General features: G+C 39.1%; 3 protein-coding genes across 5 annotated transcripts in view; 1 reads left to right on the forward strand and 2 right to left on the reverse strand.

The window, feature by feature from the left end:
- The window catches only part of DNAJC25 (DnaJ heat shock protein family (Hsp40) member C25), an 8,525-nt gene extending 8,039 nt beyond the window's left edge, over positions 1-486 (reverse strand). The window contains exon 1 of one of the 2 annotated variants that reach the window (XM_058168832.1): positions 47-486. In XM_058168832.1, the coding sequence (XP_058024815.1) occupies positions 47-382 (336 nt within the window). In that variant the 5' untranslated portion in view covers positions 383-486. The other variant, XM_058168833.1, reaches the window with a different exon arrangement.
- A 5,447-nt stretch (positions 487-5,933) lies between these two features.
- On the forward strand, positions 5,934-86,180 carry ECPAS (Ecm29 proteasome adaptor and scaffold). 2 transcript variants are annotated; one of them, XM_058168535.1, is made up of 49 exons: positions 5,934-6,027; positions 13,474-13,604; positions 14,113-14,229; positions 16,540-16,658; positions 17,318-17,467; positions 20,490-20,661; positions 21,449-21,588; positions 24,117-24,198; positions 27,255-27,374; positions 28,008-28,093; positions 28,838-28,916; positions 30,350-30,399; positions 32,301-32,367; positions 32,472-32,594; positions 33,680-33,783; positions 36,324-36,447; positions 38,371-38,451; positions 40,826-41,045; positions 44,087-44,178; positions 45,034-45,168; positions 45,702-45,867; positions 46,638-46,810; positions 47,886-47,987; positions 49,233-49,356; positions 50,718-50,863; positions 51,615-51,669; positions 55,633-55,747; positions 57,671-57,739; positions 59,910-60,027; positions 60,337-60,504; positions 61,932-62,011; positions 62,869-62,974; positions 63,541-63,588; positions 64,391-64,512; positions 65,185-65,335; positions 65,662-65,727; positions 66,695-66,784; positions 68,027-68,093; positions 68,689-68,780; positions 68,869-68,935; positions 71,528-71,719; positions 73,202-73,410; positions 73,983-74,026; positions 75,669-75,861; positions 77,207-77,351; positions 78,130-78,235; positions 78,775-78,863; positions 81,077-81,148; positions 82,900-86,180. In XM_058168535.1, the coding sequence occupies exons 1-49, from the start codon at positions 6,006-6,008 to the stop codon at positions 83,037-83,039; spliced, it is 5,529 nt and encodes a 1,842-aa protein (XP_058024518.1). In that variant the 5' UTR covers positions 5,934-6,005; the 3' UTR covers positions 83,040-86,180. The 2 variants fall into 2 exon arrangements, with proteins under 2 accessions (XP_058024518.1, XP_058024517.1); XM_058168534.1 differs by lacking the exon at positions 5,934-6,027 and adding an exon at positions 6,338-6,742.
- Positions 86,181-88,246: 2,066 nt separating this feature from the next.
- SMC2 (structural maintenance of chromosomes 2) lies at positions 88,247-119,607 on the reverse strand. The gene is made up of 24 exons (XM_058172456.1): positions 119,413-119,607; positions 118,739-118,888; positions 118,407-118,529; positions 117,863-117,901; positions 117,659-117,769; positions 117,497-117,541; positions 115,937-116,170; positions 114,830-114,979; positions 113,448-113,681; positions 111,710-111,869; positions 110,878-110,995; positions 110,541-110,679; positions 108,487-108,606; positions 107,551-107,755; positions 104,593-104,728; positions 101,701-101,825; positions 101,191-101,384; positions 97,222-97,365; positions 95,579-95,773; positions 94,363-94,563; positions 93,633-93,749; positions 90,096-90,256; positions 89,222-89,369; positions 88,247-88,957 (listed from the first exon to the last, which is right to left on the reverse strand). The coding sequence occupies exons 1-24, from the start codon at positions 119,578-119,580 to the stop codon at positions 88,766-88,768; spliced, it is 3,609 nt and encodes a 1,202-aa protein (XP_058028439.1). The 5' UTR covers positions 119,581-119,607; the 3' UTR covers positions 88,247-88,765.
- Positions 119,608-137,001: the final 17,394 nt, after the last annotated feature.

The following is a 137,001-nucleotide window of genomic DNA, read 5'->3' on the forward strand; positions in this document are numbered from 1 at the left end:
CCAGGCCGGCAGGAGGGAGGGGGCGGTCCCGGCCCCGCTCTCTCACCTTGAGGGTCTCGTAGGCGGTAGCGATGAGCAGGAATTTCTCCTGAGCGGTCTCGGCTCCTTTGCCATCCCGATCGGGTTTCCGCTGCCGATCCGGATGGTAACGCAAAGCCAGCTGCCGGTAAGCCCGGGCGATTTCAGCCTTGCTGGCATCGCGGCTGACCCCGAGCACGTCGTAGCACACCAGCTTGCCGCAATACAAGCCTTCCACCAGGGCTTCCACCGGCCGCGGGCACAGGCACAGGCACTGGAGGGCCCACACCAACAGCGGCCAGTGTCCCGGCCGCCACCGAAAACGGCCCCGGGAGTTCCCCAGCGGTGTCGGCGCCGCCGCCATCGCCGCGGTCGCTCCCGGGAGCCTTTGCCGTCGGGCTTCGCGCGCGAGACGGCCGCAACCTCCACCGCGCGCCTCGCCGCCTTTCCCCCACCCCCCCGCCCCGCCCGCCGGCCGGCCGGCCGGCCGCAGCAGCAGCAGCACTAGCCTAAGGGCGGGGCCAGAACGTTTGGACGTGGACAAAGCGAATGGGGCTTGGCAAAGCCGCCACCTTACGTTCCCCGAGCCGCCCCGGCGTCAAAAGGGAATGGTCGGGAAGGAGGAACAATCAGCCAATCGAAGAGCGGAAGGGAGGAGATCGGCAGGCGAGGCTGGCCGAGATGGGAAGCCCGCACGGCAAAAGGAGAGGTTGAAGACGCGTTGGGAGGTGGGCGGGACGCGAGGGGGGGCGGGAATAGAGCAACCCGAGCGGGCCAATGGAAACGAACGGGTGGAGTTCAGAGGGAGATGCCTACGGCCTAGGAGCGACACGTGGAGCCTGCTTAGCCAATAGCTGGGAGAGAAAACCTGCGAGCTCCAAGATGAAAGAACCAAAATCAATTGTATATAAAATGATGCGCCCAAGAATGTGGGCAGTGTTTTTTTTTTAAATAATTGATCGGATTGTGTTGACTCTTAAGGATCACTTAGCTACATTTTCTCCAAGATGACTGACGGACCGTCTAATTTCAGCATACAGATTGAATAAACGACAGTATACAGCTTTGTCTCATTTTCTGCGCAGACTGGCTTCTGGTTTCTGCATGAGAACAATGAGATATTCTCGGATTCCCATTGCACGGCTTGACACGTCTACACCATCAAAAGGCCTTTCTATACTCAATGGGCACATATTAACCTTGATTTTAGTATCCGTTGTCTTTCTTAATTATCCAGCACGCAATATTAGAAATGCTTTGTGTCCCTCTACCCATCGGAGTTAAATTCCTTGTGTGTCCAATCGCACTTGGCCAATAGAGAATTCTAATCTAATCTAATCTCATCTTGAAAATTGGGCTTCTCCCTTTCTATGCATGACTATTTTGCATTGGGTGATTCTAAGCATTATTTGGCTTGCAGGTAGAAATTATGTATGCACACTCCGCTGAGTTTCCTTTCTTTGGTATTGGTATATAGACTGATGTCTTCTAATCTGTTGGCCACTTTGCTGCTCACTAGACATGGCATACTTTGGTTGGATCCTTTATAGGTTCCTGTTTTGTTACTTGTCAGTTCTGAAGATAATTCCATCAATTCCAGAAGCCTTCTGATATTATAATGACTGCAGTGCTAATCTAATCTGATGTTCTAATGCTAAATGTAAGCAAGTGTGTTCCAATGCAACTTGGATGTTGACATCTTTAATCCTTCCACCTTTACGCGATTTTTGTAATCAGTTTCTATCTGTCCATTAGAATCATACAAATTCAAGATGGAACAAATTCAAGACTGTAGTCCAAGATCTTTTGAAAGGGCTTGTTTTTTATGTCTGCTTCCATCTTTAATGTCTTTACAGGTATCATTGTAAAGATGATCAGGTCTGAAACTGTTCTTTCCTGAGATTTTTGTCTTTTATACCTTTGGTTTCTCTTATTTATTTTTTGGGCCATTTCCATGGTTTGTTGTAATATCCAGTTGCTTTCTTCTGCTTTTAGGTCTTTGGCAGTCTCTTTTCACATTCATCCTTAGCAACATTTGTATTTATTTCAGAGCTCTAGTTCTCCATCAAGGAAGTTCAAAGCTTCAAAATGATTCCTGATGTCTTCCTTGAAAATGGTAGGTATTATGCCCAAGTTCATATTGTAAAAACAGGTTGGTTTTCTCCTGCTTGACCTTGACTTGGAACTTGCAACATGGGTAGTTCCTGCTTTGTTCTTCAAGCAGCTGCTGACCACATCTTTTTGTTACAACTGAGCTCTTCCACCTCCTTGTGCCAGTCATGTCATCTGTTTCATTTCCAAGTACTACATTTGGTACTGTCCCTGATCTGATGACAGTGATAGCAATGAAAAAATATTTGGATTAGCAGACATTGCTGAGTTATTCTCTTTCTTTATTTGATTTCTTCAGCCATACAGTCCAACCACATTTTCCTCCATATTTCCAATTTTGGCTTTCCAGTTTCTAATGACAAGCAGCACATCTTGCTTTTAAAGGTAAAGGTAAAGGTTCTCCTCGCACATATTTGTTAGTCATTCCTGAATCTAGGGGGTGGTGCTCATCTCCGTTTCAAAGCCAAAGAGTCAGTGCTGTCCGAAGACGTCTTCCTGGTTATGTGGCCAGCATGACTAAAGTCCAAAGGCGCACAGAACACTGTTACCTTCCCACCAAAGATGGTCCCTATTTTTCTACATACATTTTTACGTGCTTTTGAACTGCTAGGTTGGCAGAAGCTGGGACAAAGAACAGGAGCTCACCCTGTTAGACGGCACTAGGGATTCGAACTGCTGAACTGCCAACTTTTGATCGACAAGCTCAGCGTCTTAACCACTGAGCCACCGTGTCCCTTTTGCTTTTATGTTCTGTCAAATTTAAATTGAATGTGACCATAAAACTAGACATTATATGAGTACTCTAAAAAAAATCCTCAGCTCTTTCTCAGTAACATATTGAGCACCATTCAACCTCAGGGGCTCATCCTTCTCCATTATATTATCAATAACTTCATGTTGGCTGTCCATGTGGTTTTCTGCTTGACCTTGATTTGTGCTCCTTCCTGCCAGTTTCCCATTAGCAAAGTCAGTGGGGAAGGCGGCAAGACGTTGGAAGTAGTGATTACATGAGGTCCTTGCTTAACGTCCTGTCTCAGGCCACACACATACAACAAGCAGAGAAATTTGACTTACTTACTAGGAAGATTTCATGAATTAAACAAATGGTAAAGGAAATGGGTGTGCAAATATGCACACACAAACAAAAGAAATTAAGTCCCCCAAAGACCAGCAAGCTTGCCTCGTGAATGAGAGTCCAAATCCAAAACAGCAACCACAAGGGCAGTGGGAGGAAAAGTCCAAAGGTCCAAATGTCATAGCAGGGTTGATAACCAGTCCAGGTCCAGAGTGAAAAAATCCACAAGAATTGAAGGTGAGAGGCAAGGCACACGAAGTCTAGGTCAATGGACAATCTAGGACTAGGTTATCTCTGACAGAATAGCTTAAGTGCACTGCTCTTCTTAAATAGTATTGCTCATTTGGGAAGGAAAAGTTCCTTTCTGGTGAGGACCCTTGTAGAACACTTTTGCTCTCCTCTCCTCTCCACACAGTGAATTCTTGAACTGGGAGTGGAGTGGCAGTTCAGACTCATCTTCTAAAACTGATGATAGCTGTGTCTCCTTGTTACCAGCCAGCATAGCTTCCTCTGCCTGCAATTCCCAAATGGCTAAACGACACAAATTGATTATAATTTGTACTGATCATAATTAATTATCCAAAATAGCACCTGTTTTCGGGACAGAACTAGTGGCCCAAGGATGCCAATGTCTGGAGCAGTCTGCTTTTCTTTCCAGCTCCAGAGATCTTCCAAAGATAAGTACAGGATCAGTGATGGGGGCCAGGAAAAGGGAGTGTGGGATTCAGTGGGATAGGGAGCAGGCTCAAGGTCTGTGGGGGACCTGGTTTGGTGGGGGAAAGCAGGCCCATGGCCTACAGGGAACTCAAGGGTTGAGAAGTGGGGCATGGGAAAGGCCTTGAAAGGCCTGAGGCAAATGGGATGTGCCTGTGCTAGATCTCCCAGATGTCATGCGAGAATAATTAGACCTACACCTGAAGAATTTAAACAGCCTACTTTAATGTTCTATTACCTATTTCATAGGAATCTTCCCAGACTGGCAGTTTGCCCCTTAAAAAGACTAGATGAAGTTCAACAACATTCAAGGGAGAGTGGGATTTTGCTCTCTTATGTCTATGTAAAGATTCTATACTACTCCCTCGCTTGACCCTTCCTCCCAACTATGCCAGTGTCTTTCCAATAGTAGGGCCTCTCCCACCCAAGGCACCCTGCTCTCCACTTAATGACTGCATCAGAGAGAAGAGAGGTGAGACTCATTAAGTGAGGCAATTATGTGGCAGGCTCCATTACAGTCATGAGTTGAGGACTATCTGTATGGCCACTTATTTTGGCTGTCTTGTGTCCTTTTCCCCCATAAGATATGAGTAAGCCTAGGACAGTGATGGTTAACCTTTTCAGCACTGAGTGCCAAAACTAGAGTGTGTGTGCATGCGCACATGCGCCGGAGCACCAGAATCCGGAAGAGAGCAGCTGTCCGGCGTGCATACGGACGATGGAACCCGGAAGAGCAGCTAGCAATGGCGCATGTGCCCATAGAGAGGGCTCTGCGTGCCATAGGTTCACAATCACAAGCCTAGGATTATTGATTGATGGTTGATTAATCAGTCAATAATCCCAGTCGCATCAAAGACATTGCACTAAGCATTTATGTGTGTAGCAGGCACAACCTTTTTGGATATGAGATTTTAATCCTAGTGGTGAACTAACAAGGAACAAAAGCCAAAAGTAATTCCTTTTACTCCTTTCTGCTTCAAACCTGTGGTGGCCTAACTCAGGCAACTATATAGCTTTGAACCATTTATGGTAGTTAACAGACTTCAGAAAGTGTATAGAGATGACCTACGCAAATCTCAAAATGAGTCAAGATAGTGAAATACAGCAGCTATGGAGATGAGAAATAATCCACAAGTAAAGACTAGCAATTTATGGCTATAAACAAAATGCTAAATGTAAGACACCTGCTGTGTATTCTTGCATTCTATCCTTACCATTACTTACTGGGATCGCACATGTATGAACATGGACAGTGCCTTTCTATATGCCCCAACTGCCTTCAACTAATGCTGATAGAACGTCACCCAATGGCATAGTATAACTTAAGTATTACAAGACAAACTGCACAGGATATACAACATTACTATATGGTAAGACTCTTAGAGCCATTGTAACAGAGAGATGGGCAGCATAAAAATTTAACAAACAAACAAGCAAACAAACAATACGCCAACATTGCTTTGCATTGCAAGGATTTTGCTGCCTGGAGCTGCTGGCTCATTTTGAATGGAACAGCCTGCATTCTTGCAAGAGATTTCTAGAAATACATAAGGCCTTTCTTCACATAGTTATCACATTTGTACTATTGCAAAACCTAGATAGCTAGATGGCAATAAAATGAGTTTTTTAATATCTAGTCATCAGGACTACATTTTACATCCCATGTTTGCTAGGAAATCAACAACAGACACATTTTGATGATCTAAAACGATTACTTTCATAGCTGTCTTAAATATCCCTATTTTCCTTATATAAATTTATGTATATGTATTGAATGTTGAGCAGAATAAAGCTACAGTGCATCTCTGCTTGAAGGTTGTTTAACTACTGAGTACTTGGCCCCAATGTTTAGGAGGTCGATGCATGAAAATTAGCTCAGGTTTTTCTAAAACCAACCTAACTGAACACCTTTCAAGGTAGGAATGAGTCAGCTTGTTAAAAATACCTTCTGCAGATAGGGGGAGAAACTCTCATTAAAAAAAAAATGCTGATCCTCCTTTCTCCAACACCCCTGGGGGGGGAGAGAACGGGTCTAGGTGTATGTGTATGCATGTGTGTGTGTGTATGAACACATATATTGCCAATCATGGAGGTCAGCATGGATTCAGGTAATTTCCTTTAAGCGGCATTTTCGGGAAAGTAACGATGGGGGAAAATGAATGGGTGGGGGGAATTGTAGGTCGCGAACGATGAACGGAGGGGCGCTTTTTAAAAAAAACATTTCTATTTTTTTTTTAAATGTGCCTTGGCTCTCACAGTTACGTGGAGCTGTAAGCTTTGGTTCGCCAAAGGAGACACCATTGTAGCTGTGTAGATAGTCCAAGAAGGAGGCGGTGAAAGAGAAGGGAGCTGCTGGACACGATCGCCGCCCCGTTCTTTTTCAATCTATAAAAAGTAAAGTAAAAAAAAAAAAAAGGCAGAGAGGGTGGAGTGCATGTGTGCACGAAGCCAATGCAGGCAGGGAAGAAGAGATTTGCAAGGTTACTTCAAGCTTTGCGTGTCTCTCAACTGCGGTTGGCGTTTTGAGGGGGAGAGTCAGAGGAGGGAGGAGAAAAATCAACCATCGGCCTCCCCCCCCCCAACCCCCGGACGCCTTTCTCTGGCAGCTCAGTCGCGGGGGAAGCCTCGAGGAAGGGGGACTGAAGGCCAAGGAGGACTGAAGCTCCCCCACCCGCCTCCCCCCGGTCGTCTTCTCCTCCGCTCCTTCGGCTCCATCGCCTCGCAGCCCAGAGCGAGAGTAGAGAACCGCCGGCTTAAAGCCGCCGCCTCGCTTCCCAGCTGACAACATGGCTGCGGCCGCTTCTGCTGCCCAAGACGAGCAGAGTAAGTGGGGGGGGTGGGGAGATCTGGCGGGGAGGGTACACTGTTCGTGCGGACCCGGAGAGAAAAGAGGGCGATCTGGCCCCCCTCGAGCGTGTGGATCCTTTCTTTGAAGGGATCGGCTTTCTAAGCGCGTGCTCCGGCCTTCGGGCCTCTCTCCGGGGAGGGTGTAGTTCCTCTCCCCGACCCCTTCCCGGCTTGACGGGTGCTGTGGGGGAGATCTCGGAGGACGGGAGACCTTTACAAAAAAAGAAAAGAAAGAAAGGCAAGGGGAGAGAGAGCCGAGGGTGGGTGGAAGGCTGGTTGTTTCACGGGCGATGCAGGATCGGGAGATGGGGGAAGGGTGAGGAGGAGCCCCGGCCATTAGGCCTCGGTTGTGCAGAGTCATATTAGGAAATGGGCATTAAAAAGCTTCAGGAGGATGGGAAGAGGGGACGACCCCGTCCTCCGAATTAGCCTCTTCGATCTCTGATTCTCTCTCTCTCTCTCTCTCTCACACACACACACATACACACACACACACATCCTTTCCTCCTCTCGCTCCCCCCGCCAGATGTGGGAACGGGAGCTTTGGGACACTGATACACACACAAAAACATATTCCTTCCTACTCTTCCCCCCCCCTTTTTTTTAAAAGATATGTGGGTATGGGCACTTTGGAACGCTGATACACACACACACACACACACACACACACACACACACACACACACACCCCACTAAACATATATCCCTTCCTTCTCTAGACCTCCACCCTTTTAAAGATATGTGGGTATGGGCGCTTTGGAAGACTGATACACACAACACACAACATTAAACATATATCCCTTCTCTAGACCCCCACCCTTTTAAAGATATGTGGCTATGGGCTCTTCAGATCACTGATACACACATACTCACATACACATACACCCGACCCCACACACCCCTTCCTCCTCTTGACCTCCCCCTTTAAAGATATATGGGTACAGGCAGGGGCTCCCTTCCTCCCCCCTTCACTCGAGGGAATTCCAGATTTCCTTCTTCCTCTCAAAGTCGGATTCTTAAATTCTTAAATCTGGAAAGCGGATTCTTAAATTCTTAAATCTGGAAAGCGCAGACCCCGGCTTGACTTTGCTTCACAACCCCTTCCCCCGCCCCGGGATTAGGATCTGGCCTTGAGAGAGAACACTGCAGGGTGTTTTTGAGTTGGGGGGAGGGGAGGCGTCACCACTCTGTGCAGTGCCCAATTTGGTGACGCCTGGTTTTTTCGACTTTTTCGACGTGTCTTCCCCCCCCCCACCTCCCCCGTAGGGAAAGGAAGAGGGTGTTGGGTGTTGCAAGTGCAGAGGGTGGCATGGACGCTTCAGGACAGATTTTTGCCGGTTTCTCCATCTCCCGTCCCTCTAGGCCTTTCAAAATGTGGAGCTCCCACTTCTCATTCTACATCTAAGGTATTGAGGCCTCTCTTGGTGAAGCGTGGTATGGCCGGGAAATGCTTCTTTGTGACAGGAAATGACTATAATCTTTGCCACTGAGGCAAGCTTGGGTGTCTGTGTATGCATGCATTTGTGCGTACATAAATATAGGTAGTCCTCGATTTATGACCACAATTGAGTCCAAAATTTATGTTGCAAAGCGAGAAATGTATTCAATGAGTTTTGCCCCGCTTTGCCGCTTTGCTCGCCACGTTTCTTAAGCGAATCACTTCGGTTGTTAAATTAATAACACTGTTGTTAAGTGAATCCGGCTTTCCCATTGACTTTGCATATCAGAAGATTGCAAAAGGGGATCACATGACCTTGGGACACAGCAACCCTTATAAATATGAACCAGTTGTCAAACATCCGAATGTAAATCACATGACCATGGAGATGCTGCAATGGTCATAAGTGTGAAAAATGGTCATATCACTTCTCAGTGCCATTGTAACTTTGAACGGTCACTAAATGAACTGTTGTAAGTCGAGGACTACCTGAACATACATATACATACAGGAACACATACACATAGGTGTGTGTGCATTCACATATAGGTTGTGTAATATACACACACACACACACACACAAGTATAGTATCAAAAATATACTCTTATATGTATATTACACATACAAATATCAAAGTGTCAAAAATGTGCAGTTATTTATTGCCTATATAGCCCACAGACTTCAAGAAGGCTAGGCATATTAGCATACAAGTAGTCCTCGACTTACAACAGTCCATTTAGTGACCATTCAAAGTTATAATGGCACTGAAAAAAGTGACTTATGACCATTTTTCACACTTACGATTGTAGTAACCTCCCCAGCGTCATGTGATTTACATTCGGATGCTTGACAGCTGGTTTATATTTATGATGGTTGCAGTGTCCCAGGGTCATGTGATTCCCTTTTGTGACCTTCTGACATGCAAAGTCAATGGAAAAGCTGGATTCACTTAACAATGGTGTTACTAATTTAACAATTGCAGTAATTCACTTAAATGTGGCGAGAAAAGCTGTAAAATGAGGTAAAACTCACTTAACAAATGTCTCAGTTAGCAACATAAATTTTGGTTTGGGCTCAATTGGGTCGTAAATCAAGGACTATCTGTAGTAGGCCCCTTTCCTCAATTTTATACCCTCAACACAATCCTGTGAAAGAGGCTGGATTGGGAGTGGCCCAAATTCATTTGTGCTCACAGGTACTTGTATATATGTATGGAAGAAGTACTAATGAAATTACAAGATTTTGCAATAGTTTAGGAGAAAGTACCATTGCACTCGATGGAATTAAATGTTTTTGGACGAGGAACAATTGCACTTTTATTGCGCCATCTTTGATGCTTGGATAAGGCATCCCCAGTACTGTAATAATGTTTTTGATTTCTTTATTTGGAGTAAATAATCCTTCTCTTTAAACTTGCATGATTTTACGCCATGCCTTAACAAAGAATGTTGAGAAATTTAGTGATACATATGAATGCTTGACAGTAGCTTTTTCAAATCTGTTGGCCATGATTCCTAGTCAAAATCTACTCTTGATTTGGAATTGTGGGCATTTTAGTCCATTAGGGAGGAATCAGGAAGACTAGTTTGGAGAGCATGAAAGACAGCACATCTTTTTTGTTTGTTTATTTCCAGAATCGTTGAGAAAACACTTCTTTAAAAGTCAACATCTATTAGCCTATACTAATAAAGGATTCTAATACTGTGAAAATATTATGGTTGTGCAGAACAGCCCTGTCCATAAAGCCTTGTGCAATTAATTTAATACTTTGCAAGACATTAGATTACATCAGGTACCACCTGCATAGCTAAGATTGAATCTGTCAGGCCATGACGTAAGAACATGATGAGAGAGCTTGCTTCCAGTTCCTTCACATATAGGAGGTTAAGGGCTAAGGACAAGAAGGCTGTCTTTCTGGATTGTAATCCTCATGTTGTATAACTTACTTGGGGGAGCACTTTGGAAGGTGATTTAAAAAAAAAGTTTTGCTAGGCTTTCAGTTTCAGTTACCTCTGTATTATGGTTCACCCCACAGTTAGCTAGATGTTCAGACTGGATTTAGTATTTTTATCCACCTTCCCAAGGATCCGGGATAGGCAAATGTTAATTTTATTATTATTATTACTTTGTTATACTCTATCCAATGTTATGCACTGCAAATAAATAAAATAATCATTAATACATCTATAGATGCTAGACCCCCATGGAAGTATGTCTGTTTATGTAGCCAATTGGGAACAGCCCAATGCTTGTAGCATGGGAACTATCTTTAATCTTAGCCCAAATATCAATAATATATATATGGATTTGTTGGGACAACATTGGTGGAGAAAGATGTTAATCTGGATATGAGAAAGCCTTGGGGAAGGAAATCCTTATATTTCCCCTATTTTTTCCATTTTATTCTAAGCCTATTTCTATCCACATGATAGGTTCCAGAATTTGTCATTAATCCAATGGTAGAGGGAAAGGGATATTGCATTTGGAAGTCATCCGAAGCAGGGGTCTCCAATCTTATCAACTTTAAGACTTGTGAACTTCAACTCCCAGAATTCCTCAGCCAGCAAAGCTGGGAGTTGAAGTCCAGCAGAATTCTGGGAGTTGAAGTCCACAAGTCTTAAAGTTGCCAAGGTTGGAGACCCCTGATCCAAAGGGTTTTCTGTCTCCTCTAAATTTATTTTCTATTGTATTTACTCTCTGCTCATGCATGGTTCATGGCACTTTTCACTAGAGATAGTCCTTGACTGATAACCATTCGAAGTTACAGTGACACTGAAAAAGTGACCTTCAACCAGTTGTCACACTTAAAACTGTTACAGCATCCCCCCACATGATCAAAACCCAGGTGCTTGGCAACTGGCATGTTTCTCTGGCAGGTGTCTCTTCCTGGGATCATGTGATCATCATTTGCAACCTTCCCAGCTGGCTTCTGACAAGCAGAGTCATTGGGGGAACTGAATTCTCATAAAGATCTCATGATTCATTTAACAACTGCAGTGATTTGTTTAACAATCATGGCAAAAATTGTAGAATTGGGTGCAACTCAGATAATAACTGCCTTGCTTAACAATAGAAACTCTGGTCTCAATTGTGATTGTAAGTTGGGAACGACCTGTTCTTTCTTTTGTCTATTTATCAGATCAGTATTTTTTCATTTCTTAAAAGTTTCCCATATTGCACTATAGCCCTTTATTTTTACGAGAGTGAGTGGGGCAACTTAGTTTCTTTCTTTTAAAAATTTCAAACTATATTTTTCCCTGGCTCAAGATATTTTATTACTCAAACGAAGAAATAAATAAGACATTGTTTCAGTGTTTGATTGAATAAAAACAGATAAAATGAATAAGTTAAAAAAATAAAATAGTAATTTAAAATAAAATTACTCTTTTGAAAGTAAAAATAATATTTTAAATTATACACAATTTAAATAATTCCCTGAAAAATCTTCCTATCTCCACAACTATACCTTCACTCTGTGTATTTATAATTGTTAACATGTCATGCCTTTAACTCAGGGGTGTCCAAACTTGGTCCCTTTAAGACTTTTGGACTTCAACTCCCAGAGTTCCTCAGCCAGCTTTGCTGGCTGAGGGACTCTGGGAGTTGAAGTCCAAAAGTCTTAAAGGGACCAAGTTTGGACACCCCTGCTTTAACTGAATAAATTATAGGAAGACTTAGGCTGTAATACTGTTTTCTCCAACCATACACTAGACATTGTGTTCTCCTGCTGTGGTGGTTACAGGTTGTCCTTGCTAAGCAACCACAGTTGAGATTGTCAACCTGGTTGCTAAGTAGAAAATTACATGACTGCGATTGGACTTATAATTTTACTTTTCCTTTGGTCATTAAGTAAAACAGTTGCTAAGTGAATTGCTACTGAGCTTACAATTTTGCTGTATTGTATTAACTCTGCTTGTTGCAAGGAAAAATGTGTGCTGGTTGGGAAGAACATGAATAGCAATCATGATTGCAGCGGTCATAATTGCACACCTGTTGCAAAGCACGTGATGGCTGCTGTGTTATTGACGGATGCTGCAATTGTAAATACGACAAACAGTTGCAGAGTTATTTTTTTTAGTATCGTTGTAACTGAACAGTCGCTGCATGAGGCAATAAGGGAGGACTACCTATTAACTATATGGTTTCATGACAATACAAGTTGAAGTACTCTATAGTACATATAGAAAATTCCTGTTGGGTAAACTTGCCATAATTTGCCATAATTTTGTACAGTTTAAAATTTAATAGTTAATTTTGGTACAGCAGTGTTTAAAACATTTCTTTAAAGCTAAGCTCTGGTTGGCTTAGAATCCAAAAAGAAAACAATATATATCGTTGAGGACTACCTGTATAGACAGAACTATGGTCCATGGAGTTCTTCAGTCTATTAATCTAGAATTGGAAAATACTATATTATATCAAGAAATTACTTCTGAACATAAGGGATACACTTTGCAAATAAGTAAACTGCTTTCTTTATAAAGAAAAAATTATATGTTTAAAAAAAAATTAAGAGGGAATTTGATTTCATTCGATTGAATGTTTCCAGAGAATCAAATTATAATGTAATTAACTGATTTTGATTTACATTTTGCATATTTACTTCTCAATAATATGCAGATCAAATACATACATATTATACATGACTTGCCTTTTGATACATTAAGTAAAAAACAACTATTTTCCTATTGTACTATTACAATCGTTCACCAGAATCTAAGTACTTTAAATAATGTGTCCTGAGCCTATCATCTGTTTGATTAAAATTTTCATTGCTTGATTGATCAAGTAGCACTTATTTCATGAATTAAAATTTGTATTGAATAGAATACATTATGATTGAGGTAAAAGAAGAAAAAAATATGTGATCCAAAAGCAGTGTCAGAGTTTTTATGCTCTAAGTGTGATTCAGTCTTACTTGTTCAGCAAACCTTCAACCAATGATGCATATGTAATTTGATCACTCAGCAAACTGAGTGATCAAATTAAAAGCAGATGAGTGTCTTTTCCCTTACCTTGAACAAAACAAAGAGTAACTAGACAGGGAAATATAAATTTAATAAATAATTCCTTGTACTTTCTGATATTAAATATGTGTTGCATCTGTGTAAAACACACATGACAAATGCAGGGTAACCTAGCAATAAGGTCATTAGTAAAACCAATTGAGAACTAAGCCACTATTTAATGCTGAACTTGCTGGTACAATGTTGCTTCTTTGAACTGTTTGCTGTTAGTTATAGATCAGTTTTTCTTCCTTTATTTTAGATCAGCTTGAACGTGTATTCTTGCGTCTTGGCCATGCAGAAACAGATGAGCAGTTGCAGAATATTATATCCAAATTCCTTCCCCCTGTTCTTTTAAAACTTTCCAGTACACAGGAAGGAGTACGTAAAAAGGTATGAATATTATCTGTAAGCCGAAGTCTATCAAACACAAAGTGCTTAAAAATGCTCCCATGTTGGTTTTATATATAGATTGAGTGTCCTTTGAGACGAATTTAACTCATGATCACTTAATGAAAACATGTAATTTTCAGTACAAAGCTATTGCTTTCATCCAGGGTACATTTTCAGCTGCCCATTCTAATCTAGAGTTTGTGTGATGATCTTCTATGCAAGTACTAACCAGATCCGACCTAGTTTGGGTAAGCTGTGTTTCCCTCAAGCTGGAAGCTGTATATCATAATATATTCCTTGAAGCCATTGCAAATATTGTTACCTTGTAATTCTTTTTCAGTTCAGGTCCAAATAATAAAGTCACTTGGTTCTTTTTTTTTCTGTGAAAGGTCAAATGGAAAGACAAATAGGACATTTGATAATATAGATATTTTTATTTATTATATTTCACATTTGGGAAATGAAACCTAGATCGATAAAATGAAGGAATAATAATTTTTCTTTTTAGGTTATGGAATTGCTAGTTCATCTGAACAAACGAATCAAAAGTCGCCCAAAAATCCAACTTCCAGTGGAGACTTTATTAGTTCAATATCAAGATCCTTCTGCGGTGTCCTTTGTTACAGTAAGTCCTCTCTTCTTAGAGAATTTTACTCATGAATTCTAAGATTATGATTGTCTTTGCACATCATGCTTACGTATAAATAGCTGGTTATCTCCTGCCTACGTATTTTTTGTCCTGCTTTCGAATATAAACAGGAGATAGAGAGGGATGGTTTGCTGACTTGTAGCTGCTGGGAAGTGCTTTCCTAAATGTAACCCTTCAACACTCCAACTGTGTTTTAATGAACGTTTATATGTAACTACACCCATTTGTCATATTTAAATAGTCCATCGAAATGGATAGAAACAAAATATTCTGAGTGTTTTATTTTCATATACATTTAACATTCTTGCCAATAACTAAATCTCATTAGGAAATGTTCTGTTTAATAAGTTAATGTCAGTGCTCTGTCCTTGCAGTTTAAGTTTACACATGACATATTACAACAAAGATATTGTGGCTTTACTGAGAATTGGTAGAGTTAAACAATAATGTTAGGGTTATGGATGAATGCTAAACTACAATTTGTACAGTTTTGGTGTAATGTATTTGAATTGCAGTATTACCCAATTGGTTCACACATGGATTATACAATTATAACGTATGGAATAAATCACACTTTGTGGAGTCTGTGCAACGCATTAAGTCATGACTTAAAACTGCAGTGGCTGGTCCACTCAACAGATGTGTGCATTTAGTCACCAATATTTTCTGTCTAGTAGTTTTCTAATTTACCTGAAGATGCAGTGGATTGAACTGGGATTTCTGCCCAAAAGCCTTTACCACTGAATATCAGCTTTTCTCAAATTGCATAGGAAATATACAAATATTTATGTAGATAGGTATGTAAATAGTTTAATTTTTAATTCAGTGGAAGTTTAGTGAAGATAATCCTTTAGTACATGTTTTTAGATTTATATCTGGTCCATTCCAGTGACAAAGACCTTATTTCTTTTACTTTTTTTAAAATGTCCAGGTAAGGTTTTAATACACTAGTGCAGTATGTCGTTACGGATGCTTAGTCATGAAATGAAATACACATTTTGGCCAGTTAATAACAAATGCTTTTAGGTGGCACTAGAACTTTCTCAGGTTAATTGCTAAGATGAAGTGTCCTTGATATAATGATCTACATCATTAAGGTCATAATTGGTTGGAGTCAGAAACTTGAAGATAATGCAATCACTAGAATGCAGGCGTAAGAGGCTCCTAGTATGAGGAGACTTTTTTTAATTTTTTAAATTATGAAATTAATACATGCATTTCCCATGTCATGTAAAAAAAAATCAGGTGGAGCCTGGTAGCACATTTTCTGAGTAACACATTTACCATATTTTTCACACTATAAGATGCACCGGACCATAAGATCACACATTAGCTTTAGAGGAAAACAAGAAAAGAAAAATCAGCTTCTACCTCCCAGCATCCATCCGTTATTCATCTGGCTAACATCCTTGCAGCAAACAGCAAACAACCTGGTTAGCTTCAGCACGTTATTGCAGCCCCAACACGTGGCTCGTCTGTTACGCCCACCACTGGTCAACTGAGCTGAGCTGCTGCTAACGCCGAGGAAAGCTGGAGTCTTTGCTGCCAAGCAGCTGATTGGCATTGGATCAGCCTCCTGGAATACCACCGATCAGCTCTAGGTGGCAGGGATCGCCTTTGCTGCCACCAATCGCCTTTGCTGCTGCCGATCGCCACCACCTATCGCCATCGCCTCCATTTGGCCGTGATGATAGAATAGAATAGAATTCTTTATTAACCAAGTGTGATTGGACACTTCGGTTGGATCGGCGGCAATTGGCAATGGTGGCGGTGATCCCCATTGCCTAGAACAGCTGATTGGTGGTATTCCAGGAGGCTGATCCAACCGCCAATCAGCTGCTTGGCAGCAAAAGCTCCAGTGTTCCCTGGCAGCGAGCGGTGACAACCCCCCTCCCCCCCGCCACAATATTCGCTCTATAAGACACACAGACATTTTCACCCACTTTTTGGGTGTACAAAAAATACGGTAATTCAAAGGAATAAGTTTTGGTGAGCTGCCTTTTATGCTGTTTAATAAAATGTGTTAGTTGGAAAAGGTGCTATCAGACCCTATCTGCTCTTTTCCTATCATGTCAGCTCCTATCATGTCAGGATTATTTCCCTAAAGTTATCAAAGTAAATGAAGTTGTGGAATATTTTTGGTGAGCTGGACTACTTGAACAATGTAAACGTTTCAGTGGTATTTATCAATGATTTTTAGTCATAAGTTTCTTAAAATTTGTGGATATTGTACTATAGGGCTTTTTTTTGTAGTGGTTCTTTTCAGACATATCTTGCATTTTACAGAATTTTACAATAATATATGTTAAGATGGGTTACCCTCGTTTGCCTGTGGAAAAGCAATGTGAGCTGGCACCCACTCTCCTTACTGCAATGGAAGGAAAACCTCAACCCCAACAAGACAGGTATAATATTCTGAGCATAAAACTTTCATTGCCTAATTTTTGAAAAAAAACTATTCTTTTTAATAAATTAGCCATTAAAGACTGCAAATTCATGTTCGGAGAAAAGATGGCATAGTTCCCTTCTGTTACTTTGTGTCAGCACGGCAAGGCAGATTCCACAGGGAGACTAGATTATATCTTATTGAGATAGGCTATAATAATAAAAACATGCATGTCTGATTGACCTAAACTGCTACTCCTTCTTAAATCCCAACAAATGAGGGATTTGTCTGAATATTATCTTGTTTCCTGGGTCCGAAAAACAATGTTTCAGCCATCTTTCCTAGGCAATGGTTACATTTTAAATACCCTGCTTTTTTGCCATCCAACATTTTGTCATACAGATAAATCTTAATTCTTGGATCCAGCCTCCTTAACATTTTAATATTTCAGTTTAATTCATTTCAGAGCAATTTGAATAATACAGATCCATTTGGAATTAGCTACAAAATATGAAAGAAAGAAAAGTGGTTTCATAAAAACCATGAAGTTATGTGATCTTCCTTGTCTGCAATTCCCACTTAAAGTTTTTAAAAATGCAAATAGCAATAAAAGAAAACATTTATGAATTTTTAGGCAGATTCTTTCATATAATTGCAATATACACAATTGTTTTGCAGCCTAATGCATCTTCTAATACCAACACTTTTTCACATGAAATACCCTGTTGAACCTCTGAAAGCAGCTTCTCCGTTTAATCTTGCTGAAAAACCAAAGACTGTACAACTGCTGTTGGATTTTATGTTGGATGTTCTCCTCATGCCTTATGGGTAAGTAATTGTGAAGTTTATTCGAGTGATAGCAGTGGTGGGATTCAGGCAGTTCGCATCACTTCGGGAGAACCGGTTGTTAACTGTCTGAGCAGTTTGGCAGACTGGTTGTTGAAAGAAATCATTAGGGCAGAGAACCGGTTGTTAAATTACTTGAATCCCACCACTGGGTGATAGGTACTACTAGGATTAGTAAGGGAGAGGGAAGTCTCTTTTAAAGTGATGTTGTGCCATTGATGACATTCTCTAGAGGGTATTTTTTATTTTTTTATGAAAATCATATTTTTGCCTCAGATCATTTAAAAATCCATAGCCAGGTCAGTGAGTGCAGATTTAATGGTACTATAATCACAGGAAAATTACTAGAAGCATTGAGTTTCTTACCCAAATATTTGTTAGCTTTTAAGCAGAAGTCACATATTAAGTTCTAATGTAGTTGGTTTGGTTTTGGCTTACTTTCTATTCCATTGAGTGAAAGTTTGTGATTGATATGGTTGACTGACCATTTTAAGCCAATTATAGATAATCCTTGACTTAATAATTAAACCTGGAATTATGATCATAAGTCTTATAGCAGTTAACCAGACGCCATGGTCATTAAGTGAACGCCACAATTCTTAAATGTGGCGTATAATGTATAAATTCATTATACCCAATGGGTGTTTTTTGTCAGAAATAAATGTCAGAAACCACATAACCAAGGCAGCAAATAGCTCAAATCTGCAAAGATGAAGTCAGGAAAGCTAAGGCCCAAAATGAACTAAGGCTTGCAACAAAAGTCATAAATAACAAAAAAAAGCCTCTTTCAATATGTAAAAACCAAGGAAAAAAGTCAAGGAAACAATTGGTCCATTAATAGGAGAAAATGGCAAGAAATTGACAAGTAGCAGGGAGAAAGCATAACTTTAACTCATTTTTTTGCATTTTTTGTTTTTATACAAAGGAGAAAAAAAACAGCCCAACATATAAAAAAAATTGTAAAATGCAGATTAGAAATGCAAGTCAGAAAAAGCAGTAAAATGATAGCAGAACACCTATCCTCTCTATATGAGTTCAAATCACGAGGACTAGATGGATCAAACCCAAGGTTCTGCAGGAATTGGCAGATGTGATTTCAGAACCATTGAACCATATCTTTCAAAGATCCTGGAATAGCAGATGACTGGAAAAGGGTGATATAGTTGCCATGTGCTAATCTACAGTATATTTGGACTTCAGTAAGGCATTTGATAAAGTAGACTATAACCTACTACTTGATAAAATAAAAATTTGTAAATTAGACAGTATCACCACCAGATGGATTCATAACTGATTAAGCGCACTCAACAGGTAGACCTGAATGGAACTGCATCTACATGGGGGATTATGCAATGGAGAACCTCAAGGCTGTGTCTTAAACCCAGTACTCTTCAATGTCTTCATCAGTGATTTAGACCAGGAGATAAAAGGGGAACTCATCCAATTTGCAGACAACACCAAGCTGGCAGGAATAGTTAACACTCCAGAAGATAGTCTGTCAAGATACAGAATGCTCTTGACAGGCTTGAATACTGGGCCCAATCTAACAAAATGAAATTCAATGATGAGAAAAGTAAAGTTCCACATTTAGACAAGAAAAACAAATGCGCAGGTACAGAATATCTGGCTCAATTGTAGTAGATGCAAGAGAGGTCTTGGAGTCCTAGTGAGTACTTATTTAAATATGAGCCAGCAGGTGCTGCAATGGGAACAATTAATCAGTGGAACGACTTGCCTCTGGAAGTTATGGGTCCAACCCTGGAGATTTTTAAGAAGAGAGTGGACAGCCATTTGTCTGAAATGGTATAGGGTTTCCTGCTGGAACAGGTGGTTGGTCCCTTCCAACTTTGTTATTCTATTAACTGGCAAAACCCACCAGAAATCGGCTTCACATGACTGTGGGCTGCAAACAGCTATAAAGGCAAGCTGGTTGCCATGCACTTAAAATATAATCATGTTATCACAAGCGGGTGTGTGACTGTCAGAATTTAGAAAACAGATTGTAAATAGTTCTGGAGAGATATGTTGTAACTTGGAACAGTCACTAAGCGTCTGGTTCTTAAGCGAGGACTATCTGCCTGCTTAATTAGCATTAGTTTAATAAGGTACAGCAGGAGTCCCCAAAAGTTAAATGGGACTTTTGCTTAAGAAGAATCTGTGTCCTAGAAAGTGATAAAATACACAATTGCTTAAATGCAGTTAAATTTCATGCTTGATCTGTCATGTGCACAATCTAAAAAAAAAATTAAAATCTTTGTAAGTACTTCCTTAATTACAAATAGTCCAGCAGTCTTGTAAAACTCCTCAAATTTTAGGATTCAGAATTTTTTAATCTGTCTGCTATGCACAAAGACATACAAATTTAACTCATCAAGTTAACAGCCTAATTAAAATCTATTCTGTCTAGTTGCTTTTTTATTGATCTCTGGAAATAGATTCTCTTATATACAGGTGTCCTGATTAATGTAATTATTTATATAGTTTTAAGAATGTTATGTTCTGCCTTTATTATTTTTTCGAATAAGGTGGCAAACATATTCAACACACCTTCCTCCTCCTATTTTCTCTACAACAGCAACTCTGTAAGATGAGTTGGCTTGTGAGATAGTGACTGGCCCAAGATCATCCAGCTCTGGGTTTTAGGTCTAAGGCAGGACTAGAATTTACAATCTCCAGTTTTCTAACCTGGTCCTTTACTCATTAGACCAAAGTGGCTCTCTAGATTTCTTTTAGAAATGTATAATCTCAAAGCCTCAGAGCTTATATGATTCCTGACAGCTTTGAATAAGGCCTCCAGAATACCTCCAAAATTGATAAAATAGTATTTTTTAATGTGACGGAAAAATAATTATCTATTTTCAAGTCCAATTTTTGTTTCCATAACGGAGGTTATGGCTGGTTTTTCAGATTGATATAATTTAAACCGGGCAGCACTCAAAGACTGATACATTCACTCATAATTTCTAATAGAGGATTTCATAAACTTTCCCCCCTCTCCTTCTAGATATGTATTAAATGAATCCCAGAGTCGCCAGAGTGTGCCAGTGGGACAGGGTACCTCTTCATCAAATACTTCTGGAGGATCTGGGATCCCTCAGCCTCCTCCGGGAATGAGCTTTTATGCAGCCAAGCGGGTAATTGGAGACAGTCCGTGGACACCTGAGCAGCTGGAACAGGTAAAAGCCAAAAAATTATAGCCCATACGTGTATGGGGGTGGTAGAAGTAGCTTAATTGTAACAAGTGGTCAGACATAATGCATATTAACTTACCTTGTGAATTTTTATTTGTCTCCAGCTCATGCTTATTCTAATTTAATTATATTGCAACTTTCTCGGATGCAACTGAAATAAAATACAGAATATAAATGAAAAACTAAAAAAAAAGCGGTAAAACTAAGTAGCATCAGCATATGATGTTGCACCATTCCAAAACTCTGAATAATGTAATGTGTATGATAAACAGCATATTTTTAGGGGGATGAGAGGTATTTTGGAGAATATTGTTTTAAAACACTTCAATAGGAAGGTAATAGCATTCCATGCATCTTGACATATAGTCATGTTGACCACATGACCATGGAAAGGGTCTTCAGCAACGCTGGTTCTCTCAGTTAAGAAATGGAGATGAACGCTGTCCCCTAGAGTCAGACATGATTGGACCAAAAAACCTTTACCTTTAAATGACTGAAAACCTCTGACCCTCCACAAATGGTTGGATCAGAATTTCCATTATGGCTCACTATTGATTAGATTGACAGATGTTGTTGGGAATTCTCCTTCTGTAATGTATTGAGCCTCATAATTTCCCCATCTCTGCTTTATAGCAAAGCCTTTTGTTATTTCTCTATCCATCTCTATCTAGTTCCATCACTCAGTAATTATAATAAAAGTATACTTTTTATAGACAATGTATGAGATTGTACTGAACACCTTTTATTTATTTTTTTGTGCTTTGTTGGGCAGTGTAAATTGGGCATTGTAAAGTTCATTGAAGCTGAGCAGGTGCCTGAACTTGAAGCTGTCATACATTTGGTTATTGCCTCTAGTGATACACGGCACAGTGTAGCCACTGCAGCAGATCTTGAACTCAAAAGCAAGCAAAGGTAATGGGTTATAATACAGATGTTTAAAAACAAAAGTGATGGTTTGTTATGAATTTTAAAAAGGTTGGTTTTGTTTAATGCAAAATTATTTTGTTTATCACAATGGCACATTTTTGGAATTGCATTTGATAGGATGTAGATATCTCTACATTTGACCACAATGATAGCAGCACTTCAGTTATTCTAGAATATTGGCATCCATATATTAGTATGAACAGTAATAGTGTATCTCCTCAGGTTTGATATATACCTGCTTTTCAGCAGGTAATTATTATCTTTCAGTGCTGTATTTGCTAATAAAGAGCCTGCCAAAGCTTTTATGATTGGGGATTCTAAGCATATTTAGCTTATCTCATTTGCCCTATGATTGAAAAATATGTAAGATTCCTCATTCTGGGGAGGATTTTAAGGATATTATCTGAAGAATAAGGCTCCTGTTCAGATTTCATTCATTATAGGAAGCTTCAAAATGAAACTGAGTCCATGACTTCATTGCTCCCAAATACAGTAGGTTCAGTGCATAATACCTCAATAAGGGTAGACAGATTTCATTCATATGGCCACGTAGTTTCTAGTAGTTTGTGGAGTCTTTAAAAGACCAATGTTTACATGAATATTAGTCAATCTTTAACACTTTCTCAATTTATGTGAAGCAAAGCCTTTAAGTAGTGTAGTGATTTTACTTAATCACACTGTAGGGTTTCAGAATTGTATATGTCATACTTTTAAAGGTGCTTTTCTAAACAGGTACAGTATTAATTTCTTTACAAATATATATAAATGTCCCTGTAGTTAGTATTTTATAAAATCACTGAAGATATATGCTAGGAAAGACCTAGATTGTAGTATTAGTTTTCACAAGTTCCTGGTAGCTATTGGTGGTTTGTAGGAGTACAGAGTGTTCCCTGGTATGGCTATTAAAATAAAAATGGATTGTAAAGATGGGAACAAAAACATTGTAAGGTACAGATATTTTTTTAAAAATTAATTCCGAGATCCAAGCACATGTTATTTTCAAGAGACGAAAATAAACAGCAGTTGTTGCTAATTCCAGTACAGGTAATCCTCGCTTAGTGTCCATTCATTTAGCGACTGAAGTTATGACAGTGCTGAATGAAGGAGTTTATGACTGGTCCTTGAAGTTTCTTCCATTGCAATATCCCCACAGTCACATGAACAAAATTTGGCCCTGCCTGCATTTACGACCACTGTTTTGGCAAGTCTGCCTTTCACCTGCTGTCAGCGGCTCCTGCTGTCTAGTCCTCCCCCCCCTTAATATCTCCTGGAATGCATGCCAGTATTGTACCAGTGGAGCCTTCTTTCACATCGCCTTTGTTTGCACCAGTTCAGCTATAGCTTATCTCATGCCCTGACCAGGGCCTCCATTAATGCACCAGCCAGGACTTCTGATTATGTTTCAGCCAGGGACTCCATTCACATGCCAGCCAGGGCCTCCATTTGTACTCCATCCAGAGTATTGTTTTGTGAAAATAAGGCATGCATGTGAAAGAAAACCCAAGAAAATTATGGCAGTTGCATGCCATAATTTTAGCCAGATCCTTCTTTTTCATTGGCATAAAAGAAGGAAGCTGCAGTGGCACAAAAGAAGATGGTGTGAAATCAGTTCCCAGTAATACGTAATTCCCAGTAATGAGAAGAGCAACAAAGATGAGAAGAGCAACAAAGATGATTAGGGGACTGGAGGATAAAACATATGAAGAACGGTTGCAGGAACTGGGTATGTCTAGTTTAACAAAGAGAAGGACTAGGGGAGACATGATAGCAGTGTTCCAATAGCTCAGGGGCTGCCACAAAGAAGAGGGAATCAAACTATTCTCCAAAGCACCTGAGGGCAGAACAAGAAGCAATGGGTGGAAACTGATCAAGGAAAGAAGCAACTTAGAACTAAGGAGAAATTTCCTGACAGTTAGAACAATTAATCAGTGGAACGACTTGCCTGCAGAAGTTGTGAATGCTCCAACACTGGAAATTTTTAAGAAAATGTTGGATAACCATCTGTCTGAGATGGTGTAGGGTTTCCTGCCTGGGCAGGGGGTTGGACTAGAAGGCCTCCAAGGTCCCTTCCAACTCTGATGTTATGTTATGTTATGTTATGTTAATACCATAGTGCTATGTGGGGGTGCAGATATGCAAGGCAGGGCTGGGGTGGTGAGAGCAGCTGATAGTAGTGAGAAGCAGGAGGCCAAATGAGTCCCAAAGGTGCTTTTCCAAAAGGCAACTGGATTTTCTTGGTTTTTTCCTTGAAAATGTTTCACTTCTCATCCAAGAAGCTTCTTCAGTTTTTAAGGAAAAAAAACAAATAAGTCCAGTTGCCTTTTGGAAAAGCACCTTTAGAACAACCATAACCTGGATGATTGAGAATCTCCACAGACATGCTTAACTGAGAACCAGTAATTCATTTCATTTTGGCGACTCAATTAATGAAAACAGAAACTATGGAAGAAAAAAAATAGCAATCAGTTTGATTTTTAATAAATTTCTTCTCCCTTTTTTCCTTCCTCCCTTAGTTTAATTGACTGGAATAACCCAGCCATCATCAACAAGCTGTACAAAGTTTATCTTGGGGATATACCACTAAAAACTAAGGAGGTAAGAATTGCGTTCCTAAATCTGTGTTCTTTCTTATTTTCTATTTTTTGCACTTTGTGTATTACATATTTTATAATATGGATTACTTGCTATTGTAGAGAATATCATTTTAAGAGTTATTCACCTTTTTCCAATTCTTTCATTAACCTAGAAGTAAAGGAAGAAAAATGTTTTCTAGGGAAAAAAAGAGCAGCTGTTTCTTATTCTATACCTGGGTATAGGTAGTCCTTGATTTATGACTGTACTGAATCCTCCCTTTTACGATTGTAAGTTGTGACAGTCATAAAGTGGCCATTTTACTACCTTTTTAATGGTTGCAAACAGTCATAAATGCAAGCTGGTTGCTGAGTGCCCAAAGTGCTGGCATAGGACTGGGGTGGGAGTGGGGAGGGCAGAGAGGGCCCTCACCATTAGAACTTTGAATCCTGGTCATAAGTTGTTGTCCCCCCCCCATCCCCCCAGGGAGATCCATCATGAGTTTGAACAGTTGCTAAGTGACCAATCATAAGTTGAGGACAGCCTGCACTTGAACTTCGTTTTATCTTGGTTTGTTTTATTTTATCCTTAAAGCAGAAAGACAAAATTTCAAATCCAAACTAAAATCCAATAGAAGAAAACAATACTATGATGGGTTTTTTTTTTTTTAAAAAAACCTTAACGTATCTGAGAGTTTTATTGACTTGGTCCTACAGTGGAAAAAGCTATATATCTTGACATCATAATTGCTAGACGTCCACATTTCTTTAAGACTCTTAAATGTGCTCACTGGCTCCAGATTGCATCACAATTTTTTCCTTGTATCGATACTGCCACTGAAAAACTCTCTCTTCTACTGCAAAATTGAAATATTATAGGCAGCCCTTTTTATCTACATTCTCAATCTGTGCTTTAAAATTTTCATCTATGTTTTCTTTTTTTTTTGTTACAGTGGTACCTTGATACTCATTGTTAATTGGTTTCAGGAAGGTATGATGAGTACCAAACAGATTTTTCCCATAAAGAATAATGTAGTGAGTCAAGGCAGCCGGCACTGACAAATTCTAGCTTGGGCATTGAGTACCAAACAAACAATGAGTATCAGGACAAAATTTTCATGTCAAAATGAGTTGAATATCAAATTCGATGGGTTTCAAAACAATTGAGTACCAAGATACCACTGTACTTGTTTTTAAGAGTTAGTTCACCCATGCATTTATATCTGCAATACAGCTTGGTTGCAGAGGATCTCCCATTAGGTTAGCCAAGTTATAGGGCTGTACATGGTTTGTCATGGAAGCTGGCCTTGAGTGACATATCCAGTTGTGATGGCCTGCTTGTATCATATTGCTTATTCAGACTCAATGCAACTCTTTAACGATCTTAGTGGAGGGGATCTTAATGTTAACCCTGAAGCTGACCTGACCGAGGCCATTTTGAGACTTCAGTGTTGCCACACTGGAGCTGAGGGATAGGGAGGGGGGAATAGAGATAGCTGGGGTTTTGTAGCCAAAACAAAATACTTTCTTCTGGGAACAAAGGACATTCCGATAGGTGGTCGGAGAGAGGAGTGAAGTTACCTGACAACTGTATGGCACCTTTATTGAACCAGGTGACATTGGGGAAGGGAGAAAATGTTTACTTTTAATTAGGTGAAAACCATGGGAACACTCAGAGTCACCAGCCTGTGCCAATATGATATATCCAAATAAAGCTGTTTTTTGAGGAATTTACCTGCCTCGGAGTTCTGTTCGTTATGAGTGTATTACTTGGAACCCTGACGTTAAACTGACTCTGAGTGTTCCCGCGGGTGAATGCTAGTTCTGCCACAGATAGCTTATGCTTATCCCTCAATAACCCTGTTGATTACTATTTCCTCCAGAGAGCTGAATGCAATCTGTTACACCAATGGATATTAGTGCTGCCTTCAGATTGTTTGTAGTGATTAGAGCCAGGTACAAATCATCTGCAGGCAGAGTAGTGTCCAGAGAATGCAGGAAGGTGATTGAATAACCATGCAAAGCAGAAGAGTCCTAAAAGCTATATATTAAAAGAGGGCAGTTCCCTCCATTAATCACTGATAGAGGGGCTCAGAAACTAGCTGGTGCAAAGGAGCTGCTTGGAGCCTTGCAACTGGACTAGCTCAGATCTTTTATAAGTGAGCAATAAAAAAGAGAAACAGATCCAGCTGTACTGTTGTCTGGGAGGAAGACAGTGGCTATAGGCTTTGGAACCTTATCCTCCAGTTCCCATAAATGCAAACTCATCTCATTATTTCCGGTTTTGTTATTCAGTTTTATGCTGGGTCAGAACCTCTACAAATAATGAGAATTATCTATAATTCTGACACTTGAACTAGATGCAGCTGGTTTAAGGCATCTCAGGTAAATGCTTTTCGTCACACTTCCAAGTGTCATTGGGAGATCAAATTCAAAGCATAGGATAACCTGGATGTATACTTTCTCATCTTGGATAATTGCCCTGTCACGTTGGGAGCGGATCTGGGCTTTCTTTGAATAGACTTATAGTTCTCAAACTAGGGCACCACTGGATACATTCACAGGGACACAATGGCATATTTTACTGCCTAATAACTGGAGTTATCCCAATTCTCTCCTTGGTTCCATAGTGCACAGTTTGGGAACTGCTAGGGACACCATGAAAAAGACACTAAAGCTAGTGTGAACCAAGAACATTTGGGAACTCCTGGAGTACACTAAGTCAGGGATCTCCAACCTTGGCAACTTTAAGACTTGTGGACTTCAACTCCCAGAGTTCCTCACCTAGCTTTTACTGGGTGAGGAACTCTGGGAGTTGAAGTCCACAAGTCTTAAAGTTGCCAAGGTTGGAGACCCCTGCACTAAGTTATATCTTACTTTGTAGTAATCTCAATACTTTTTCTTTTTTGTATTTTATACAGTTCCAGTGCTTTGAAACCTTGTGGTTATATGTACATTGTTACCTTGGTCAGTGACCAGAGTAAAGATTTGGTGTGTACACTGTGATTGCTTTTCTGAGTGATTTAGTTTTTTTTCTAGTCACTTTATGTTTCGAAATATTCATTTGTGTGTTTATAACAGGGAGCTGTTCTGAAACCAGAACTGAAACGTGATCCTGTCAGTACTCGGGTGAAGTTAAAGATTGTCCCACATCTTTTGCGTTCCAGGCAAGCTGCAGAAACATTTCCTGCAAATATTCAGGTACTCCTTTTTTTTATCTGTCTCTTACTGTATTTCTTAGTGAATTCAGTATTTAACAGTGTGCTTGTAACTCATTCCCCTACATGAGGAGTGAGTATTCTACACTTCAGGGCACACAGATTGCTTACCTTGCTTACCAACTGTTTTATGCAGCAATGTTTGAAAGTACATGCAAAAAACAAATAAAAAAACCCAGCATTCCAGCTTTTGCTACCACAATCCTCATTCATCCTACAGTCAGCATGCTTCTGAACCAGCTTATGATGAGCAGAATTAAGGAAGAACATAGAATTAAAGTTCTCAATTACAGTCACACAGCTTAATGCCCAAATAAGAATCACCATTATAACCCAATTGCGGTCATGTGATTTTCCACTTAGCAACCATGGTGCTTAATGACTGTCCCATTGTGATAGCTAAGCAAGGACTGCTTGTATCTTCATGATGTCATTTATCTTTTTTTTTAAAAAAAATTAATTAAAAAAATTAAATAAAATAAATAAATTCAATTTAATTTAATCAAATGTATTTGGGATGCAGAAGATTTTTGGCATTATCCTCATTATGAGATTTGAAAAATTGTTTGAAATATTATTTCTCCTGAAATTTTTTCATTCATTTTATTTTTTTAAGGTTGTTTATGATGGGCTTTTTGGTGCAAACGCCAATGCTAAACTGAGAACTCTGTCTCTTCAATTTGTGCATCATATTTGTGTAATGTGAGTATTTTTAGTCGTGACTTTTTTTTTTCTTGACAAGTTTTTTAAAGATGTGGTTTGCCATTGTCTCCTTACCGTCACTGGGAAGAAAGTAACTGGCTCAAAGTCACCCAGCTAGCTTAGTGCCTATGGTGGGACTAGAACTCACTATCTCCCAGTTTGTAGCCGGATGCCTTAACCACTAGTTCTCCTATAACATTATATGTGCAATTGAAATGGAGTTTAAGTAATTTAATGTGAATACAAGATAAAATTTAGTGATGTATCTCAAGAAAAATGCATTGTTATTATTTTATTAACATTCTTATAATCTTCAGTTTAGTCTGGTCCTACTTGGTGTAGTTGTTAAGGCACCTAGATAGAGACTGGAAGATGGTAAGTTTTCTGAAAAAAAGTTCCCATTATCTGCCAAAAGAACATTGCCACACAGAGGTGGACCTGGGCATTTTTATGGCTTCAGAGCACATCCGACCCTTTGGCTGTCCTGTCTGGCCTGCAACTTCGAAGTGGCATCAGAGACGGAGTGGGGCAGTGGCAGGGGTGACGTGGCAGTGGCAGGGGTGACGTGGCAGTGGCAATCTTTCACAACAGTCTAAGTTTCTCACATGGCCCTTTGGCCACATTAATTTCCCACTCCTGACACGTAGGAGTCCTTTGAAAAGAATTTTCTTACATAGGGACAACTCTTATTATTAAGGCTTTTTGCTTGTCAACTCGTTACTGTTTTCATATATTGAATTTTAGTTGCCCCGACAGCAAGATAAAACCATTAGGCCCGATGCTTTTGAATGGACTGACGAAACTGATAAATGAATATAAAGAGGTGAGTTCAAAGGGAGCCTTGTAAAGAATCTTACTTGTGGAACTTAGAATGTTAAATGTTCTTATTACTTGCACTTGTTTTTTCCCCCTAAAGAACTAATCTGTATGGTAGTACTAGTATAGCTAGTCATAACAAATCCATTTAAAATGCATTTACTATATTTGGATTATTGAATGCTGATATAATCAACCAGGATATTCCCTTGGTATATCTTTATCTATATCTGTTGAAATTCTGTCACATTCTTTTGTTGGTGCATGTCGGAGAACACAGTGATAAACTGTGGCCATAATTAAAGCTTGTTGTTTGGGTAAAACCATGGCTTCCTGGTTTGTTCCCTTGTTTCCCTTGTGAGGAAAGTCATTTCATGTCAGTATATGAGTTTCTTCCACTCCTAGATTGATTAGTGATTTTCCAGTCCCAGTAATGTTTCATTGTTTCTTTCCATCAAAAAACATTGAATTTTATCCAGGGCTTAGAGCTGACCATTCTGGTTTTTTCCACTTAATAAATTTGAAACTGACCAAGATGTGTTGGCACTTCCTTCTTATGATTCTTTGTTGCTTGAATTCTTTCATTGTTCAATACTTTAATTTTTTGTTAGAAACAGTTAGATGATGAAATAATTGAACATTGTCCATTGTCCATTGAACAGCTAAAAGCTTATTTGTTCTTTTGGGAATCCTTATGGCTGTAGCACATGTTTAGTGCCTATAAGTGTAATTCATAGAGTATTCAGTTGCAACTTTTTTTCCTATTATGTATCAGCAGTTCCTATCTAGGAGGCATTGGTTAATGAGCTAATAGATGTAAAACCTCCAACCTGTGTTTCTTGAAAAATTCTGGAGACAAGTTAGCATTCAGAAAGGCAGTAAAAAAAAGCAGGTTATGTCTAGCTAGGAAACAATATTGTACTTTTTTTGCCATGCTCATTATATGTACCAATATAAGACTCAGTATTTCAAAAGGTTGACCTACATGTACGTTGTTATAACATTGAATATAAAGTAAAATCTATTTTAGGTACATTGAAATTGTTGATTTTCCAGATTATATCTGCACTTGTGCTCAAGCCTACACTTCCAATTATTTCTCTAAGACATTGAAATAATGTCTGTCTTCATGGGCAGTTTTGCACTTCCCACTCTCTTCTTTGACAGAAGTCAGAAGTAGTTTTAGTGCTATGTGATACAGTTATTTTTGTTATGTATACAGAACACAATTCCATCTATTTAACAGTAATAAACAGGCCTGTTTTAAGATTATTCAATTTTTAGAATGTTTTGTGTCTACGACCCATTTTTTAAGTGAATACAGATCAAACGACAGAAACATAATTGTCAGGATAAACATGAACTATTATCCCTTTCATGGATCTTTACTTATCTCACAGTTGTTGTTTTTTCTTTTTGTTTGTTTTTTAATAATTGAAGGATCCCAAACTGCTTTCAATGGCCTATTCTGCTGTTGGAAAACTTTCCAGGTAACAAAATTGCATTTAGACTGCTAAGATGTCAGCTGATTGTTCTAAAACAATTGTTACTCTGTCAGCAAGCAAACAGGTTGTCTTAGTGTAAAGGGTGGATCAGATGCTCTTTTGACAGTTCTAGAATTATAAATTAAACACGTGGGAAGGTAAATGCTAGAAATAATCAATTTTTAAGAAAAGGAGGAATCAAATTGAAAAAATGTATTCTTGTTTACATTACTTAATGTGGTACACATTTAAATGTAATTGGAGTAAAGACAGCAACATCATGCTAAAGAATTCCAAATATAAAATCTGTCCTTAAAAAGACCTGTCAAAATTGAGCTCATTATATTCTTTTTTAAAACTGTTTTTGTTCAGTATTAGGAAAAGTAGAAATCTTCACAGCAGTTATTCATTTGGGTGTTCTCAGATAATCAGGATCATATGTTATTAAGTATCAGATAATTATGAGCCATGGTGGCGCAGTAGTGAGAGTACAGTACTGCAGGCTACTTCTGCTGACTGCCGGTTGCCTGAAATTTGGCAATTCAAATGTCACCAGCTCAAGGTTGACTCAGCCTTCCATCCTTCTGAGATGAGTAAAATGAGGACTGAAATTGTTGGGGCAATATGCTGACTCTGTAAACTACTTAAAGAGGGCTGTAAAGCACTTTAAAGTGGTATTTAAGTACTATTGCTATAGTAATCCATAAGCATGTCCATGTAGTAACCAAGCCTGAAACTCGGCTTCACAGAGCCTTTTAAGTAGGGGCAACCCATGTAGATCTATTTTATGTGCAAATATAAATTCATTAGCAACTGACAGTGATCTCAGACATTATTCTGTTTGAGAGCTAATACTGCAAAAAAGGCAAAGGATTAAAGAAAGAGAGCTACTAAATTCTCATCCCTATCTGCAATCCTAAACAAATCTCAATATAATATAAACACAATGGGATGCATTTCAAAGCAAACATGTAAACGATTGCATAGCAGAACAAATAGCTTATCTCTCAGCTTTAAATTGCAATCCTAGGTTTATTTATCAATATATCAGTACAGATAATTATGCTATCTGACTCCCATTTAACGGAAAACTGTAGTTGTAAAACCTATCTTGACTGTAAAACCTATCTTGACTGAAGAATCTATTGTACTCTTTAATTCAACCTTTCCCATTTGTTTCCTATCATTTTTCACTTATCTGCACATTGTTATTTTTACCTTTTTGTTGATCAAAAATGGATTTAGGTATTTTAATTGTTACTAGTAGTTTTTAATCTAAGTGCAATATAATATGAGATAAAAACTACAAAACAGAATAGAAATCCATTTAAACATCTAATCTTAGTGCTACGATACTTTAACTAGCATGTTAAGGACCTTTTTATATCTTAAGGTATGAGATCCAAATATAATTCAAGGATGGGAATTGATTCCATAGATTAGGGGCTAGATGGGAAAAAGCTCTGAAATGAAAGGTGGCCATTCCAATATGAGGAAAAAGTAGGAGATCCTGATTGCGTGAATGAGCCAAGTACATAGGAGAATGAATTGTGATGAACTTCAGATGGTCAGTGCCAGTAATTTTAATTGGTAATGCTTCTAAAGTCCTAATCATTATATGGTTTGGCCAAAAGAAGAAATACCGGTAGTTGTGAATCAGAAAACAATTGAACAGTAACATGTGGTATTTTAACATTTTGGAACCCAATGTTGATGGTGTTGACATAAAAATCTCAAAATGTAACAAATAAACAGAAGTTAATAATTCTGGGGCAATTCACAAATTTCCATTAGAACAAAATAACTAGTATATGAGAAATACTGCTTGTGAAAATGTCTAGTTAGTATGTTAACTGAAATTCCTACTTTGTTTCAAATAAAATCCTTTTAAAAATACTTTTTTCCAGCCGAATACCTCAACTGTTTACCAAGGATCTTGCACTGGTCCAACAATTTTTTGAAGCTCTTTCTAAGGTTGGTGATTTTATTTTAATTGTACCAAAAAGTTTATCTAAAAGTTTTTTTTTTTCTTATTTGTGGGATACTTATTTGATTTTAATACCTGCATAACATTTCAGGAAGACCCTGATACCAGATTAGCTATTCAGGAAGCTCTGTCCATGATGGTTGGTGCATACACTTGTTTAGAAGGAGCACCTCGTACTCTCATGGAGGCACTTGTAGCCTCTAACCTAATCAAGGTAAGTCACCAGGATATGAAAGGAGTGTGAAAACCTGGGCTTAGTTTCCCCTTAATCCCTTGTACATAAGAATGGTTATATTAATTTATGGTATGCAATTAGGAGAAGAAAAATCTCTTTCTCCCTCTCTCTTGTGCCTGGTCTCCATTCCTTGTTTCTTCATGATCTACTTACATACATACATACCTACAAACACACACACACATACATACATACATAGATACATACATACACACACACACACACATACAATCAGTTGTATTGGTTTATATTTTTTTAGAATTTCCAGGCAAGATAGACATTTTAGCTAAGGTTTTGGGAATTATAGTCCTGTGCATTGAGAGGGAATCGTATTGCTTAAAATTAGTTTATCATAGTGAACTAAAGCATGAACACTATGCTTTTTTTTATTATGGAACTTCCCACTTTAATAATTGCATACAAATTAATCTTGAAAAATACATGCAAAACTGTGTGAGTGGAGTCACAAATAATGCCAGTTGACTATATACAAGCAATATTTAATCTATGCAATATTTTATTAAAGACTACTTTTAGAACTACATATAAAGCAAGCATATGCACATTTTTAACCCTTCAATTATACCCTGGAAAACTGAACATTTTATGGCAGACATAAGATGCTATATTGTGTTTCACATTGTGCTGCATCACACCTATAATGATTGTGCTTGCTCTTGCTCCATCAAGGGAGCAGTAAAAATAATTATTTATGCTATTTGAAATATTGAGAAATGTTGATTCCTGAGAAAGAATCTTAAATGACCTGTTCTCTGCCAAGTAAACTGCATGAGCAGAGATTTATTATTTATTACAAAGAGATTTTTTCATATTGTTTTGTTTAATTACAATATATAATTAATGCCTAAGTCATTAAAGGAGGTTCAGGAAAAAAATCTTTAAAAAATCGTAACAATGAAATAAAGCATGCTATAAATGAGAACTTTTTGTACCTGCCTTTTTACTTTTGGTGCATACAGTATTTTGAATATTGTATGTAAGTGCCTGATTTGGTAAATGTTTGTTTCTGATTATTTCTTCGCCTCTCTAACTTTTTTTTTTAGCCTCAAGTCCAAGTCCGCCAAGTAGCTGTAAAATTTGCCAGCACAGTGTTTCCTTCTGATCACATTCCTTCAAGATACCTGCTACTTCTAGCTGCAGGAGATCCGTACGTTTAATATTACATTATAGACTGGGTATAAAACACTAATGTTATATAACAGTATCTTAAATAGGGATCAATAATTCTTACTTTGATTCTTTTAAACTATTACTTCAGTTGATGTCCATTTTACTCATTCTGTAAAACATGATTTATTTATTAGAATTTTATCCTGCCTTTATTATTTCACCGCAAGGCAGTGAACTTATTTTCCCTACAACAGCAACCTTGTGAAATGAATTGGAATGAAAGAGAGAGTGACTTCCCCAAAGTTACTTAGCCAGCTTTCTTGGCTAAGGCAGAACTGGAACTCTGGTTTGTAGGCCAGCACCTTAACCATTATACTGAACTGGCTGTCTTAATTGACATACTTTAGACATCTAGTCTTTCAAACATACAGTATAGGATTACCATGATCCTTGGAAACTTACTTTGCATCTTTATATTTGGCACACACCGTTAGTACATCTTATTGATGCCAGTTTGTATATCAAATCTAAAAACTCATTGCTTTATCTCAAAAATTACTTCCTCCATCACTATCAGAGCCTGGCCTGGTAGATTACAATTAAAAAGATGGTTGGAAACTCTTTTAGTAAATAGTATCACCTTTGTTTTTGAAACTAATATTTATAGCAGGGGTGTCCAAACTACGGCCCACGGGCCAACTGCAGCCCGCGGGTCAGTTTTTATTGGCCCGCAGCAAATTCTGAAAGTATAATTTAATATGGCCCTTTTCGCGCTGCGAGGCTTGCGGCTCCTCCCCATGGGCGGGGAATAATGAAGGGAGGGGGCGGAGGAGGCGGTGAGCGGGAAAGAGGCTGCTGGCCGTGCCTGACCCCAGCAGTTCTACCTTCGCCTTCCTTGGGCCGCCTGGCGAGGCTCCTCGCGCCTCCCCATGTCGGACACGCGTGGCGGCAGTGACAGCCATCGAGAAACAGGTGAGGCGGCGGCAAGCGGGAAAGTGGCTGCTGGCCGTGCCCGACCCCAGCAGTTCTATCCTCGCCTTCTCCATAGACAGAAAATGACAACTGGGGCTTCTTGCCACCCTGCAAGGCATGTTGTCCCAAACAGAACAAATAAGGGGAGATAGATGGGGGGAAGTGGAGTTGGAGGCAATCCCTTATTGAGACTCAGACTTAGAAGGGACCAAGCCTGGAATGGCTTGGCCAGGGGTGAGTATTTGGTTAATGACCTGCATTTCTCAGTTAACAACTGCAGTGGGGAATGCTGGGATTGCCACTGTAAATTGGTGTGGTCCCGTGAAGTCTTGCTTTACAACCACCCAACCTATGACTGCAATCCCAGTCCCAATTGGGGCCATTAGGCATGGTTGAGCGCATAATAATTAGGTTAAAAAAATTTATAGAAAGCTGATGAAGAGGAGAAAATACTAGTTAAAACATAACTTCTGAAAACTAACATTGTAGGCCAAAATCATAAAGGTACTGACCACTTTAAACCTGTGGAAATAGTAAAATTATGGAAACAATTTTTATAATATTGTGTGTAATAAATGGTGCTAAGAGTTGTATGAGTGGTTTAGAAAGTTGGTAAAAAATTAGAAGCAAAGTACTGATATCCAACCTATAAGTAGAAAGTGAAATAATATTTGGCTGTATTTTGGAATATAGAAAGCTTTGCTAGATCAGGTAAAATATTTATTTAATTTAGCAACACATTGCTGAAGATTACCAGGCATAATAATATCTGATTTACTCTTTGTCCAAATTTTTAAATTCTAAACCTCACCTTGCATCAACAACTGGATGACTTTGGATAGCTAGAGATCTTTTCTATAAAGTTTTGTCAAAATAAAAAAAAAGTCTGAAAAATGCAATGTCCCAGTTCATATATAATATAAGATAGGAATTTAAATTATGTATCTGCTAAAAATGTCTTCCTCTTTATTGCAGCTGGGACAATGAATAAATCAGAATTAATTTTCATTTTTGCATTTTCCAAAGTAGCTTACATTTATGAGAGAGGTGTTTTTTTAAAGTAAATTTGTAAGTAAAATAAACTTTAAGTCATGAGTGATTTATTTAATGTCTCTGTTAAGACTTGATAAATCAAGAGTCTACTGAACCAAACTAAAGTTCAGTTTATTGTTATCCAGTGTCCAAATAAGAAGACAATGGAAAGAGATCCTGGCTGTTTCTTGTTTGTGCATGTAATGCTAAATAATTGGTTCTTAGGATTGTGGAATCCTGTGGAAAACATTCCAAGCAATGTATTTTGGAGTGCAAGGGAGCCCAATGTAAAAGAAGTTGTGTCTTTTCCTAGAATTCCATGGATTCCCTCTTTGAATTATGTGTGATTCCAGGAGAGGATGCAGCTACTTTAAAGAGTTGCAGACAGGTGCTGCATTCTACATTCTGAATTACCTTTTTGAAATCAAATCCAGAATATAAAGAGCCCTTGCATTAATATGAACTGACATATTTAATTAATGTTTTTCTGCTGAGTTATTTTGGGAGGTTGATGGAGAAGAGGTTCTGTTTGTTTGTGCATGTATGAAACTGTTGTATTTTAATTTCTGAAAGGCGGGAAGAGGTACATGGAGAAGCACAACGTGCTCTGAGAACATTTCCTGGTAAAAATGAAAAGGAAAGTGCTGATAAACAGATGCCTTCGTTCCCAGAAATGGTCCAGTATATTCAAGAGAAGGTACAGCTTAAAACTCTTGTAATACTATGATATACACTCTTCAAAGTATAACCATAATACCGAACTCCCAACTCTTTTCCCTATTGAGGACATGAACTGAATTATTTATTTATTTATTTATTTATTTATTTATTTATTTATTTATTTATTTATTTATTTATTTATTTATTTATTTATTTATTATTTACATTTCTATACCACCCTTCTCCGAAGACTCAGGGCGGTTTACAGCCAAGTTAAAAAGAAATATACAAAAATTAAAACAATATTTGAAATTTAAAAATCTGAATCCATAGGCCGAATATTAAAATAACAAGTAATAAAACCACCCATTAAAAATTACCCTTAGGCCAACCCTGCTCGGTGAAACAAAAAAGTCTTGAGCTCGCGCTTAAAGGCCCGGAGGTCGGGAAGAAGGCGTAGCCCCAGAGGCAGTTTGTTCCATAGGGTAGGTGCCCCCACAGAGAAGGCTCTTCCCCTGGGGGCCGCCAGCCGACATTGTTTAGCTGACAGCACCCCAAGGAGAACCTCCCTTTGGGAGCGCACAGGTCGATGGGAGGCTATTGGCGGCAGTAGGCGGTCCCATAAGTAACCTGGTCCCATGCCATGGAGAGCTTTAAAGGTGATCACCAACACCTTGAATTGCACCCGGAAGACCACCGGCAACCAGTGCAGCTTGCGCAGGAGAGGTGTTATATGGAAGCTCCGAGACGCTCCCTCTATCCCCCGCGCAGCCGCATTCTGTACCAGTTGAAGTCTCCCGGTGCTCTTCAAGGGGAGCCCATGTAGAGAGCATTGCAGTAATCCAGGCGGGAGGTAACGAGGGCATGAGTGACCGTGCATAACGAGTCCCGGTCCAGGAAGGGACGCAGCTGGCGGATCAGGCGAACCTGATAAAAAGATCCCCTGGCAACGGCCGTCAAGTGTTCTTCCAATGACAGCCGTGCATCCAGGAGAACGCCTAAGCTGCGAACCAACTCCCTGGGGGCCAGTGACTCGCCCCCCACAGTCAGCGATGGAACTAGCTGACTGTACCGGGACACCGGCATCCACAGCCATTCCGTCTTGGATGGGTTGAGTCGAAGTCTGTTCGTCCCCATCCAGACCCGAACGGCTTCAAGGCACTGGGATATCACATCGACGGCTTCATTGGGGTGATCCGGGGTGGAAATTTACAGCTGAGTGTCATCAGCGTACAGCTGGCAACTCACCCCAAAACCACGGATGATCTCCCCCAACGGCTTCATATAGATGTTGAACAGGAGGGGCGAGAGAACCGACCCCTGTGGCACCTCACACGTGAGGTGCCTCGCGGTCGATCTCTGCCCCCCCCGCCAACACTGTCTGCAAGCGGTCGGGGAGATAGGAGGAGAACCACCAAAAAACGGTGCCCCCCACTCCCAGGCCCCCCAACCGCTGCAGCAAAATACCATGGTCGATGGTATCAAAAGCCGCTGACAGATCAAGTAGGACCAGGATAGAGGAACAACCCCTATCCCGGGCCCTCCAGAGATCATCAACCAACGCGACCAAAGCCGTCTCCATGCTGTAGCCAGGCCGGAAGCCGGACTGGCACGGGTCCAGATAGACAGTTTCATCCAAGTACCGAGGGAGCTGATGTGCACGTAGTCCTTGTTTAGTAACTACAGTTGAGACGTTAAGTGGTCTCTAAGTTAAAAAATCACATGACCATGTTTGTTTTTATGATCTTACTTCAGCTTTCCTTTGCTTTACAGACCTGCAAAAATTGTAAATGCAGGCATTGGTCCCAAAATTACTTGGTTACTGTCCAAGGCAGTCATTAAGCAAGGACTACCTATAAAGGCATAAGACTAGTTGTAAAGTCCAGTAATTTGTATGAATTGCAAAACATTTGAGAAATAAGCACCATGTTCTGTTAAATGCATAAATACTTTATTTTAGGCTTCTCACCGAATGAAAACTCCTGCTAAATACATGACTGGAACAACAGTAATGCCTTTCAACCCAGCTACTTTTGGAGAGGTATGTATCTCAGTTACAAATTAGGAAAAGCCCTATGTCAGGGTTCCATAGAACACCCCCAACGAAATAAAGCTCTGAGGCTTGAGGTTCCTCAAAGTTCCAATTTATTAGAGATGTCATGTTGGCACAGCTGGGAAACTGAAAGCTTCCAGGTTTTCCACACCCTGTTAACAGTTCATAGCCCTGCCCCACACCCACAAGTTCATCACATTGTCCAATCAACTCTTCACACTCAATTTGATACAGTCTCCATCAGACGCAGGATGTCCTTGAATACAGAATGTTGTTATGACTAACTTTCTACTGCTCCAACAACAACCCCCTCCCAACTTCCCCAGCTAAAATATGTGGCAGTTAAGAAGCAAAAAAGAAAATTGCCTTCCAAAATTGACACCCTATTTGTTAATAGCAAAATTATCTTCTGTATATATTGTGCCATCTTGAAATACTATATTTTACACAAGGACATACTTGAAATTTAAGATCTACATCAGAGGTTTTATTGGGCCGTTTGGTGGGTTATGAGTGAGGGGGCAGCTTCTGGTAGTGACACATCTTTTTTACACAAAGCTTTCTTTCAACAGATGAGGACATTGCTAGTACTTCTGTGAGCTAGCAGAGAGTCCTTTTACCCAAGACTTCAGTGGCTTTCCTGATCTCTTATTTTTATGCATTTGTTTGGTCTTTATTCAGCTTTTTGCTGATTGGTTTTACTTTCCCCATTTTTCCAGCCCCTCTGCAAGTTGCTCCTGATATTCAGTGAGAAAATGGGATGTTATTTTTTCCTTTACATAATAAACAACAACAAAAAGTTAACTCCATGGTAAATTTAATATGCTGATATATTTTAGGAGAACCAATTTGATGTTGTGATTAAGCCTCCAGGCTAGAAACCATGCATTCTAGTCCTGCTTTAGGCATGAAGCCAGTCCTTGGGCCAGCCATTCTTTCTCAGCACTAAGAAGGCTAAACCACTTTTGAAAACAAGAAAATTGCAGGGGCTAAATCCATGCAATCACTTGAAATCAAAACCATTTGGAAGGTACCTTGCCCCCCAAAGTATTTTAAAAACGACTACAAAGCAAAACTCAAACCTCTAAACATTATCAGCCATGCCTTCTGCATTCTTCCAATCCCTAATAAATAAATAAATTTAAAATGTGGTCATGAAGAAAAAAATGTTGCCTTTTCCTTAGTTAGACATTTATTTTAACCGCCCTGAGTCCCTTGGGAGATAGGGCGGTATATAAATACGATTAAATAAATAAATAAATAAATTAAAAAATGGGTAGAAAGTTGATATTAAGAAACTTTCTGCACCCAATATCTATATGCTTTGTTCCTTTCCTTTGTGAAATTGTACTAATTGTGTAAAATCAAGCATGATCCGTCTAGTTTAAGAATTTTAAAATTCTTTCACTGGCTAATAGAAGTAATATATTCCCAAATAAATAAATGAGGCAGCAAAGTTCAACTCTTCAGTCATCTCTGTAATAGATTTTCTTTTGCAGACTATGCCAGCTTTTGCAGTAGTAGCTTCAAGCAGAATAATGTATATTTGTAATTTTAAGAGCAAGGCTAATTCTGATGACTGCCAGCTGTTCAATTCTCAGTGGCTTGAGGTTGATTCAGACTTCTATCCTTACAAGGTCAATAAAATGAGGAACCAGATTGTTAGGGGCAGTATGCTGACTCTGTAAACCTCTAACTCTACAGAGTGGGCTATAACGCACTATGAAGTGGTATATAAGTCTAAGTGCTATTGCTAAAAAACCCTACTCATTTGGTAGAAAACAAAGTTGGTGTGTGTGTGTGTATGATAGCCCACACCCTAAACCCCCTAGAAGTTTTATTTGATCTTCGTTATTTTTCAGGCCAGGTGGGGAGTGAAATATCTTGAGCTACTATTACTTATCTTTTTATTCAAAATAGGCTTATAAAGTCCAGAAGCATTCATGGAAATGGCAGGGTTTTTTTTTGAGGGAGTTTATTTTGTAGCATATTGACTACTGTTTTGTTTTAGGTTTTTATTTTAAAAATCTTTTTTTTAAAGATAGGTTTGGCATAGGGCATCAAATTTAGATACCCAGGATATAGTGTGGCAGAGAGCTTAGTTTGGAATATGACAAGTTTTTAGGCAAGTTACTGTCAGCCTTAACTTCCTTAACTTTTGAACATTGGGATAATTTGGTTGATTTGTTCTAACAGACCCTAGTAATGAATGAAACCACGACATCCTTTGGACATTTTAAAACACAGTAACACAATAGATGGGATTATTGTACTGTGTTTCATGGCTGGGGGAAAAAATCACACTTGTTTATTCTATAAGAGAAGGTTGGTGACCTTTATATATTTTTTCTGCTTTGCTTAGATAGTGCTGTATCTCCGGATGTGTCTTGCTCACAGTGCGGGTGTGGTGCCTACTTCTCAGAGCTTAGCTGATATGCAAGATCACGCTCCAGCCATTGGCCGTTATATAAGAAACCTCCTCTCTGGAAATGTTATAACATCCTCATCCTCAAAGGGTGGTGAAAGCAATCCTGTACAGATCTATATAAGTCTCCTTCAGCAGTTGCTCTCTGGTGTTGGAGGTGAGAAACGCACAGGTCACAAAGCTTAAAAAAATGTTTTACCACCTTTATCATGAATGAGTAATATGCTGCTTCAAAAGATAAATTCAGCATCCATCGTTGGTCATTTTGTTAGTGGGAGCAGATTCACTTTCTAGAAATATAAGGTCCGTTTTAACGCAATAAATTAGGTCAAAGCCACCTGTCTTTATCAGGCTGATACTTTGAAGCTCACGTGGTTCTAGTTTTAGAAGAACTAAAAAGTGTATGTTCAACGAGTATATTTTTGGCAAGCCCATTGTGTTGAAAATTACATAATTTTGACAGGATGATTTTATTACATTTTTAAGAAACAAATTTTATGTTCCAGTGGCCTAACTAAAATATAAATTGAATGATAGGCCCTCTTTCTGTAGTCCTTGGCCAGTAAAGAAGGGGGAAAAATGGAAGTGTAATTTTTGGCAGAGAAAAACGGTCCATCCGGCATGAGAGCTAAGCCAACGTTAGCTAGTTTAGAATTCTGTTCTCATTAACTAGTCAGATCTCTCTGTCCTCAAGTCAGGCATAAAAGTAAAGTACTTTCCCAATTACTTAGTACTTATCTATACAGAGGTTCTGTGCAGATATCAAGTGGCATAATCATTGTTAGACCTAAACTTTGTTTTTTCTCCCAATCCTTTCAAAAATAGATGCGTTAAATTTTAGGCCATTGCCAGCACTTCTACCTTACCACGTGTTTAACTGAATTTTTTCGTTACCGTCGCTGTATACTAATTCAAGATACTAGATAATCATTTTATCTTCTGACTGAGGAGTGTGGATAGGAGTGAAAAACTATTAAAGGAAGTGGCTAACTAATTTTCAGAAGTTAATTTGCTAAAGATAACTGAAAAAAGAAACACGCAGGTTTTCTAATCTTGCATTCCCTACTATATATTTCTGTTTCCACTCTTTGGCATGTCTTTCATTGATTCCAGCATTCTAGGCTTTCCCCATCCCTGGTCTTACTATCACTTCCTCTTATCACAGCGACACCGGAAGTGGCATCACTTCCAGTATCGCGAGATTTTGGCAGCTGCGCCACTCATTCTTCCATCTTCCCTGCTTTTGGGTTCTGCGTGGGTGAGTCACCGACAGTGTGGGTTCATATCTTATTACTTAAGTTTTGAGTTGCATTTAGGTTTATGTCTCATTTTAAGGTTGGGAAAAATGGGAGATCAAAACTGGCCTTTCTCCAGGTTTTTTTTTTAAATTGTAAGTATTAAATGCTTACAACCTATCATCCTTTAAGCAATTACAAGAGATTTATTATAAAATAGTCAATCTCAAAATCAAATACATTTGATTTTGAGATGTTGTGGGTTCTATAGATAGGCGCGCCACTTAGTCTTGGAATGTCTTTCATTCTCGTTGCCTGAATTGAAGTGTCTGTTATGAATGATGAGATGAGCTTGGATTGGCTACAGTAGCTTTTTTTTTTTTTAAAGGAATGATTTGCTAGTGTATCCAAAATTTTAATAACAGAATATGTTGTGGCCTTGAAATTCCACAATAGCATACGAGCTTTTGTTGCATCTCTATGTCATAACATTTATTAACAAAATACTATGCATGCATGATGTTTCAGCCTATTGCTGTGCGGGTCAACATACGTTATACAGCTAAATCCTCGACTTACGACCATAATTGGATCAGAATTTAAATTGCTAAGCAAGGTGGTTATTAAGTGAGTTGTGCCTGATTTTATGAGCTTTGTTGCCACTAATGTTACACAAATCAATGCAGTTGTTAAATGAATCACATGGTTGTTAAGCAAGCAAATCCAGCTTATCACTGACTTTGCTTGTCAGAACCCAGATGGTAAGAACCAGAACCCTGGGATGTTGCAACCTCTGTAAATACAGTATATGCCATTCGCCAAGTACCTAAATTTTGATCATATGAGCAGGGCTGCACTGGTCGTAAGTGCAAGAACTGGTCATAAGTCACTTTTTCAATGCTGTTGTAACTTTGGTCATTAAACAAATGGTTGTAAGTGGAGGACTATCTGTATGGCTTAATATGATTCAAATATATATTCCCATATTCCCATTGAATATTGTTAAGATATTTAGTAGAGAATCCAGGATTTCATTTTTGAATGTCTTCATCTCATATTTGAATTCTCAAGTTTCCTAATGAGATGACACTTTTTAGATGCAGGTTTCTTTGGCCAGAAAAAAATTGACATCCATCCACACAAACCCATTAAGCAATTCCTTTTCAACATTATTCAGAATGCAGGGAAAAATAGTAAGAAATAACAAAAGAAACTTAACATCAGAAAAGAACAAAGGAAATACACCTCCTCAGTCAGTAGTGGGATTCAAATAATTTAACAACCGGTTCTCTGCCCTAATGATTTCTTCCAACAACCAATTCACCAAGTTGGAAGTTCACCAAGTCAGAAAGTTAACAACCGGGTCTCCTGAAATGGTGCAAACTGGCTGAATCCCACCACTGCCCTCAGTACGTGATCCCATAAATACTGACCTCTTAACACCTATTGTAGCTTTGGCCAATTGAGCTTTTTAGTAAGATAGAGGACATTCTTAGGTTATATTACTAGCCTTAATTGTATCTATGCGACATGCAGCATTTCCTGCTGCAAATAAAATCTCCACTCATCAATTTAGGTATGTTTTTACAAGTATGCTATAAGTGCAACAAGGGTCAGTTTTACTGTGCAAGCTGAATTTCTACTCCAGAAACAGCTTTGCAAGACAATGTATTATCGTCTGCATCCCACCAACTATGAGGTACATGCAGTCTCTCAGTGCAAAATATATCTAATAATAGTATTAGGTTACAGGGTGAAATGAATGTAAATATTTGTTTTGAATAATTTTGGCATGCCTATTATGAAGACAATAAATCACATTTGTATGCATGGTGATTTCATTTAGCAAGTATAGTATTTCATGGTGATTTCATTAGCAAATTCATTTACATAGAATACAGTAATTTCTGTTGTTCAAATTTTGGTCATTTTAATCATTTGAGAACTTTTTAAAAAAATATAGGTTTGCCGGTCATGTACTGCTTGCTGGAAGTTATTTCAGTCTATCCTGAAAAGCTGGCTGCAAGATTTATAGACAAGATGGATTGGATAAAGGTATGCCAAAGAAAGAGATGATTTTATTCCAAAATTTTGCACATCCAGTAGAACAGATTTTCCCCCCACACCCATGAAAGGAATGATTGTGATAGGATTAAAAGTATGTATCTCAATAGCTCCTGATCTGTTAAAAGTAATTTCATGGAAGCCAATATGGCATCATTGTTATCCATGTACTTTTAAATGTAATGCTTCTCAGTGAATTATATAGGCCTCTATAGATAAGTCATAGGGATACCTTTACAATAAGATTTTAAAGAAAAATAGCTTACGACAACTTCTACTAAGAATGTCATTATTTAAAATAAAGATTCAGAGGCAAAACTAGTCAGAATTTCTATTAAAGCACCTGAAATAATGTGTAAATTAATAGATTGTGATTTTGTAGTGAATATTTAAGTTCCTGTCCCTAGTCTTTAGTTTTATAGCATTGCACGTAGTAATGCAAAAAGCTTTGGTGACACAGTGGTTAGAATGCAGTATTGAGTATAACTCGACTCACTGGCAGGAGTTCGATTTTGCCCACTCAAGGTTGACTCAGCCTTCCCTCCTTCCGAAGTCAGTAAAATGAGGACTGAGATTGTTGGGGGAAATACGTTGACTCTGTAAACTGCTTAGAGAGGGCTGTAAAGGACTCTATTTAGTTGCTATTGCTAATGGTGTTGAAAAGCAAGACCGGTGCAGAATTCTAAGTATCATTCTTCTTCTTCAGTTAAATATTCTTTGGAAAAGTGTTATTTAGCCATTCCCCACAGAAAAATTAGGGTTAATTGGCTCAGTCTTTTTATTATTTAAAGGCTAGTAGGATATTATCTATTTTTAACATATTGTATTCCTTTATATTATTTTCAGAATCTTATGAATACTAATAAGGAAGAAATGCGGGAACTGGCTGCTCTGTTTTATTCAGTTGTACTTTCGACAGTGTCAGAAAATGAATTCAAAACATCTGTTCAGCACCTGATAAAATCTGCAAAGGACAATCATGTAATATTTTTGTTTTTGCCTCACACCACTTTTATGAATGAAAGTATAATAGTATTGTTATGTATCTTAAATGCCCTTTTCTGTTTAAGGAATATTGAACTAAATTAAAAGTAAGGAGTAAAACTGGGAGTAAGACTCTAATAGTTATAACTAAAATTGCTTAATTAAATGAGTGATTCAGTTCAAATACAGTTGTATATAATGTGAAGTCCTTGTCTGAGGAAAAAAATCTTTGCTTTTAGTTAATGCATATATGTCACAGTAGCTTAGAAAAAAATTTCACCTTTATAAGAATGAAAGGATTGATTTCCATATAGCATGAGCCATATAGCATCCACTGTTTATAAGTAGAGGAAAAAGTAATCAACTAAAAGTCAATATGCATGGACATAGTATTTTAATTTTTAGGCTATTAAAACTGACACTATTTTTAAATGTAAGAAGACTGCTCAAAATGTTGTAAGTGCACTGAGATATGTGTGTGTGTGTGTGTTGTTAACTTTTTTTCCCGATTGTTATTCTTTTCACTACAGAATCTGGAAATGCAACATGGATCATTATTGGCTCTAGGATTCACAGTAGGACGGTATTTGTCCAAAAGAAAAATGAAAATAGTAGAACTACATGGTATAGAAGAACGGAATACCATTGTAGCACCAGAACAAGACCAGCTGATAAAATCAACAACAGAAACTATAGGTCAGTCTGCACATTTTGCACTTTCCCTGTGTTCTTGCTCCATTTTGTTCACGGTGGTTTTGAAAAATTAAATCACTTTTGGCCCATTGTGCAGCTTTACCTATAATTGAAGTTTTTGCCATAAAACTCATATAACATAATAGTAATTTCAAACTCATCTCATTTCATTGTTTTATGATGTGATATTTGATTCACAAATCATTTGAAAACAGATTTAAATAGTTGCGAGTAATGTACTTGGCATTAAAAATAGATTAGTATTATCTGAGCATGAGCCATGCTCATGAGCATGGCAGATAAAGCCACATAATGGGCTGCTATTTAATTAGCAGTGAAGATTCTATCAAATGATAATGAGATAAAATGTAGTGTGACTGAATATAAAATTTAAAATGAACTAGGATTATGCTTATTAGAATAAAATATCTTTGAGATTTTATAGGTAGTAATCTTGAACTATACTCAAATATGTTGTTCTACGTGATGCAAAACTCTTATTTTTTGTTGGTACAAATGTTACAAATGCTGGGAATTTCTGGGAGTATTCATTTTCTCTTTTCCCGCTTAAGGCAGGTGTTCAGATGAATGTAAAAGTTATTAACTGTTTTTAAGTTTGGCCTGATAAAGGCATCAGGCTAGAAACAGACCATGAGTTCAAGTCCTGCGTTAGCCATTTATGGGCTAAGACCATCTTAGAGGCTGTTTTTCGGGATACAACTTGCTGTATTTTAAAAGGGAAAATACCAAGTGATCTTTCTACCATTTACTAGGTTCTTTTTTGGATAGTACATCACCACTTCTAGCAATAGCTGCATGCACAGCACTGGGGGAAATTGGCAGGAATGCACCTTTGCCCATCCCCAACGAAGGCAGTGGTTTTACAAAACTCCATCTTGTTGAAAGTTTACTGGCCAGAATTCCCTCTGGCAAAGAAACTAATAAGGTAATGTTTTGCAACATTGTTACAATTCTCCTATAAGTAAAAGATCTTTGAGCTTTGTTGTTTTCTTGTAGATGTTTCACTGCCCAAACTTGGTGACATCATCAGTACTAGAAAGGAATGGGATTTGCTCTCACTTACATTCTAGTGCAGGGCTGTCAAACTCCCAGCCTGCGGGCCGGATGCGTCATGCTCTGGCCACGGTTTAGCGAAGGGGGGGGGAAAGTCCCAATACATCACGTGACACCGTTGTGACTGTGAGTTTGACACCCCTGTTCTAGTGGCTTACCCTGTCAGTGTCGGTGGGAGTGGTCTTGGTTGGTTCTTTTTGGTTGTGTCGTGTCCCACTCCTCCGCTGACGGCCGGGTCAGGGAAATCTGAATCAGGCTTGCCTCTGCAGCTCTGCCCAAAGTCCTAGCAAAGTCCTCAGAGCAGGCAGGAGACCAGTAAGTGACTTCAGCAAGATAAGTTCGACTTTGCCTGACTCAGAGACTGCCAGAAAGCAGATCCTTTATATAGGCCATGGGGTGTGGCTCCATGACTCAGCACTCATTAAGGCCTGCCCCTCCCTTCCTTCTGTTGCCTCCGCCTATCCAGTCTTCTGATGCGAGGGTCACTCCAATCAGCTGTTGTTGGAAGTAAACTTTCCTCAGGCTCACATGCTGTGGAGGAGGGGGAGGGGTCTAGCTGCTCCGTTTGCCTGGGCATGGAGCCAGGGCTGGGGCCGGGGGATGCTCCCTCCTCTGCAGCCTGCTTGGGCATGGAGCCAGGGCTGGGCCCGGGAGGCATACATTCCTCCGTGTTCGGGAGCAGATAAACAGACCCCGGATGCGGTGAGAGCGGACAAGACACAACAGGTTGGGCTGTTTACTGTTAGCTGGTTTGGCAGTTCTTTGACTCTAGGGTATTGTTTACTTCTTGATTGTTGGTCTGATGTTAATCTTGGTATTAATTTATGCTCATCTGGGTGTTTTCTTGATGGGGAAGTGTTTTGGTTTTCCCATTTTAATCTAGCAAATTTTAAAATAACACTCTCTCACACTCTTCCTCCTTCTCCTCCCCTCATGGTATTTTTAAGATGAAAGAAAGAGCTATTCAAACACTGGGCTACTTTCCAGTAGGGGATGGAGATTTTCCTCATCAGAAGCTACTCTTGCAAGGATTAATGGATTCTGTAGAGGTAATTATTTAATTGTCCTCTTAGAATATATATATTTGAAGAAAGGGTTGCTGTTATTAATTCATGCCAATTTCTTAAACTGTGTCCTCAATTTTTTTGTTCCATTATTTTTTCCTGGTTATAAATGTTTGTAAATGTTGAAAAAAAAGTTTCAAATTTAGGAGAACAACACTAATGCCATCCAATGCATAATTATACTTCATGGTTGCTCTACAGTGAGGAAGCATTGCTACCTTGAACAAGAAGTTTTTATTGAACCTTCTATGCTTCTACATTTCCTGACGTCAGAAGAAGAAAAATGTCCAGGCCTTGTTTGTGTTTTCCAAGAACTGATCAATCCATTCTTTTGTAATCATTGAAATGATTTCCTCCTTTGTGCTGCAGTTTTGTTCCCATATGTCTTTCCTCCCATTTAAAATGGGGGGGGGGGGATAGTTGGGCGGAATCAGCATCCAATTGGTTAAAATTGAAAGTGGGAAAGAAAGCTCTTTTAGGTTATTCATTTAAATAATTTATATAGCGGCCCTATGACTCTGCCCAACATACAAACATTAAAAACCAGCATTAAAACTCATGATGCCCTGATTAAATTCAGAATTCAGAATTCTTTATTGACTTAAGTGTGATTGGACACACAAGGAATTTGTCTTTGGTGCATATGCTCTCAGTGTACATAAAAAAAAAAGATACATTCGTCAAGAATCATAAGGTACAACAATTAATGATAATCATAGGGTACAAATAAGCAATCGAATCATACTAGGAAACAATCAGTATAAATCGTAAGGATACAGCAACATGTTGCAGTCATACAGTCATAAGTGGGAGGAGATAGGTGATAGGAATGAGAAGATTAATAATAATGCAGACTTAGTTAATAGTTTGACAATGTTGATGATGATCCAATCATCAAAAAAACATCAACAAGGCTAGCCCGACCTGCTTGCCTGAATGCCTGGGGAATTTTGTGGCTTTGGAGTGTCCCTATGGGTTATGATGACTGAAAATAAATGCCCCAGTACCTTTCAACTCTTAGTTGGGAATCAGATGAAAATAATGTTATGAGACTTGAAATAATTTTGATTTAAATGTAGGAATGATTTTTCAAATCACCTGAAAATTCCATGGTAGAATTTGTAATGACGTATACTATAATCTTCTAGCAGGTTTCTTGCCTAGAAAATACAACTGGTTTTGATAGTGAGCGAACTCAAATTTAATGTTGTTTTACTGTGTGTTTCTCAGGCCAAGCAAATTGAATTACAGTTTACGGTTGGTGAAGCTATTACCAGTGCTGCAATAGGGACCAGTTCTGTAGCTGCCCGTGATGCCTGGATAGTAGCTGAAGAAGAGTATACTGCTCCTATTGGTAGGTTTGGGCATAGGAATATCTAATAATATATTTCAGGGAAAGATTTTAGTTCCTGGTGTATAAAAAAAAGAGCTTCTGTTGTTGAACAAACCCAGAATGACAGATTTCTATTGAAATTTAACTTCTATTGTTATTTTGGCTTTTGAAAAGACACTTAATATGGAACCTGCTTCAGTGTAATTTTTGCACTTACAATTAGCTTTGCACTTATGAGTGATAATAGAATATAACTCAGTCAAACTACAGCCTAAATTCCAAAGCTAATCTATTCTCTGATGATTTAGAAGGCAAATGCACACTTTATATCCCAGGGTAGTTTGCAATGGTTTTCATCCATTCACGTTAAATATTTATATACTTTTTCAAGTAAACAAATTTTTAAAGCAGTTAACACAAACATTAAAAGAAATGCACTAAAACAGGGTTCTCTAACATTTCAGGCCTCACTAAATTCATAATTTTAAATCCTGCGGACCACTAATATGATCTGCCTAATGACCAGCTGGGTGGGGGTGGCTGGGTGGTCACGTGACTGAATGAGCGTGGCCAACTTAATGTCACTCACATTGAGGGGCACCTTGCCAGCCTCTACTCACCCCTCCCCTCCCACCCACTTCTCACCTTGCCCACTCTGGCTCTTTAGGGCCCCAACAGGAAGCAGTTGTTGGAGCTAAGCAGCCACCATGAGAAAGAATTGGCAAAATAGCTGGATCAGTTCAAATTGGATCTGACTGAGAAGGAGGCTCAGCAGAAGGGGAGAATCTCTGCAGCAACACAAATGTTCATTGCACATATCCCGCCCAGGGGCCGTAGTTTGAGGACCTTGATTTAGTGCAGTATAAAAAATGCAAATAATTTTTCTGTGGACCACCAACATTTTCTCACAGACCACCAGTGGTCCATGAACCACCAATTGGTGACCGCTGCACTAAAAGGCTAACAACAGCACCAGCTTTCTATTCAACCTGTCAGGCTTGAAGATATTCTGTTTGTATAATAAAAAGAATCCTGTCATTTATGCCTTTTGTAAAATCTGGTATAATTAATCTGGCACTGTACTGGATTGCTTTGGGAAACATTGGAGAGACTGATTCAAATGAGAGAAAAAGAAAATACGACAAAATACTCCCTTATTTGTATATCACTGTAAACTGTAAAAATGTTGCATATTTTGGTAAGCACAGGTGTACATGAACATACCTGAAACTGGACAAAAGTCCAGAATTTATCTGTAGAATATTTATAGGCAGAACCATGTATATTGAAAGTGAAAACATTGCTGACAAGGCTCTGTTTTTCAAATCCCTTTGTTTGCATTATGCTTAACTTCTTCTCCGCAATGGTCTCAATATTAACAGATGTGAAAATTAATGATGTGGTTCCCTGGGTCCTGGACGCTATTTTGAATAAGCATATCATAAGTCCCAATCCTCACATAAGGCAAGCATCCTGTATTTGGCTTTTATCACTGGTGAAGAAGCTGAGCGCCCACAAAGAAATTAAGGTAGGAAGAAAAAATTACATCCCATTCTCTTTTGAGGTTGGGTCAAGAATCTGATTTAGTTGACCTTCAGTGATTTCATGGTGCATTCTTTTCTCCTCTTGCTTGTCTGTTTCTGAATTCTCATTTTTCTACTTGTTCTGGAAGTGTACTTGCTGGGCAAAAGGGATATAGGCGGTGGTGAAATGCAGCCGGTTCTATCTGGCTTGGGCGAACTGGTATTGCTGGGGGCGGGAGGCTCCGCCCATCCACCCGGACGTTATCACGTCCTATTTTTGACGCTCTGCGTATGTGCAGAAGATCCTGTGCATGCGCAGAGGTGTCACGCTCCCATTTGCAAACCAGTAGCGAAGGTAAGTGGATTTCACCCCTGGATATGGGTCCATTAACGGTATGCTGTTTTTTTCCAAAACTCATAAAAAAATAGAAAAAAATTGTTTGAGTCTCATACTTTATTGTTTTGACAGCGAGGTTGCATGATTCCTGTATTAGCTTGGAAAAAATCTGCATGTTCTGACCGGTAATCATATTTCAAAGGGTTATTACCACATCCTTCTACAGGGAATAACAGAAACCAACGATCTGTCATAGATTGTGTTCCTTCAAGAATAAACCATCAGAGGCTTCGCACCAAATGTTCTTCCCTGCTCACAGAGCAAGCCAGAAGAGGGGCGAATTATTGTTATTGGTGAGATTTTGAAATTGGGTTTCAGATAACAAGTATAAATTAAAATCCCCTTTTTTTCTTTCATAGTCACATCTCAAAGAGATTCAAACCGCATTTGTATCTACTTTGACTGACAGTGATGGTAAGTAGGAACGTACCTGCATTATTTTGTTCATTGATTAAAAATTCAAATCCTTATTAGAAACAAAAGTGCTTAAGCTTACAGATGTAGAAAAAAAACACAAGATTTCAGTACAGAGATATTATTTAAATTGTAACTTGCTCCAAGAACTCTGAAATTTGACATTGAAATTATGTAATACCAATGCATAGCATTATTATTTAAATAAAAGATTTTTTTCTAATTGTGATTTTTTTTAAAAACCTCATATTTTTCCAAATAAAATGTTATTTTACAAAAACTAAATATGAATCATTCTTGAACCTGTACCTTGAACTTGACCCTGTACCTTTAAAAATAAAATATGTTGCTGTTGCTGAATGGCACCAAGAAAATAGAATAGAATAGAATAGAATTTTATTGGCCAAGTGTGATTGGACACACAAGGAATTTGTCTTGGTGCATATGCTCTCAGTGTACATAAAAGAAAAGATACGTTCATCAAGGTACAACATTTACAAAACAATTGATGGTCAATATATCAATATAAATCATAAGGATTGCCAGCAACAAGTTATAGTCATACAGTCATAAGTGGAAAGAGATTGATGATGGGAACTATGAGAAGATTAATAGTAGTGCAGATTCAGTAAATAGTCTGACAGTGTTGAGGGAATTATTTGTTTAGCAGAGTGATGGCCTTCGGGAAAAAACTGTTCTTGTGTCTAGTTGTTCTGATGTGCAGTGCTCTATAGCGTCGTTTTGAGGGTAGGAGTTGAAACAGTTTATGTCCAGGATGCGAGGGATCTGCAAATATTTTCACGGCCCTCTTCTTGATTCGTGCAGTATACAGGTCCTCAATGGAAGGCAAGTTGGTAGCAATTATTTTTTCTGCAGTTCTAATTATCCTCTGAAGTCTGTGTTTTTCTTGTTGGGTTGCAGAACCGAACCAGACAGTTATAGAGGTGCAAATGACAGACTCAATAATTCCTCTGTAGTATTGGATCAGCAGCTCCTTGGGCAGCTTGAGCTTACTGAGTTGGCGCAGAAAGAACATTCTTTGTTGTCCTTTTTGAATGATGTTTTTGATGTTAGCTGTCCATTTGAGATCTTGCGATATGATAGAACCCAGAAATTTGAAGGTTTCTACTGTTGATACTGTGTTGTCAAGTATTGTGAGAGGTGGAAGTATGGAAGGGTTTTTCCTAAAGTCTACCACCATTTCTACGGTTTTGAGTGTGTTCAGTTCCAGATTGTTTTGGTTGCACCACAAGGCTAGTCATTCGATCTCTCGTCTATATGCGGATTCGTCATTGTCTCGAATGAGACCAATCACTGTTGTGTCATCTGCGAACTTCAGTAGCTTAACAAATGGATCATTGGAGATGCAGTCATTGGTATACAGAGAAAAGAGAAGTGGGGAGAGCACACAGCCTTGGGGGGGCCCTGTGCTAATTGTACAGGTATTTGATGTGATCTTGCTTAGCTTCACCTGCTGCTTCCTGTTTGTTAGGAAGCTTGTGATCCACTTACAAGTCTGTTCCGGTACCTGTAGCTGGTTTAGCTTAGTTAGAAGAATGTCTGGGATGATGGTATTGAATGCTGAACTAAAGTCTACAAAAAGGACCCTTGCATAGGTCTTTGGAGACTCAAGATGTTGTAGGATGTAGTGCAGAGCCATATTAACAGCATCATCTGTTGATCTATTTGCTCGGTATGCAAATTGCAAGGGGTCTAAGAGCGGATTCGTGATGGTTTTCAGGTAGGAAAGCACTAGCCTTTCAAAGGTTTTCATGACTACAGATGTTAGAGCAACTGGTCTGTAGTCATTCAGTTCCTTGATGGTGGGCTTCTTGGCACTGGGATGATGGTAGGCGTTTGAAGCAAGAAGGAACATAGCACATCTCTAGTGATTTATTGAAAATATGGGTGAAGATGGGGGCCAATTGGTCAGCACAGACTTTTAAGCAAGAAGGAGTTATCTTGTCTGGGCCTGGAGCTTTTCCTGGCTTTTGTCTGTGAAATAGGTCCTGCACTTCCTTTTCTGTGATCACTAGGGGTTGTGAACCCAATGAAATGGGGTCAGTTGTAGGAGGCTTGGCTGTTGTTGGTGTGTCTGAGATGGGGATTGTGGAGATAGGTGGCTGTAGTTTCCTTCCAAACCTGCAGTAAAACTCATTCAGGTCATCTGCCAGTTGTTGATTACCTTCAGCCTGGGAAGGAGGTTTGCCATAGCCGGTGATATTTTTAAGAGTTTTCCACATGTTTGCTGGTTCATTTGCTGAAAATTGATTCTTTAGCTTTTCAGAGTAGCTTCTTTTGCTGCTCTTATCTCCCTTGTTAGTGCATTTCTGGCCTGATTGTACAGCATTTTATCACCTTTTCTGTAGGCTTCCTCTTTGGAATGTCGTAGCTGCTTAAGTTTAGGTGTAAACCAAGGTTTGTTATTACTGTGTATTCGCAAGTTCCTTGTAGGTACATAGGTCTTCACAGAAGCTGACATATGATGTTACAGTATCTGTGAGTTCATCCAGGTCTGCAGAGGTATCTTTAAAATATTCCAATCAGTGCAGTCAAAACATGCCTGTAGCTTTAATTCTGATTCCTCCGTCCAGGTTTTCACTGATTTAATTATTGGTTTTATGGCTTTAAGTCTTTGCCTGTAAGCAGGTACAAGGTGAATCATGCAATGATCAGAGTGTCCTACAGCTGCACGTGGTAAAGACCGATAGGCATCTTTTAGTGTTGTGTAGCAGTGGTCTAGAGTATTCTTGCCTCTGGTGGGACAATTGACATGCTGAAAGTATTTTGGTAGTTCTTTCCTTAAGTTTGCCTTGTTTAGATCTCCCAAAACAATGGCCAGTGAATCAGGGTGTTTGGCTTCAGCCTCCATGATTTGGTCAGCTAGAGTTCGTAATGCCTCGTTTACACAGGCTTGTGGTGGGACATAAACAGCAATTAGAAGAAATGAGGAAAATTCACAGGGCGAATAGTAAGGTTTGCAGTTGATAATTAGAGTCTCTAAATTGTTGTCACAGAATTTGTAAATTATGTTAAAATCTTGACACCAGGATGAATTAATATATAGGCATAAGCCTCCTCCTTTCTTTTTACCAGATGTTTCTGGAATCCTGTCTGATCGTTCAATTTGAAATCCTGGAATGTTCAGGCTGCTATTTTCAATTGATTCATTTAACCAGGTTTCAGAGAAGCATAGGACTGCTGAATTGCGAAAATCAGAATAGTATTTGTTTAAGAGGAGTATTTCATCCATCTTATTTGCAAGTGAGCGTATATTTGTTAGGAAAATTGAAGGCAAAAAGATCCTTTTAGGATCTGTTAGGAAAAAAGAAAGGAAACCAAATTGTAGGTTCTAAATAAATGGTGGCTTTCAATATAATTAATTCTAAGCTTTTGTAACCTTAATCTGGGAGGAAAAAAATATTAAGAGCTTTTGACAGGTTGATTTCAAAATTCGTTGCCAAGAAGTTCTGCAATGATTTCTATTTGATCTGAATTCTAGTCTTAGTGAGGATTGAAACCAATGTATATGCTGTATAGGAGTTTATAGTACTACTGATTAATATAGCAAAATCAGAAATATAGTTGAGCGGTTTTGTTTGTATTCATTTAATCATTTAGGCATTTCAAGTGCAACTCTCAAATTAGAACTTCCAAACTACTCAATTTTCTGCTATTTCAGAAATTTTCAGTCTGACTGAGAATTACTTCTATGTTGCAATTTGAAAGTCTCAGAGGAAACTGCTTGTTATTCTTTCCTGAGGAGTTGGCTTTCTAGCATTAACATTTCTGGCCTTGATTTTAGGACTTGTATTTGCTGTGCGTTTGTGATATTTATATACTTTTGAATAGGTAAATTTGATTGAACTGGTATTGCACTGGTTAATGTTTGGGCATAGAGACCCATATATAGATGTAACAATTGAGCGTAGTAACATTTAATTTGCTTTCTCTTTCTTATAGAACTCAGTCAAGATGTTGCTTCTAAAGGTCTTGGTTTGGTGTACGAGCTTGGAAATGAGCAAGATCAACAGGAACTAGTTACTACACTTGTTGAAACTCTTATGACTGGGAAAAGGTATTTTAAAGAAACGTCAACTTGATAGAATATGTATCAGGAAGCAGGGAATAATTTAAAAAAGGGGGATTAAAAGTAAGTGAGTTTAAATATAAAGCAAATTTGGAGGAATGCTTCAGAACATCTAAACCCTTCTGTTCATGTTTTCTCTAAATTATATTGAATCAATATGAGCTTTATTTTAAAATTCTGAAATTATAAGATGTACTGTATTTTCTGGACTATAAGACACTCCAGACTATAAGATGCACCTAGGATGCAACTTTTGAGGAGGAAAGCAAGAAAAGAAAACTCTGCCTCTGCCTCCCAGCAATTTGCCTCCTTGCAGCATACAGCAAACAGTTTGGTCAGCTTCAGCACAGCCTGATTTAGCATGAGCAGCTGATTGGCAGTTGGATCTGCCTCCTAGAATATCACCTATCAGCTGTTCCAGGCTGCAGGGATTGCCACCACCCATCCCTACTGTTGCCGCCCATCACCGCTGCCACCTATTGCCACTTCCGTGTATCCCATTTTCAGCCTCCACACATCCCATTTTTGGCTGCCGCGTCAGAGGTGGGTTTCAGCAGGTTGTGACCAGTTCTGGAGAACTGGTAGAGGGAATGTTGAGTAGTTCAGAGAACCAGTAGTAAACATTCTGACTGGCCCCGCCGCCATCTATTCTCTGCCTCCCAAGTCCCAGCTGATCGGGACGAAATGGGCATTTTACAGTAACCTTCCCCTGGATTGCAGAGGGAATGGAGATTTTGCAGTATCCTTCCCCTGCCATGCCCACCAAGCCACACCACGTCCACCAAGCCACTCCACGCCCACCAAGTCACTCATAGAACTGGTAGTAAAAAAATTTGAAACCCACCACTGCTCCGTGTGTCCCATTTTCGGCCTGTTCCAGGTGGTGGGGATAGGCGGCACTAGCAATCCACACTGCCTGGAACAGGCCGAAAATGGGGTATGCAGAAGCTGAAAATGGGACGCGTGAAGGCCAAAAATGAGGCACACGGAAGCGATGATAGGCGGCAGCAGCAATGGGCGGCAACGAGCAGTGGCAATCCCCGTACCCTGGAACAGCTGATAGGTGGTATTCCAGGAGGCAGATCCAACCGCCAATCAGATGCTTGTGCTAAATCAGGCTGTGCTGAAGCTGACCTTGCTGTTTGCTACAAGGTGACAAAGACTGAAGGGTGGACATAGGCGGGGCTTCAGCCACATTTGCTGTATAAGAGGCACAGACATTTTCATCCACTTTTTTTGGGGGGAGTGCATCTTATAAACTGAAAATTATGGTATTTGCTTTCCTCTTGTGTGGCAATCTATAATTTGATCTCAGTGTGTTATGTTTTGATGTAATGTATTTGGAACTTGTATCCTAAATACTTTAAGGAACAAAAAGCATCGTACAATAGTGTGGAATGGGTATGAAAAAGTAATAAAATCTCTTTATCTGCGCTGTGATATGTTTATATTAATAATGTTTCTTGTAACATCTGTATAAGATGATATGCTCAGGTACTTAAATTAATTATTTAGGTAATTTAAATGGGCAAAAATCCTGCCAGTCATTTGTTAAAGTCTGAGAGAACAGTTGAATTTGGCCTCTTCTCCCTCCTTTTACCAATATAAAATCAATTGAGTAAATATTCCCAGTTATGATAAATTTAAGTCCCTAGTATGCAAGACCCCCATTTGCAGTGGTGTTTCAAGATTCAAGTGAAAATGTTTTTCCCAAAATGCACAAGTATTCTTTAAAGAATCTTAACCCCTTCTTTTTCCAACTGATTTTGAGATGTAGATCTGCATAAAAATGGCAAGACATTTGACACGTATAAGTGAGGCAGATCCAAGAGGCTATATAATCTGATCCCAAAGAGATACAAAATTAATCTCCTTCACAAGCTTTCATATAATAGAACACTCTCTTTACAGAGCCAAGCACGAAGTGTCTGGAGAAACTGTGATGTTCCAAGGCTCAGGCCTTGGCAAAACTCCAGATGGGTAAGCTCATTGATTAATCATGCTATTTGTGAGCCATTGTGTTACTTTAATCTATTGTGTAGGTATCACCAGTGATCTAAAAGGATGCTATATGTAATTCCTGATTTGAGCACCAGTCAGATTTTTTTTAGATGTTTTCAAATCTCATAGAAGTTCATTCCTAAAGTCTCCTGAGATTTCCTTAATTAAGCCTCCCTCTCTTTTTTTTAACATTGAAATGCTTATGGATAGCGGTTGGGAGTTTCTTATCCAATGCCAAATTTGGCCCGTGATTCCCTCCAAACATTCCATTGAAGGTGCTGTGGTCTGCTGGCGGCCTGTGGAGCTGGCTGCAGAGTTGGACAGTGAGGAGGTTGGGGAGGAACATGGGTCAGTCCTGGAGTCTGGAGAAGGCTCAGACGGCGGCTCTGCATTGGAGGCAGAGAGGGGGCCAGGGCCATCTAGGAGGCTGCCTCCGGAGCCTCCAGAGTCAGATATCAGCAAGGCAGAGGAACAGGAGGAGCCTGTTCCCAGTGTGTGCAGGTGCAGAGCTAGCAAAAGGCAAGAACAGTTAAGACAAAAGGGATGACTCAGGAGTAGGACTTGGAGTTGATTGGCTCCTCCCATAAAACATAAAGGAGGAGCAAAGGCACTTAAGCCTTTGCAGGAAGCAACTTTGTTCGTTCTAGTCGATTTAAATTCTGAAGCTCCGTTTTGACTCTGTGCTCCATATGGCCTTGCAAAGCTAATTATCAATTAGGTCTTTGGCAGCATGTCAAGGGAGATAAAGGTGGGAGCTTATCAGCCTTATCCAGAAGGACTGTGGCAGACTTCTCTCAGACTCTTTACAAACTATTTGTGACTCATGATGGGCTGTGAATGAACATAATTCACAGCTGTTGAACTCAAAACAGGGTTTTTGCGACTAATTGTGTGCTTTTTACTGTCTCAGGAAACCTAGGTCAGAACAGAAGGCTTGGGCTTCTCTACAGAAACCAGTTCCTGAAACAGGGCTAGTGGTCAACTTTATGGGGCGACATCAATCAAAGGCACTTGGTTCATCCTAATAAATTGATTCTCTGAATTGCTCAAATGTTCCTTGAGCAGCGGGAAATGAGAAAGTCCTGGAATATTTATACCATTATGGCAAGTAACAAGAAGTGGGAAAATAAGGCTCTGCAGTGATCAGGGCAAATGAACCATTGCCATTGATGTCCTTATTTCAAGTGTGGCATATTTTAACCAATCTACCCTCTTCAGTTTTCTGTATGGGAGCATAAAGAATAGAAGATGCTTCAAAAATTGGGAGGGACAGTTGAGTTGTATAACCCATGTTTGCAACTGGTGCACAATTGGCACCAGTTGTGGCATCTAAGCAGAGGTTAGCAACAGAAGACACAATGAAGTTTGTCAGGCATACCAGTGTCCAAGTTAAGTGGAGAACAGGTTAAAGAAGTATGATGCATTGGCCTTTTCATACATGTCACAAAAGCCCCTGTTCCTGTTTGTTATGGCTGAAACCCAGCAGAACTAACATTGTCTGGTTATAGTTCTGTTAAACCACAGCTTAGCTGGAACTGTTTGCCAGAACTTCCGAAACATAAAAACCCCCATTTGTTCCATTTTGTGCACTCACCTGTTAAGTATTATGTCCAAAGAGCAAATATCTCCTGTTGGGAACTGTGATCCTCTGTCTTTCATAGCTGAGCATGGACTAGAGCAGGGGTCTCCAACCTTGGCAACTTTAAGACTTGTAGAATTCAGCTTTGCTGGCTGAGGAACTCTGGGAGTTGAAGTCCACAAGTCTTAAAGTTGCCAAGGTTGGAGACCCCTGAATTAGAGGCAGCAAAGATGAAACCAAAAAGAGATTGGAAAGCCTTACCACTTTCACATTTAGATCTGTACAGAAGCCTCAAAAAACAAAGAGGAAACACAGACTAAAGCCTTGCCTCTAATTGTATAATTGTACTAATTCTGAAAGATAGTGGTTTGCTTATTTGATGTTACAGAATATGGAATTGTTTAATGGGCAAAATATTTTGAATTATTGCATAATTGTCTTAACAAATTGGTTCAAACCTATATTTAAAATATTATTTTGACCCCCATCTCTAAGTATCCCCTTATGATTGTTTCAGCAAAATAGGACATGTAAGAAGTAGCATTAATCATTTGTTTCTGTTTTCCCAAGCCAGGGTCTTTCTACTTACCAGGAGCTTTGTTCACTTGCAAGTGACCTCAACCAGCCAGATTTGGTGTATAAATTCATGAATTTGGCCAATCATCATGCAATGTGGAATTCTCGGAAGGTATTTGCATGTTGTGGGAATGGTAGAACATTAGAAACAACAACAACATCCCCAATCTATGTTCAGGATAACTTTGAAAGAATATAACTTGTATTCTGAATTCTGACCTGAAGCTCAACTTTATGAGTAATTGGGATGAATCAGTTACAATGGGAGCCTTATATAGTAGAGCTGTTGATTCATATACAAAATACACAGTGTTCATTTTACTTGAATATTTTTGGTCTGTTACCAGAAACCTGAATTGAATTAACATAAATGGGTCAGCTAGGTGTCACATAACATTTTTTTCCCCCTTGATTTTCTCAGGGAGCAGCTTTTGGTTTTAATGTGATTGCTACCAAAGCTGGGGAACAGCTGGCTCCTTTTCTTCCTCAACTGCTTCCTCGTCTCTATCGATACCAGTTTGATCCCAACCTTGGGATTCGACAGGCTATGACCAGCATTTGGAATGCACTTGTTACAGATAAATCTGCTGTAAGTGAACACAGAATAATTATGTCCCAATGTTGTCACTTTTTTTCCATTGAGCTGTTACAACTTAGAGTTAACTGTAGATTTTCTCAAATAAAAAACAACAACAACTCAAGGGAAGCCTTGTTGGAGAAAAATAATGTCTTTTTCTAAATGTAAAAGGCACAGTGTGTAACCTTGGATGAGGAAAATACATCAAATGCTTGTTTTTTCTTGTTGAGAACATCAACTTAACCGGTTTAAATTGCTTTAAAAAAGCAAAAAAAAAGGTCCCAATGATCGCGCAGCACAGCTGTGATCGTCGGAACCTTTTTTTTCCCCAAGCACTTTTTTACTACTGGTTTGCCCGAACCGGTAGTTTTTATCACTACCGGTTCAGTAGAACCGGAGCGAACTGGTAACATTTCACCCCTGATATAGTCCTATATTACAAACTTCCTATACATGTTGTTTATAGAAAAATAGTAAATACATATGAAGAAGCCTAAGTCTTTCTGAACTGAGTTCCTGCCTGTATTAAGAATTACAGTCCAAAACACAATATACTGTTTTTTTTATATATACATTTTTTTTATTTTTAACAAACAAACATACATAAAATCATCATCAATCCAAATACAACCCACATCGGTGGGTTGATCCCCAATCCTGTGTGCCCATTTACATTCCAATAATTTATCGAAACTTGCATTTTATCAATTTGATATGTATCTCAACTATAATGAAATAATTTCTAATTAATTATAACATTTCAATTTCTCCCTTAAAATCAACTTTCCAAATTAATATTATATATCTTCAAATCCATTCCCTAAAAACAATTATATAATTTAAACATTTCCCTATATTTTAACCTTTCTTAATTCCCTTTAACATAATTCCCCTTCTAACCATTGATAAAAGAGATCCCATATCTTATAGAATTGTTTATCCTCTTATTCTCTAATTTCTAAAGTCAATTACTCATTTCTGGGCACTCCATCATTTTCCTAATAATTTCATCAAGATGAATATACTGTTTTTAATTATCTATTTATCTATCTATCTAAAAGAGGTCATGATAGATATGAATGCAAATGTAACTGCTGAAGTGTAAGAACATGTGGCTAGTGGTAGTTTTTTTTCCTTTTCTGTATTTGTTAGAATATTATATATTGAGGTTAACCTTCAGCACATAGAGCAAAATCAGCATAGGAAAACCACTGTATGAGAATGATTCTAATTAATCTACCATATTAGCCCATTTTGTTATCTTCTTGTGCTGTTTCTGAATGATGATACATACAAAATAGGAAAAAAAACACTTTAAAGATAATCATTTTTGCATTAAGTTTCGTTGTTGAGTCATAGGAAAATATCGCTATAAATGTTCAGTTTCTTTACTCTTTTGGGTGTGGGAATGCTTTTAAAACTGTTTTCTACTGGTTTAGGTGGACAAATACATGAAAGAAATTCTTGATGATTTAATAAGCAACCTGACTAGCAATATGTGGCGAATTCGAGAGTCAAGGTATATATTTCTAAAATCAGTTCATTATTTAAATTAAAATAATTGGTGTTTTGAAAATCCATACTTACTTGTGTATTTTCTCTATATTGGGTTTTCAGGATTTATTTATCTACCGTAATTCTGTCAGTTATGTGAGCTGTACATTTTGGGGCTGGGGTGGGCAGATGTAATTTTAGAATACAAATAATTGGAGGTAAGTCGTACAAGTTAGCAGGGAGGCTTAATTATGAAAAAAATTATTATGCATACATGTTTGTTTGTTTTCTACCATATGATTTAAGTTGATGTAAGCTGTACTAAATAATTACATCTTTGGAACTTTTTTTGACATTGATGCAAAGTACCATTAAGGACTTTGTAGAATACTACCCATGATATTTAATTAAGAGGGGAATTGTATATAAATACTTATGCTAAATTATAGCAAATAAGCCTTGTCTTTCCATGCATACTCACACATAGCCTAGCCTTCAGTTCTGCTGTGGGCATGAGCAAGGAAATATTTATTGTGTTGTAGAACTAAGTGAATTATGATTATTGTTAAATATGGTTTGTTTAAAACAGGTTAACTATTGAGGCTAGTTATAAATGAAGACATAATCCACATAAAGTGTTTCCTTAGAAACAGAGAACATATAAATACTAATTATTGTAAGATTGTAGTTTGCTTAAAAAAGGTAGCTTGAAAAGGGGGATTAATTCTATTTTAAGAAATGTTGGTGTACAAGCGTTACTGTCTGGCAGTTAGCTTATTCTCCTACACTTTTAAATAATGTACATGTTTGGGGAAACTGAATTTGTTTTATTTTATTGAAACTTCATATTATCAAAGAATGGTAATTAAACTCTTTCCACAGCTGTTTAGCGCTGAATGACTTGCTAAGAGGAAGACCTTTGGATGAGATTATTCATAAACTTCCAGAAATATGGGAAACTCTCTTTAGAGTGCAAGATGATATAAAGGTACTAAAAAGTTTCATTTTCTAGTATTGGAAAATTACTGTGATCATTGCAGGCAAAGAATAGCTCACAACCAAGAAGGTTTGTATGCTTCCTCTGGTGTTATGCTGGGAATTCCCAGAACTTAACACTCCTGAATGATAAAACACACATTTATGGTCCATTTTGGCTATCAACCTTAATAGCAAAAATATCTGAGCTTTATGAATAAATGGGAAATACTTAGAATAGAAAATGATTGTTCAATCTAATGATTGGGCTGTTTTGAAAAATATTTATAGAGCATCAAAGGCGTCAGATAAGCATTGGTTTTGATTTAGAGTTCTTCCTTTCTCCTTTTTGTAAAGGCGGGATTAGCAATCTTATGCTCTGCATACAAGCCCTAGATATCAAATAATGTTAATTTTAAACTATTATTCTGGATTCCAAAACAAGCACCTTTGTTTGAAAAAAAGATTTATATTTTCTTGAAAATATACATCAAGGCAAAATCACTCCATTAATAGTTATGTGAAATTAAAAATGGAAACTTAAGAAAAGTTTTCTCCCCCCCCCCTTTTCTTTTTCAGGAATCTGTACGAAAGGCAGCAGAATTAGCCCTGAAAACATTAAGTAAGGTACATTCTCATAATCACGCCAATAACTTCAAGAATTTTACACCATTCTGTGACTCAGTTTGAGCCATAATGTAAGGAATATCTTCAGAACATCTGTGCTCAGAATTAGAATTAGAATTATTTATTTATTCACCAAGTGTGATTGGACACATAAGGAATTTGTCTTTGGTGCATATGCTCTCAATGTACATAAAAAGAAAAGATACGTTCATTAAGAATCATAAGGTACAACACTTAATGATAGTCATAGGTTACGAATAAGCAATCAAAACACGCTAGGAAACGATCAATATAAATCATAAGGATACAGCAACAAGTTGCAGTCATACAGTCATAGTGGGAGGAGATGAGTGATAGGAACGATGAAAAGATTAATAGTAATAGTAATGCAGACTTACTGAATAGTTTGACAGTGTTGAGGGTATTATTTGTTTAGCAGAGTAATGACGTTCGGGAAAAACTGTTCTTGTGTCTAGTTGTTCTGGTGCACAGTGCTCTATAGCGTCGTTTTGAGGGCAGGAGTTGAAATAATTTATGTCCAGGATGCGAGGGGTCTGTAAATATTTTCACAACCCTCTTTTTGACTTGTGCAGTATACAGGTCCTCAATGTAGGTTGAGGACCTGTATACTCAATGTACCAATAGGTTGGTAGCTATTTTTTTTTCTGCAGTTCTAATTATCCGTTAAAGTCTGTGACTGTCTTGTTGGGTTGCAGAACCAAACCAGACAGTTATAGAGTGGCATTTGACAGACTCATAATGGTTCCCATCTGCCATCTGCATGTTGTTTTTTTGGTTTAAGGTATGTGTGAAGATGTGCGACCCGTCCAAAGGAGTTGCAGGCCAGAAAACCATAGCCGTCCTTTTGCCATGTCTTCTTGATAAAGGAATGATGAATACGGTGACTGAAGTGCGGACCCTGAGGTATCTTATCCTTACATTTTTTTCCTTTTCCTCTCACATTTCTAAATCTCATATCCAGAAATGATTTCAGCAGGACTTTGCCCATCATTCTTTCTCTTCGTAGCTGAAATGAAATAAATGAATCCAAGGAATATTTTTTACAATGAATGATAATTTCTAGATTCCTCTGTGGTGTGCCATGATTTGCGGAAGCATGGTTTTTTAATCAAATCATAGTTGGCTGGTCTTGCACCACCCACTAAACCGGTTACCATAATTTATGAACCAAGGAAAACCAATGTAGAAAATATGCTTAATTATATGTATAATATGCAACCACTTAAGCTTAGGTGGGGAAATCATGATTGCACCAATTAAAGAGTCCTACAGTTGCTACAACCAGCTGTGGAAAGAGCCAGTCTAACCTGCTATAAGTACAGCCGCTGAAATTAATAGACTTTTTGGTGGTAGGGACATTTATGGCCCAGAAAGTAGATAATATAAGCTTCCTGAGAATTTGCTCCATTTCATTTATCTTTTGAACTACTTTGTTTTAGCGAATGGAAGTTAAATTCTGTAGCATATTGTTTTCTGACATCTAAACAATATTCATTATGTGGTTGGTTGGTTGGATGGATTACTACTAGTGAAGAAGAATGCAAATGTGCTTGTCTTCCACATTTTTGTTTATAGCATTAATACCCTGGTGAAGATCAGTAAAAGTGCTGGGGCAATGCTGAAACCACATGCACCAAAGCTCATCCCAGCTTTGTTGGAATCCCTGAGTGTTTTGGAGCCTCAGGTGCTCAACTACTTGAGCTTGCGTGCTACAGAGCAGGAAAAGGTAAGGACACCATTAAGTAAGAAGGTTTCTCATTTATAAAAAGCATTAGCTATTCTAGACTAAAGGCTGTCTAGCAGAGGAGGGAATGAGATTAGTTACATCATCAATTATTTTCATACAATTGATACAGTTGAATTTAATTAAAATTCATCGTAGTTTTAAAATTTCATGAGAATTATTCCTCTTTCTTTTTTAAGGAATCTTTCGTCTTTTCAATCGCTCTTAACATAATATTGCTTGTTAGTATGCATCCACATGAGTCTTCTGTTTTCTCTTGTCACCTTTTAAACTCTAGATTTTAATCCTTTTTTCTTTTTATCTTTAAGGCTGCAATGGATACTGCAAGACTAAGTGCTGCTAAATCCTCCCCAATGATGGAAACTATAAATATGGTAATAATTGGCTTTAAGAAAAGTTTTACATAACCTGTCTAAGGAAGATTGCAAGTAATAATAAAATTACTGTGGTTATAACTGATAGCAGAATATTGGTATTTCTAATTACCGTAGAGCAGGGGTCTTGCTTTGCTGGCTGTGGAATTCTGGGAGTTGAAGTCTGCCAGGCTTACAGTTGCCAAGGTTGGAGACCCCTGCCATAGAGGGTAATTAGACGGTGGAAATGGTGCATCTTATACACCAAATACAGCCACTTTTGACCTCCCAAAGCCCCGCCCATCCCATTTTTGCAAAAAAATGGGTCTGTTTTTTTCAAAATCGGGGTGTGCAGTGGGCTTGGGAGGCCTGCAGAGTGCTCCTGGGGGCTGGGGAGGGCAAAAACGCCCCTGTTTTTGCGAAAAATGAGGCGTGCAGAGGGATTGGGAGGCCTGCAGGGATTGGGAGGCCTGCAGAGCTCCTGAGGGCTGGGGAGGGCAAAAACATTTTTTTTCTTACTTACCTCTTCGAAATCTTTGTGCATTTTATACACCAGTGCGTCTTACAGTCCGAAAAATACGGTATTTCATTTAGTAAAGGAAAGCTGGTGTTAGAGCAGGAAGTTACTCACTTCTAATAATGTCTTGATCAATAAACAAGAAGACAAGATTCACGAGATTGTTTCATGAGCTTTTAAAACAGGCTAGCCTTCCTGCCATAACAGGGATGCAAATAAAGTAAGGGGTAAAATAGCCCCGAACACTCAACATCTCTCCCTCCCCCTGCACACTCACATATGCACACCCATACAAAGGGAAAAAAATAGTGGTTATCATTTTTGTTTTTGCGATAAGCTACTCTTTGAAAGTTGATGGTGAAGTAGCCATTGATAGAAAGAAAAACAGCATGTGAGCAACAGTCTAGTAATCTAGTTTGTTAAATTAATCTCTTCAGACGTTTTGATTTTATTTTGGTTTTGTTTCTCCAGTGCCTGCAATATTTGGATGTGTCTGTTTTGGGAGAGCTGATTCCTAGGCTCTGTGAACTGACTAGAAGTGGATTAGGCATTGGCACTAAGGTATGGTTATGCTTCGGAAAGAAGGGTTTTGCAGGAAAGTTTGGAATGCTAAGCACATACTGAAATTTGCATAGCCACCCACATATATATCTTTATTTGTGTAATTATAAGTATACAATCATTTTATCCTGTGATGCGAGTGAATGCAGTTTGTGAGACCTATCCAGAGATGGGATATTGGGAAATTCAGGAGAGAAAGTCAGGAAAGAATGGTAATCTTACGTCTTAATGCCAGGGCTGTCAACCACGATTTAATTGAGGGCCACATCAGGATTGTGTTTTACTTGGGGTGGGGGGAGCAGGGGGGGATGACCAGCTCGACATCACTCATCTCGGGGATGCCTGTGGTGGCCCGAATGCTCTGCCAGTGAAAACTGAACTCAGGAGAGCCACACACTCTGTTTTTGCTGGCAGAAGCACTGTGGGCCAGTCCTTCGCTGTTTCCAGGGCAGTGTGCTGTGAGGGCTCTGCCATTGCCATTCTACTGAGATTAACAGTGACTGTGAATATGAGGAAGTCTTAGTGCTTAGGGAAAGGATAGTTGGGAGGAGTAGATAGCATTGGGGTAATTCAGCTAACCTAGCATTTTTAGATATTCTGCACTTCTAGATCCTGCAAATAAAATTCAATAATGAATAATATGATGGCTATTTCTTTCTTATTCATACTGTCAGAATTCTGCCTAGCGGTCTGATTCTCTAGGTAGCCCTCATTTACCGACTGGCAACTCTGTTGCTAAACCATGCCCTGGTGAAGTGAAAATCACATGACTGTGATTTACAATGTTACTTTGTCAGGCGTGGATGTGATTGTTAAGTGAATCACATTGGGCCATTAAGCACAATGCCATGTGATCACACTGTCAGCTTCCACAATGAAACTGGCTGTCAGCTTTCACAGTGAAACCAGCTAGGAAAGCGGCAGATGTTGATCATGTAATTGTGGAATGCTGTGACCATTGTAAATGCACACCAGATGGCAAGCATCCCTAATCGCAGTCACATGACTTTGGGGATGCTCCAATGGCAGAACTTTGAGGACTAGTCCTAAGTCTCTTTTTTTCAGCACTTTTGTAACTTCAAATGGTTGCTATGTCGGTAAGTGAGGACTACCTGTGTTCATTCAAAGTAGGCATCACTGAATTCAGTGGGGCTTGTTTCTAATTAAATGTGCAGACATGAGCTGCTTTTTCACCCGGAAGAATAAACTAATCTCTACCTTTCCTATTTTTACTCTTTTTAGGGTGGTTGTGCTAGTGTAATTGTGTCACTAACCACTCAGTGCCCCCAAGATTTGACACCATATGCTGGTAGGTTTTAGAGCCACGTTTTCTTCCTTTTAAATCTTGGCTGATTAACTCTTTTTCTTGTTTTCCATTTTGTGAATAAACCCCCAAACATCATTAACACACAAAAGATTTTCCTAATCTGCCATAAAGATTTTGAACTTCCGTTTGACTGCAAACTTTTATATGAGATAATTCCTTTTTAAAAAAAACAAACACAACTTTTCAACAAAGTGGTGAACGAAGGCTAGATTACTGCTCTTCCCATTAGAGGAGAAACAGAGGATGCCTTTCCCATTACATGGATTTAAATCAGCATAAAGCCAGAAATCAATTCTTATAGTCCACAATGATCCCTTTATTTGAACTAATGGTTACAAACCGATACTGTATGGAAACTTATTTGAGGAAAATTACATTATAGTATTGGTCATCTGCCACTATATGTTGTTGTTTGAGTCATCAAGATGTATTGTAGCTGGTCAGAGTAGTTGTATAATACATTACACCACATCTTTTTTATTGTATTAATTGTATCAGAAGGATTGGGAATTGACTTTACTTGCCTCTCTACAGAAATTTACAGTTTATTGCTAAAATAATTTCCTCTCTTACATAGGTAAACTCATGAGTGCTTTACTTAGTGGCCTAACTGATCGCAATAGCGTGGTGCAGAAGAGCTTTGCATTTGCCTTGGGACATTTAGTTAGAGTAAGTCACGCTTCCTCAGTTTTGAGATTTTTGTGTCTGGTTTTGTGGGTTCAGAAGTCACATGACTTTTTCTGGGTTTTATTTTAAGACTTCACGAGACAGCAGCACTGACAAATTGCTCCAGAAGCTCAACAGTTGGTACATGGAGAAGGAAGGTATGCGCTTAAGATAACTATTTTTAAAACATTGTCACATGTTAAATATTTAAAAAATCTTTCGTTCCTAGAACCATATGTAATGAGTATGACATTGCTATTACTTTTATTTTAAAATGCAACCTGGATAGTTTGAGAATTGCTCTTTTTTTTGCTAAGTATGCTTACGAACACTTTTTTCTGTCTTAAAATGCCTTCGTTGTATATAGTGCTTGAGAGAAAATGCTTATGTAAAATGCATTCAGAAGTTTTGCTATTTAAACACTTTTACATTACTTGAATATGACTCACTTTAAAATCTCTGAAAAGCAAAATATCTCATTATATAAGTAAGTGGTGTTGATTTTACACCAGTTAAATCTCTTAGTTTAGCCCTAAAACCACAGTCCCAGCTGTCTGTATCAAAATTATTTTTATTTAATTTGTGAAACACTTCTTTCATTAATTTGATGGATTGACTAGGCTGAAAATACGAATAATGTAGGTAGTTCTCAAGTTAGGACCTTTGTAGCATCCCCATAGTCATGTGTTCAAAATTTAGGTGTTTAGCAGCCTGCCCATATTTACAACTGCAGGGGTGCTTCAATTCACCTCACCCACCTATCTCTCCTTTTTGCCAACCCCACATAATTGCACTCTGGCATCAGCCTTGAGATTGAAGTGGAGGCCTTCAGCAGTGTTACCTGGATGGCATTGACCTAGGCTTCTAAAAATAAAGGTTCCCCTTGCACATACGTGCTAGTCGTTCCCGACTCTAAGGGGCAGTGCTCATCTCCGTTTCAAAGCCGAAGAGCCAGTGCTGTCCGAAGACGTCTCCGTGTTCATGTGCCAGCATGACTAAATGCCAGAGGCGCATGGAACACTGTTACCTTCCATCTAAAGGTGGTCCCTATTTTTCTACTTGCCTTTTTTACGTGCTTTCAAACTGCTAGGTTGGCAGAAGCTGGGACAAGTAACGGGAGCTCATCCCGTTACATGGCACTAGGGATTCGAACCGCTGAACTGCCGACCTTTCGATCAACAAGCTCAGTGTCTTATCCACTGAGCCACTGCGTCCCCACCTAGGCCTTTATTTCAGCCCTACTGCAGCCAGCCAAAGACATGGGGCTTGTTACCTCAAGCCCCATGTCATGGTAAAAGAAAACTCCACTATCCCATGCTCCACAAGCCTTGCTGCACCCGGCTGATCTTCAACATCTTCCAACTACTGACAAAGCGTGCGCAGCCTGGCCCTGTAAGAGGCAGTTGCTGGCCACTCCAGTCCTTCTTCATGAGGTCACTTGCACTGTCGTCCAAATGCTGCACCCTGTTCTTACGATGTTTCAGAAGGCCCCAGAAGCTTTCCTATCTCTCCCCCATCTTTGCCCTTTTGACCACCTGATACAGTGGCAGTAGTGGGACTGGGGTTGAAGGTTAGGCCCAGGGACACTGGTGACTGCTAATGGCCTTTGCTTTATTTCAGCCCTAGCACTGCCACTGAAGAGTGCTGCTATGTAGTGTGGCCAAAAGGACAGAGATGGGGAGAAATAGGTGGGTGGGGGAGTTCAAGAGGGGGCAGTCATTTATCTCAGGGTTCTCCAATCCCTGGGCTGTGGGCCAGTACCAGTCCGTGGCCTGTTAAGAGCCAGGTCAAGTAAGCAGTGGGCAAGCAAGTGAGCTTCATCTGTGCATGTGTGAGATCTAGATTGTGCATGAAACCATTATCACCCCAGTCTGTGGAAAAATTGTCTTCCATAAAACCGGTCCCTGGTTGGAGAAAAGTTGGGGACCACTGCTTTACCTTACTGAAGCTCAAGGCTGGGAAAGACCAAACCAGAAATCACTTGGATTAGGGTGAGTCCTCACCTAATGACCAGTAGAATATTGCAATAGGACTGTTGGGATTGCCATCGTTAAGCAATGTGGCCATGTCATATTTCACATAACGACTGCATCAATTAGTAATCAAAATTTGAGTCATAATTAGTGTTACAACTTGACTATTTGCAAAATAATCATTGCCACAGTTTTATACTTGTTTTGACTTTCTGATCAACATTACAGCAAAAAAAAGATGAAGCATTTTCTTATTTTTTTTGCCAAGTAATTTTATTTGGGAATAAGCAAAAATGATATGGATTCTACTTCATTTGCAGCAAAAGCATAGAGCCTGCATTTCCTGAAGTCTAGACTGTGGCCCTAGAGCCCTTCAAAATGTTGCTGTTCATTTTTAATGTAACAGAAGGAAAGAAGCTTTAAATCTATAATTATATTACCACTGTTTAATTGGTTTTATATTAGTTTGTTTATTTATTTTATTTATTTAATTTAAATGCTATTGCAGGGAAGTCTAGTTTTTATCTTACCCACTTTTTGGAACAAGATTCTTGCTACATCATTTGAAGGAGCAATGTTATTCTCCACCTAGTAAAAGTTACACTTCTTTGATTTATAGATTTGAAAGTCTATATCCCACGTTTTCTAAATGACCAGAACTTTGAATAATGTTTTGAGCATCGCTAGAAAGCAGAACACTGAGCCCCTGGGCTGCAACAAAAGCAGGGAGTCATGTTTTTCTCACTGTGGTTTTTTTTAAAATTATTATTATTTTAGAGCCAGTCTATAAAATGGCCTGTGCTTTAACTATGCATGCTATTGGACGCTACAGCCCAGATGTACTGAAGAATCAAGCCAAGTGCGTTTTGCCTCTGGCTTTTCTGGGCATGCATGAAGTTCCTGAAGAAGACAAAGGGGAGAAGGAGGAAGGCAACCTGTGGTCTGAAGTGTGGCAGGAAAATGTACCTGGTAAGTGGATCTACCATTCATGATTTTCGCTACTCTGACCACTTTGTTAGTACAAAAGCCCAAAATACAAATTCTAAAATAAAATAGTTGCCTTGGTCTCTAAAGGTAGAGATTATGCAAAATCCTTTTCCTTCATTTTATTATTTATTCCCCCTCCCTCGCAAAAAAAACCCACACAGATTTCCCCTTGTCATTGAGGGTTGTTATTGTCGTTTTAGTTATGCTCAGACTTCCTTTTTCCAAGTACAATTTGAACTGGGACTTTTTGCCTGTTTATTTATTTAATTATTAAATTAATTGCACTTATATCCTCTCTTTTCTTCTTAAAACCCAAAAAGTAGTATATATTCTTGTTAATTTTAATGTACTTACTGTTTTACTCTTTTATATTATAGTTTGATCAGATTGTAAACTACCCAAAATTGTGTGACAGTGGAGATTGGCAACAAATACATTTAAAGAAATAAATAAATATGGGTCAACTCTAGTTTTATTCACATAGTAATGACCTGGTGGGGTATGTTGGTATGGCAGAAAACAACTGGCCCAAAAACTCAGTGAATTCACTTTACATACTGAACCCTTTAATCTCAGTCTCAGTTGCAGTCCAACATTCAAAGGACCATGCTGGACCAGGCCTTTTAACATCTCCTAAAGCAGGAACCACTGTACCAGGCTATCTCTCAGTACATACTAGAGGCTTTGTCCCCAAACTCTGTACCAGTAGTTCTTGGTTAACGATCACTTCTTCGCCAACTGGTCAAAGTTGCTGTTGAACATGCATTACTTAGGACCAGTGATCAAAGATTCTGGCTGTTGCAGCCCCCACCCCCCCGCCCCTCGTGCGGTCACGTGATCACAACATGGGCACTTGACAAATGGCTCACAGTTGTGATGGTTGCAGTGTCCTGTCATCACCCTTTGCAACTTTCCCTGCCTGTTTCATACAAGCAAAGAAACAGGGAAGCCATCAGGGGAGGTTAGGTTGCAAGTTACTCCTGCCACTTGATCTCCCAAGGAGTCCGGCTGCAGATTATGAGATCCCAGGCAAACCCTCCCCTGCCCAGCTGCCTTTGCATGGTGCCGCAGTGCCCACTCACAGGGCAGCAGCACCCCCTCCTCAGCCCTCATGCCCTCACATGGTGCAGCAGCACTCTCTCTCTCCAACTTGCAGATGCTGTACACGCCATAGCAAAGCTGTACTCTCCTGTGCCTTACTTCCTGGTACTCACCTGTCCTCCAGCCTGCTTCCCCATTAATGATCCGCAATCCTCGTTTAATGATGGCAATGGGAGCTGCCAGGATTGCCACTGCTAGGTTCCCTAGCCACATGACATCAGACTCTTTTTTAACCACATCCCTTAGCGATGAAAATCCCAGTCCCAAATGCCATGGTTAAGTAAGGACTACCCATGTTAATATCCGTCAGCGGTGGTGGTTCTCTTATTCATTCTAGCAAACGCTGTGTGTCTTGAAACATAGGTACCTACGGTGGCATTAGGCTCTATATGGAGGAATTGATCGCAGTGACCCAGAAGGCTTTGCAGTCTCCATCTTGGAAGATGAAAGCACAAGGAGCAGCTACCATGGCATCCATAGCAAAGCAGACGGGCGCTCTGGTACCTCCACACTTAGGCATGGTGCTTATGGCTCTGTTGCAAGGTCTGCCTGGAAGAACATGGGCTGGAAAGGTAAAAACACTGAGCTATGCAGTGGGTTGTTTCATGGTTTAGAAATGGACATTTTGAAAAAAGCACTGCAATTCTTTGCATTTCCTTTCTCATGATTGCCCGTAATTGGCTGAATGGCTTTTATTTTATAAGCTGTCCAGAGGTCACTTAGGTGAGATGGGAGGTGTATAAATTTGATAAATACAATTTGCCTGTTGTTGTCAAAGAAGCTCTAATGTGCTGGGGTATACATTTGGGAGTTTAATGGCTCCGTGTTTGCAGAATCATTAATATGCTAGTTGGTGTTTGATGTTAAAATGAAATTCTATGAGGCCAATTCGGAAAATCAAGTTTACCGTAGAAAGAGTAGCTGTTTGGCATTGTAATGTAAGTCAGGCTGAGTTGGCTTTGTTGTCAGGCATTGTTTTTGTTCTCTCAGGTCTTTCACCCAACTTTGAGTTGTATAACTCACAATCAAATGTTCATACAAGATGTAACTTGCATATTTGACTTGGCACTTCTAAATTTTTGTGGGGACAATATAGAAATCACATAGTAAAATTTATCTCTTGTGTTATTTATAATGTTTTTAGGAAGAGCTGTTAAAGGCAATTGCCAGTGTCGTCTGTTCATGCAGGTAAAAATATTTTCATCTCCTGGTCTGAAAGTTTCTCTCTCTATAAAACATTTTGGGGTGAGATGAATTTCCTCACTGATTGCTGGAGAATTACAGAAGGGACTTTAGGTACTACTTATTACAGTCTCTTATTTCCTAAAAATATTGTGGAAGTATTTTTAAAATTATTTCAAAAGAAATGAACTAGAAGATCTCTAGTAATTGATAGGACAAATGAAATTGAGTTTTATGTAGTGGTTAAGGCAACAGGCTAGAAACTGGGAGACCATGAGTTCTAATCCTACCTTGGGCACAAACCCAACTGGGTGACCTTGGGCTAGTTCGTCTTTCCCAGCCCTAGGAAGGAAGCAATGGCAAATCACTTCCCCAAAACCCCCTTCAAAAGAAAACTGCAAGAACAGACTCTTAAGCATCCCTTCCCCCCCACCCATGGATGTTAAATAAAAAGGATGAAGTAGGGAATGGAGAAGTGCATTTGAAATGCACATACATTCATATGCACAACACACTTCTTCCATATTTACAAGCATTCCTTATATAAAATAGCCATAATTCATTAAACAACCAAGAAGGTTAGCACTTCTTGCTCAGTGCTGAACCTTTACTTAGTAGTCTGCTTTTTCCCCCACAGCTACTGTACTATTCTTACTGCATTCAGCAATGAAGTTTAAGGTCGACATTTTTAAAAAAATATTTCATATTTACTTTAACATAAGCTTTCTCTAAATCAACAAATAAATTTATTTTTTACAATTCTTTCACCCTGACTTGCTGAAGAGCAAAAATCTACCCAACTTAAAGTGCATTGCACTTCCCAGTTTTTTCTCAGTGACATACTTAATTGCCTTTTCATCAAAAATATGCCAGAGGCATTCCCAAGCACAATTTAGAAACTAATTTCCTGTAATTTTGCATTTCTGCTTGCTACCTTTCCTTTTTTGTGGGGGAATAGTAGCGGCAATATTCCAATCAGAGGTAGACACACACTAAAACTAGTTATAACTCTACTCAGTTATACCATCTATGCCAGAGGTCCCAATCTCTGCAGCTTGGCCCAGCTGGGTGGAGTGGGTAACTGGGCTGTGCGAGCGGTGAGCTGGCGCATGCACACACATAGTTCGACTTGCACAAGCAGCGGGCTAGTGCTTGAGTGCCCGCCAGCCCGCCGCTCATGCTGCCCAATTCCAAATAGGTCATGGCCTATTTGGACTTCTCTCTTAAGATAATTTTTCCTGAAAACTATAGTAAATGAAATATTAGTTTTAAAAATGCGGCTTCTCCTTCCAGTGATTCTGGGATTTGCATTGGAAAAAAATATATAGTTGCTGAGTAGGCATGGGTATAAATGATATACCAAGATGCTTTTCTTCTTTAGGGGAAGAATGAAATTGCAAGCTATGATTTCCAGTGTGCCATTAGCTGCTTCTTCGAAAATTCAAAGCATTTTACAACAAAATAAAACACAAGTTGTCTATACAGCCGTATGACAGGCTTTATGTACCTAAAATAAAGGGAATATGCATATTTTGCAAGAGATATACTTAAGTTGAGCTAAATTAAGAGTCTCAGTGTCATATCAAGGAGACAAATTAAGAGGCCTTAATTTGTCAGTCATGTCCTGTTCACCCTTTATTGATTTTAGTGTGGAACTGCGCAAGCCTTTGCCCAACCAGCCCAGTGTTGATGAAGTCGTACAGGCAATGCTGAAAGAATGCCGCAAAGAAAACCTACGGTACAAGATTGTGGCACTCCGGTGTATGGCTGATGTGCTTAAGGCTACCCAAGAAAATAGGTTCCAGGAACTGACAGACATAATCTTTCCAGTAATAAAGAAGGTGATCTTTCAGCCCTCCTTGGATTTGAATAATAGCATCACTAAAAATAGTACATTTTTGGATTTGCTGCTTCTGTGAATTGCTCTGTGTAATCCATATAAAAAGCTTTGTAAATCTGGCTGGGATTAACTTTTATGTTGTGAAAAGAGGGGAGGACATCTGAAGATGCACTAGGCTGAACTAATAAGATCCCTCATTGAGGTCAAAGCAATAACACAACTTAGTTGCTGCTCATTCTTGCTTTTAAAAAAAACTTACTGTTCAGTCTGACCAAAGCAGAACTAACAATCTCTTTAGAATTTTTATATTAATAATTTACAGCATTACCAGCTGGTGCTATGTTGATATATGTCACAGTGGTTAGAATGCAGTATTGCAGGCTAATTCTGCTGACTGCTAACAGTTCAATCCTAACTGGCTCAAGGTTGACTCAGCCTTGCTTCCGAGGTGGGTAAAATGAGGACCCAGATTGTTGGGGGCAATTATGCTGACTCTAAACTGCTTAGAGAGGGCTGTAAAGCACTGTGAGGCGATATATAAATCTAAGTGCTATTGCTATTGCTATGTAGCAAAAAGACCTCATATGAACTGCCTGCTAACTGGAGGAAGCCAAAAATTGTTAATTCCTTTATACTTCTTGTTTCTGAAGACTCGGTCTCAATCCTATATCTTTCTTCGGAGAACAATCAATTGAATCACCCCTTTATATCTCACCTTCCTCTTTGAAGGATGCTGCTTTCAAATGGGTTGCAAATTCTTAATAAAGATAGATCAGATGTCAGCCAATGCACCTGTGGCAGAAGGGCTATTTTCAACTTTCTTAATATCCACTTAAGTTTTTGGGATACTTCTATCTTAGTGAAGTGCCATAAAATTTTATTTTTCTACATTGATTACTAGTTTTTTATTTCCTTGACTGACTTTCTTCTCAGTGAAGGTAATTGAGAGCCTAAAATTGTAAAAACAATTTGTGAAGCATACATTATCTTGGGATCTGTCTCTTTATGAGGTAGGTATGGCTAGTGTGGCTTCTTGGCTAAACAGTGAGATGAAGGAAATGATCCCTCCCATCAACTATTGGATTTAAATCATTATTTTTATTGGTATGCTAATTAAATTTTGCAAGTTTGATCTCCTGCAGTAGAGATGCCATGATTAGCTTTCATGTAAATAAAATGTTTTACATTTCAGTATATTACTCTGGATTCTTACTAACCAAATGTAGAATAGTTTAATGGAACTGCTGTCAGGATGTTTGTAAAAAAAAGTAGTTTAAAAGCTAAACCACCATTATTTTTTCTTGCTCTTTCTCTTTCAAATTTCACACCCTCTGGTTCCACTGCAGAATTGTCCTGAGAACGTAGGAAAAAATTCGTCACACAACGATGATGAGGATGAGAACGAAAATGAGAAAGAACTCCAAGTTGAAGCTCTCCTCTGTGCCTTTGAAAGTTTAGGCAAAGCCTGGCCTAAAAACTCAGAAACACAGTGTAGGTCTAATTCCAGTAATTTGAACTATTTTATCTTTAGCTTTTGCAAGAGTTCATAGGAGAGGAAGGAAATAATTTCATTGTATTGGTTGTTGATTTTGTTGCAGTTCTTCTGCTTTGTATTTTTTTTAAGGTTAATATCTTATGATTTAACCTAAATATAAGGATTGTAATAAGTGGGGTGAGCATTTTTTTTTAATTTCAGAGAGGAAGCAGCAAAAAGGGAAAGATTAGAATCTGAATATTTCAAGGGAGAAGCCAAATGTTGTCCTTTGTTCTTAAGCTCCCGTCTTTGTTCTTGATCCTTAGTTTTCTTTGAAGCTATACTTATTTAAGCTACTGAGAACAGTAAATCTGCTTGGAAAATAATATGAAGATTCATTTGGGAGATTGTCCTCTAGAGCAGGGGTCTCCAACCTTGGCAAATTTAAGCCCGGCGGACTTCAACTTCCAGAATTGCCCAGCCAGCTTTGCTCTGCTGGCTGGGGAATTCTGGGAGTTGAAGTCCGCCAGGCTTAAAATTGCCAAGGTAGGAGACCCCTGCTCTAGAACATAGATGGGGGGCAAAGATGAGGGACTGAGAAAATGAATATCAGAAGAGGAGACAACCACCAGAACTCATTGCAGTTCTGATAGGAAAGTCAGTCTGGCTCCTGCCCCCTTTAATGACCCAAGTGCCATTATCAGCTCTTCTAAGGCTCCCTGGAACTGATCGTTGAGAGTTGTCTTTATATAGATTGTCTATATTTTGATCTCTTTCTTTTTTTTTTGAAAAAAGGCTGCTATCGACAAGAGCTATGCAGATTAATGTGTGAGCGTCTGAGACTTGGTACGTGGAAAGTCCAGCTCGGCGTTCTCCAAGCCATGAAGGCCTTTTTCCAAGGGTAAGTTTTCGACGGGTGCTGGAGCTTCTGCTTCTGTTCTTGTTCATTCACTCATCCCTCACAGTAGCATGTGGAGATGAACAGAGTCAAAATCCTTTGAATCCTGAGCTTTGTGGATCTCACTGCTTCTTCTCCCTACCTACTTCCAGACTGGCATGGGGAAACTGGCATGTTTTAAGTAAGGAGCAATGCAGTGATGGGTTGCTACCGGTTCGCCCCGGATCAGGCGAACTGATAGTGGTGGCGGCGGGAGGCTCCGTCCACCCGCCTGGATGTCTCTGCACAGAAGCGTCGTGCACGAGCGTGCACGCATCCACGAGCGAACCGGTAGCGACGGGATTTGAAACCCACTACTGGAGCAATGTATGTGGAACTGAAATTTCAAGCTCCACAAGGCTCACCCAATAACTGAGTGTGTAACATCTTCGGTATTTACCACAGCCACATGGAAAGCCTCAGATTATTGCAGCTCACTCAGGTGGAATTTTGAGATGTGTTCTTTGGGGAAAAAATGATGCTTATATTCTTCCATTTGATAGGTTGTTATTATTTGAAGCAGAACACTCTGACCCCGAGGCTTTGGCAAGAATCTTGTTGGAAACCTGTTCCTCCATCACTCATTCACTAGGTAAATATCTTTTCAGTCTTGTGCTTTCCTTCTCCACTTGTTTTTGTTTGAAACCTTAAATGTAACTAAATAGAATCGTCCAAAGATTCATTGTGACAGCCAACTGATCAAGAATTATGATTGCTTCTCTGGCCAGCGGAGCAGGATTTGTATACCCATATCGTATCTTTAAGATGGTTTCTTATTTGGATGTTCTGCTTATTGGATTAGATGTAAGAAAATTTGGAATTTCAGCATTCTGCTTCTTCCCAACTTTTTAACTAACAGAGAAAGAAGGTGCCTCTTTCACTTATTGTCAGGCACACTAGATAGACCAAGCCATGAAATTAAATACCCTATAACTTATTTTTATTGAGAATGGCTAAATAGCAGAATCTTGCAAATCTGATTTTGCAATTCCTCTTCCTCCTTATAGTTCAGGATCAGGAAGGTCTTTTCTGAGCCACTTCCATACAAACCAAACATGTTAGCTGGATATTCTTGGCTTAAAAATTGCTTTAACCTTCTTGCCTTGGCAGTGGAGCCTGCACATCCCTGTCAAGGTCATATTCCTTGCTATCCACATACAGGTAATCCTCGCCTTACAACAGTTCATTTAGTGACCGTTCAAAGTTATGACCGCACTAAAAAAAATGTGACATTCAGATGCTTGGCAACTGATTCATCTTTATGACAGTTGCAGTGTGATCAACTTTTGCAACCTTCTGTCCAGCGAGATCAGTGGGGAAGTCATTTTCACTTAACAACGGTGGCACAAAAGCTTGTAAAATGGGTCAACATTCAGTTAACTGTGTTTATTTATTTATTTATTTATTTTTATCACATTTATATACCACCCTATCTCCCTAGGGACTCAGGGCGGTTCACAGGCAAGTAAAAAAGTACATATAAATACAGACTAAAATAACAATTAAAAAACTTATTCTACATGGCCGAATTATTAAAAAACAATATAAATAATAAAACCCATTAAAACCAGTATAAATTTAAAATCTAATCCAGTCCTGCGCAGATAAATAAATACGTTTTAAGCTCGCGACGGAAGGTTCGGAGGTCCGGAAGTTGACGAAGTCCTGGGGGGAGTTCGTTCCAGAGGGTGGGAGCCCCCACAGAGAAGGCCCTTCCCCTAGGTGTCGCCAGACGGCACTGCCTAGCTGACGGCACCCTGAGGAGTCCCTCTCTGTGAGAGCGCACGGGTCGGTGAGAGGTATTCGGTAGCAGTAGGCGGTCCCGTAAGTGTTGCTTAGCAACAGCAATTTTGGGCTCAGTGGTGGTCCTAAGTCGAGTATTACCTGTATACAGAGGGAGATCAGACCAAGAGCTATTTGTCCATGACACAGAATGAAAAGGTAGGTCGATATGATTTAAGACAGGGGTCTCCAACCTTGGCCACTTTAAGCCTGGTGGACTTCAATTCCCAGAATTCCCAGCCAGCTTTGCTGGCTGGGGGGTTCTGGGAGTTGAAGTCCACCAGGCTTAAAAGTAGCCAAGGTTGGAGATCCCTGATTTAAGGTTCTGTCTGTATAGCATTTAATACTGCAGATATAAAGAGAACTTTTTTAAAAAAAAAAAAAGAAACTTTAATGTGCAGAGGACAGTATGTACCTATATCCTTTTTTATATTAGGATAGAGATGGATAATTTGAGAACCCAGGGCTTTATGCAGCCTACAAAAGGTTTGAGGTACAGCCCCTAGAGATATTAAAAGCTGTACTTATTTATCATTAATCTGACAAAATGAGAATTATTGAGACAGTAAATGACATGAATTATTTTACATGAAATTGTATTACTTGTAAATTATAAATTAAGTCACATTTAGTTTTTGTCTTCGGTTCCTCTTTGATGGATACTTCCCAAAACATTATGAAAACACACAGAATAACTTAGACCAGAAAGTTCATCTATATTGCAATTAACTTCAGGTGGATAACATATAAACCAATTGCTGTTAATCATTGCATGTTCATTTTCAACACAAATCAATTTATTTGTTTAAATAACACTATTGTTTGAAGAATAATTTAACAATATTACTTAATAATAATATGGTATTAAATTCATGCTAGAATTGGGGTTAAGAGAAAGTAAAAATTGAGATACTGCATGCCACTGTCAAAGTTGTATAAATTCTTCGTGCTAGTATTTCAGGCACAAAACGATATACACAGAATTTGTATTCACCATTTTAAATGTAAATCTTGTTTCATTAGAGAATAAAAGTTACACTTCCATAAGAACCGAAGCTTTATTGGTAATAGAGGTGCTGCTCACCAAACTTGAAGGTAAGAATTACAGTTCTGAAGATTAAGACTATTCCTTAAATCCAAAGGCTGAATGGACAGGATTGTATCCCATTTTGTTTTAAAGAACAGTTTTGGCCAACCCGATTCCTGTTTTGTAACTTAAGATGCACATCAGTTGCTCGACATAATGATGCTTGTTTTTATTTTCTTTTGCAACTAAATCTTTTAAAACATTTGATATTCTGAAAAGCACACATTGTGTATATTTGAGATGATGCCATCAGAAAATTTAATTAATAGGAAAATTTCAATAGCGAAGCAACACAGCATTGTACTTTGACAAAGAAATACAGAATATACAATTTTTTTCATTACCCTTAGTTGTATCTAGAAAACTACAGCTACATTGACGATTAGAAAAAAACATAAAAATTCATTTGGAAGACAGTAGGCTTTCTAATCTTTGCCACCTGGCAAAATTGCTTCAGCTTGCTCTAAGATCTAGATGAACTTTTTAAAATAGCAATCATTTCAAGAATCAATCACTAAAGTAATGCTTTGAATAGTGTCAAAAGTGATCAAAATCTGTTAACTGTTATAAATGATTCTAATTCTAGTCTGGACAAAAGAGCAATGGCACTCTTAGATTTGTATACCACGTCACAGTGCTTTACATCCCTCTCTAAGCTCCAAGCTTCTTTTGAGAAAAAGAAGAGTAAATTTTAAAGGAGTATTTTCTTTGTACCTCAACATTCTTCCAACACTTCATTTCACATAGATTTTTTATGCCTATACCAGGGGTCTGCAACCTTAAACACTCAAAGAGCCATTTGGACCCATTTCCCACAGAAAAGAAAACACTGGAGCCACAAAACCTGGATGGGTGGGGCCAACTCGACGTCACTCACTTCTACCAGTCACATGACTCCCTAGCCACACCTACCCAACCGGTCATTAGGGCAGAGAACTGGTTGTTAAAAAACACCGGGAACCACAAACCTTTTTGACATCTCTCTCTCCCTTCCTCCCCCCCCTCTCCCTCCCCCTCTGTATTTCTCTGTGTGTCTCTCTCTACCCTCTCTCTGTATCTCTCTGTCTCTGTCCTGGCCACTTTTCCATCACCTGCCGTTGCCCTTACCTTCTCAAGCCAGGCGAGGAGTGACTGGGAGAGGAGGGTGAGAGGTGGGGCCAGCCAGTGGTGGGATCACCTGACAGGGATCCACAGCAGAGGGTCTAAAGAGCCACATGCAGCTCTGGAGCCCCAGATGCTGACACCTGGCCTATACTTAGGAAAAGAACATAATTCTTATGATTTAATTATTGTATGTGTTATATTTTAATATAAGTGTCTTTGAATGTATATTTTAATGTAAGTTTTTTTTCCATTACATCTTTTTCCTCCAAAACACTGGGTGATTCCAGGTACTCTAAATGGATAAAATATTAACACAAGTTCTTAATTATTGCAGTTTTACTTCAATTTGTAATTTTATAAAATAGCTGAAGTTGTCCTACAACAAAGATATGAAGGGTTATAGAACAAAAAAAATATGCTACTGTTTTTCATCATTATTAGGCAGAGTCATGTTGCATTATCCGGAGAGGATCTCTCATCAGTTGAAATTTGATGATGGGAGGGATACTTAGATCAACTGTCTTTTTACCACTATCAAGTGATATTAGCATGTTAATGATTAAAATTGTATTTTAATTATCAGAAACCATTTTAAGAGCTAGTTTTAGCTGCAAATTGGTAAAGATACCCTTCTTTTTTCCCTTTTCTTTTATAGAATCCAAACAGTGGGAAAGCCTGAACACTGAAAGTAGAGAAGTCCTCATTGGCTCTTTAACAGCACTGACTTTGGACAGTAGGCCTGAACTACAAGAAAAAGCATCTTTATTAAAGAAAACTTTAGAAAATCTTGATTGAATTGAATACCAATCAAGTGCCACGTGAAACAAAGCAAGCAAAAAAAAAAGTGCAATGAGTTCCATATTACATAGAGGAAAAGTAAAGATGATTTTTGTAGCATGCATAAATTCCCTGGCTGAAATAAAGAACACCTTGATTCTCTTCCCCATTAGTTCCTTTTTCCCCCCTTAAAAGCAACAATAACAACCTATGAAGCGGTTTACTTAAAATGCAAGCCTTGAAAGTATTAAGCGAAAAATACCCAAGCTACATAAGGACATTTTTGGAAATGGTTTGTTTGTGAAAGAGAACCTTGTTTTATGACTTAAGACTTGGGGAATCTTTAGTTTACCGCAAAAAATGGCCCTTTTTTATATAAATCTAATGAATGAAAATCATATCAAAACACCAGAGAGCAAACTTTTTGTGGATTTCGTGTGGGCCAACTTTCGGTATTATGTCATGATGGCAGTGTTATAATTGGTATCATTATTAATGATAGTACAAAAGAACAAAGTTGCCAGAAATATTAGAGAGCAGCAAAGAGTAAGCTTTGTGTATCTTTTTATTGCAACTAGTGAGTACCTAGATTTTTTAGTCCAAGCCTCATAGCCCTACTAATAAGTTAAAAGCATGGGTGTCCAACCTTTTTGAAATTGAAATTGTCTTGGGCCACATATAAAATATAATATAGTTAATGTATATAAATAACAAACTTCCTTAAGTTTAAGATCTCGTGGGGCCACATTATTAGCTGTGCAGGGCTGCATACTGGGACGTGGGTTGGACAGGCCTCCCTTAAAGGGACTTGGTTTGCCTCTTGTTTTGGAATGCCACGAGTCAGTGTTGGTTGTTTTGGACCATAAAATATCACTTCATCTCATATAAACAGAGTATATAAGATTTTGAAAAACCTATGCCTTCCTGCATTAAAACATGTGATTTCTCCTGGATAAAAATGCACACAAGAAAGCACTTTAATTATCTGGATATAAGGGTGTATAGAACAGTTAAGTTTGTAAGATCTTACATAAGGTATGTTTTTTTTTTTTTAAAAAATCTACATTTTCCATGCAAGAATTCATAGTTGAATTAACCCTCTCTCAACAATAACCACTTGCTTATTTTGGGAAATATTCTTAAATAAAATAAGATTGTGCTGCTAAAACATTATTGGCCTCAGTCCCAACATTTGCATCTTCTTTCTAGAAAGTACTTCTGATTTTCACCATAAATTTTGACACTGCATACATCAGAGTACAAATGTTCTATCAAATCTGTTTTTACAATTGACTAAAAAACAGCATCTGCTCCAATTTTTATAAAGATTTCTTAGTGAAATTGTTAATTTGGATAACATCACCATCACAGTTTTCTGCTAGGTTTGTAGAGTTATATTAAAAAGTTAAGCAAAAGTATTATGTAAGAATCAATATATTATTTAGTGATAGATTTTTCATGTTAAGTAAATTGTGGTCTTTGAAGACCTGCTGGTAAGATATCTTGATTTCTAAATGGAAATTCTTACAAATTCTGTGTAGGGATTTTGGAACATATAAAACTGACCGCTAAAGTAAATTATATACTTGGAGTCTACTGTTGTATTTAGGTGAGACTGGGCCAGACCAAGTGAGTTTTGAAGCTACCCAGGATCCTTCAGATGAGTTAGTTTATTAACCAATATCATTTTGGGATTTTTTAAAAAAACACTCAAATTTTTATCTCTATACATCTTGATTGTTGCATTAACAATTATCATACAGATGTAAGAGTTGACACAATCACTGCAACTTCATAATTGTCTTAGATTTTTATCCTAATACCCCATATCCGAGCTCGGAATGATTTTTCCATAAAAAAATCAGAAATTCTTACTTTTGGGAGGGTGTGCTTTCATACTGTATGATTAGACTACAGATGGAAAAGAACAAGGGGTAGGTTCTGAGTAGAATTAGAGAAACCTTGATTCTCAGAATGAAAAGGCCTCTTGGTCCCCAACAAGTTTGCTTTCTCTGGCGTTGAAATAAGAAATGCTGCTGAGTCCATCTTTCTTTGCCAGCTTTAGTTGGGGTGGCACCTTCAAAAATCCAGTAGGTTTCAGGAAAAGGAATCTGAAGATAGTTGCATGCTGCTGCCCAGATATTCAAAAGCATAAATAACACTCTTTTCATATTCATGTTACCTCAAGAGGGACGGTGGGATCCCATTCTTGATGTCCCATCCTGTTTTTAGGGCTGCTAGAATACGTTAAGAATTTGAAATAAGCAAAAAAAAAAAAAGTTTATGTCATTGGACTGCCTTTTTCAAAAATTACCTCTAATATCAGTAATTTAAAAAATGACATACCGTAAACTGGTTTAAAAGAATTTGACATGTCATAGAAGGCAGTTTTCTATTGACTTTGTCAGGCAGAACCATAACACTGAATGTAGATACAAGTTCTTTGTGATTCTGTTGTCTAGCAGCAGCATTTTTTTTTTTTTGGTACTAAGCAGGAATGTCAAATGTTGCCTTTTTTCCTTGAGTATTTTGTAGAAGCCATGACAATTGTAAAAGTGCTAAGTCTCTCTAGACTTTTCAAACAAGAACTTCAATATTGAGAAATCTAAAGTCTAAGTTTGCAGCAGCTGCTGTGCCAGATGTTTCCAAATAGAAATGTTGTTTTACTTATACTGAAGACCTGGGGGGGGGGGAAATTTAGCTAAAGTGTAATTTTACATAGTTTGGGATTTTTTTCCCCTCTTCGAAATTTATTAACAAAAAACGTGCCTCTGTGAGAAACCAACTTACAATATTTTATTTAGAGGTTAGATACTTGTCCCTTGTTAAATTTGTAAACTTGAGAGGGAAAAAGTGGCCTTTGGAGTTTCCTCTGAAAACAATTGCACTATAAAACACCGTTGCCCAGATATGGGCATCTGTGCTGTTATATAATGCTGCTTTGTATACCTGGATTAAAGTGTGAAAATTTGACACTATAATACCCCTGCTGACTTTACAAAACTGTTTTATGTTGAAAGATTTCTAATGTTGCAAGATCTCCATTAAATTCAGTGCATTGAATTTTTGTATCTGGATGTTGAGTATGTACATGAATTAACTAAACACTTTTTTCCTGCATAAGGAGAAACATTAAATAAATAAAGGAACATGAGCGTTTTTGGAATAATTGGTAATTCTGTCACTGGAAGAGCCTAGAGAGTGGGTTATCTCTATTTTGCTGAATTGTTCCTCTTACATTGGGCTTCCATTTTGAGGATTATTGTAATGTCTCTTCGTGGTCTTTACAGTTCCAATTATCCCTTGATTTCTTTCTTGCTAATGTCAAAGGCCATATTAATTCTTGCTTGCATTTAAAATATTTTTAATTCCATATAGGTAGTTCATGAGAATGGTTGATTTTGTAATCATAGGATTGGAAGGGCCTGGTCTAATTCCCTGACCTAGGCAGACTTTATGTCATCCTGGACAATTGGTAGTCCAATTTTTTCTTTAAAATTTCCAGGGATGGAGCATCCATGATTCAGGGAGGCAAGCTGTTCCATTAATTGTTCTGTCAGGAAATTCCTCCTTAGTTCCAGGTTGGATCTCTCTCTGACAAACATCCAGCCACTGCTGCTTGTCCTACCTCAGGTAGGAATTGAAAATGATTACATGTGAACAGCCAATCCAAAAAAACAACTCCTTTGAGAAGTCCATAATGATGGAAAACTTATTTGTGAAAGTTCCCCCCAATGCAAAATAATATTACCATTGGGTATAAAGAATTGGTTTTATATAATATTAAGCTGTTATATATAATTAAATTAAAGCATTATATGTAACAACTTTTTAAAAGAAGTTGATGGGTTTGTCTCCATCCTCTCAAGGGAAGACCAGGGCAAGGCAGACAATGTAAAAGAAACAAATAATTTTATCGTTGAAATGTTTAATTAACTATTAATATAGTGGCTGGTATGAACAGAATTAGAGTGCCATTCAATTCCCCTAATAAAAGGTTATCATATTTTTCAGAGTATAAGATGCACCTTAGTTTTTGGGGAGGAAAATAAGAAAAAAGCTGATTGGCAGGTGGATTGGCCTCCCGGAATACCTCCAATCAGCTGTTCCCAGAGGTGAATTTTAGCAACAGGTTCTCTGGTTGTGACTCTGTGCCTTGCTTTTTTTTCTGCCTCTGAAACTTCTGAAACTGTTTTGGAAAAAACTCTTTTTCTGCCTCTGAAAGCCTTTGAAACAGCTTCAGAAAAAAAAAAGCCTCTGGAGCTCTGTTTGAGGGCTTCTTTTCTGAAGCTTCATTTCTGATGCTTTTTTCAGCCTCTGAAATCTCCGTTTGAGAAGCTGGGTGGGGCTACATTTGGAGTATAAGATGCACCCAGATTTTCAACCTCTTTTTTGGGGGGAAAAGGTGCGTCTTATACTCTGAAAAATACGGTAAATTCATCATTACTCCAGGAAAATGTACTAGAGTCCACAACTTCCTAAAAGGCTCCTGTTATAGATGTGCTGAATTTGAGATTATGCCAACCATAGTTTTAGACCAGCATGTTACACACATTTAAGCTGCATATACTATTTAGTATCTAAATTTGGACTGAATAAACCATAACATGAGATATGCATATGAACTCAGCCAATATGAAATACAGTATTTGCTGCATTAGTGAAAGGTGATGAACTGTCCCACCATTTAATACCAATTTCTGGTAAGTCATTAGGGCTACATAAAATTGGTAAAGTCTTTTTCTTCTCCAAAAGAGCGGGTCAAAGATGGCTTGTTTCACAAGCACTGCCCACTCAAACTGTCCATATAAAACTTAATATATGAGCAGTTAAACATTTTTAGTTGAAATCAGGGATCTATTTACTATTGGTGAGTTTGAAAGTGGATCAGACCCTCACAAAATGGCTCTGAGGATAATCACAGTCTTGACCTGAAACTTGTTTCAAATGAAAGTTGCAGCTCCTCCATCGCTTGCTTTCCCAGCATGCAAAGCACTTCCGCCTCATTCATTCATATGGCCAAGTGTTACAGTTAAAACAGCCTTCCCTTCTTCCCTTCAGCCATTTCCTCCTTTCCAGACAGACCACTTTTCAAATAGTTTGGAACTTCCAGCTCTGAGACAATAACTAAAAAGGCTTCAGGTAAGCCATTAAACCAGTTTGCTCCTACAGCAATCCACATTAAGTTCCTCTACTAAATAAAGCTAAGGAAATCCAACAGCAAATAAAGGCAGTATCTGAGAGGATTTTATTACTAATATATAATGACAGATTTTGCTGCTATACAAAATCACACATTTAAATTTAAAACAAGAGCACAGAGCTGGGAGTCATACATTGTTACATACTAGTACACGATTTTATAGTCTGATTATGTATTGTATATTATTTATGTTTATATGGTTGTGCACTCCTGGCCAGAAAATAGTTTGCTTTATGGAAACAGGTAAATTTTATGGGTGTGATTTTGTTTCTTAAACCAATGCAAGCTTTTTTGTAATGAGAAAAAAATAGAAGAGATATTTACAAGTCTTTAAAAATATTTCTAATCTAAATTAAGAATAATAGCTACCCTTACAGATTAACCCTTCTGTACCCTCAAGCTGTTGAGTGCAGAGAATCTCTGAGCTCTATAGAGATAATATATGGATATTGCTCTGTTAACAAAGAGGCATTTCTATATTTTAATTGCATCCCATTTTCTCTTTATAAATGTAGGCAAATCGCCAAGCTGGAAATATTTTTCAAACATCCACTGGTATTTTCAGTCTCTTTTCTTTCTTGTTTAGTTTATCAGCTCTTTGTTGGGCAGCTCCAATATTTCCGTTCTGAGCCTGTGTGTATCGTGCCACAGTAGAAACACCATCCAAAAATTTGGTCTTGTACAACACATTTGCATTGTTGAACATACCATCCTTCAATGAAACTACAATAAACTAGAAGAAAGAACAGAAAAATTATGTTAAACTATTAAACGAGGCTTTCAGCTGAACATAGCATTTTCTAAGTAGTTTTGAAACAGATTAAAAAAAAGGAAAAATAACCTAGGAGAATAAGGGATTCAATTCTGGAGCAAAGATATATGAGCTGTTTGCCTGTAAAGCAGAGAAAATTAATTTAGGAACAGATTTTCCCTATGGTAGAGAAAAGAACAGTTTCAAAACTTAGTGCCAAAGATGCTTTTGGTAAGTTGCTGTTACCTGAGAGTGTCTGAAATGGGTCCGAAGCATCTGCCCAATATTCTGAGTATGTGAAAGATCAAGGGCTGCATCCACTTCATCCAAGATGTAAATGGGAGCAGGTTTGAAGAGAAGCATGGCCAAAATTAAGGACAAAGCTACAAGGGATCTAAATTAAAAGAGAGAGAGAGAGAGAACCATACAAAAAAAAATCCCATCAGAATGTTAACATCAAAGAAAATGCCTTTGTTTTTTTATCAGCATAATTTCTTGAAACAAGTCTTGTAACAATTTTAAGAATAATTCTTTTTTCATTATATCTATCAAGCAGGGCTCTTGATAAGAGTCTATTTTTTAAATATCTCCTTTGAACTTTTGCTCCTTTCCCTGTAGAATAAGTTTTAGTTCAGTTTTAGTCTGAGTGTACTGTTTAACCCCTGGTGACATTAGTAGTTTGTCACTAGGAACCATTTTTTAAAAAAATGTTCAAGGTTACCCAGAAATTTACAAAGTATGAGGCGCAGTTTGAAGCTGGAATTCATATTACAAATAACTGTATATTTTTCCAGGAATAAATATTACACTTAAAACATCTATCAAAACAGCATGTATCCACAGAAAAAGACAGAAAATGTTCCATTTGATTTCTTTTATTTCATTTACATGTCATTCAACCCTAAAGACCTTCAACCAATAGTACCCAGTATCTGCTTGGAAGTAATCCTTCTCCAAACACTTTCGTTCTTTCTCTGGACTTATGCATTTTATATTTGCCACACTCAAATTAACTATGATCTTTGCACGCTTTTGGAGAAATGCTAGAAGAATTAAAAAGAAAAACTTCAAGCCAGAGTTGTCTTATTTTGTTTGCTCTTCAAAAAAAAAAAGTATTAACCTTTGGCCTCCACTTAATTCAGTTAAATTCTCCTTCCAAGTGTTCCCTAAGGCAACTTTAAACTCCAAACCATCAAGGACTGTCTGCCCTTCAGGAGGTGACAGCATAGCATTGGCTCCTGGCAGAAGGGTGGAGAAAATGGATCCAAAGTCTTCATTTACCTAGAAAATTGAACATTTATGTCATCAGAGAAATTAATTTGCATCCAAGGAATATCATGGAATCTGCCAATTCAAAATTTTAGATCATTTTAGCCTACCAATATTATGTGAATTGATTCTTGCTTCACAAATAGGGTTTCCCCTTACCCCTGGGCCTAAATATGCTCCAGGGCGTTCTTAAATTATTCCTTCAATTTGATTTGTGTATGTTCAAGAGGAGTTGAATCCACTAGCAGAGATGTTCGGGATCCTGTGAATGATTCCTGCAGCCTTTCCAAAAGTGGCGATGGCACCTTATTAAATATTTGGAGAACAACTATTTTAATCGTACCTAGTTTTTACTAAAATGAAATAAAATCTATTTTTGGTCTTGACCGCTCCGATTTTTTGGAATGCAGTCCCAGCACATCAATGATTAGTCAAAATGTTGTTGGAGGTACTTGCTGCGGTGGCGATTGAGACCCCCAGACTTATAGTCATGGGGGATTTCAACCTACCATCAGCTGGCTTGTTATCGACTGCAGCTCGGGAGTTCCAGGCTTCCATGACGGCCTTGGACCTGATTCGAGTAAATGATGGCCCTACACACATGGGGGGAGGCACGCTGGATTTGATTTATATCTCTGGACAGTGGCTAAATGATCTGGAGTTAGGTGATTTAGTAACAGAACCTATGTCATGGTCTGATCATTTTTTCCTTCGCCTAGACTTCCGGACCGCCACTCACCATCGCAGGGAGACGGAACCTATACGTTGGCTCCGTCCCAGGCGCCTGATGGATCCTGAGAGGTTCCTGACGGAGCTTGGGCCATTCCCTGAGGATCTGGCCCACGGCACGACTGAGGAACTAGTCGTGGCCTGGGAACAGGCCGCGGCTGGGGCCCTGGACCGTGTCGCGCCTTTGCGGCCTCTGACCCGGCGCAGATCTCGTCCGGCCCCTTAGTTCTCTGAGGGGCTGAGGGAGATGAAACGCCTGAGAAGACGCCTAGAGAGCACCTGGAGGTCCAGTCGTTCCGAAGCTGATCGGACACTAGTTAGGTCCTATTCTAGGACCTACCTGGTGGCAATGAGGGAGGCGAGGCGTTCCTACGCCTCCACCCTCATTGCATCGGCAGATAACCGCCCGGCCGCCCTGTTTCGGGTGACCCACTCCCTCCTTCATCAGGAGGTGCGGGATGACCCTTTGCAGGGACGTGCCGAGGAGTTTAGTGGTTATCTATACGATAAAATCGCTCAGCTCCGGGACGGTCTGGACCGAAATTGGGATGATCCAAGCGAGGGAGAGGAGACACGTCTTGTTGAGCCGGTTTGGGATGAGTTTGACCCTGTGGCTCCCGAGGACGTGGACAGGTTGTTGGGGAGGCTTCACGCCACGACATGTTTACTGGACCCGTGTCCTTCCTGGCTGGTACTGGCCACTCAGGAGGTGACACGAGGCTGGCTCCAGAGGATTATCAACGCTTCTTTGTTGGAAGGGGTTTTCCCTGCCGCCTTGAAAGAGGCGGTGGTGAGACCCCTCCTCAAGAAGCCCTCCCTGGACCCAGCTATTTTGGGTAACTATCGTCCAGTCTCCAACCTTCGCTTCGTTGCGAAGGTTGTAGAGAGTGCCGTGGCGCGACAGCTACCCCAATACCTGGATGAAGCCGTCTATCTAGACCCGTTCCAGTCCAGCTTTCGACCCGGATACAGCACGGAGACAGCTTTGGTCGCATTGGTGGATGATCTCTGGCGGGCCAGGGACAGGGGGTACTCCTCTGCCCTGGTCCTATTAGATCTCTCAGCGGCTTTTGATACCATCGACCATGGTATCTTGCTGCGCCGGTTGGGGGGATTGGGAGTGGGAGGCACCGTGTATCGGTGGTTCTCCTCCTATCTCTCCGACCGGTCGCAGACGGTGTTGACAGGGGGGCAGAGGTCGGCCGCGAGGTGCCTCACTTGTGGGGTCCCGCAGGGGTCGATTCTCTCACCCCTGCTGTTCAACATCTATATGAAGCCGTTGGGTGAGATCATCAGTGGCTTCGGGGTGAGATACCAACAGTACGCTGATGACACCCAGCTGTACTTTTCCACCCCGGGCCACCCCAATGAAGTTGTTGAAGTGCTGTCCCGGTGTTTGGAAGCCGTACGGGTCTGGATGGGGAGAAACAGGCTCAAGCTTAATCCCTCCAAGACGGAGTGGCTGTGGATGCCGGCATCCCGATTCAGTCAACTGCAGCCGCGGTTGACTGTTGGAGGCGAGTTATTGGCCCCAAAGGACAGGGTGCGCAACTTAGGTGTCCTCCTGGATGATCGGCTGTCGTTTGAAGATCATTTGACGGCCGTCTCCAGGAGGGCCTTCCACCAGGTCCGCCTGGTTCGGCAGTTGCGCCCCTTCCTTGATCGGGATGCCTTGTGCACAGTCACTCACGTGCTCGTTACCTCTCGCTTGGATTATTGTAATGCTCTCTATGGGGCTCCTTGAAGTGCACTCGGAGGCTTCAGTTAGTCCAGAATGCAGCTGCGCGGGTGATAGAAGGAGCTTCGCGTAGCTCCCACGTAACACCGCTCCTGCGCAGACTGCACTGGCTACCTGTGGCCTTCCGAGTGCACTTTAAGGTGTTGGTTACGACCTTTAAAGCGCTCCATGGCTTAGGGCCTGGGTACTTACGGGACCGCCTGCTGTTACCACATGCCTCCCACCGACCCGTACGCTCTCACAGACTGGGACTTCTCAGGGTGCCGTCCGCCAAACAATGTCGGCCGGCGGCCCCAGGAAGGGCCTTCTCTGTGGGGGCTCCCACACTTTGGAACGAGCTTCCCCCAGGCTTACGTCAAATATCTGACCTTCGGACTTTCCGCCGCGAACTGAAGACATACCTTTTTATTCGCGCGGGGCTGGCTTAAATTTTAAATTTTAAATTATATAAATTTTATCGATTTTAAATTTTCTACTAATTTTAAATGGGGTTTGGTTTTATAAATTTTAAAGTTCTAGGCTAATTATAATAAGTTTTTTAACTTGCATTTTAAATTGTATACTGTGGTGTTTGTATTTTATTGTTGCCTGTACACCGCCCTGAGTCCTTCGGGAGAAGGGCGGTATAAAAATCAAATAAATAATAATAATAATAATAAAATGAGGCTACCAGCCACCCGAATGTGTATTCCTGCATTAGTAGGCATCATGTAATACAATTAAGAAAGTCAGTCAATGATGATTTCTTGTTCACTTGACTGGACCCTTGGGTATGCTAGGTGGGATGGTAATTATCAGAGTGATACATCGTAATTAATTAAGGATGTACCACTATGGATGAAATGAAAGGATTAAAGGATGAAATAAGGTATGATCTTGAGTCTGTTGTAAAATCTTTGGCTAGGAAGCTCAGAGACTTACTTTTTTCCATGCAATATTTAAAGCTTCATTTTTCTTTTGGTCAAGCTCAATAATTGTTGCAAGAATTTTAGATTTATCATTCTCAACAATTCTCTTCTTCTTCATCAAGTCATTGTACTATGCAAGAAAAGAGAGTCAGGATTAGGCACAAACTAGACAGGCTAATGATGTGCAAGGAACTGTTTTTTGACTAATCTAGGAAAGCATCTCTGTCACTCTTCCTTGATATCACTGTTATCTATCTGGGAAAACCAGTCTTTGTAAATGGCTATCAAACTACCATTGGTTTACCATTTGACATGAAATTAATTTTCATGTAATTAATCAATTTCATGTGCATCCATTAGTGCATTCTGAAACCAGGCCTCTTAATCTTTTGAGCGTCTAGTTGATGTTCAATATTTGATCATTAGAACTGAGGTTTATATAGATATTCATTGACAGGATTATTGATGAATGCCTACAATGAATTGCAAGTGCAAACACTACCTGGGTTGCTAAATGAGCAAAAAACATTTCACTTCCACATTATTCAGAGCAACGCCAGAAATGATATACTAATCTTCTTCAATATGGTACCCTCCATATATTTCTAACTTCTACTGTATGCCATCTAGGGATTGTGGAACTGGTTGCCCAGATTTGGAGAACATTAGATTGAGAAGACTCTTGTTTTATGGTAGGTAGCATGGAGAGGTAAGGGTGGGGAGTGAAATAAGAGCAACTCAACTCTTTCTTCAGCTTCTGAAAGCATATTCATGGCTTTCATATTGACATTCCTGCCCAGCTTCTCCTTCTTCTCCTGCAGTTTCTGAAGCCTCTGCCCAGCTTCCTTTGGATTATTGGTTTTGAAATCATAAGCCGTGTTTGGCTGGCCAAAAAGATGTTTCTCTGAAGATATCCATTCATAGTCTGTAAGCATCTTAGCAACCTGCCAACACCCATAAGAGGAACAAGCAGAAAGCATTTATAAATGTAAGTCAAGGCACAAATCAGGTGCCATGTTATCAGCATGGAAACATCCAGATTGCACGGTGCGGCACACTAGTCAAAGCTTCAAAACCCACCCCATTTCTGCTGCAACTTTCTGAGGAACTGAAATAATTAAAAAGAAACTGGATTTTGCTGTTCCTTTCTCTATTTGCCTGTTTTGAAGAAAATATCTTTCTACATCATGCTAATATGAGCAATATGAATTGTGACATAAAACCAGATGCTCTTTATTGGATGTCCCATGTACCCACCACTGTATGCTCCTGAAAGTAGGAAAAATACATTAGCAGCATTAAGAGTTTAAAAATATGCCATTCTGGCCTTGAAACAGGCCATTCTGAATGTTCCAGTTACCAAATCAGCCAGGAGCTTCAGACTTGATCTCATATATATTGAGACCTCTTGAAACAGCCCAGTTTGATGCTAAGAACGCTCCATGGAATATTTTGCGCACGCCTAGGCAACTTCAGACTCGGTCTAGCATTTTATCTGCTTCCATAAATGGAGTGTTCACTGATTTGCCTACACAATTACAGGCGTTTCCCAGTCAGGTAACAACATGAAGGTACAAACAATTTTAAGTCAAGAAATACACTTTGGAGGCTGAGGTCGATACAAGGAAGTCCAATCTGATGTCGGAGATGGCCCTAGATTAAAATCTAAGTATAATGAAATTAAATTGAATTAATATAAAAATACTCCTCCTGATGTATTTAAAAAATATTCCCTTCAGTCAGAATTAAAAACTGCACCATAATATGGTGGCACCTATTGGAAGAGTTTTAGTGGTCAAAGCCAAGATTGTGAATAACTGCAAGTTGTGTACCTCATTTCAGAGTTTGGGGGGGGGGGATATGCTTTGAGATAATTGAGGGGCTGGTTTTTATTGACATGAAATATTAACATTACAAACTATAATTGTTGGCAGGGAAATAGATGTAATGTTAACTTACTTTTGCTGAAGCATCCAAAGCCTCCCGTTTGTGTTTACTGATGTTGTGTTCTAGCTCTTTAATTTTAAGTTGCGATTCATTATTGTGTTCTTTATATTTTACGGCCTCTGCAGATTTGCCTTTAATTGCTTTATCTTGAGCTAGCACCATTGCTTTTTGTTTTGCCAGTTCTTCTTGTGCTTTCTTCACCGATTCCTGAAGACATAAAACAGAAAGCTCCCCAGTCACATTATCACTAAACTAAAGGACAGGTCATTTTTATTTTATTTTTAAGTTTAAATCTAAAAGATTGCAAGAAATTGAATTAGCTAGCTGGAGATTCTGTGGTAGGCCCATTTAGAGGGCAAGACCTGGATCTCTAGTTATAAACTCAGTGCTGTATATGAAATATAGACCTATTTCTAATAACTAAAGTAAGATTTTCCAACAAGATACTTAGGGCACAATGAGTTGTTCCCCATGAAAGACTAAAATCATTTAATATTCTTAAAGCTCCACAAAAAAGATAGTTCTGTGTTCTAAGGTAAAAGTAAAAGTTCCCCTTGCACATATGTGGTAGTTGTTCCCGACTTTAGGGGGCGGTGCCCATCTCCATTTCAAAGCCGAAGAGCCAGCACTGTCTGAAGACATCTCCGAGATCATGTGGCCGGCATGACTAAATGCCAAAGGCGCACGGAACGCTGTCACCTTCCAACCGAAGGTGGTCCCTATTTTTCTGCTTGCCTTTTTATGTGCTTTTGAACTGCTAGTTTGGCAGAAGCTGGGACAAGTAACGGGAGCTCACCCCATTATGCGGCACTAGGGATTCGAACCACTGAACTGCCAACCTTTTGATTGACAAGCTCAGCGACTTAGCCACTGAGCCACCGTGTCCCTTTCTCTGTGTTCTAGATAAGGCATATTTAGTTAAGAGCCAGTTTGGTCTACTGGTTAAAGCAACAGTGTTGTGCCTCGGCCGCCCCCCTCTCCGCAGCCGGGCCCCTCTCATCTCCTGTTATCTCAGCCAGAGACGGATAATGAAGACGAACGGCCTGGCATGCCTCCAGCCCCCAGTCCTGGCACCATGCCTGGACAAACTGAGCAAATAAACCCCTCCCTCACAGCATGTGAACATGAGGAACATGAAGCCAGTCACGAGCTGGAATTGCCAGCAGCTGGAGGGTGGACAGATCCACGCTTCTGGAGAATGGAGAGGCAACGTCAGCAAAAGGAAGGGAGGGGCAGGCCTGGATAAGTGCTGAGTCATGGAGCCACACCCCATGGCCTATATAAAGGATCTGCTTTCTGGCATTCTTTGAATCAGGCAAAGTCTAATTTGGATTGCTGAAGTCACATTTTGGACTCCTGCTGCCCTGAGAACTCTGACAGAACTTTGGCAAAGCTGCAGAGGCTTTGTGGCCACGCTTGATACAGACTTCCCCGACCCGGCCGTCAGAGGAGGAGTGGGACACGACAATCAGGCTAGAAACCAGGACATAGGAATTCTAGTCCCATCTCAGGCATGAAAACCGACTGAATGACCTTGGGCCAGTCACCATCTCTCAGCCCAACCCACCTCACAGGGTTGTGAGTTGTGATAAAGGCAAGATAAAAATAAATACATATATTCAGTATTTATTTTAGTAGTTCAGAAAAAGACTAACCTTATTTTTTGCTACCTCAGCTGATATGGTCTCAATTTGTTCTTGGAATGATTTAATGGCTTCGTTCACAGCCTCTATCTGTTGGTCATAGGAAGCTGCTTCCTGTTTTCGTTCTTGAAGTTCCAAAACAAGTGCTTCAACCTCCTAAAAAATATAATGCAGATATTAACAATATAATCTTATACACACCTAAGTGAGAGTGAGTGCTACTGAGTACAACAGGATGTCTGTATTACTAGCATTTAAAGATTTGAGCTGCATACATAATATTTATTCAAGCTGGTTGTATGGTGTGGTATAAATGTGGATCTCAGAGAGGAATTACATTTCGTTACATTAATGCAGGACTTCACTTCCAGTTTCAGTTTCTTGTTCCGTTATCTAAGAAGGATTCTTCGTATCTCATATCGGGACCATGTCAGAAACAAGAAAATTCTACAAAGAAATAATTCCCAAAGACTCTCTGAGATAGTGGCAGAACAAAGAATGCACTTTGCTGGACATGGGCTCTGCAAGAGTAAGCAACATCCAGTTAAAACTATAATCAATTGGATACCACCAGATGGTCGGAGAAAAAGAGGAAGGCCAAAGAAAATCTGGCACCAAACATTTCAGGAAGATCTGAAAAACATCAGCCTTAAATGGAAGGATAAAGAGACTGTAACTGTAAACTAAAAACTATGGAGTACACTTGCAGACCAATGTGCTTAGCACAGGACATCATCATCTTCATCATCATCATCACCACAACATTAATGCAAAATTTGCATTTCCATAGATAGTTCCTTAAAAGGTATGCAAAGCTTAATTTTAAGATATATTTTCTTCTTGTGTAATGTATAAATCCACTGTTTGTCAGCCTTACCTGAATTAAGTTCAGATTGTAGATAATGTAGAAGATAGAACAAGCTGATATCAAGGGAGTTGATACCATCAAAAACTCCCAAATAAGCTTCTAAGAAATCTCAAACTTCCCTTGGCCACTAATAACCAGTTCAAAACAAGACAAGAAAAGCTAGTTTCCTAAATTCTGCTTATACACCAAAACCCAACTCATACATAGGTATGCATTCTAGCACTCCTCCAAGTGAATTCAGAGTTACCAAGATTAATTTCGGGAACATCACAGATTTGGTTCATAAATCATCACTTTTGCAGTTCTGATGGTTCTTTACCAGTTACAAAATCTGTTGTGTTTGAGCTGAACAAGGTAGAACAATCAAAGCTATAATGTATACCATTACTTATCATTAATTCCAGGGCAAACCCTGTTGTTTAGAACTTTCTGTTTTCTATTTAGCTGAACGCTATGAGAAGAATGTAACTTTGCCTTCAAGGAAAAAAAAAGATAATACTGTATGCATATATTTTTTTTTCCCACCGACCTGTACGCTCGCACAGAGAGGGACTCCTTAGGGTGCCGTCCCAAGCAATGTCGGCTGGCGGCCCCCAGGGGGAGGGCCTTCTCTGTGGGGGCTCCCACTCTTTGGAACGAACTTCCCCCTGGACTTCGGCAATTGCCGGACCTTCGGACTTTCCGCCGAGAGCTGAAGACCTATTTGTTTGTTCGCGCAGGACTGGCATAGGATTTTAAATAGGATTTTAATTAGTTTTAATGTTTTAACATTTTAAAATTTGGGGTTTTATTCTAAATGTTTTAATTCGGCCATTTGTATAATAAGTTTTTTAAATTATGGTTTTATGTGTATCCTGTTGTTATTTTTTATCATGGCTGTAAACCGCCCTGAGTCCTTCGGGAGAAGGGCGGTATAAAAATTTAATAAATAAATATTTTTTTTTTAAAAAAAAGATATATTATGGCAAATTCAGACATTGCAGAAAGATTTGTCATAATGCGAATGAATCCCAGGATATGTGCCCATGGGCTTTTCCTTCTGCGCTACCCACTCTTTCAAAATGGCTGCAAGAAGGGGCTAGAAGCTCTGATCTATGATTTTTATTAACAAGTGTAAGGAGCTCTCTCATTTCTGGGCCTGCAGCACCCAATCGGATGCAGAGTTGATGTCTACCCATGGCAGCAAAGAGAAACACAAACGAATGTAAGGTTTAAAGAATAAGGGTTACGATTCAAGAGGAAATCTTAATAAAGCCACAACAGATATGCCCATCTAAACTGGCAAGTGAGACTCGGGAAAAATTTTGTAAGGAAACAGGCCAGATTCTGAATATATCCAAGGTAAAATAAACTACTTTCCTTTTGCTAATACAGATAGAAAGAATTAGTTTGGTGTAGTGGTTAAGGCACCAAGCTACAAAATAGATAAAAGATCTAGTCCTGCCTTAGGCACAAAATCAGCTGACTTGGGCTCGTCCCTCCCTTTCAGCCCAAGGGAAGACATAGATCACTTCTGAAATGAAAAATGCAGGGGATTGCATTCGATTTTCCCTCCTCCATCCACAGCTACCTAGGAAAGATTCTCTCCTTCCTTTATTTAGAATGATGTTATAGTTTTCCTAGGAAGAGTTAAAGAACAAAAATCTTCCCCTAGCTATTTAATCTCAAGGAGAAATATCTGAAATAGGCAGAGCGGATCAAGTCACAACCCAACGATGGAGCAGCTTCTGATCCAACAGGGTTATTTGCAGCTTACATGGTAAGTAATGACAACTACTGATATGTGTTATCATTGGAACTACCGTATTTTTCGGAGTATAAGACGCACCTTAGTTTTTGGGGAGGAAAATAAGAAAAAAGCTGATTGGCAGGTGGATTGGCCTCCCGGAATATCCCCCAGTTAGCTGTTCCCAGAGGTGAATTTTAGCAACAGGTTCCTTGGTTGTGAGCTCTGTGCCTTGTTTTTTTTTGCCTCTGAAACTCTGTTTCAGAAAAAACTTTTTTCTTTTCTCTGAAAGCCTCCGAAACAGAGCTTCAGAAAAAAAGCCTCTGAAGCTCTGTTTGGGGGCTTCTTTTCTGAAGCTCCATTTGGGGCTTTTTTTCTAAGCTCCGTTTAGGGCTTTTTTTCTGAAGCTCCATTTGGGTTTTTTTTTCTGAAGCTCCCTTTCTGATGCTTTTTTCAGCCTCTGAAACCTCCTTTTGAGAAGGTGGGCGGGGCTACATTCGGAGTATAAAACGCACCCAGATTTTCACCCTCTTTTTTGGCGGAAAAAGTTGCGTCTTATACTCCAAAAAATAGGGCAAATCCTCAACCAAGTCAGTCTTAATAGTGGTAAAACGGAAGAAAGAGGGGAAGGATGAGGGTGCTGGAAGCCAAGACCTCAGACTAATACCTTAATATTTACGTAATCTTTAGCTGTTATATTATAGAACAATTGATCAGTAGAGTGACTTGCCTCCAAAAGTTGTGGGTGCTCCATCACTGGAAGAGATTAAAAGTCATTTGTCTGAAATGGTATAGGGCAGGGATATCAAATTCAAAACCCGAGGACCAGATCAGTCCCACAGGGTGCTTAGATGTGGCCCGCGGGGCCACCCTGGAAACAGCGAAGGTCTGGCCCGCAGTGCCTCTGCCAACGAAAACGGAGCTTGGGAGGGCTGCATGCAACACTCCCAAACTATTTTCACTGGCAGAGGGTTGCAGGAGGCCGTCTCAACTGAAAATGGAGCTCGGGAGTCCATTTTAGCTGGCAGAGTGCTTGGGCCACCCTGATACGAGTGACGTCAACCTGGCCATGCCCTCCCTGCCCCCATCCAACGTCAAACACAACCCTGACTCAGCCTTCAATGAAATCGAGTTTGACACCCCTGGCCTGAAACGCTCAAGCAGAGGGTTGGACTAAAAGACCTCCAAGGCCTCTTCCAACTCTGTTATTCTGTTATATTTCAAGAGATGACACAGAGTACCAAACAGAGCTGCTCTTCCTTCGGCATAAATTCTTTCAGAAACTTGAACACAGATAAACATTTTTTTAAAAAAAGAATCTATTTACCGGCTGAGTCTATTTCTCTTCTAGGCTGGTCTTATAGTGGTATTGCTACCAACTGTTTACCTGTCCTTTTTCCTTCCTCTTCTTGGTGGAAGCATCAGCCTTTTTCTTGGCTCCGTCTAGTTTCTGCTGGGCATTCTTCAGTTCTTTCTCCCTTTCCGCTTCAGCGTTTTTCATTTTATTTTCCAGAACTTTCAGTTTTTCCTCAGCCTTTTTTTGCACTTCTTTTGTTTTCTTCAGCGTCTCCTGACTTTCCTCTAAAAACGAAGAGAGGTTTGATTATAGCTTTTGAACAGAAAAGTTATACAGCAGAAAGCAAAATATCCCTTTATGAAATTTAGGGGGAAAAAATTAAATATTGCTATTCTATCTAAAATAATAAACCAATTTCATCATTAATATTTTAAAATAATTTTTATTATGGCTTTTTTCCCATTTTGGGAAAAAATTATCTGTTTAGATAATTTTATTTGCTTAAAATGATTTAAGTTTTTGGGTCAAAGCCAACTTTCCTTCCTGAGCAATATCTATAGATTAACATTTTAATAGTATTTACATCTGCTTTCTTCTCACCAATGGTTTTTTTCAGGGTATCCAGTTCTTCCTGATGCTTGTGATAAGTACTTTGTTGTAACTTGGTTTGTAACAGGTCAGCTTCTTCCGATTTCATTTCCCATTGTTGCTTCAGTTGATGATACCTTAACAGATGTTATAATTTAAAAACATTTTTAAATTCTACCAACAAAGCTTTTATATATTTAAAAATGGTTCGTTATTTTCTGAGTATGAACACAACATTCCAAAACCATATATAGCATGTTTTAATTTTGTCAGATTTATAACCAAGATACATAATAGTTTTATTTGATAAGGTTGCACGTAGTTCTGTTAGCTTTCAAAAACAAAACTTTTATAGATAGTTCTCACTTAATGACTGTTTGTTTGACTATGCATAGTTATAGAACTCAATGAATTACCATGTTTTCCCCAAAATAAGACCCTGTCTTATATTTTTTTTAAAAAATTTGAATTTATATCCCACCCTTCTCCGAATACTCAGGGCGGCTTACACTGTGTTAAGCAATAGTTTTCATCCATTTGTATATTATATACAAAGTCAACTTTATTGCCCCCAACAATCTGGGTCCTCATTTTACCTACCTTATATTTTGAACCCCGAGATAAGGGCTTGGCCTTATTATTGGGGGTGTCTTATTATTTTGGGGGTGCAGGAGGTGGCGAGCATGGCCACCTCATGGCTGCTGCTGTGTTGCGCTGCTGTGGCAGCGCAACACAGCTGCTCCTCAGCTGTTCGCTGGGGCAACCAAAGGTGGGAATCTCCCTGGCGTTCTTGGCACTCACTTGTCTCCCATCCATCCATCCATCCCCCTCGCCTGCAAACTCCCACCTCGCTCCCGCCTCTCCGCCGGGCGGCCCCTGGCAGACCGAGACGCCCAAAGCCTGCGCCCGCCCGGCTTCCTTTTCCTCTTTATCGAGAGGGGTGGCATGTGGGGTGGGGGAGAAGCAAGACACGTGGAGCAAGACGAGGTTCACTCTTCCTGCTGTCTCTTCTTCCCCCCCTCGTCAGGGGCCGGGGAGACGCAAGACTTGCATCTTACCTGCCTTGCAGCTGTCGCGTGTTGTCTGCAGGCAAACACATAGGCTAAAACTAAACTTCTCGCGAATTCGAGAAGTTTGATTGAATTCGCGAGGTTTTTTTTACCCTACAACGTGTTTGCCTGCAGACAACAGCGAGACACGCGACGGAGCTACAAGGCAGGTAAGACACATTTCACATCTCCCCAGCCCACCTGCCAATCCCAAATTGCATCCAATTTGGGCAGGGGTAGGAAGCCCTGCCATGCCCGGTGAGAGTGGGAGAAGAGACGGCAAGAGGAGTAAGCCCTGTGTCGCTCCATGCATCTCGCTTCTCCCCCACATCCCTCGATAAAGATCCAGGCACTGTGGAAAAGGGAGCCGGGCGGGTGTAGGCTTTGGGCGTCTGGGGCTGCCAGGAGTCGCCTGGCGGAGAGGTGGGAGCTGGGTGGGAGTTTGCCAGCGATCGCTTCCCCTTTGCCTTCTCTCCCAAAAGCGCTCCTTGGGTTCAGCCACTTCTGCAGCACGAGACTCGCGCCTCACACCAGCCTTCCGAAGGGTACCATAGCAGCAGCTATCCACAATTTTTTAACCCTTATTTTGTCGCAACCCACGTGGCCCAGTACAGTCGGGACGAAATAAGGGTAAAAAAATTGTGGATAGCTGCTGCTACAGTACCCCTCGGAAGGCCAGTGAGAGGCACATGGGATGTATCCATGTGCCTCCTGCTGCAGAAGTGGCCGCAATCCATGGCAAAAACGGCCGTGCTTGCTGGAGGCACCAGCCGGAGCGGCACCAATGAGGCAGTATTCTGTGGACGTAATTGCCTGCTGTGGCTGTCACCATTAGGTAAGGAGGGTGCGAGGCGTGTGGGGTGCATTGCTTGGCCTCGGCTTCTTTTGCAGCCGCAATTGGCTGCAAAAGCAGCCTCGCTTACTGGAGGTGGCGGCCTGAGCGGCACCCGTGAATTAGCTGTGAATGGCAGCCTGAGCAGCTCAGCTGATTGGATTAAGGGGCCAAGGAGCCCTGAGGTGACTGGGGAAAGGAAGGGCTACCTCCTGTGCTGGCCACGTCCACCCCGTCACTAGGGCTTATTTTCGGGGGACGGCATATATTTATGCCCACCCCAAAAATCAGGCTTGGCCTTATTTTCGGGACATGTCCTATTTTCAGGGAAACACGGTAGTTATGGCCAATCCTTGAAATGACAGCCATAGCAGTGACCCCACAATCACGTCATCAAAATTAGATGTTTAACAGCCCATTTGCATTTGAGTGGAGGAGATACTTCGATAGCTCTCACCCACCCCAATATCTTCCCATTTGGCTATCCTGTGCTCTGCTGCCACCCTCAGCTGGCTTTCACCATCTTCTTCCTCCTGCTGATGCTGGCCCTTTGCAAGGCCATCTGCTGCATTACAGAGGCCTCATGAGACCTTGCCTTGTCCAGGCACACTTCATCAACAGCAGGAGGAAGAAGGCAGTGAAAGTCAGCTGGGGCCAGCAAAGAGCGGCAGAGATAGGCAGCGGTGGATAAGGGGACAGCCAAAAGGGCAAAGACGGGGGTGAAATGGGAGAGCTGAAACAGAGGCAAGTATGGAAAGGCAGGAGAAGCATGGGATCCTTGCATAACAATGGTAGTCTTCGCCTAATGACTTGCAGAACTGATGTTGCTAAGCGGGGCAGCTATGTGATGTAACCTGAGGACTACCTATATACGAATTTTAAGTTTAATCTTTTTTTTTTACAGAGTTTTGTCTAGAAGAGATGCACCTTTTTCAAGTATTAATTTATAAAAACCAGTCATATTGAACTAACTTCCTTCCTATTCCCAGAGATCCTGGGTAAAATAAATTGGTCAGTGCGTACTTTTCAAGGGTCACCTGTACACTTGCTATGTCTTTTCCTGTCATCTGTAGCTCAGTCTCTTTTGCTTTCAATTCGTCTTGGGCTGCTTTCATTTCTTGAAGCTTGGACAAAACTGAAGCAGCCTGAGACCGTGCACCTGGTTTACGAAAGATAAGAGTTGCATACATGAAAACTAGTTCAAATATGAGTTGCAGTATTGCTTATTTGTTCAAATCTCTGCACATAAATCTTTTGGATTCCAGACAAAAGTCGTAATATTGAATCTGAGATACCTGGGCTATATAAATTCCTACAGCAGCTGACTGTAAGGATACATACAAGATGGTACTGGTGGATTATGAAGATCCTAGAATGATCTATCCAAGAATCTGTAGAGATTCTCAGTCATCCAGGTTATGTTTGTCCCAAAGGTGCTTTTTCAGGAGGCAACCAGACTTTCTTGTTTTTTTCTTTTGAAGATGTTTCGCTTCTCATCCAAGAATCTTTTTCAGTTCTGAAGGATTGTGGGGAATGGAAGGATTTATATTCCCCTTGCAAACAGCTGGTCATTTGCATCCTTTTAGTAGTCGCTGAAGCACTTGGAAGTTTTTCTGTGTCCTCAGGATCACCTGATTAGTGTTCCTGGTTCCTGTAGTCTGCAATTTTTCCTCTGGAAATTCATTCCTACTCCAACACCATTCAAAGGGTGTTCATCCCAAATTGTATAGCTAAAAGTCTATAGAGATAAACCTCCAAGTGCTTCGCCGCCCCCTAAAAAAATGCAAATGACCAGCTGCCTGCAAGGGGAATATAAATCCTTCCATTCCCCACTATCCTGTCAGAGCTGAAGAAGCTTCTTGGAGGAGAAGCAAAACGTTTTCAAAAGAAAAAACAAGAAAGTCAAGTTGCCTCCTGAAAAAGCACCTTTGGGACAATCTATCCAAGACCCTCACTCTGTAGCATAACAGGTTAGTTACACAGGTGAATTTACACGTGTAGATTTTGAACAAGTAGATAAATACAGTTCAGTAAAAGAAAAGACTCAATATTTTCCTTAAATATAACAGAGACATGTCTAAAGTATACTGAAGGAAAGAATACAAAATTAGCCAGTACCTCCACTCAATGTGCCCTGAGGATCAAACGTGTCTCCACCTAGAGTGACTGTTTTGGTCATTATCCTTTTGTCAAAGGTGACTTTCTTGGCATTATCCATGTTATCACAAACCAAGGCCTGCCCAAAGACATACTCCATTGCCTTTTGGATTTCAGAATCGTAGCCCACCAAACTAAGGGCCACATTAACATTATCATCACCAACCTAGTACAAAAGGAGAAAGGAAAAGAAGGCCTGACTCAGGATTTATTTTTCCTAAATTCTACGGTATAAGAAAATGGTATAGAGATTTGTTTTTCAGGTTACAGTCATTATATCATAATCTACTGCTGGTCAGGGGGAAGCTCCTTATAAACGTAGGCCAGACTGCATCCTGGTGTGGTAATTGGGGATATACAAAATGCAGCATTGAAATTTGACGTCAAGGAAGTCTGTTTGCCTCCTAGAATGCCTCATATTCAGAATCCTGCAAACCATTTTCTCTTCTGGAATATTTATTTGTGGAAAATTACAATGTTTTTGTAACAAACGGATGACAATATTCCAGGAGAAAAATGAAAAGTTTCCTCCCTAGAATAATGCATTTGCACTGAGTGGTAATTGCAATTCCCAGCATTCCGGTGCTGGATCGGAATTCTGGAAGTTGTGATCCCCACGCATTTGGGGAACACTATTTGGAAAGGGTTAGTGAACCCCATCTATTTTAATCCCAAAGCTACTGTTGCTAAGACAATCACTTTGCAATTGAAATATTAAATTTAATATTATCATTAAAATAAAATAAAAATTTGAATAGAGATATGTATTAAGAAAAATAAAGAACAAAAAATACATATTAAAAAATAATTGTCTGGTTCATAACATGTGGAAAGCTGAGAAAGAGAATTAAAAAAAACTAGTATAGAAATATGTTCAAAACCCCCACAAAAGAAAATATACCAAGGTTTTGGCCACTTTGATAGTTTCTTTTCCAATACATCTTGATGAAATTTTATTCAGTGGAATAATAGTATATCGACGCTTCAGTTCTCCTTTTTCTAACAGTTTTTTCCCAGTAACCTAAAGAGAAAAATTTTAAAAAATTGCTCACATATTTGCTAACCCATTTTACCTGCAGCTGCTGCTAAATTTATTACAGTAATAAAAATATATAGTGTTAAAACATGTCTTTTTACAAATTTAGGATTCATCTAACTTATTAATAACTATATACAATATTATATACATTGTACAGGTAGTCCTCGACTTTTTTTTTTGTTTTTGTTTTTTTGTTTACATTTATACCCCGCCCTTCTCCGAAGACTCAGGGCGGCTTACAGTGTATAAGGCAATAGTCTCATTCTATTTGTATATTTTTACAAAGTCAACTTATTGCCCCCCCAACAATCTGGGTCCTCATTTTACCTACCTTATAAAGGATGGAAGGCTGAGTCAACCTTGGGCCGGGCTTGAACCTGCAGTAATTGCAGGTTACTGTGTTCTTAATAACAGGCTTTACCAGCGTGAGCTAAACCGGCCCCTAAAAAATGCAAATGACCAGCTGTCTTGAAGGAATATAAATCCTTCCATTCCCCAGCATCCAGTCAGAGCTGAAGAAGCTTCTTGGATGAGAAGCAAAACGTCTTCAAAAGAGAATAACAAGGGCGTCAAGTTGCCTCCTGAAAAAGCACCTTTGGGACAATCTATCCAAGACCCTCACTCTGTAGCATAACAGGTTAGTTACACAGGTGAATTTACACGTGTAGATTTTGAACAAGTAGATAAATACAGTTCAGTAAAAGAAAAGACTCAATATTTTCCTTAAATATAACAGAGACATGTCTAAAGTATACTGAAGGAAAGAATACAAAATTAGCCAGTACCTCCACTCAATGTGCCCTGAGGATCAAACGTGTCTCCACCTAGAGTGACTGTTTTGGTCATTATCCTTTTGTCAAAGGTGACTTTCTTGGCATTATCCATGTTATCACAAACCAAGGCCTGCCCAAAGACATACTCCATTGCCTTTTGGATTTCAGAATCGTAGCCCACCAAACTAAGGGCCACATTAACATTATCATCACCAACCTAGTACAAAAGGAGAAAGGAAAAGAAGGCCTGACTCAGGATTTATTTTTCCTAAATTCTACGGTATAAGAAAATGGTATAGAGATTTGTTTTTCAGGTTACAGTCATTATATCATAATCTACTGCTGGTCAGGGGGAAGCTCCTTATAAACGAGGCCAGACTGCATCCTGGTGGTAATTGGGGCTATACAAAATGCACCATTCAAATTTCACGTCAAGGAAGTCTGTTTGCCTCCTAGAATGCCTCATATTCAGAATCCTGCAAACCATTTTCTCTTTTGGAATATTTATTTGTGGAAAATTACAATGTTTTTGTAACAAACGGATGACAATATTCCAGGAGAAAAATGAAAAGTTCCCTCCCTAGAATAATGCATTTGCACTGAGTGGTAATTGCAATTCCCAGCATTCCGGTGCTGGATCGGAATTCTGGAAGTTGTGATCCCCACGCATTTGGGGAACACTATTTGGAAAGGGTTAGTGAACCCCATCTATTTTAATCCCAAAGCTACTGTTGCTAAGACAATCACTTTGCAATTGAAATATTAAATTTAATATTATCATTAAAATAAAATAAAAATTTGAATAGAGATATGTATTAAGAAAAATAAAGAACAAAAATACATATTAAAAAATAATTGTCTGGTTCATAACATGTGGAAAGCTGAGAAAGAGAATTAAAAAAAACTAGTATAGAAATATGTTCAAAACCCCCACAAAAGAAAATATACCAAGGTTTTGGCCACTTTGATAGTTTCTTTTCCAATACATCTTGATGAAATTTTATTCAGTGGAATAATAGTATATCGACGCTTCAGTTCTCCTTTTTCTAACAGTTTTTTCCCAGTAACCTAAAGAGAAAAATTTAAAAAAATTGCTCACATATTTGCTAACCCATTTTACCTGCAGCTGCTGCTAAATTTATTACAGTAATAAAAATATATAGTGTTAAAACATGTCTTTTTACAAATTTAGGATTCATCTAACTTATTAATAACTATATACAATATTATATACATTGTACAGGTAGTCCTCGACTTTTTTTTTTGTTTTTGTTTTTTTGTTTACATTTATACCCCGCCCTTCTCCGAAGACTCAGGGCGGCTTACAGTGTATAAGGCAATAGTCTCATTCTATTTGTATATTTTTACAAAGTCAACTTATTGCCCCCCCAACAATCTGGGTCCTCATTTTACCTACCTTATAAAGGATGGAAGGCTGAGTCAACCTTGGGCCGGGCTCGAACCTGCAGTAATTGCAGGTTACTGTGTTCTTAATAACAGGCTTTACCAGCGTGAGCTAAACCGGCCCCTAAACCGACTTATTTATTTTATTTATTTATTTATTTATTTTATTAGATTTCTAGACCGCCCTTCTCCCGAAGGACTCAGGGCGGTGTACAGCCATAATAAAAATAAACAATGTACAATTAAAAATAAATTTAAAAACTTATACAGTTTGGCCAAGAAATTTAAAATATATAAAATCTAAAAAACCCCAATTTAAAACTTTAAAAATTTAAATTTAAAATCTGATTTATTTAAGAAACAAACAAATATGTTTTCAGTTCAAGAAAGGTCCAAGGTCCGATATTTGGCGTAAACCAGGGAAGTTCATTCCAAAGAGTAGGATACACAGAAGGATCTTCCCCTGGGGGCCGCCAGCCGACATTGTTTGGCAGACGGCACCCTGAGAAGTCCCTCTCTGTGTGAGCGTACGGGTCGGTGGGAGGCATGAGGTAGCAGCAGGCGGTTCCATAAGTACCCAGGCCCCAAGCCATGGAGCGCTTTAAAGGTGGTAACCAGAATCTTGAAATGCACCCGAAAGGCAACAGCTAGCCAGTGCAGTCTGCGTAGGAGGGGTGTTACATGGGAGCTACGTGGAGCTCCCTCTATCACCCGCGCAGCTGCATTCTGGACCAACTGAAGCCTCCGAGTGCATCTCAAGGGGAGCCCCATGTAGAGAGCATTGCAATAATCGTCACAATTTGGCTCAAAATTTCTGTTGCTAAGCAGAATTTTTGTTCAGTGAATTTTGCCCTATTTTACAATCTTGCCACAGTTGTTAAGTGAATCAATGCAATTGTTAAGTTAGTAATATGGTTGTTAAGTGAATCTGTCTTCCCCATTGACTTGGTTTTATGGAAGGTCGCTAAAAGCGATCATATGTCTCCAGGACACTGCAACCGTCATAAATATGAACCAGTTGCCAAGCATCTGAATTTTGATCATGTGATCATGGGAATGCTGTAACTGTCTTAAATGGGAAAAATGGTCGTAAGTCACATTTTTCGGTGCCATTGTAACTTTGAACAGTCACTAAGTGAACTGCTGTAAGTTGAGGATTGCCTGTATATTTTTCACACACACAAACTCTGTCTACACCAGGGATGTCAAACTGGCAGCCCACGGGCCGCATGCATCATGCACAGGCCACACCCACCCAACTCCATGAAGGGACAAAACGTCGTGAATCATCACATGACGGCGTGAGTTTGACATCCGTGCTCTACACAAACACTATATGCAAGTTTTAAAATGTAGTTTGAATGGCCATCTTAAACACTACAAAAATAATACAATTATGGAATAAGGACTATTTTATGCATTACTTTTTTAATTTATCAGAATCATTATATGCTTAAGCAATTACAGGTATATCATTCAGATGCACTCATGGATACAAGTCTAGCTCCTATTTGCTATATAACTGTGTTTGGTTTGCTGTTAAACAATTGAGAAAAGACCAGAAATGATACGTTTAATAACATCTTTGAGAAACGCACCTCAGTGTCCACCACAACATTATAAAGTCGACCACCAGCCACAACTTCTAGTGCTGTTGCTGTAGAAACATCTTTCACAGTAATCAAAGACGCAACCAGCCCTTTCACCCGATCTGGATTCCAGCTTGCTTCTGGATTTCTTAAAATCAAGTAAGGAATTGTTTTGTGAGAATGTTTTCATGCTTTCAACGCACATTTTGTTGTCGCTAAATGATAGTGTGAAATCTCTTGACCAAGATAGAATGTTTCTTCCCAGTTTCCAAGTTCAACCCTAAAACATTTTAACATAAATCTTGTCTGGGGCCTGGAGATACAATTGAATGTTCTGTAGTTTCACCTGTATTCAAAGCGTAGATTGGGGAACCTGGCCAGGAAAGTTTCATAGGATTCCCTCAAATGATTTACCACATGGGATAACTCCTTTTGCTTTTCTAAAAGACGCTCTTCTTTTTTATCTGGAACAGTCAATGAATAAATATCATTATGCAGGGTATTTATTTACAAGGATTCAGAAGAAGCTGATTAGACAGAAACTTATAATCTGATATAGAAGCTACCTAATATAAAATGTGCAAAATGGGCACCATGTGTTACTAATTCATCCTCTATTCTAGCTCATATAGATGCAACATCACACACCTATGCACAGGTAGTCCTCGACTTACAACAGTTCATTTAGTGACCATTCAAAGTTACCACGGCATTGAAAAATGTGACTTATGACCATTTTTCACAGTTACGACCTTTGCAGCATCCCCATGGTCACTTGATCAACATTCGGTTGCTTGGCAATTGCTTTATATTTAGGACCGTTGCAGACCAGGGGTCATGTGATCACCTTTTGTGACCTTCCAACAAGCAAAAAAGCAATGGGGAAGCCAAGATTCACTTAACAACTGGGTTACTAACTTATCAACTGCAGAGATTTACTTAACAACTGTGACAAGAAAGATCGTGAAATGGGTCAAAAGTCACTTAACAAATGTCTCACTGGACAACAGAAATTGTGGTCGTAAGGCGAAGACTACCTGTACTACTGTTAGTGCAGGACATGTTCAAATTGAGCCTGGAGTTATTGTCCCCCAAGTAAGCAGCAATTCATCTTGAATCTCCATCCGCATGTACAATGTGTAAAACCAAACCCCCACCGTTCGAGAAATCAAACAAACCTTCATAGTTGAGTTTCTTCATTTCATGTTCAAGTTTCTCTTTCTGTTTTTTAGCTGCTTCAAAGGATTCTTGATCTTTCTTGTAGCCACCATCCATTTTTTTTACTTCACTCTGTTTAGTCTTTAGCTCTTGCTGTGCGTGTTTCAGTTTCATCTGAGCCTTCAAAAAAATGAAATGTTTTAGCGTGAAGTTATGATCCAAATCTTTTTACTTTGGAATGAAATTAACTTTCCTAGAAACAGTCATAAAAAAAAAGTCAGCATTGTGAATCTCCTGACTTTATGCACCAAAACATCTTTTCAAAGAAGGGAGATGTTGGCCATTTAAATGGGTAAAACTGTCAAAGGAAGATGGCCCTGACTGTAAAGAACAGAACGGGAAAAATCACAAACCCCTTGAAACATAAAAATGAGCCTGAAAATGTCAGCTCTGCCCTCTCTCCAGATATCTTTATGAAGGATTCCCCAGAAACAGGAATGGCTGCCCCCAAGTCCCAAACGTTTATCCAATCTGGTAGGGAAATAATATTTCATGCAAACATATCTGATAATAGTTGAAGGTAAGACAAGAGCAAATCAGAGCTTGCAGAAAAGAGTCATATTCTAATCCTAAAAATAGGAAGATGTGCAAAACATCTTATATACTTTTCCCCCAACTCCACAGTAAGGAAACAATGATTTCCCATAAAACGGCTTGGGCAGACAACTTCTTTCTCCAGTTGTAATCCTCAGTGCTAATATCTAACAGCAATCTGGCCAATCAGAAATGAGGCCAAATATTAATATTTAATCAGATAAAGTGACTATTAAAAACTTATTATAACACGGGCCAAATCTGATGGGCAGATGAATCATGTTGCCATTTTTAAAAAATGACCATTTAGAAAATGGATGCTTTTAGGATTTGACCAATGGACAGAGCAGAATATACTTTACAGTAGTACCCATTGGCTCGAATGTCCTGATGTAACATCAGAGAAAACATTTCAAAAAATGATATTTGCGTCCTCTTCCAGCTATTTAGGAACACATTAATAGAACTCGGGGAGAGTTGTAGAATCCGTGGCAGCAAATTAAAATTCAAGAGAGCCCATAATAGAAGTTGAAAAAAAAGATCTTATCTTTAATACAGAAAATATATACTGGATATATCCCCCCCCCAAAAAAAAACCCTCTTCAACTCCTTACTTATTCCAGATACCTCTTTTTATCACTGATTTTGTAGTCAACTATCTGACTTCATGAGCTGAAATCCCACAGCTCACAAGTCTTTAAGTTATTTTTGATAAGACAGGTATTCCTCGCTTAACTATTTGAAGTTATGACAGACCCTCTCCACCCAAAAGCTACTTACAACCAGTTCTAGAGTTGTGATGGACACTCGCAACTGTCTCACTTTTATGGCTGATTGCAGTGTGTTCTGTGGTCACGAGACCACGATTAACAACGGTTTTTTCCATTTCTGACCTTTTTTAGCAGTTACCAGCAAAAAAACGCCCATAGGAATAAATAGATTTGCTTAATGTCTCCTGCGTTTGATTAACAACAACCACATTCACTTAATCACCACAGCAAAGAAGTCATAAAATTGAGTCTCATCATGTGACTTACTACCATCATGACTTATGATGGACATTTTTGGAAGTCCATTACGATCATAAGACAAGGACTACCTGTACGTGGCATTTTAATAGTACGGTGCACCCAAATTGCCCAGAGACACACATTTATAACTTACTTGTTTCGCTTCTGTTTCTGCTTTGCTTATGTCATTCTTGCAAGTCATCATCTGCCCAGCAAGAGTAGCATCTTCCCCATCTTCGCTGCTGGACAGTCCAGCTGACACTGCATTGAAATGCTGCTGTGCTGCAGCCAGCGCCTCAGTGTCTTTATTGTTTTCCTCCTGAAGAACACTCAAAGCATCTCTCAATTTCTGGACTTCTTTTTCTTTCAAGCCTAAAGCTTTAGAATCCTAAAACAAAACAAAAAAAAGTATGATTAAAAGGCCAATTTAAAAAAGGAAAAAAATATACAAATTAATAAGAAAAGCTACTGTATTTTTTGGAGTATAAGACAACTGGAGTATAAGACTCACCTTAGTTTTTTGGGAGGAAAATAAGAAAAAAGCTGATTGGCAGGTGGATTGGCCTCCCAGAAAAGCCCCAATCAGCTGTTCCCAGAGGTGAATTTTAGCAACAGGTTCTTTGGTTGTGAGCTCTGTGCCTTGCTTTTTTTTCTGCCTCTGAAAGTTCTGAAATTCTGTTTCAGAAAAAACTTTTCTGCTTCTGAAAGCCTCCGAAACAGCTTCAGAAAAAAAGCCTCTGAAGCTCTGTTTGGGGGCTTCTTTTCTGAAGCTTCATTTCTGATGCTTTTTTCAGTCTCTGAAATTGGGCAGACTACATTCGGAGTATAAGACGCACCCAGATTTTCACCCTCTTTTTGGTGGGAAAAAGGTGTGTCTTATACTCTGAAAAATACGGTAAGTGCTTAAGTTAGCTTAACCCTACTTTATCCCACAATAAAGTTACAATGAAAGCCGAGAATTAAAACAACTGTGACCCTAAGAGAATAATTAATGTGGCTGGCCAGTCCTGAATCTGGGGCTGTTTTGGTGCTCTTCTGCGGTTTAGATCACATCTACATAGATTTATTCAGAAATAAACCTCACTGTGTTCATAAAGTTTATTTATGTGGTCATAAAGTAAAATGTCACCTGACTGTGCCAAGTTACGATATCAGTTTCAGCTGTAGTCATTAAATACAATGTCATGTGACCAGGTTGTAAGTGGTGATCACGTGACCGTGGGATGCTGCAACCGCTGTACATGAACACTGGTTGCCAAGCAACCAAACTGCAATCACTTTATCATAGGGATGCTGTAACGGCCATATCTTCGAGGACCAGTCATAAAATCTGTTTTCGTGTCATCATAACTTTGAAGGATCACCGAACAAGTGGTCAGTAAGTAAGAACTATATGTACTTTTAAAATACTGAGATATCCTAGTGTAGAAGTACTTGTATACAGTACACTATATATTTTCAAACATAAGCTTATCATGAATATAATTGTATGAGGGGGAAAATAGTGTATATTTTAAGAGCATTTCCATTGCTTACCTCTTCCATGGCTTTAACCAATTCTTTTTGTTTTTTCTCTTCACTTTGTAAATTTTGCTTTTTGATAGCAAGGGTACTTTGTACTTTGGTGTCAGTTCTCTGAATCTCGGCAAGATCTTCCTCTAGAGAATGGAGCGCACCACCAAATTCCTACGAATATAATTTGTTTTAATAGAAGCAGATTTATGTTTGCAATAGTACCTCTACCCATCTCCCTCAGGCATTTCGCCAACTACACAAAAAAAATGGGAATGAAACAAAAGGCAAAAATATTAAAATCCTTCCCTGAAGAATAATGTCAGCTTCTTGAAGGATTCTGTACCAGCAAAATCTAGGCAGAAACTAACTGTGGAGCACACAGAAAAGATCTTTTACAGAAAAGCACATTGTCTATGCTTACACGTCATACAAAGCCCCCTGTTCTTGATATTGGCTTAACGTGTTTTAAGATTGTAGCCCATTCAGTATTTTATGCCTGTTTGTGAGTTAAGCACTGCATGAATCCAGACATTAAACATGCTTGCTCAGTGCATGTTTGAGCCTTTCTGACCTGGCTAAACCGCTGTTTAGTGTCCAAAAGTGGGTTAAGATGTACAGGATTAGAAACAACTTCAAGACAAAGGCTTCTCTTTTTTGTTGTAATCAGTTATCTAGATCAGTGGTCCACAACCTTTCCAGCTTGGCGGACTTGCAGGGGGAGGGGTAGATGGTTCTGTGGGAATGGCTGCACATGCTCAATGGAGTTTTGTGCACAAGAGCAAGAACCCGTCACTCGCACAAATGGAGCTTTGCGAGCATGCTCCCCCATTGCTTGTGCAGCCCGTTTCCGAGTCAGCTGCAGCCCAATAGTGGGCCATGGCTCAGGTGTGGGGATCCCTGATCTAGATAACTGGAAATATGTACTGTCAACCTGAACACTTTACTAGCCTCTAGTTGTTCAATTAATTATTTAAATATTTCTAATAAGACATTATTTCTTCAAACAAATAAAACTTTCAAAGTGTTATTCTTTATATCTGGGCAGCCTTTAATTTTAATGAAGTGGCTAAAAAGGAGTTTTACTACTTGTATTAGTATATTGTAATAAAGCAACTGGACAGGTCTTACTTGATCCCTTTTCTTTTCCATCTCTGATATTTCTTTGCTAAGTTCCTTCACTTTCTTTTCATTTTCAGTCATCTCTTCTTGAAGTTTTGAAATGCTGCTTTCCATCCCCTTCAGCACATCAGCAGAATGTACCTTGGTTTCTTCAGCTATTGTAAACTGATACGCCACATACAGACGGTTCAGATGTTCTACCTCTCTCACAACTTTTTGGTATTCCAAATAGGAGGATCGTTCCTGGTTAGGCAAATAAAATAATGCATCATGGACAGCTGCAACAAACCAGAATATACAGGTAGTCCTCAACTTACAATAGTTCAATTAGTGACAGTTCAAAGTTACAACAGCACTGAAAAAAGTGACATTTGACCATGCGTGTCCATTGTAGCATCCCTATCATCACATGATCAAAATTCACTTTGCAAATGGAATGTGAAAGGTCATAAAATGGAGCAAAACTTACTTAACTGTCTTACTTAGCCACAGAAATTTTGGGCTCAACTGTGGTCATAAGTCAAGGACACCCTGTATTCCATTAGAATGCAGGTAGTCCTCAACTGACAACAACAGCTGAGGCCAAAATTTTGGTTGTTAAGTGAGACATTTAAGTTTTGCTCCATTTTACAACCTTTCTTGCCACAGTTGCTAAGTGAATCACTGCACTGTAACCTGGTTGTTAAGTGAATCTGGCTTCCCCATTGCCTTTGCTTGTCAGAAGACAGAAAAAGATTTTCACACGACCTTGGGACAGAGCAACAGTTATAAACATGAACCAGTTGCCAAGCATCTGCATTTTGATCACATGACCATGGGGATGCTGCAAAGGTCATAACCAGTAGTGGTATTCATTTACCTTTGCTACCAGTTTGCAAATGTGAGCATGCACATGTGCCCGCTTTGCTTGTGCACGCCACCTCTGTGCATGCGCAGAGCATCTGTGATGATGTCCAGGCGGATGGGCGGAGCCCCCACCACCACTGCTACCAGTTCTCCTGAACCAGGTAGAACCAGTAGAATCCCACTACTGGGCATAACTGTCATAAGTCACATTTTTCAGTGCCATTGTAGCTTTGAATGATCACCAAACTGTTTTAAGTCAAGGACTACCTGTATGACAGAACAGCTGTTCTGCATGAATGAAACTGAGAGATTCCTTCTCTCTTTTGCAGTCCTCCAGTTGCCCAGCAGGTGATAAATAGGAGATAGAGAGAGGGCAATTTTTATTGCATAAACTTGCATGTTTTTGGATTTTGCCCATGGGTGCAATAGAAATGAAATGCAAAGTCTAATCGCATTGAATCAAATTATTTCAGAATTTCCATTAGCAAGCTAGGATTTGTAACTTGCTTAATAGTAAATCACACTGAATTCAGTAGGGTTAATAACAGTATAATAAGCTATAATGTTCTTTGCTTTTGACTGAGGTTGCTTGAACACAGCGAATTATTTTTTTTTATTAACTAGACAATGGTTCATAATGCTGCATGCAATCAGTTTGTAGGACTAAATCTAATCAAAGATGGAGTTTTATTGTAAACGCTGTTTAGTTTAAACTGTAAATACCTCTTTCAGTTTTTGCAAGGTGGGTGTGATTTCTTCCTCTAAAATCTGTAAATGAAAAGCAAGATGTTCTTAATTTTTCAATTCTCAAATTGAACCATGGCAATTCTGTTTTCTTAAAAGGACTAGTATAAATATAGGATCAAGTAACCATAATGCTGATACCGTGCAAATTTCTTTGAGTTTTGCTTCTTTTTTCTCAATAGTTTTTTGTGCTGCTAGTTTCTTACACTCATACATCCTTGTGCCAGCTGCTTCTTCAATCATAGCCAATATCTAGAAGAGCAGCAATAAAAATATATAATACAATCACAGATCAAGCTGTTTAAAAGATAAAAATCACAGTAGAAAATACTTTGTCATGCTTACCTCTGGGGGCTTCATATTGAGTACTTTGGTAATTCGGCCCTAAGATAGAAGGGAAATAGCTATTAATATCTTAGTATTTTAAAGACGTTATTATAATCTACATATAGTCAATTATGGTGCTTATCTCCCTTGGAAGAGAAAGGAATATCTGGAAAGTGGGACAAAAATTATCACAGCACATTTGTAACAAAACAACTGGGCAGGATATGATAGTAGCTCATGGAAAGCTTTGTTACTATGTTTTTCCATCTATAGTTTTACAAGGTGATCAGTGATATTCCTATAATATCCTTTTTGATACTAGATTCATGCCCATCCATAGATCATTAGAAGCAGACTTGTTAGAGGCATACAGCCAACTATGAAGAAGAACAAAAGTTCATATGTTTAATTCTGGGCTGAGTTAGCTGAAACTAATTAGGTTTTGACAAAGAAAGATGAGTTTAAAAACAGAGAAAAGGCATATCAAATGATAAAAAGCACCATAAATTTACAATCTAGAAGGACAATACAATAAAAAATGTTATGAACATATATACATTACCTGCATAATGAGAAAATGAGGATTATTGACATTCAATCCAACAGAGCAAAAGAGATCTTGTACTCTGGTATTGTTTGCATTGACACCATTGATTAAGTATTTATTTCTGCCTCCAATCACCACCTAGAAAATGAATGACAAAGAACTATTAGCATGTATTACCTATCATCTCAAACAAATTGACCATTTAACATATATTGTTTTAAAAATGACTTCCCTTCTAAACTATTTGAAAAAAAATCAAGATGCAAATTTTTAGTTTTTCTATTTGCACCAATTTTTAAAAATACTGAAGACATCACATAAGGATTTAATACATCACATTGGCTCACCTGTCTTGTGACTGTTATCTCGTCATGATTCTCAAATCCTAGTGGACTCTGCTTCTTATCAAAATTATCAAAAGTGATGGAAACAGAAGCCTTAGTAATTCCAGCCTGCCCATTTTTGTAAACAAGATCTTGCAAGTTGGAAGCTCTCACCTAAAATTAATTTTTAAGACAAAATGATACCAATAAGATAAACAGATAGGGATGCTTGGGTTATAGGATTGCATCACAAAATAAATTTACTGATTCTGTTTAAAACAAATATTATGCTCCTGTATAAACCTTTTGTATATTTTACATGTGTTGTCAACCCATCATTCCAATCTACAATTCAGTTTACTTAAGAGACAAGATAAACCCATTTTAAGAGATATGGTATAGGCAAAAATTATTTTAAAAGATTATTGGAGTCTGTCCTTCTCAAAATATTTTGTTTATAAAAATTATTTGTGAAAAGGCCCGCAGCCAAAATTTAAAAGAATTTTTCCACAATGTTATACTTTTATCAGATGATTTTGGCATGTTAAATTATCATTCTCTTGCAAATAAAGATCAATGTTTAACACATTATCAGGATTTATATGGAATTTTAAGAAGAGAACCCTCCTAAAGTATACTTTAGAGCTAGTCCATTAAACATGCTAAGAGCAGGATTTTTTAAAGCTAGCCATACATACCTGTGACAGATTGGTGATTCCCAATAAAAAACAGATGGAATCCAGGATATTTGATTTGCCACTTCCATTTAAGCCAGTAATAGCATTGAATAGAGGGTCAAAATCATTAACCTCTGTCCTCTGAGCGTAAGACTTAAAACCTTCAAGAACAATTGATCTGATGTACATTTTGGCTAATTTCCCTATAGATTCCAAGTCAATTCACCTCCAACCTATAAAATAAACATTTCTTCCATTATTCCAGTACAAAATATATGCCTGCTTTCTAAAGCCCATTTAATATAACCAACAGCTAGGAGTAGCAAAAGCAATTACTACTCAATCAGCTGAACAATGTGTAATTTAACAAGTAGAACTAGTGTATTTCTATATAAATGGATCATATAGATATTGATAGCAATATCAGAAAATTAAGTCCCACTGACTTCATCATTATAAGATCTCCCATATTATGCAGGAGCAATTAATATTTGCTTTGTAGCCATGTATAATATATATGGGGAGTTGATAAGCATATCTTCAAAAAAAAAAAAGTTGGCAAAAACTGTATCCCAACATGAGTAACAAACCTATTTTAACTAGCTGCGCTAGACAAAATTCACAAAATTCTTGGAGTATTTAGGCTTCAACCCACACTCTTGTCTATAAGTAAATGCAGTTAAATATACAGGTAGTCCTTGATTTACGACCACAATTGAGCACAAAATTTCTGTTGTTAAGTGAGACTCTTAAGTGAGGTTTGCCTCATTTTACAACTTCTCTTGCCCCAGTTGTTATCACTGCAGTTAATAAGTTAGTAACATGGTTGTTAAGTGAATCTGGCTTCCCCATTGACTTTGCTTCTCAAAAGGTCGCAAAAAAGGGATCACACGACCCCGGGACACTGCAATGGTCATAAGTATGAACCCATTGCCAAGCATCTGAATTCTATTCTATTGCAGCCGCGGCTGACTGTTGGAGGCGAGTTATTGGCCCCAAAGGATAGGGTGCGCAACTTAGGTGTCCTCCTGGATGAGCGGCTGTCGTTTGAAGATCATTTGACGGCCATCTCCAGGGGGGCCTTCCACCAGGTTCGCCTGGTTCGGCAGTTGCACCCCTTCCTTGATCGGGATGCCTTGTGCACGGTCACTCATGCGCTCGTTACCTCTCGCTTGGATTATTGTAATGCTCTCTACATGGGGCTCCCCTTGAAGTGCACTCGGAGGCTTCAGTTAGTCCAGAATGCAGCTGCGCGGGTGATAGAGGGAGCTCCGTATAGCTCCCATATAACACCGCTCCTGCGCAGACTGCACTGGCTGCCTGTGGCCTTTCGAGTGCACTTTAAGGTGCTGGTTACGACCTTTAAAGCGCTCCATGGCTTAGGGCCTGGGTACTTATGGGACCGCCTGCTGTTACCACATGCCTCCCACCGACCCGTACGCTCTCACAGAGAGGGACTTCTCAGGGTGCCGTCCGCCAAGCAATGTCGGCTGGCGGCCCCCAGGGGAAGGTCCTTCTCTGTGGGGGCTCCCACACTCTGGAACGAACTTCCCCCGGGTTTACGCCAAATACCTGACCTTCGGACATTCCGTCGCGAACTGAAGACACATCTTTTTATTCGCGCGGGGCTGTCTTAAATTGTATTTTATCAAATTTTAAAATTCTTATTAACTAATTTTAAATGGGGTTTTTAGCTCACTGTATATTTTAATTTTCAGGCCAATTTTAAAATAAGTTTTTTAATTCCATTTTAAATTATATATTGTACTATTTGTTTTATTTTTGCCTGTACACCGCCCTGAGTCCTTCGGGAGAAGGGCGGTATAGAAATCAAATAAATAAATAAATAAATAAATATTCACCTGACCATGGGAATGTTTCAATGGTCCTTAAGTGTGAAAAATGGTCATAAGTCACTTTTTTTATTGATGTTGTAATTTTGAACAGCCCTAAATGAACTGTTGTAAATCGAGGACTGCCTATACATAGGTGTGTGATGTTTCATCTCTTTGAGCTAAATAATAAAGACGCCTTTGTTCAACACACAAAAGTTGCAATAAGACATTCTAGATCTTTTCAAAACTGCTTATCCAGCATATGCCAATCAATTGAAGAGTCCAAAAACTACAGATCCATCCAAGTCTGACATACCCCACCCTGTTTTTAAAAGTTTCTACTACGGAATATGAATAAAAAAAGGGCGGGGGGAGGGGAAGAATCCGAATCCGAAGTATTCAATTCAATCGGATTTAGGTCGACATAAAACTCCTTTGATTGACAGTCTAAAAGTGCTCTTTGATTAGTTTAAGATACTTCGGGGAAAAGCAAAAACAAAACAAAACACAAAACCTTGCGGATATTTGGGTCCCTAATAATTTAGGGGACTCCGATTCCCCGATAGGGCAGAAATCCTCACCGCCAGGCAGGGCTGCCTTCCCTTCCAACCGACTCGACCGCAACCGCTCCAGCGCCTTTGCAGCTTCCTCCGCTTGAATTTGGCGCGGGGGTCCTTTCGTTCCGTTCCGCGCAGAAGTTCAACTCAGGGCTGTTCCGCATATTGCCTGATTATTATTATTTTCTGCTTCGTCAAGAAATCGAATGAGTCAGGCGTTTGGGAGAGGCCACCCACAAGGGGAAAAACAACTTGACAGGTCCCTACGCTCCCTTTCACGCAGCAATGCGATTGGTGGGAAAGACCCCAAACGGAGGGCGGGGCCCCGAGAGATTAAAATAGTCCGCTTAATTTCTCAGGCCCCGCCCTCCGTTTGGATTTAAAGCGGCAGTAACTCCTCTCCAGAAACTGTTACTTTTGCAAGGTGGGATGGATCTTGAATCTTTAAGTTTACTGTTGACAAAATTATAAAAGGCACGATTGGAATTTGTGCGTAAAGGTTTTCTTCTTGCTTGGTGTGGTAATTTGTGCATTCAGTTTTAATTTGGTTGCATATGTTTCTGTAACGGTTTCTGAAGTTTGTAACATAGCCTTTTTGTTTCTTTTCCAGAGGATTTTTTTGATTGAAGCTTTTTATTGATATGGGTAGTTTGTTTTCTTGGACATGGTAGTCATTCGTGGTACATATAATTTAATGACTCTATTGATTTCAAGTAGGAAGATTCTATAGAGGTCATCAGCGGTTATGCAGGTTGCAAACAGATTTTGCCAGTTCAGAAGTGAAAGATCGTTGTTTATAAGGTCGTAATTGGCTTTCTTGAAGTTGTAGTTGGGAGTTCTGGTGTTATGACGAATTAAGTATGGACGATATTGAGACGAAAATCAATCATGCAGTGGTCACTGTTTGAAAAAGGTTCTTTAATTTGTAGTCCGTAAATTGAGTTTGGATTGTTGCAGAAGATGAGGTCAAGGCAGTTGTTGAGTCTTGTATTGTTAGTTACAAGTTGTTCAAGACCTAGGTTTGTAACAGCGTTGTATAGTGTAGTATGGATTGGGTCAGTTGAACATTCATTGGTTGTCCAGTTAATGAGAGGTAGATTTAAGTCACCAAGGAAGATAAGAGGGTATGGGCAAGAGGTAGTCCATGTTAGCATTGAGGTTAGCATATTTGCGTGGGTAATGTCATAGTCGGGGGCTCTGTAGCATAGTAAGAATCGAAGAGTAGTGTCAAGGGATAGGTCGCATACTATGGTTTCAGGAAGAGAGTTTATGTGCTACTTGGATATTTTTAGATTCAGTGTCTTTTGTAAAGATAGCCACTCCACCACCTCTTGGTTTTCCCGATCTGATCGATAGACTTGATATTCTTTGTTTGAGATAATGGAGTCAGGAAGGATGAATTCAGCCATGTTTCGCAAACAAAAATGATATCAAATGTGCCACTGTTTAATAAGAGGATAAATTCAGGTAATTTGTTGACTATGCTTCTTGCATTTATCAATTTGCATTTGAGATCTGATATGATTGGTGTTGAAGAGGTAAGGGGCGTGCATACCTAGTTTTGGGTGTTAGTAGGTTGGGGGTTGTGGACAATAGATGGTTGTATAGATGGTTGGATGGTAGTTTGGGTGTTTGGATGGATGGTTGTTTGGATGGCTGGTTGGGTGGATTGTTGGGTGGCTGTTTGGATGGCTGGTTGGGTGGATTGTTGGGTGGCTGTTTGGATGGCTGGTTGGATGGCTGTTTGGATGGCTGCTTGGATGGCTGCTTGGATGGCTGCTTGGATGGTTGGTTGGATGGTTGGTTGGATGGCTGGTTGGATTGTTGATTGGATGGCTGTTGGTTGGATAGTTGTATATATATATGGGGAGTTGATAAGCATATCTTCAAAAAAAAAAAAGTTGGCAAAAACTGTATCCCAACATGAGTAACAAACCTATTTTAACTAGCTGCGCTAGACAAAACTCACAAAATTCTTGGAGTATTTAGGCTTCAACCCACACTCTTGTCTATAAGTAAATGCAGTTAAATATACAGGTAGTCCTTGATTTACGACCACAATTGAGCACAAAATTTCTGTTGTTAAGTGAGACTCTTAAGTGAGGTTTGCCTCATTTTACAACTTCTCTTGCCCCAGTTGTTATCACTGCAGTTAATAAGTTAGTAACATGGTTGTTAAGTGAATCTGGCTTCCCCATTGACTTTGCTTCTCAAAAGGTCGCAAAAAAGGGATCACACGACCCCGGGACACTGCAATGGTCATAAGTATGAACCCATTGCCAAGCATCTGAATTCTATTCTATTGCAGCCGCGGCTGACTGTTGGAGGCGAGTTATTGGCCCCAAAGGATAGGGTGCGCAACTTAGGTGTCCTCCTGGATGAACGGCTGTCGTTTGAAGATCATTTGACGGCCGTCTCCAGGGGGGCCTTCCACCAGGTTCGCCTGGTTCGGCAGTTGCGCCCCTTCCTTGATCGGGATGCCTTGTGCATGGTCACTCATGCGCTCGTTACCTCTCGCTTGGATTATTGTAATGCTCTCTACATGGGGCTCCCCTTGAAGTGCACTCGGAGGCTTCAGTTAGTCCAGAATGCAGCTGCGCGGGTGATAGAGGGAGCTCCGCGTAGCTCCCATATAACACCGCTCCTGCGCAGACTGCACTGGCTGCCTGTGGCCTTTCGAGTGCACTTTAAGGTGCTGGTTACGACCTTTAAAGCGCTCCATGGCTTAGGGCCTGGGTACTTACGGGACCGCCTGCTGTTACCACATGCCTCCCACCGACCCGTACGCTAGGGACTTCTCAGGGTGCCGTCCGCCAAGCAATGTCGGCTGGCGGCCCCCAGGGGAAGGTCCTTCTCTGTGGGGGCTCCCACACTCTGGAACGAACTTCCCCCGGGTTTACGCCAAATACCTGACCTCCAACTGAAGACATATCTTTTTATTCGCGCGGGGCTGTCTTAAATTGAAATTTATCAAATTTTTAAAAATTTTATTAACTAATTTTAAATGGGGTTTTTAGCTCACTGTATATTTTAATTTTCAGGCCAATTTTAAAATAAGTTTTTTAATTGCATTTTAAATTATATATTGTACTGTTTGTTTTATTTTTGCCTGTACACCGCCCTGAGTCCTTCGGGAGAAGGGCGGTATAGAAATCAAATAAATAAATAAATAAATAAATATTCACCTGACCATGGGAATGTTTCAATGGTCCTTAAGTGTGAAAAACGGTCATAAGTCACTTTTTTTATTGATGTTGTAATTTTGAACAGCCCTAAATGAACTGTTGTAAATCGAGGACTTCCTATACATAGGTGTGTGATGTTTCATCTCTTTGAGCTAAATAATAAAGACGCCTTTGTTCAACACACAAAAGTTGCAATAAGACATTCTAGATCTTTTCAAAACTGCTTATCCAGCATATGCCAATCAATTGAAGAGTCCAAAAACTACAGATCCATCCACGTCTGACATACCCCACCCTGTTTTTAAAAGTTTCTACTACGGAATATGAATAAAAAAAGGGCGGGGGGAGGGGAAGAATCCGAATCCGAAGTATCCAATTCAATCGGATTTAGGTCGACATAAAACTCCTTTGATTGACAGTCTAAAAGTGCTCTTTGATTAGTTTAAGATACTTCGGGGAAAAGCAAAAACAAAACAAAACACAAGACCTTGCGGATATTTGGGTCCCTAATAATTTAGGGGACTCCGATTCCCCGATAGGGCAGAAATCCTCACCGCCAGGCAGGGCTGCCTTCCCTTCCAACCGACTCGACCGCAACCGCTCCAGCGCCTTTGCAGCTTCCTCCGCTTGAATTTGGCGCGGGGGTCCTTTCGTTCCGTTCCGCGCAGAAGTTCAACTCAGGGCTGTTCCGCATATTGCCTGATTATTATTATTTTCTGCTTCGTCAAGAAATCGAATGAGTCAGGCGTTTGGGAGAGGCTACCCACGAGGGGAAAAACAACTTGACAGGTTCCTACGCTCCCTTTCACGCAGCAATGCGATTGGTGGGAAAGACCCCAAACGGAGGGCGGGGCCCCGAGAGATTAAAATAGTCCGCTTAATTTCTCAGGCCCCGCCCTCCGTTTGGATTTAAAGCGGCAGTAACTCCTCTCCAGAAACTGTTACTTTTGCAAGGAGGGGATATGTCTGCGTTGGAGCCCTGGACTAGATGAAGCTGTACTTTTTGTGGGCAGCCTTATTTATTCTTAACCAATAAGTTTCTTTTTATTATTATTTACTTTATTCATTAAAAATGAAACTCAGTCTACTGAACATTCAAAAATACATCACAAGTAGCATTGCCTGGTGCTAATAGTTGATGTGGGTTGCTGCCAGTGTCCTAGGTATCAACCAAGTAAGTACCTTCTTAAGATATCCGATGTTCCAAGTAGCACAGTTTTTTTGCAGTTCTGCTGGTGTTATTGCAGGAAGCTGCAATTTGTTGATGTATCTTATAAAATTCTTGGACATCATCATCATCATCATCATCATCATTATTATTATTATTATTATTTACCATGATCATGTGACCAAAATTCAGGCACTTGGCAACTGGTTCATGCTTATGATGGTTGCAGTGTCCTGGAATCCAAGATCATAAGTAACAAAAGTTACTCCAGGAAATATTTTAAACAGAACCTTACAGGTAGTCCTTGACTTACTATAATTGAGCCCAAAATTTATGTGGTTAAGTGAAACAATTGCTAATTGAGTTTTATTTATTTATTTATTTATTATTTAAATTTATATACCGCCCTTCTCCCGAAGGACTCAGGGCGGTTCACAGCCAAGTAAAAAATACACAATACACTATAAATATTAAAATACAATTAAAAAACTTATTAAATTGGCCACAATTAAAATTTAAAAATAAAAACCCATTAAAAACCCATAAACTTAAAAAACTAACCCAGTCCAGCGCAGATGAATAAGTGAGTTTTAAGCTCGCGGCGAAAGGTTCGGAGGTCCGGAAGTTGACGAAGTCCTGGGGGGAGTTCGTTCCAGAGGGCGGGAGCCCCCACAGAGAAGGCCCTTCCCCTGGGTGTCGCCAGACGACACTGTTGCGCCGACGGCACCCTGAGGAGTCCCTCTCTGTGAGAGCGCACGGGTCGGTGAGAGGCATTCGGTAGCAGCAGGTGGTCCCGTAGATAACCCGGCCCTATGCCATGCCCCATCTTATGACATTTCTTGCCACTGTTGTTAAGTGAATTATTGCAGCTGTTAAAATAGTAACATGGTTGTTAAGTGAATCTGGCTTCCCTGTTGACATTGCTTGTCAAAGGGTTGCAAAAGGGGATCGTATGACCCCCGGGGACTCTGCAACCGTCATGAGCATGAACCAGTTGCCAAGCGCCTGAATTTTGGTCACATGACCATGGGGATGCTACAAAGGTAGTAACTGAAAAATGATCATAAGTCACTTTTTTCAGTGCCTTTGTAACTTTGAATGGTCACTAAGTGAACTGTTAAAGCTGAAGACTATCTGCATTTTTCAGATTGTAACCTGTTTTGTATTAACAGTGCTAATACCAGTAGTTGGAAATTTTACTTTTGTAAACTATAACAAACACCTGCTAAAGAATGACTTTCCTTTTTACAAAAATATTTTGTACAATAAGGTTGTGCAAATATTAAGAAAACTACATCTTAAAAGTTATAAATTCATCTTAAGATAACCACAATGTCCATATGGCCTTCATTTCAGAAAGCTGTTTTTTATTAGAATATACGTCTTTTTTTTTTCTTTTTTTTCAAAAAGTTTTACAAAAATTTTTTTTCCCCCTTTCCCCCCAACTCCTCTCCCTTCACAAACCCCCTCCCCCCTCCTCCCCCTGGCTTCCCGGAACAAACACAAGGTATAGTTAAAAATAAAACAAACATATGCTAAAAAAATTTTTTCCCCCAAAACTATTATACCAATTCTCCCTCTCTAGCTCTGACTTCCTCCTTACATAACCAAAATCCTTCAAAAAATTAACAATAAACAGTAATAAAATATATAGATCAGTAGAACAAATTAATCCTAAAATATTTAAAACCAGCTAAAGCATAAAAATCCAATCCAATTCAGAGAATATCTCCCTTATAACTTCTATAACCATATAATTTTCCCCCCAAGTCTTTCTTACATAAGATCTTTCGAGAATATTCTATTTAAAATTCAATACAACAGATTATAAAATTCAATACAGGAAATTCCAATATCTATTCAACTTTAGTCCTTCCTCGTCAAAATCCAGTATAAATCCAAATATCTAGTCTTTTATGATGGTTATAAAACATATAATCAACCCATTTCTTCCAAATCTTCCTTACGTATTGTCTTTCAGAAACGCTAAAATCTTTTTCTGTTAATATTTCAAAAAAAAAAAAAATTCTTTCAAAAATGATACTTTTGTCTCTTGCCATTTTTGATGCATTAGTCTCTGTCTTTCCTTCATTACTCCTTTTGAAAAGTCAGTCACAATATTTCCTAATAGTTCCTTATGTCCAAGAATCCACGAGTTACTGCCGATATTCCTCAACCCGAAAAGAGAACTCTTGGAAAGCATTAACCCTGTGAATTTTTCCATTTCGGGAGACAGCCTCCTGTAGCACAAATTCAGGCTTTTCATCCAAACTTTTTAAAAAAGGCTTCTTTACATCCATTCCATATTCCAAGTCCTGATTACTTTGGTTAATTTCCTCCAAACTCTCATCCAAAACGCCTCCATTTTTTCCCAATTCGTATTGTTGAGTAATTAAATACATTCTTTCTGTATAATCCTGTATAAAGTCACGAATCCATTCTTCTGAAAAAACCTTCATGGCAAAGTTCTTGCTGAAAATCCCCTTATAAAATACTTAAACAAACTAAAATAATCCAACAATCCACAGTCCAGTACAATAAGATAAAATCTCCATTCAGTTTCACTTTCTCAACAAGTAAACGCCATTTTATTTCATTGTGTTGATTGTAGATGAGAGAAAAAAAAAATTATTTATTTTTTTTAAAAGAAAAAATAGAAGTCAGATTTAATACTTGCAATTTAAATGACTGATCTCCTGTATTTTATTCCGTCTGCTTATAAATATCCATAACAATCAATTGAAGCAGAAGTGGTCGCTCTCTTCTCTGTCTGCTTAAAGCAGAAACACGCTGGGGCTGGAGCTTTGCCAAAGGAATTCCAGGGAACTTTCCCTTTCAAGTTCCCCAAACGGGGCCTCTAGAGAGAGCTCTACCTTTCCTTTTTCTGCTCTTTCCCTTCCCCTTACCGGGAAAGGTACTTTCAGCCGTTGATTTCGCCGGCTTTTACAGAATCCCAGTGCGGGCGCCCTTAGGGCGTCCTTCGGAGAGAGCGGAGCCACCCGGAAGCCGAATATACGTCTTTTTAAGTTTTTATTAGTTTTGCTTTTGAGTTTTCCTTTGTAATGCAGAGATGTAAGCATAAACATTTTTTTAAAAAAATATAAACCTCTTTCAGAGTTGCCCTGTTTTCAGGTTTATCTCTTTTTTTTTCTTTTTCTTTTTTTGCAAGTGTCATTTGTGCCCATTAGTGACATGGATTAACCTTAAAAGCCAAGTGGGGCTGGAATTGGTTATTAGCTGAAGGCAAGGCAGATGCATATTATTTAAGTAATATTCCCAGGAAGAATGAATGCACGGCTCTTGTTTAACAAATCCATAATTATTCAGTTGTTAACTTTCCTAGCTATAGTGAAATAATTAGATTTGAGATCTTGGTTGCATCTGGTATTAGATTTGCAGAAGTGCAAGTCTTAGGAGGATTTTTTGTGCTAGCCAAAATGTTTTTGGCCACCCGTAAACTTTGTGCATCAGTTAATTATGTTTAATTTCACCTGTCTTGGGCTTTTTCCCCCAGCTAAATCGATTAGGGTTATCAATCAATAGTTGACAATTACCTCTGCAAATGATTCACCCATCCCTTATTCACAACAAGGACATCATTTCAATTGGTGATACTCCTATGGTGGGCAAAAAAAAATTGGACCCCAGCCTTTCAAACCTTTTGGAACACCTTAAAAGGTGGCTTTTGGAGCAGGATGAGGCTGGAGCCCAGTGATTGATATTGCTTAGGTACTGAAGGGTATTGTTTTAGGGAGCTAGGAGGAGTGTGGGGAGGGGGAGATATTGGTTTTTAATTTTTTATATGGTTACCACTATTGCTGTGAGTCATACCTTTATGGCTCACTAGGTGGGCAACCATGTTAAGTCTAAATAGAATTATTTTTGCACTAACGGTTAGCAAAAAAGAACAAGAGACCAGAGCTTTTGAAGCTTGGCTCAAGGCTCATGATTTAATTAGGGCATCCGTCGGAAACCTGTCAGTTAGCTCACAGTTAATCTGAGGTTCTTGAACTATAAGTGCTCTTCCCAAATCTCAGGATGGTTATTTAGTTATATCTGTTCTTTATTGTATATGCTATTGAGTCTAATATTGCCTCCAGTCTTAAAAACTGTTATCAAAGGAGAAAGAATCTAGATAATATAAAATATATGGAGAGTCATAGGTCGTTTGATTAATTCTTTAATGTTTTAATTTTAATTCAAAATAAATTACTTTGGTTTCATTCTGGTTCCACCAACACAGTATTTTTCACTGAGGAATTCTAGGAGTTGAAATTCACACATCTTAAAGGTGCTGAAATTGAGGACACACTGCAGCAGTTTGTCGACGTTAGCATTCAAATTTTTATTCTAAAATACAGATATGACCCTTGGTCCTCCCAAAAGATGGCATATGCCAAAATAAGTAGATTGGAGTGTGGTTTTTTAATTAGATTCTGAGCAGAATTCTACAAGTTAACTACTGGTAAATAAATAAACATTTACCTGAATAAATAAATAAACATTGCGATTAGATCAACAAAGTGGTAGAAATAGTACAGGCAATGCAATGAATACAACTGTGTGATGTCATAATGAGTTCCTCAGTTTCCTCACTTTCTGGAAGCAGAACAGAAGTACACAAAGCAGTATATTTATGAGAAAGCATGATGCTTTTTCTGAATAAATGTTTTCTGCTAGCATTGCCAGATAACATCGGGTGGTGTGTGTATAAATGCAGAGCTAAGAATTGTATTTTGGTCCATTTCAAGTATACTATAGATTTATGTCATCAGAAAGCATATGATAAATATGTTAATCAAAAGTGAACTGTCTTCGTAGAAAAAATAATAATCTCATACTTAATATAAAAAAAATCACTTAAGCATAAAGTATTTGTAATAATGGAACAATGATTACAAAGAAAGGTATAAAAAAATATATAAAGTTAACTAACTCTATTTTGTAGCCTATCTTCAGTTGTTGAGATTGTCCGTTACGTTCTTGAAATAACCTTCATCTCTACTTCAAGCAAGTCGACCTGTGTGATTCTTAGATGATCCAGCCTGGATCTGAAGCCAGAATTTCATTCTAACAGATTTATGCACAAACCACATTGGAAACAAATATCCTTTTTAAAACAGACATCACTATTTTCGCTCATTCTTCAGTCACTGAGTGGTTCAGTTGTTTTCCTTTGCTCTCTTTTCATATTCCCTTCCATCTATTTGTGCCATCTAGCGGGATATTTGGTTTCCTCCTGGATCACATTCATTCACAATGTTGTAGGTTTTGTTGTGACCCAGGCCCAAGTAGGTAGTAGGAAACTCAGTCAATGAAAAAAACAAATAAACTTTATTCGAACAGCTGAGAATTACTTCATTTCCAGCGTAGTTCAACTAAATTAAAGCAAATTCCTCCCAACACAAATTCCTCAGTCCTATCGCAAACCTTGGTCCAATTAGGCAAACTGCCAAAGGCCTTTCTTGGCAAACGTTCAGAAGTCACAGATACAAAAAAAATTTTTGTTTACAAAAAAGGGCGGCTTACAGTGTGTAAGGCAATAGTCTCATTCTATTTGTATATTTACAAAGTCAACTTATTGCACCCCCCCAACAATCTGGGTCCTCATTTTACCTACCTTATAAAGGATGGAAGGCTGAGTCAACCAGTCAAAAATAAATGTAAGAAGACAAAGCTACCAATATTGTTTTCCGGCAAAGCCCAAACGCTGTTGCTGGTTTGTTTCAAGCCCTATGGGAAGGGCCAATCATCTCTTGGCCCTACTCCCGAGTTGTCCTCTTTTCTTGAACTGCTCTTGCCTTCTGGCAGCTCTTCTCATGCATGCATTAGGAACAGGCTCCTCCTGTTCCTCTGCATCATTACTATCAGTCTCTGGAGGCTCTGGAGTCTGCGCCTCACTCCCCGATGGCCCTGGCCCCGCCTCAGCCTCATCACTGTTCGACTCTGTTGCCAGCTCTGTAGGCTGCTGGCGGACCACAACAGATTTTTCCCCAGAATTCATCTCTTGTTCTGGCAATTTCAGAATCCACTGGAAAGTAACATAAAACTTTTGGGTTCCCAGTTTTCTACGCATATACAACAGCCTAAGTAACATCGGTTTTGGTCTACGTATTAGTTATTTCATTTATAATTAAGGCTACACCTTCATTAATAAGCATAGTACCAGTCACTGGGTACATTGTAGCCACTTTGCATAACCATTGCCCACTTTTTCCCCATCCATACCAACACTAAGCATCTCTGATCTAAAGGCTAGCTTACATATATAGGTAATCCTCGATTTACAACAGTTCATTTAGTAGCTGTTCCAAGGTACAACAGCACTGAGAAAAGTGACTTATACATTGTGCAACCCTCATGGTCACATGATCAAAATCCAGACACTTGTCAACTGACTCATATTTATGATAACTGCAGTGTCCTGGAGTCATGTGATCACTTTTTGCGACCTGACAAGCAAAGCCAATAGAGAAGCCAGATTCACTTAACAACTGTGTTTATTACTTAACAAGTAAAGTGATTCACTTAACAATTGTGGCAAGAAAGGTCGTAAAATGGGGCAAAACTCAATTAACAAATGTCTCACTTAGCAACAGAAATTTTGCATTCAATTGTGGTCGTAAGTTGAGGAGTACCTGTATATTTGCCTGCATCACATCAACTAGGAGTTGTATGCAATGTATTAATAGGTTTGGTAATGAAAATAAGCTCTAAGCAATTATTTCTGGGGGTGTAAGGCATTCTTGCAATTAGCAACTACATCAGGAAGTGTACAAATCAGAATAGGCCATTTGAGTGTTTTTTGTGTATAGATCTTCTCTATCTTGTTACATCGTGGATTAAACATGTTTTCTGCTGCCTTTAAATTCTTGAAGGGCTCCAGCTGACCATTTTCAGGGAAAATACCTTAATTGGAATAGTATTGAGCTTACTGTAAAAGTGACCAGTTTCCAAAATATTAACCAAATTTCATGTGTTGTATTACAGTTATTTTATACTTCAAGTGAAGAATTTTGAGTCTTGGCCATTGAGTATAAATGCATAAATACATGTGGATAGCACTGTAGGCTATTATTGAATTTTTGCACATCTATGTATACTATACCACACATGAGATGTTAACATCTTAATATTTTTTTTACAAACAATTGCAGAAAGTAGTTCTCTCAGTAATTTATCCAGCCCAATCTTTTTCTGAAAAGCTGTCAACTATGACATAATATTTAGACTTTTAGTTAACGTGTTAGCTAAACTCTATACTCAGCAGTGAAATCTACTTACTTTTGCTATCAGTTTGGGTGCACTCCCGCATGGGAGCGCACATGTACTATGTGTGGGAGCACCTCTTCTGCGCATGCACAGATGGTTAAAAAACAGTATGTAATGATGTCCCAGTGGGTGGGTGGAGCCTCCCGCCGCCAGCGCTACCGATTCGGCGAGCCGGATAGAACCGGGGGATTTCACAGCTGCCTATACTGATAAAACATGAAAGAGATGTTTTGCTATCGTTAGATAAAGTAAAAACCCTTGATATGATGCAAATTATGTTTCAGATTGTTACAAATATCGTGCATAACTACTAATCCTTCTGATTGGGAAATTACAAATAGAATTATTTGTTATAATCAAACTGTGATGCTGGACACTTCAAGATGTCCCTTAATTTTAATATGATGTTAGAACTCCAGGTTGTTTAGTAAGATAAACTGGCAATATCTGAGGAATATATGGAATAGAACTTGAATAATTTTAACAATGTATTTTAATTTTTAATGACCTCTAATTCCATTTCAGCCTATTTTTCAGAAGAAAAATTAACTAGCCAATTTTAAATAGGAATTACTCCAAAATGTCAATTTCTCTTTAAGTACCCAGATCAAAATTTCTGCCCAAAATGCCCAGCATAGTTAGCATTAATAATTCTTCTGCACCTCAAGAGTGGCAAATTCTAACACTTGAGTTCACAATATAATATTGAAATCGTTTTCATTCCAAAATGTTGTTGAAGTTAGTAAATATGTCCAATAGTATTATTTAAAAACAGGAAAATTAAAAAATGGAAGATTTTAAAGGCAAGTTTTAAATCCAGCTTTTATCTGTCATGTTATCTAGGCAGTATAATACACATAATAAAGAAAAATTACTTGTAGTATTAAAAATATTACAAATCCACAGATTATAGTGGAGTCATCTCCCACATTATCTAAGTTTTTATTGCCATCCTTTTAAATAGTTCCCCTCCCCCGCATCTTTTCTCTCTCTTCAAGTTCTGGAAATCTTGGAAATGTTATAACTTTTCATTTTTTATTTTGGAATATCAAACATTTGTTATCAAACCATAATAATATGATAAATGAGAAAGGCTTATTTCTCAGGTTTAATTAAAAAACCTTTGTAATTAAATCTTCAGACCCACCTGAAAACCTCTGAGTTGGTTTTAGAGTTACCAAATATAGTAATCTATGTCTTCCTCTAGTATCAGAAAAGTGTATACAATCCCCAACCAAATTGGAAGAATTTTGTGTAGCCCATGAACCAATCTTTGGCTAGAAAACAAAATAGAGGTAGCAATGGCATCATTATGGAAGTCAATTTTGACAATGTAAACAATGAACAGTAAGAATACAGAAAACACAAATCTTAAGATATCTTCTGATTATGCTGCTGATACAAATCACTCTTTCAGAACTAAATCTTGTATATTACATACCAGTAGCTAGGTGTTTACACACTCAGTTTAAGGAGGCAAGCCATGTTAACTTGGTGTTATTTTAAAAAGTATGTCCATTGGTAATAAACAAACAAAAATATTTAAAATTAGGTGACAAATGACCAGATTTTTATTTCTCTCCAGCTGGTTCATTGTGACTCTGGAACCATAGTGATGTCATAGAAAGTGACACAAAAGGCGGAGGGGGAGGGAAATACAGTAAAACTCACTCAGTTTCTTGTGAAGTTGGGTACTTTTGGTATTAACCATGGATCCCTCATTTCACATATTTTTATATTTTCTAATATGTCTAGGAGCAGTTGCTAAAGGTACAGATCTATGAAATCTATCTGTCTTCATTAGGATATAAATTTATTCTGAAATAATTTTTATTTGCTAGATTTATATTGTGACTTTCCCTCAAAAATCTTATAATAGTATATGTTTTCCATTTTGCATTTTTCCCCCTGTAATAATATTTGGGGTAGGTTGAATTGAGAATAAGTTAATAGCCTCAAATGAATGAGCTTCCATGGCTCAGAGTAGATTTCAACTTAGGTTTCCCTTATTCTATCTAGTACAGTACTTTAGCCATGACTATACAATGGCTAAAATTTGTATTTTTGAAATATACATTTGAGGAAGATATTTTATATTTTCCCACGATTTTGCTGTTTGACAGCCCTGGCTTTTTAGCCTCATTGAAGTAGGACTTGATCACAAAAGAGTTCACACATGCACAAAAAAACTCTCTTCCAAGCAAGAGGGATGGCCACTTACTCTCCTAAGAAGTAACTACTCAAAACTACAGCAAGTATAATTTGAATCTTTGATTGGACTTGCCACACTGTTTAGCTGAGTGCAGGGTTTAGCATCCTCCAATGCTGCTATTCATTTATATTCTAATCCTAGACTACTCATCAATCAGTACATTTATATGTATTTATTTAATAAATTTATATGCCACTCATCTCATTGTCAAGTGACTGAGTGGTTTACACACATCCTAAAAACAATGATACAAAACATTAAATGATTATATCTTCCATTGTTCTTGCTCAGCTATCTCTTGGTATAATGTTTTTGTGAATTCACCTTCCTTCCTTTTTTCTTTAGAAATTCCATTAAGGAATTCAGCATTAAAACAAAAGGATACCCAGAAGCTAAAACAAAGCTTGAAGATCTTGCGGGATTATTGTAAGTTAATTGATGCTGCAGTTCTTTCATTGCACGACCTATTTGATTTTTAGATAGATAGAATTCTTTATTGGCCAAATGTGATTGGACACACAAGGAATTTGTCTTTGGTGCATATGCTCTCAGTGTACATAAAAGATACATTTAATCATCAAGTTCCCTATCCACCATTTAAATAATAGTTTTTACTGTTCGGGATGGAGTTCCCTTGCCAGGATACAGAAGTTGACATTTTCAATCGCATTTTCTTAGATTTCTCTAGCCAACAACTTCCTGAGGGAAAGATACAATACTTCTTGTAGCAGAGAGCAAAAGACTGATTCCTCAAATCTTCTTCTCTAAATAGAAGAGATATTTGTGATTTTTGGGGGTTTTTTTAAACTGCAGGTAACTCTTAGAGAGGAAGGAAATAAGGCAGAAGTTGGCTACTGGGGCTAAGAAATATTGTTCCTCTCTTGGCCCACTATTCTTTAACCAATTGAGGAACTGATGTTATTTCAATATATTACTGAGCTGTTTAAAAGACATAGTTTATACAGTACATGGACAATTACAGTGTAATGTGGTCAACAACCGTTTGTTGAAACTGTTATGTAGAATTTCATACATACACACAACACATATAGTACATAGACAGACAGAGAGAGAGCGAGAGAGAATGAGAGAATCTTATATATACATTTTCCTTGTTACTCTATGTTTGTTTGTTTTTCTTTTCCCTTTCCCCCCCTTTTTGCCATTGTTTTATATTTTTCTCTTTGTTGTATTTTATTAAATAAGCTATAGGCATACTAAAGAAACATACGTTATCTTGCAGTGGATGAGCTTGGCATCAAACAACCCCCAGAGACACAAACCGAGTACCCCATTTTAAAGGGTAAGATTTACTAAGGGGCTATCAGATCCACAAAGTCATTACAACAAAAGCCTTTGTAACAGGCTAGGTAGATGTAAT

This window comes from Ahaetulla prasina, chromosome 2 (genome assembly GCF_028640845.1).
Source record: "Ahaetulla prasina isolate Xishuangbanna chromosome 2, ASM2864084v1, whole genome shotgun sequence".
In the NCBI taxonomy this organism is placed as follows: Eukaryota; Metazoa; Chordata; class Lepidosauria; order Squamata; family Colubridae; genus Ahaetulla; species Ahaetulla prasina.

What these genes read in the sequence shown, in the direction of transcription:
- ECPAS (XM_058168534.1), top strand. Translation starts at nt 6,706, where the DNA reads ATGGCTGCGGCCGCTTCTGCTGCCCAAGACGAGCAGA. An exon ending in CATTTCCTGCAAATATTCAG is followed by an intron (nt 27,375 to 28,007) that starts GTACTCCTTTTT and finishes TATTTTTTTAAG; the next exon opens with GTTGTTTATGATGGGCTTTT. An exon ending in TAAAAACTCAGAAACACAGT is followed by an intron (nt 77,352 to 78,129) that starts GTAGGTCTAATT and finishes TTTTGAAAAAAG; the next exon opens with GCTGCTATCGACAAGAGCTA.
- SMC2 (XM_058172456.1), bottom strand. Translation starts at nt 119,580, where the DNA reads ATGTACATCAGATCAATTGTTCTTGAAGGTTTTAAGTCTTACGCTCAG. An exon ending in AGATAACAGTCACAAGACAG is followed by an intron (nt 118,530 to 118,738) that starts GTGAGCCAATGT and finishes TTCATTTTCTAG; the next exon opens with GTGGTGATTGGAGGCAGAAA. An exon ending in CCCATTTCAGACACTCTCAG is followed by an intron (nt 88,958 to 89,221) that starts GTAACAGCAACT and finishes TCTTTCTTCTAG; the next exon opens with TTTATTGTAGTTTCATTGAA.